The sequence below is a fragment of the Mercenaria mercenaria genome, chromosome 13 (genome assembly GCF_021730395.1).
Source record: "Mercenaria mercenaria strain notata chromosome 13, MADL_Memer_1, whole genome shotgun sequence".
NCBI classification, from domain to species: Eukaryota; Metazoa; Mollusca; class Bivalvia; order Venerida; family Veneridae; genus Mercenaria; species Mercenaria mercenaria.
The window spans coordinates 55,668,618-55,812,796 of NC_069373.1; the positions used below are offsets into that span (position 1 = coordinate 55,668,618).

General features: G+C 35.2%; 7 protein-coding genes and 1 pseudogene across 9 annotated transcripts; 4 read left to right on the forward strand and 4 right to left on the reverse strand.

Moving 5' to 3' along the window:
* The first annotated feature begins 4,084 nt into the window (after nucleotides 1-4,084).
* On the forward strand, nucleotides 4,085-5,689 carry LOC123530309 (uncharacterized). Its single transcript, XM_045311081.2, has one exon. It carries the CDS (start codon nucleotides 4,085-4,087, stop codon nucleotides 5,687-5,689), a length of 1,605 nt encoding a protein of 534 aa, XP_045167016.2.
* A 2,919-nt stretch (nucleotides 5,690-8,608) lies between these two features.
* On the reverse strand, nucleotides 8,609-16,579 carry LOC123528679 (uncharacterized). The gene is made up of 5 exons (XM_053521893.1): nucleotides 16,418-16,579; nucleotides 12,743-12,990; nucleotides 11,786-12,266; nucleotides 10,579-11,357; nucleotides 8,609-10,375 (listed from the first exon to the last, which is right to left on the reverse strand). Exons 2-5 carry the CDS (start codon nucleotides 12,980-12,982, stop codon nucleotides 9,932-9,934), a joined length of 1,944 nt encoding a protein of 647 aa, XP_053377868.1. The 5' UTR covers nucleotides 12,983-12,990; nucleotides 16,418-16,579; the 3' UTR covers nucleotides 8,609-9,931.
* A 3,214-nt stretch (nucleotides 16,580-19,793) lies between these two features.
* Nucleotides 19,794-30,297, forward strand: LOC123529358 (uncharacterized). Of its 2 annotated transcripts, none has more exons than XM_045309669.2 (4): nucleotides 19,794-20,484; nucleotides 21,602-22,121; nucleotides 25,131-25,963; nucleotides 26,350-30,297. In XM_045309669.2, the coding sequence occupies exons 1-4, from the start codon at nucleotides 20,314-20,316 to the stop codon at nucleotides 26,746-26,748; spliced, it is 1,923 nt and encodes a 640-aa protein (XP_045165604.2). In that variant the 5' UTR covers nucleotides 19,794-20,313; the 3' UTR covers nucleotides 26,749-30,297. The 2 variants fall into 2 exon arrangements, with proteins under 2 accessions (XP_045165604.2, XP_045165605.2); XM_045309670.2 differs by having other exon boundaries at nucleotides 20,354-20,484; nucleotides 21,582-22,121.
* A 1,499-nt stretch (nucleotides 30,298-31,796) lies between these two features.
* On the forward strand, nucleotides 31,797-36,566 carry LOC123530234 (uncharacterized). Its single transcript, XM_045310988.2, has 4 exons — nucleotides 31,797-32,681; nucleotides 33,164-33,728; nucleotides 34,058-34,896; nucleotides 35,399-36,566. The coding sequence occupies exons 1-4, from the start codon at nucleotides 32,484-32,486 to the stop codon at nucleotides 35,720-35,722; spliced, it is 1,926 nt and encodes a 641-aa protein (XP_045166923.2). The 5' UTR covers nucleotides 31,797-32,483; the 3' UTR covers nucleotides 35,723-36,566.
* A 9-nt stretch (nucleotides 36,567-36,575) lies between these two features.
* On the reverse strand, nucleotides 36,576-39,895 carry LOC123542943 (uncharacterized; annotated as a pseudogene).
* Nucleotides 39,896-42,479: 2,584 nt separating this feature from the next.
* Nucleotides 42,480-76,068, reverse strand: LOC123529115 (transmembrane protein adipocyte-associated 1-like). Of its 2 annotated transcripts, none has more exons than XM_045309327.2 (11): nucleotides 75,938-76,068; nucleotides 62,716-62,995; nucleotides 60,752-60,884; nucleotides 59,512-59,601; nucleotides 56,072-56,144; nucleotides 55,618-55,697; nucleotides 53,519-53,647; nucleotides 50,940-51,000; nucleotides 50,392-50,494; nucleotides 48,726-48,806; nucleotides 42,480-47,635 (listed from the first exon to the last, which is right to left on the reverse strand). In XM_045309327.2, the coding sequence occupies exons 2-11, from the start codon at nucleotides 62,931-62,933 to the stop codon at nucleotides 47,404-47,406; spliced, it is 1,200 nt and encodes a 399-aa protein (XP_045165262.1). In that variant the 5' UTR covers nucleotides 62,934-62,995; nucleotides 75,938-76,068; the 3' UTR covers nucleotides 42,480-47,403. The 2 variants fall into 2 exon arrangements, with proteins under 2 accessions (XP_045165262.1, XP_045165261.1); XM_045309326.2 differs by lacking the exon at nucleotides 75,938-76,068 and adding an exon at nucleotides 75,757-75,909.
* Nucleotides 76,069-91,499: 15,431 nt separating this feature from the next.
* Nucleotides 91,500-117,125, reverse strand: LOC123528507 (protein FAM185A-like). The gene is made up of 7 exons (XM_045308269.2): nucleotides 116,535-117,125; nucleotides 114,162-114,271; nucleotides 110,057-110,149; nucleotides 107,686-107,866; nucleotides 106,819-106,914; nucleotides 105,127-105,258; nucleotides 91,500-100,922 (listed from the first exon to the last, which is right to left on the reverse strand). Exons 1-7 carry the CDS (start codon nucleotides 117,037-117,039, stop codon nucleotides 100,810-100,812), a joined length of 1,230 nt encoding a protein of 409 aa, XP_045164204.2. The 5' UTR covers nucleotides 117,040-117,125; the 3' UTR covers nucleotides 91,500-100,809.
* Nucleotides 117,126-133,655: 16,530 nt separating this feature from the next.
* LOC128547947 (uncharacterized) lies at nucleotides 133,656-135,602 on the forward strand. Its single transcript, XM_053521902.1, has 2 exons — nucleotides 133,656-134,090; nucleotides 134,639-135,602. Exons 1-2 carry the CDS (start codon nucleotides 133,931-133,933, stop codon nucleotides 134,875-134,877), a joined length of 399 nt encoding a protein of 132 aa, XP_053377877.1. The 5' UTR covers nucleotides 133,656-133,930; the 3' UTR covers nucleotides 134,878-135,602.
* The last annotated feature ends 8,577 nt before the right edge of the window (nucleotides 135,603-144,179 follow it).

The following is a 144,179-nucleotide window of genomic DNA, read 5'->3' on the forward strand; positions in this document are numbered from 1 at the left end:
ACATAAATTTTCTTTGTAATCAAAATAACAAAAAAGTGGTTGTTGTTGCTATTAAATGACGCATTGTCTCTGATGCATGAAAATTTTATTTTGTGATGCAAATACATTTCGTCCAGTTCATAATTCCCCGCTCCCCGAATTGCGCGACAGCGTTCAGTACGCTCCGCATCCACAATGTCAGCCAGTAGATTTATAAAATTCGGAATGTCAGTGCGTTTCCAACCAGTAGCTGATTTCAGAATGTGATTTCCCGATTCACAATTATTATTTGTCCACCCGCGTTCAATTTTACCATTATTGCACGGCTCTATTACATAGTGTTTTAACACTGGCAACAGTTTGTCTGTGAAATACGGCATGAATTTTTTATCTCCACAATTTCCATCATATGTTTCTATTTTTTCTTTAATGCGATCAAGTTTATATTCAAATGTGTCAATGTCTTTCGCGAATGTTAAACCCCATCTTCGCCATATATCGCATCGGTTAATTGTATTCGTTCTGGTTTTGTATAGCCTACATGATCCTCAGGTAATTATTTGTGTTTTGTCGAAGATGTCGCGTGCATAACGTATGTGTACTTCCGGGTAGGCAACGTTCGATTGCTACCTTAAAAGATTTTTCCTCGTCCGAGCCTATAACTAAGTTTTTAATTTCATCCATTTGTAAATTGTCTGCTATGTCGTGGAAGAAAGAATAGTACGCTTTTTCAGATGAGTTAGTGTGTATGAAAGTCGGCCCGAAAGTGATAGGATGTTGTTTTGAGCTTTCCCTTTTGACTGACAAATCTTTATATACGGTTGGCGTTACATGAAAATCGCCTAAATTGTACGTTTTATCTACACCGAGCACTGTTCTGCCGGTGCCGCAAAACCGCTTTAACATGTGATTGATACATCATGTGTGGTAACGGCTCTTGTTTTAAAGAAATGTATAGATCTGATAACTTGTGAAGGGTGGCATGTGCGCACGTAACTCTGTTTGAAACCAGTTTTACATTCGTATACACATTGCGGGGGTTGATCTGTTGAAGTTTTCTTCTTTTAATCAATATATCTTCTTCCACTTTTCAGTGACTGACAAAACAACTATCTATGTATATACGCAGAAAATAATGAGCAATGTCATTATAACATTTAAAATAAAACGATTCCCCATTGAATACAACTTATCAAAAAAACGGGATACAAGTATCATGTCGGGAATATATATCACTTCATATGTACAAGTCTATATAAGTACCGCGCAGTATTATGGCGTTTTTATTTATTTTGCATTTAATTTATATACTTTGTGTAAGTTTGTTCTTCTCTGGTTTCTAATTTATTCACGAAAGCCGCAAAAACATTAGATCATATTAAAGATGAAGTGTATTTCAATATGATTACGTATTAACGGTGACATATATACGTTGCGTATTGACTTAAATGTCTGCTATTGTTTTGTGAAATATTGTAGACATTCATAATATATCACAACATTTTATGGCACACATTTTGACGGGAAACAGAACTGACGAAATATTTCTTCACATTCTTTTTTCCACTCAGAAGAAAGTTATCCAAGTTGAAAAATAATTGTAAAAATATCACTCGAATGAGCGAATAAGAAGTACAAAAACGATGACATTTGTATTATTTGCGAGGATACCGAATAAATCGTGTTTATTGGGGCCACATAATTGGGACGTGTGCCCGTGCTCAGTTGACACAGTTGGAAACAATTAGCGCAATTCGAACAGCGGAGTTTAATCTGGTTAGTTCAGTTATTATTGGATGTTCTGATTAATTATGTTATATACATTGTCTTAAAGGGATAATTAACACCAATTTATCACTGATTATCAGATTAACAGGGGTTTTTTTTGGCAAAAACTAACAAAAATCCACTTATAGCAAAAAAAGCGTGGCATTTGTTTATCTTTTACTTTATTTACATGGTTGCTGTTTTTTGTGTGTGTTTTTTTTTCATATCGTTAAGCTATATACACAGCAAAATGATAAAATTATTTAATGTCTTCAAAGCGCACCATGAAAGAATCTTTTCCCCTATTTTCACATATGATGTTTAATAGCACAAAAAGATCGGTGTTTGTTTATTATTCCATTTATTTAAATGTTTTGTTTTTTTCTTGAACACAGTAACTGACTCATATATACGATAACTGACCATGACATATCAAAGTTTAAGTTATTAAATGTTTTCAATGCGTGTCATTAAAGAATTTTTTTCGCAATTGAAAATAAAAATATAATAATGCCCGTTATACGATATTTGAGCTATATATATATATATATATATATATATATAATATATATTATATATATATATATATATATATATATATATATATAACTGATAATGTATCATTGATACAACTTGAGTGAATTATTTCATATAAATAGCTTATAAAAATGCTTTAATGAATTGACGATTAAGAAATATTACATCTCGGTCTTCGGTCTATTCCGCGCACACGCGAATATGAGATTCTGACTGCTGGAGTGAATTCATTTAGATATCTGAGTGTTTAATTCAATCCGAAATTTGCCTTAAATATTATGATAATACATATTACAGTGTGATGATAAATAATAATTCATTTATTCATAGATGATATTTTTACAACTTATATTCGGTCTTTACCGCACATACACGAGTATGACATTGATCAATACAGCTTGAGTGAATGATTTAAAATAAATACATTATTAGTGCTTTAAATCAACCCAAATTTCGCCTGATATATAATGATGATATATATTACAGTTTGGTTTAAAAAAAAAATTCATAAATACATCTCATAATCGGTCTTTGTTGCGCATACATGAATATGAGATTCTCACTGCTGGAGTGAATTATTTCAATTAAGTACCTTATCCGTTCTTCAAATGAACCCAAATTCCGCCTGAAATATTTATGATAATATATATTACAGTTTAATATGAAAAACAATACATTTAATTCATAGATTTAAAAAGTACATCTCATATTCGGTCTTAACCACGCATACACGAATATGACATTGAATCAGCTTGAATGAATTATTTCAAATAAATACATTGTTACTGCGCCAGATCAACCCGAATTTCGCCTGAAATATAATGATAATATATATTACAGTCTGGTATAAAAAAATATTTTAATTTATAAATACAAAGAATACATCTCAAATTCGGTCTTTGCTGCGCATACACGAATATGAGATTCTCACTGCTGGAGTGAATTATTTCATTTAAGTACCTTATCCGTTCTTCAAATGATCCCAAATTTCGCCTGAAATATCATGATAATATATATTACAGTTTAATATGAAAAACAATACATTTAATTCATAGATTTAAAAAGTACATCTCATATTTGGTCTTAACCACGCATAAAGGAATATGACATTGATACAGCTTGAATGAATTATTTCATATTAATACATTTTAGTGCTTCAAATCAACCCAAATTTCGCCTGAACTATAATGATAATATACATAAAAGTTTTGTATAAAAATAATTCATTTAGATCAAAATAGAAATATTTACATCTCATATTCGGTCATTATCCGCATACACGAATATGAGATTCTTAGCGCTCGGGTGAATTATTGTAATCAAATACCTAAAAAATGCTTCAAATCCACCCAAATTTCGCCTGAAATATCTTATTAATATGTTTTATTGTTTGATATTAACAAAAAATAATTAAGTTCACAAATAAAAAAAATATATCTCATATTCGGTATTTAATCTCATATTCGCGAATATGACTCATATTCGGTAAAAAGTCATACCGGTCATGGCCACCAGTCTGGTGTAGTTTTTTAATCCTTCCGCACAGAAATGTAATCCTGAAAAACACACATAAAACAACTGTTAAAGACATCAGAAATGACAAAAAATGTACACAGTATCAATAAATACATTTGGAATATAACATGTCAAAGTAGGGATAGCGTTAAATTGGGAACTTCAAAATTTCAAAGAACTACTTTCTAGGATACAACGACCCGGAAGTACTTCTATACCGGGGTGACACCTAATATAGTATGTATATACGTTAAGTATTTGAGAAACTGATAACGACGTGTACAAAATGGCTGACAAATGGAGCCCATCAGTTAAAAACACTTCAGATGAAATAGTGGATATTCTGTGTGAACCGTGTGAGAAAGATGGTAAACGGATTGAAGCGGCAGGATATTGCTCGGACTGTTCAGAATATCTGTGTAAACACTGCTATACCTACCACAGAAAACTGAAAGTATTTCAAAACCATGTTCTTCTCGATAAAGACAAAATGCCACAAATACCAACGTCCGTTTCCGTAAAGGACGTGTGCCAGCAAAAATGTGGTTCACATGGGGATGTAACTGTTGATTTTTTCTGCGGATCATGCAACTCCCTTGGATGCAGTGTATGCATTGCACTCAATCACCGACAATGTCAAAACGTAAATCATATTCCAGACATAGCTAAAGGGACTGAATGCATTGAGCAGGTCAGAGAATTTTCCAAAAATATAGACGACATATGTCAGCAGCTCAACAGTAGTACAAACTCTGCTGATGCAAATATTCAAGATTTTAGTAAAATGTGCATCAGAGCGAAAGCAGAACTTAAAAGACAAAGGACTGATGTCAACAGATTTTTTGACAGTCTTGAATATATGATGGAAACACAGATAAATGATAAGGAAATTGATATCAACAATGAGCTTCAAGACGTCTTGAGTCACAAAATAATGGCAATAACAGATTTGCAGAACATTAAATCCGACCTTGAAACCAAAATGAAAACTGGACAAAAATGCGAACTGTTCATAGCCATGCAAAAAGCTAAACATATCTTGGAAAGAAAAAGAGGTGATCTAAAGAAAGAACCTCAAAAGAAAAATATTGAATACATACCCTCATTACAAATTGAAGACATGATGAAAAGAATAAACAGCATGGGCAGTGTTGTAGTTAAAGGCTCAGAGAAAATGAGCACAGCAAAAGTAAGGACAAAGGTCAATCTCCGCACAAGCAAAGATAAGGCATCTCCTGTAATAAGTGGACTGTGCGTGTTATCCGATCACAATGCTATTGTTGTAGATAATGGAAACAAGAAAGTGAAAGTAGTAGATTTGAAAAAGTTATGTGTGGTTTCAGAGAAGAACATGATCACAAGACTTTGGGATGTTACCAAGGTAGCAGACAATCAAGTGGCTGTTACGCTTCCGGATGAAAAGAAAATCCAGTTTTTGACATTATCTAAGGCAGGTACGCTAAGTAAAGACCATCACATCAATGTTCAGGGTGAGTGTGCAGGGATTGCATGTTGCAGACAAAATCTGATCATCTCTTGCATCACTTATGTTCAAATTCTCGACCTGAAAGGGACTGTTAAGCGGAATATCTTTGCTGATGTGAATGGAGAAAGCTTGTTTAAAAGGGCACTTTATCTCGTCTTAAGTCCCGACCTTGAAACAATATACGTATCAGATAACGTTAAGAATACAGTAACCAGGGTTACATTAGATGGAAAGGTGAAGGATGTCTACAGGGAGCTGACTGAGCCGTATGGAATAGTAGTGGACAATGAAGGTTGTGTCTTTGTTGCGAGTCTGGAATGTCAAACATTCATCAGTTGTCTATTAACGTGGCAGAGTGGGGATACTGAATATACCGGTTGGGTGCATAGCATATTCATGCAATGACAATAAAATCTATGCTGGAGGCTTCGGAAATGAAATGTACATACTATATTAAGAATAGGACTTTAATAAGTAGCCTAGATGATGAAAAAAAAATGCAGTGCTTTGAACAAAAAGACAATGGTTCCAAGCTTGATAAAGATTAAGGAAACACTAATTTAAAGGTGTGAACTGGCACTTTTTTTGACACTTTTTTTAATTTTTTATATAAATTCATCATACTTTCCTCTGTCAGAGGCCACAAATGAATTTAAAAAGTTTAAATATAAAACCTTTATTTGATGAATATGCAGGATAAACAGTAAGCATTTGACATGTGTTTACAATAACACCTTTCTGAAAAGAACAACCATAATTAAGTCATGGTTTTTCTCGCTCTTTAATGTGACCGAAATTATATAGGTGATTTTCACAAAGTAAATATAACGGATTTCCACTGACTGTCATGATCAAGAGGTCTAATTATTTGTAGATAAGGTTTAAAATGTTCAAACTGTCGGCCTATTAATATATAGGATTGAAGAATGGAGTAGTCTGATTCGCTGGCACAAAAATAAAGGAAATTTAGCTTTTACTGAGCGAAGACCCTAAGAACAAAGTTATACAAGACATTTTCGTCTTTTTGTCTGAACAGAAATTCACAACTCACAACTCGGTGAAGTGTTTGAAATGTTTCCGTTTCTTTATTTGTAAAGGAAATTGCATTTAAATGGCAAGTCTATAAAAGTGTATAAGAGAGTTAAATCTGTTTGAAGATAACAGTAGAACTTTACGTATTTTGTTATCCTTACAGAATATTGATATATAAAATCTTATCAAAATAGTACCGTGGTATAGCGTAACTTTTCGCCTTCATTTTGATATGCTTCATGCCTGCTTTTTCTTTGGAAATGTTGAAGAAAACAATGTTAAAGCAACCACTCCCACACTGCTTAGTGTATCCTTAACAAACGGCTAGCTATGATAGCCTTCGGCCGGATATCATAAACCTTCTTTTGAATGTTAAACACCATTCGACTTCTGCAAAAGCAAATGAACCCGAGTAAAGTAGAGACCGTCAGAAACTGTATAATTTTCGGAAATCTATTCTCGATATTTACTGCTTTATATTTTTAAAGACCATTGTCTCGAAATATCATACTTGTCTGAGAATACCTAGGTAATAAACGCCCTACAATCACGTACCAATTAAGTTGTTGATGGACTTGTATTTCAAGATAGCGAACGTTTAGACTTTTCTTTCCTAACAAACAAATATTTGGCAGCAGGCGAATGCGGATCTATAAGAAAATTCCTTGACAAAAAAGATCAGAAGTCTCGCCAGTGCGTAAGATATAAGCGTTTTGGGACTAAACGTAACAGCAATCCTAACCGTAAAAAAACGTTAAAACATGATAGTTTTAGAACAGGAAATGGCAAGGTGGTTACGCATATTGCCCGTGCCTATGTCCTTACATCAGAAAATGACTTACATCTTACAAAATAGCCAAATGATCAGATGTTGTTAAATTTCATCAGTCATAAATACAGAGTTTACCAGGCTTTATAAAATAAAATAGATGCATTTAAAGTGGTCGTTTAACACAGTTTATAAAATCTTCAAGCATATATACTGTGGTAGCTAGATTATAGATAAATTCGTTTAAGTAAACATGATCATCGGTCTGTCCTTGAGACTTTTGTTGTGTATTTTATCTATAGGAATGTTGTACGCTTTTGGTGGATATTTAAAATCAAATTATGCAAATAACGCAAAATTATTTCATACACACCATAAAACCGCAAAGACAAAAATAAACTTCTAATTTTTAAAAATATTTTTGGTAACCTTATATCAATGTAAATTATCACAAAAATCAAACCATAATCGACAGTTTAATGAACAGGTGTATTTCTCTAAATATCTCTGATACACACTGTATTTTAACTTTATTACTAGTATATTATAATATTTTAAAGTATCAAACAATCCAGCCAATCCTCTCCAACAGCCCCCCATATAACGACAAGGCGTTTATATACCCTTATCACACATTATCACCTATTTCACTTGCAAAGTCAAAAAGTTCCTATATTACAAGTACGTCAACGTATATTCACCTGTTCAAACGTTTCAGCCGGCACGGATCATTTTTTCCTATTCCAGCTCCGACGATTTTGTAATTATATGTTTATTACAGCATTAATTGAATCTACACAGTTACCGAAATACCTTTCTGGCTGCCAGTGTTTCTGACTTCTGTCGTTGTTTCCCAGTACTGAGCCCAATTTCGTAACACTCTGATAATTCATGTGGGGAAGTTGGCATTACTTGCAGAGAACAGGTTTGTACTGGTACAGAATCCAGGAACACTGGTTAGGTTAACTGCCCGCCGTTACATGACTGAAATACTGTTGAAAAACGGCGTTAAACCCAAAACAAACAAACAAAAATCAATTTCGTAACAGGTTGTATATGATTTTGTGTAAAATTTAAAATACATTGTTGATAAGGGCTAGCCATTCATTAATTTACGACAGTACGATTATACTATAGTTATTATACTGTTCTAATGTTGATGTATATCTAGTCCAAAAAATTAAAGGCATTAAATCAACATAACGCATTCTCTTAAAAACATGGTTAGTCACGCAATTTATTCAAAACGTTATATCGTATGTCGGGTTGCATTCCACGGTTTCGTTTAATTTCTGTAATATTTCTTCCTTGTTTCATATAGATTTTAACATTTTTGTTATCTGAAAGACACGATACAATCTGTTTAAACAGTTAGTTATACCCTTTTTGAAAACGGATGGTTTGGCAAAATATCTTCTTTTTAACAATGCCTTTTGATAGACCTAGTTCATTTAATCTATCCCTTATTCAAGTTTGTTATCAGTAAACAAAATCACACTTGTATTAAAGAAAGACATTCATAATGTTTTTGCATTATTTTAATCCCCATTGTGACAAATTATTGAATAGAATAATACCAACACTTCAGTGTATTTTCAAATTTTCCATGCTACCAAAACAAACTGTATTGTATCAGTGATGCACACAGTCGAATGGAGTTTTAAATTCAATGTCACAATTAAAATAACGCTGTTCTAGAAACAAAAAAAAAACTGTTTAAAACATAGTCTGAAACATGAATATGGTATATTCGAATAAATCTATGTAATACCAGTAATCAGAACAACAACTTAATACGACAAAGGTACATGAAGCATGTTGGAGTTATATAAACGAACCTCGTGCAAAACGGTGCTCTTATATGCACGAGCAATCACATACTGTCTATTTGTGACAAGCCTGTGTAAAGAATTAGGCATCACTGTACATTTTGACCAACGATTTGCACGTTTTAAAAATTAACTGTTTCAAAAAATGTATTCTGCTCCTCCTCTTCAGCGAAATTTATTTTTAAATATATGTCAGGGTTGATACAAATGTAGACCCCATTCAACCTAATTTAAATGACATATCGAGGGTTCAACGCAATAAGGGCGTATCTACATATAGTTTTTATATGTAGATACGCCCTTATTGCGTTGAACCCTCGATATACTTCAAGTAAAAACATGGAAGAAGAATTCTATAAGACACTGTTTTTCATTCTAATCCTATCTATTCAGATGTAATACATGTTTATATTACTATATGTACATTTATGTGGAATAAATATGTTCAAACTAAGTTAGAAACTGGGTCATCTTAGTTTACAAACTTGGCCAGTCATAGAAAACCTTATGCCCACTGTAAAAGCCTGTAATTCTATCTAATCTACACGAAACCTGGGTAGTATGTTTGTAGTCATGGAATCTAAGCGATGTTCGAAACCGTATTATTTTGGATAAAAAACTAGGTCACTTGATCACTTTCTTTCCATTATTTTACAAATATTTTAGCAGCAATTGTAGTCATCATCAGTGCTTTAAGCGCTTTGGTTAGTAATAACAATTTACCAAAGTCTTACAGCGATTTCAATGACTGACTTTCAAGAGAGTATTTATTCCATTGTGCAAGCTGTTTTGTAACTTCTCCAAAGTCGTTATATTTTAAGATATCCATCAAAGACACAAGTTACAATAATTTTCCCGGGAATGAACTGTCATTAAATCTGTTTGCCGTTACTCAAAGTTTGGTAAAACGTTTGTCATATGATGTTATGTTTCAAAATTAACACTGAATATAGGTCACAATCTAGTAGTAAACATGTATGTTTCGTCATGTTGTAATATAATTTGTCTTGCAATATGTCACACATAAGATGGGCCCTGTTCATCGGCTCTTTTCCAGGCTGAGTATTTGTTTTTCTTAACAGGCAGAGGCGGAATTCCGCTCGCTGAAGGAGTTTCATCATGTGTTTCCATGGTTTTCTTATCATTTGTCGGGGGACCTAGCAATGTCTGTGATGCAGTATTGTGCTCTTTCGATGTTTTTGATTTGGTTGAATGTTTGAAAAACGTGTTCAGTGACGACCGATCAGGTAATGACATTGCTTTTGGAATTTGGGTCGCAGAGGGGACTGAAACATCTTTTGAACTTGAAGGCTCGAGAGCATTGAAAGGCATTTTCGTTGAAAGATCATCCGTTGCAGAATTCTTTGCAAACGATGGTCTTTTCGGAAGAGGCGGGGGCTTTAAGGAATTATCACTGCCTTTTCTATCATGTCCTCTTGAAAAAGTGGTTGAAGGTGCTGTCTGAAAAAAAGAAGAAAAACAATATGTTAAAAGGGAATCGATCCAATCTTTTCATCGCGTAGCGAGATACCAAATGAAATAAAGACGTGTCCTACCGGCACGTGCACTGCGCGTTCTTTTTTGGAAGAAGACGCTTTTTACTTGTGTCAGTAAGCGTTTGTACATGACAATATATCTAATATAACGATTGGAAATATGTTTACCTGTATGCTAGTTTCTTCGGAGATGTTAGATTTTGTGCAACCAGGTGCAGAACCATTTGATCTCCCATTTTTGCTGAATGTGGAACTAGAATTATGTAAAACAGATCGGCCTGACGTCGGAAGCATAACTGAATCTGTGTTAGGTAAATTGAATCTCGGTTCACACGAGCAAATCAGCTTTCCATGATTCTTAATCAGCAGTTCTTTTATATCTTTTTCTAAATGCATAAGCATGTGATCTTCTGAGACTGCCTTCAACAATTTTGCGTGAGCCAATTTAGCATTTTCGGGATTAAGACTGTTCAGAGAATTAAATATGTCCACCCATAATGTACTTTGTGCTCCTACAGTTGCAACAGAAGAAATTATTTGATTGTAAATGCCATCATCTATAACTTGTATCGACCACAAACTATCAACCACATGTTTAACATTGAACTGTGTCTTTAATTTACAAAGGCCGCAAGTATTTCCATTCGCACCGTCACCCATATTGCATTCAAACTTTTCAGCGACTGCTGGAATACGTTGTTTGATGTGTTTCACGAATCCTTCCAAAACATGTAGATCACGTCCTTTGATGGTGCTTACAAGAGCTCTAATTTGGTCTTTCCTGTCACTCATTTTTTTAATCAATGTGTATTCGTCCTCTGTCAGATACCGTTCCCTTACAATGCAGTCAAGAAGATCGCTCTCATTAAAAGCTAGCCCATCAACAATGTCCTCAATATGAAACTGTAGAGCGTTTGCAAGACTTTCTCTTTTATCGACTGTATTAACTGCATATAGATAAATGAATAATGTATCACATCATCTGGATACCAGTGATATCGTCGTTCGGTAAAAGAATGACAATAGTGTGTTTATTATATAAATGTCACCTTTAGATTTTTAGAAAGTTAATCTAGTTCCTTTCAGATGTAACGGTATCTCAGTTTAGATATTAAACTTGTATTAAAATGATTAAGTTTTACTTCATTATGACTGAGGTTCCCTTCATTTATTTACTGTAAGTTCCTGTTTAAAATTGATGTATCTTTAGAGAAGCATCGTTCAGTTTAATCGTAAATGAAGCAAACAAAAGAACAAAACTTTCCTTAATTTTTATGATGATAAGCAGTGATTTTCTTTCTGAAAAGCGTTAAAAGATAAAGCGTGATAGAATAGATAAAAATACGACTTCAAAACTTGATGGCTTATTTCTCACCTATTGTTGGATTCACCTCGGATTTTGGTCTAGGCCTAACTTGTACGATTTGTCCCCTTGTCTTGGATGAGTTACTTCGGAATTTATTTGAAGTTTGAGTTGTTCTTGGCAAGGTAGATGTCTTGCGATTGTTGTAATCATCTTTCCTTAATAACGGAATTGGCTTCTTATCAACCGTAGTTGTAGTTGACATGTCATTTTCAACGTCTTCAGTGGTGAAATCTGGAGTTTCCGAACCAGATAGACTGTGTGGTCCACCCAATGCAGCTGAATTCGTGTTGCAGGCAGCCGACAACTGTTTATCACCTGGAAAGTCAGTCTGACACGAAACATCTGCTCTGACAGTCTCACTTCTAAGTTTCAAAGTTCGTATTTCTTCGAGGATATTTGAATACATGACTTGGATTGGTTTCATAACTTCTGTCTTAATTTCTTTAATAATATCATCTTTTAACTGGACCGCACTTTGATTTGATATAGGCTGAAAATCAGAAATTATTATTCCTTGAAAAAATAGATGCCATAGTAAAGTTATAGTCAACATAACTAATATTCGGGCACATCGATGATGAGGGTGCTTTGAAAGAACTCAATAATGTCTAACGCTCCAGAAAATGTTACAACACTCGGACCGAGTACGGGGGTATATTTTAGACAGTCGTTGGCTCTTAAAATGCGTTTTTATTTAGAAAAAAAAACGAAATGTCCAATTCTGTCAACGGAGACATTTGTTCTTGGTCTTAGAAGTCCCCTCTTTTCGGCCTGTACTCAAACTTAACGTATGGATGTTTACTTTTCTTCCCATAACTTACCATGTTCATTCTTAACAAGAAACAAAACTCCAGTGTGATGTTGGGTGTCGCAGCTTGACAAAACACTTTTCAAGCTATACTAAACCAAACAGCTAACGATATTCTAATATAAATTTGAGTTTCAATTTATATATAATAATTGTACCATGCTATCTGCCGACGAAGCTCTACTTCCGGGACACGGTGATGGGGATCTAAGGTCAGCTGCAGACGACTTCTTATGAAACTCTTGTAACCCTGGTAAACTTCTATTGTCAACATGCTGATTGTTACCAACGTTTGAGTGTCTTGATCTGCCATTAACATATATTCTCTGTTCAACTGCACCTTCGATACTTTCTATTTCTTTACTTTCAGAGCTCATGGTTATGTCTGTATAGCTCATGTTTATGTCTGTACGTAAAATACAATTAATATTATACATTTGTGATACAACCTAAAAGTATATTTTATTTTAACTAAAGTACACAAATACAACAAAGGGTTTTTGTTGGAATTAAGATGAAGGTTTTAATTAAATAAGAAACATATTTTAATCTGTTGTAATATAACACATTATGTTAAAAGTTTAAGTTGATTATCTCTCTGGGAAATTGTTCTTAATGAAAGTTACGACTTCATAGGTTAGACTTTAAAGACTTATACCTATATACGTACAACACAGAAGTACATATAAAGACAGAACTTTATAGTTTATTGACTTACAGTATTCGAACGTACAATACAGAGGTACCTATAAAGACAATTATGATTTCATTGACTTGTTTGAACATACAATACAGAGGTTCATACGAAAGACCGATGGTGACCTTTCAATTTCAAGAATTCACGATTTCTGAGTATGAATTCGTGAAGTAGAAATCATGAAGTATTTAAATGAAATCGAGAATTCTTGAAGTGGTATTTGTGAAATCATAAAATCGTGAATAATTGAATTCTTGAATTTTTGACATGAAATACGGAAATCGTGAATTCAGGAAGTTGTGAAATATTGAATAATTGAAATCTTGAATTAGTGAAATTCTGAAATTTGAAATCTTGAATAATTGAAATCGAGAATTTTTTGAAATTGTGAATTACTGAAATTTTGAATTATTAAATAATTGAAATATTGAATTCGAGAATTTTTGAAATCGTGAATTATTGAACTTCAAGAATTCACGATTTCATGAATTCACGAATTCATTATTTCAAAATTTTTGCATGAATTCCTGAAATCGTGAATTTGTGAAATCATGAATTATTGAACTTCAAGAATTCATGATTTCAAGATTTCACGATTTTTGCGTGAAATTTAGAAGTCGTGAATTTGTGAAATCGTGAATTATTGAACTACAAGATTTCACGATTTCAAGAATTCCCGATTTCCAAATTTCAAGCAAAAATTGTGAAAAATTGAAATCATGAATTCTTTAATTAAATCGTGAATTCTTGAAATTGTGAATTCATGAATTCTTGAAGTGCAATGATTCACAAATTCACGATTTCCAAATTTCACGCTAAAATTGTTAAATATTGAATTCTTGAAATCGTGAATTCTTGAAGTTTAATAATTCACAAATTCACAATTTCCCAATTTCACTCTAAAAAGTGTGAAATATTAAATTCGTGAATTCTTGAAATCGTGAAATATTGATGTTCAATAATTCACGATTTCACGATTTTTCAAATTTCAAGCAAAAATTGTGAAGTATTGAATTCGTGAATTCTTGAAATCGTGAAATCTTGAAGTTCATTAATTCACGATTTCACATATTTAGGATTTCCAATTTTCACGCAAAAATTGGGAATTCTTGAAAGCGTGAATTCTTGAAATCGTGAATTAATGAATTCTTCAAGTTCAATATTTCACAAATTCACGATTTCCCAATTTCACGCTAAAAATGTGAAATATTGAAATCTTGAAGTTCAAGAATTCACAATTTCAAGAATTCACGATTTCCTAATTTCAAGCAAAAATTGTGAAAAATTGAAATCGTGAATTCTTGAAATTGTGAATTCATGAATTCTTGAAGTTCAATAATTCACAAATTCACGATTTCCAAATTTCACGCTAAAATTGTTAAATATTGAATTCGTGACATCTTGAAATCGTAAAATCTTGAAGTTCAATAATTCACGATTTTACGAATTCATGATTTCCACATTTCAAGCAAAAATTGTGAAATATTGAATTCCTGAATTCTTGAAATCTTGAAGTTCAAATTCACAATTTCCAAATTTCACGCAAAAATCGCCAATTCTTGAAATCGTGAGTTCAACCATTCAAAATATAATAATTCACATTTTTCAAACTTTCACGCAAAAATAGTGAATTTTTGATTTCATGAATTCGTGAATTCTTGAATTCCTGAAGTTCAATAATTCGCGATTTCCTAATTCAATATTTCAATTTTTCATTAATTCAATATTTCTATAATTCACAATTTTAAGAATTCTCGATTTCCATTATTCAAGATTTCAATAATTCAGTATTTCACAAATTCATGATTTCAATTTTTCAGTAATTCAAGATTTCAATTTTGCAATAATTCACAACTTCAAAAATTCACGATTTCCATATTTTATTTCAAAAGTTCAATATTTCAATTATTCAATAATTCAATATTTCAGTAACTCACAATTTCAAAAAAATTATCTATTTCAAGTATTCGAGATTTCAATATTTCAGAACTTCGCTAATTCAAAATTTCAATTATTCAATATTTCACAACTTCATGAATTCACGATTTCATTATTTTATGTCAAAAGTTCAAGAATTCAATAATTCAATAATTCAATATTTCAGAAATTCACAATTTCAAAAAGTTATCGATTTCAAGTATTCAAGATTTCAATATTTCAGAATTTCGCTAATTCAAGATTTCAATTATTCAATATATCACAACTTCATGAATTCACGATTTCCTTATTTCATGTCAAAAGTTCAAGAATTCAACTATTCACGATTTCATGATTTAACAAATACCACTTCAAGAATTCTCGATTTCATTTAAATACTTCATGATTTCTACTTCACGAATTCATACTCAGAAATCGTAAATTCTTGAAATTGAAATGTCACCACAGGTCTTTCGTAGGTTCATGTTCATATAAAGACAGACTTACGTTCCATGACTTAATTATTCGGACGGACAATACAGATAAGTATAAAGACCGTTATAAGTTCATAGAATTATTCGAACATTCAAGACAGAGGTACATATTAAGACAGATTTTATGAGTTCACGGACTTACTCGAACGTACAATACAGAGGTGCAAATAAAGACAGTTAAGAGTTGTTAGACGTATTCGTACGCACAATACAGACAGTAGCAATGTTTTATTAAAAAAGGTAGGATTCATTTGAATTAGTCGTATTAAAAAGTTACTCATTATATCAAATTACAAGTTGGTAAAACATTCCTTAGTTGAACAATAAACATGAAAGATAAAAGCGTTTGTGTTGATAGAATTTGATGTGTCCTTGAGTCTTTTATCTTTCTAAAGCTTGTAAACTTTTGATATATTTTAGATTAAAAAGCAAATATATCGGCAAATCATGTCATGCACATCCCAAAAATAGTGTTTTAAGTTAAACACTCCAGTTTACTTCCATTTAGTGTAAAATTCTACAAACTTCAAATTGCATTTCTCTTAACTGAAGACGTTATAATTCTAATCGATTTATCCAAGTCCATGGGGATATAAAGATCTGTTTCACAGTCATTTAAATTTTATCCTGTTATTATCATACAATCTCAAAAATGATCTTAAACCTTTAACTTTTTCTATACATTATAAATAAGTCTTTCTATCATATCGTAGCTTACTACTCACCATTTCAAATGCCAACACAAAAATCAAGCACTTTATCTAAAATGTTATGCACGTTATTTTCCACTCCTTGTATCGTATATCGTAATATCTGGTTATATTCCACAGTTTCGTTTTATTTCTATAATATTTCTTCCTTGTTTACGACAGACCCAATCGTATCTTTTATTTGAAAGACTGAATACAGTCGGTTAAGGTAGATAATTACATTCATTTTTAAGACATATATTTTGGCAAAACACTCCCATTTTAACAAGGACTATTGAATGACTTTGTTCATTGAATTCATGTCTCATTCAACTTTTGTTTAACACAGTTCAAAACATTTATTACACTTGTATAAATGTAATGAATTCATAATATCATCGCGGGTTTCTTTCCAAGGTGACAAATCATTGAATGCCTTGTCAGCTCTTTCATTTAGTACAACTATTATTGTCTACTTTCGTCTGCGCCCGTGTCTTCGTCCGCGTCAAAAAAATATGCATGAAAACAGGTTTCTCTAAAACTACTGGAACTAATGCTTTCAAACTTCACACTTTCTTCCGGCATCATAAGATAGTCTCACTTGACCAATTACATAATTTTAGCTTTTATTTAATAAACATCACTAAGAATTTCAGATTAATGTTTTGCATGTAAGCAGATGTCTCAAAACCTACAGAGTCAAATGCTTTCAACTTCACACCTGTCTTTGACATCATCAGGTTACCGTACGGGGCAAGTTTCATAGCTCTAGACAATTTTTTTTTATTTTAATCATTCTCCTTTTAAACTATGATTTTCTGGCTTAAGGTTTCTAAAACAATACGCAGTTAAATACTGTCAAGTGTCCTATATGTGTTTGGTATCATCCGATAACCTCACGGGGCAAGTTACTCGACTCTAGCTTTAATATTTTCGAAATTATGCCCCTTTAAACTTTAAATCTTTTTACAGATTTTATTGTTTAGAAATTCCTACAATTCCGGGTTAAAGGTTTAATTTGCATATATTATGTTTCTCAAAATCAACCGGACCAAATGCTTCCAAACTTGACACATGTTTTCAACATCATGAGGTTACCTCATGGAGTGAGTGAGTTGGGTTTTACGGCGAATCGACACAAAATGGTCATATATTACCTCATGGAGCAATTTACATAACTCTAGATTTTATTTTGTCAAAATTATGGCCCTTTTTAACTAAGTTTTGTACGTAAGCAAGTTTCCCAAAATCTGTTTGGATAAATACTTTCAAACTTTACGTAGGACTTATGCATCATGAGATGGCCTCAAGTGGTATGTTACATTACTCTAGCTTTTATTTTTTTTTTGCCAAAATTATGCCCCTTTAAAACGTAGAAATTCAGTGACAGTCTTGCATGTAAGCCGGTATCTCAGAAAATAGTAGACCGAATGTTTTCAGATTCTCCACACATCTTTGGCATCACGATATGACCTCAGATAGAAAGTTTCAAACAACTCTGACTTACATTTTAGCAAAATTATGCTCCCTTTTCAACTTAAAAGAAAATTGCTAAAAAATGTGTATGTTAGCTACTATTAGATTGGAAGGCTTCATATAGTCGAGCAGAGTTTCATTAGACAGCTCTTGTCAAACTCCAGTGTTATCTCGTATTTATAAGTGTTCAAATGAAGATACTTTGTTAAGCATAGACTGATAAAGACTTTTCAAGTATCAATGCTGTTTTAAAACGGCATCGTATCGTTATTTCTGTTAATCTTGAACTGAACAATATGTTCAGATGATTTTTTACTCGTTTGTCCGAAGAATAGGTAGAGCTGTTGTATTCATTCTTTGGTGTCCCGATTACGCATTATGTAATGCGCAGTACACGATTTTTGTCCGCTTAAAGTTTAGTACGTATAAGCTGATCAGTAACCACTGGAATGAGTGGACTGAAACTTTACACTCATGTCCACTTTGATAATTTTACATGCAAGACTTGCTCTGTTTTGCTTTTCAACGAGGTTATGGCTATTTTTCGACCTAGTAATTTTTGTTTAAATTGTTGAAAAACTCAACACGCTTTTCACTGTAATGTTATTACTTGTAATTCCTAGGCCACATCGCTCTGGTTTACTAGATCACAAAGTCATGCCGGATTTCTACTTAGCTTTTTTGTGTTCTGTAGTCTCATTTAAGCATCACGAGTGGGGAAAGTTCTAAATGTGATTCAGAACTATTGCTCCTTTTGTACTTATTTATTTCTTTATTTACTTAGTTTTACTTTTAAGTGATAAGGCTTTTTAAGAAGATTTGTTTTTACCGTAAGAACTCGAGATATTTTTAACAGATGAAAGTTGGAGGTTTTGAACAGTGAAGCCCATGTTTCGGGTATAAAATCAACTTTTCACATACATTACCAATACGTCTCCTTATAATATTTTAGCACACTACTACGCCACATAACTTTATTTTGCTAGTTCATAAAATTATGTTCGTATTTCGAATTAGCATTTGTATGTGATCTGCTCAGTATCTCATTAAGCATTATAAGAGGGGAAAGTGCAATATACAATTCAAAACTTTTTACCCCTTTATACTTGTTTGTCTGTGTTTTCATAACTTTTACGTTTTCAACCACAAGATTTTTAAATGATAGAGTGTTGCTGTCCTTGACAGCTTTTGTTATGATGTAGTTTCATACTGTTAAGCTATACCCGGTAGTTTCATACTGTTAAGCTATACCCGGTAGTAACAAACAGTTTGTTTTCGTACAGTACAAATACATTAGTAAATACGTATATACAACCAAATCTAAACGTATTCTGATCTAAGAAACTACATGTATCAATCATTTCTTTTAATAGCAATAATAGGTTATTTTGATCAACATAATAATTTATTTATTCGTGGCACAGTACCTATTCGATATAAGCGATAGTACGAAATTGGATATCACTGTCATAAATTCAAGTCCGTAGTTATGAAAACCGCCAAAGTTTTACTAAGATTAATGCTATGAAGAACACTCCACACATTTGTTGTTTTTTTTTTTTCAAACAAGTGTTAAATTTAGCTTATCAATTGCTGTATTTTTATTGATACATGCATATCACAAGTATTTCCTTATTGAAACAGGCATATGGCTGACACTCCGATTTAAAGACATGTACTACTTCTCGGCACTTTTCTATGGGCAACGCCATCTTGAAAATATGAGTTGTTTTCATGACGTCGTTTATGACGTCTTGACGTCAACGTTTTCCGCTATTTTTACATAACGTAAAACTTCATTCTGTCTCCTTTAGAATACTATATAACATGACTGCGTTATGTGTTACATGTACTTTTTATATTAGCTTGTAATGGTAACATATATTATGAAACACCCTATATGTATAGCATAAACGGTGAGATCATAAATTCAAACTTTGCTATACATATAGGAATCGTGAAACGGGCCGCAGCAGATATAAAAAGCAAACTAAAGGCAAATATTTCATATTATTTTCTAGTCTGTTTCCTTCACGAATGATTAGTGTACCGTGCATATTTTAATACAGTCGCGGGTATAGAGTATCGACATATTGATTGATCGAAGTAAGAAGGAAGTGTTTATGTTCCTGTGGGACGAGTGATAAAGCAGTTTATTATTGCGTAATGGCGAATATAATTTAAATCTGGATTATAAGTTATTTAAACCACTGAACATCATCCATATGTGCATATGGACCCAATGATATATAATATAGTTAAGTATACGTAAGTTTTGTTTCATAAGGATATATTTCGACAATAAAACATTGTTATCTAGCACTGTATTACGTGTTTTTTTTGTATTATCATATTCGTAAAACCGTTCCGGAACGTCGACTCCATCGCAATAATTACTTCAACGAAAGTTTATATTGTGACCCACTTAAAGTTTCAATCGACAAAATAAATGTAAAATGGATACAGGGATTAAAGGAAGGGCTCATGATCAACGAAAGGCATTCTACAGGTCCAAGTCTGAAAACCAGGCGGAAGATGCGTCAAGGACATGGTCCATGAAGGGAAATGCAGGACATTTACTCCCAAGACCATGTCCCAGAAGCCTTTCGTCACCTTCTGATATTCCGGTATGTGCAAACTTTTTCTATATCTATGAATTCTACAAGTAGGCGGAGTTTATGTACGAAATAACAGAACTGTAGAAGAAACTCTATTTGGTTACCTATAAAATCATGTCACTTTTCTTCCAAAAATATATAGCATGAGCTATGATAACATGTTATGGATATTTTGCAAAAAGACATAGCATGAGATATGATAACGTGTCAAGGAACGGTTGCAGTGACAAAAAAAATGAAAAGAAATAGAAATTAAGAAAAGTTTTGAAATAAAAAATATCTACTCGTTAGCCGGATATGCTATACTCAGTAACAAAATTGGTATGTTTCTGTTGTGATTGGACTTTAACCTTTTAACATAATTTTTTTATAGAACTTGCAAAAGTAATGCACATCCACGTTCCCAGGAATTATATGCCTTGTTCTATAAAGCGTATCAAATCATTATTAATAACGTTACATTGTATTTTATATTGTTGATGATTTCAATATATATATGCCTATATAAGACGAATTTGTAGAATTTTAAAATTTTTATCAAAATATTTTCGCCATATTCTTTTTGATAATATTGTCAAATTTACTAGCACATATAATGTTATTAGAATAATTGCATTTCTTTTTTTTTTTTCTCTTGTTGCATATTTCATTGTGTTAACTATTGTGCATGTAAATATATTTGTATATTGATTGGCATAATGCCTTTGTACAAAATCAAATCTATCTTTTATCTGACAACCCTGACGTCGCTAAAGAAAAATGCTGATTGCTTACACTTCAAACAAATCGAAACTACATTATTTTTTTATTTTTGCGTTATGATGACATTCTATCACGCTTTAATTAATGTAGTTGACATGTGAAATATTTTATGAGTAAAATGATACTCATCAAGTGTGAGGATCGTTTAAATATAAAACAGCGATAATCTCCATTTTAAGTGTTTATTTCAAAATCTAAACTAAAAGTTAGCTTGTTGCATGCAATGACAAGACACTAGATGGTGCTTTTTATGCGTATTAACTATGGAGAGTACATAAACTTGTTAAAATGAAAATAAATATGCCCATGCCATGTTAAATAAATACATTTTCTAACAATGTTAGGTACTATTAACCTCCTTCAGGAACACATCACTTTCAACGCGATGGAAAACATGAAGAACGATATAGAGGTACAAAGAAAGGTCGCTGAAGCACTAATGGATAAACAAGATCAAATCCTTTGCGAAGTTAAGAAAATAAAAGAATATCTACATTTGTCTGAACCTGAAACGTTGCACAGAACTGTCCGAGCCGAATGTGAAACAAATGGTATTGCCTGTAATACAAGGGAACCACATGGTTTAATGAATGAAAGCATAGAGGGAGAACAACTGTACCAAGATGCAAGTGCACTGACGAAGGGCAAAGTACGAATTAATAGGATAGACAATCAACTTTATGGATGTATAGGGGAAATTACAGAAGATTCAGTACATCGTAACGGTTCAGTCAGTGAAAAAGATCATAGGCTTCAAGCTGGGCGTGATAAGAAAACAAAGGAAGTCACAAAACCTAAAGAATTTCGAAGTAATTCACTTCAAACGAGGGTTAAAACTGTAGCAGTTCAACCAAGACCACGATCAGCCATTTACACAAACAAAGGTTATCTATCAGTGTTGTTACATTTTCTGGTTCTTTTGGATCATTGATAATATATTCCGCGTAAGGACACACTGAGCAGTGGTGGGTGTCTTGCTTTAACATGATTTTCTCCAGATTCCAGAAAATAAAACATAATATATAACATGTTAAAATGAAGGAGAAAGCTTAAACTATACTAGTACTTTGGTACTATTTTAATAATATTTTATGAATCAACATTCTGTTAAGGTAACATAATCTGTTTATCTTTTTTGTTATCTTCAAACAAATTCGACTTTCTCATCAGTGCGTAAAATGAGCCAACATTTGGTGTGCAATATGGTAGTCCCATAAACTACCGGTATCCGTTCCCGTTCTCACTGAATTAAGAGTGATATAATTCAAGAATATGTTACAGTGTAACACATTTTTATAGAACACCCTTCAAAGAAACAGATTTTATACAATTTCTTTTATAGGTAAAGGAATTGAATACTTTTAAACACTTCACCAGTAATTAACGCTCAGACCCCTCCATAAAAAATTGAACATCCTTTAATTTCATTTTACAATTCCATATATTAATTGGTTGACAGTTCATATATTATTCACAATTATTTAAAGATTATTAGGTTTCTCGACCAAGACAGCCAGACAAAATCCTGTTTATTTACTTTGTTAAAACACCCATATAAATTCAGATTACACGAAAGCAATAAAATCAAATTTAATTTAACGCTTACTCTAAAGCCTTGGATGACACATAATCATAATTAAACATTCATTATATCAAATGCTTAGCCGACTAAAGAAATACCGCGGCGAAATTGATAGCCTGACAGTTTTTCTTAGAGCTGTATTATGGTAAACACATGGCAAATCTTGACTGTTTATCCTGAAATTTCATCATTTTTTTATATTTGAACCCTTTTTGGTATCTGATAGATGAAGATATGGTGAATGTATTTTTAATAAAACAAGAGCCATGTCAGACATGGCTAATCCCCCCACCGGGCATATCATAATTGAAGGATGTGGTCCGCATCAGGGGTTTTAAGATGTGGAAGAAAGAATAAGTCAGTAGTGAGGTGGTTTACTGCTAAATTTTATTAATTTTCATGAAGAGTATAACTATGATGTTTTTCTATATGGCTACTGTAAAAAGAAGGAATGGAAAGCTAACAGGGAACAAGAGTGCCAGAATGTCACAATATATGCCCGTCAAAGCAAATTTCTTTACTCTAGCAGCTGTATTTGCATATGGAATGTTAATTTTGTGGTTGTTTAGTAATCATTGTAAGTCTTTTGTTTTTTAAAGTCCACAAAAAAACTCCTTACTAGGTAGAGATACCTTATATATAATAAAACTAATAAAATACACCTAAAACTGGAGAGTTACATCTATGCTGTACCACAGAAAAGTGGTCTTGTTTTTTCCCTAGGGTCAATTATAAAAATGTTACAATATAAGTTATTTATAGTAACAACTAAGGGAAGTTAATCTTTATAAAAAAAAAAAAAAAAAAAAAAATTGCAAGTCCACACAAAAATCTTTATCAGGAAGAGACTGGTCAAAATACACCTCAAAATTGGATTTAGCATGTTTGTTGTACTACAGAAAAGTGGTCTCGATTTTTCCCTACGACTAGTAATGAAAAAGTTACAATAAAAGCTATTTAAAGTAACAACAAAGGGAAGTAATTCTAAAGAAGGGAACTGCGCATGACACTTCGTCTCATGATGGTGTATAATTGTGCCAAGTTACATCAAAATCCCTCCATGCATGAAGAAGAAATGCTTCGGACAAAGTCATTCTTGTATCTGACCTTTGGCCTCTAAGTGTGACCTTGACCTTAGGCCTAGTGACCTGGATCTTGCGCATGACACTCCGTCTCGTGGTGGTAAACATTTGTGCCAAGTTATATCAAAATCCCTCAATGCATGAAGAAGAAATGCTCCGGACAAGGTTTTTATTCTTGTATCCTTTGACCTCTAAGTGTGACCTTGACCTTAGACCTAGGGACCTAGTTCTTGCGTAAGACACTCCGCATCGTGGTGGTAAACATTTGTGCCAAGATATATCAAAATCCCTCCATGCATGAAGAAGATATGCTCCGGACAAAGTTCTTTAAGAAAATATGATAAAGGGGAATAACTCAAAAAATAGGCAAGGTAGAGTTATTGTTCTTGCACACTGCACTTCCTCCCAATGTGTTCTATCAGTGTATGAAGTTTGAAGAAAATCCCTCCAGTACTTTTGGGGTTATGCTCTGGACAAAATGTTTTAAGAAAATATGATAAAGGGGAATAACTCAAAAAATAGGCAAGGTAGAGTTATTGTTCTTGCACACTGCACTTCCTCCCAATGTGTTCTATCAGTGTATGAAGTTTGAAGAAAATCCCTCCAGTACTTTTGGAGTTATGCTCCGGACAAATTTTTTTAAGAAAATAAGATAAAGGGGAATAACTCAAAAAATAGGCAAGGTAGAGTTATTGTTCTTGCACACTGCACTTCCTCCCAATGTGTTCTATCAGTGTATGAAGTTTGAAGAAAATCCCTCAAGTACTTTTGGAGTTATGCTCCGGACAAATATCGTTGCGGACGCACGGACGGACGGACGGACAGACGGACGCACGGACGGAGAGCATTTCTAATATCCCCTTCACCTTTGGTGGGGGGATAAACAAAAATGCCTGTACACTACTTAATGTGTCCTTAAGCCTGTGCTATGGGGAGTGAGGATATTATGTATTTCATTACCTCTCATGACCAGACTCAAATAAACGAATTCAGCAATTACTTTCCTTTGTTGAGATCCATGCTTCAGAAGGATCTTTCAATAAAGTTCATGCATATACTTTTTAAGAATAAGTTCCGGGAGTTTTGACATGTTAAATAAACTTTTACTGGAAAGGTTAATGGACATCTGCTCTCTATGCCATTTTATGTAAAAGTGATGTCCTGGTGTTTGATTTATAATTATGAATGCATTTACGATATATGTTCCACGCTTAATGTATATCTTTCAGCCACTTTCGATGAGAGAGAATGTCTAGCAAATGCTCTGCAATATCACGTCGAGGACCTTGTTGATGGACTTGTTTTTCATGAGAGTGAACTTCCAGATGGTCTTTTAGTGGAAGAATGCTTGACCGAAGACGAGTGTTCAACACTTAGAAAACTCCGTGACAGGAAAGACCAGATTAGAGTTTTACTGAGTCTAATTAAAGGTCGAGATCTTCGTGTTCTCAATGGATTTTTGAAACATATTGCTCAACAAAACCCGATGGTTGCACAAAAGATAAAGCTTAAGTTTGAAAATAATAAACGCGACGGCTTACGAGGGAAACTTTGCACTTTGTGCAATCTAGAAAAACAGTTTAATGTCAAACATGTAGCTGACAGTTTATGGGCAATTCAAGCGATAGACGATGGGCTTTATAACAAAATTATTTATTCTGATTCACCTGTCGGGGCACAAAACACATTGTGGAAGAGAGTTTTTCATTCTCTAAACGGACTGAACCAAAAACAAGCTGAAGAAGCACAAGACAAACTTAAACATGCCCTTTCAAAGAAAAATCTATTCATGCATTTGGCAGATGGTGTCAAAGATATGCTAATAAAGAATCATGGAAAACTTACTTGCGCCTGTGAACCACGAATAATTCTGCCAAAGAGAACTCCATCGTTTGGGGCAATGACCTCGGCGGAATCTTTTCTACCCGACTCAAGTTCTGATGGTGCCTCAAATGATTTTTCAAGCTTTGACGGGACCGAAAATGGTGATATGCAGGAAAGGGATTATAACGGTACACTTACCGACGGAATGTCACTGATCGCTGAAGTAAATGAAACTCCGGTAAGAAAACTGAAAGATCCCATATGGCAGTAAACGCATTTTATCAAAAATATGGCCGTGCACCACAGTGCCTGTCATAGCGCTTAATAACTTAATTTTGTACCTCATCAAAATATCTCTTAATTTGTTTAATCTAAACTTAGAATAATTCATTTATCCTTGTAAAAGCTACAGTACGTTTTATTTACAGTTTACATTTTTGATCGGTAAAGAAAAATAATTATTCTTAAATTATTGGGCATTTACATTGATGTGAATACTAAATGTCTACAACGTACTCTGATAAATATAAAGAAGAAAAGAAGAAAAATCACTTTATTATTGTGAAGCTTCGCCGAAATAATGTATTCATCTCTCTGCATTGTTGTTTTGTTTTATATTTTCAGACGTCGCCGTCAAACAGTTTCCCAAATGCAACACACGTCATTTACGAACGTCAGGAAGAGCACATTTCCAAAAACGAGTCGATATGCGGTGATAAACATGTCTGTTCAGATCATTCTCAGATTAATTCTAGTTCAACACTTCAAAAGAAACCTGTACCGGCCAGAAAACCACCTGTGCCTTTAAAGAAACCAGAATTGAAACCGAATTCTCTAAAGAAATCAACACCTACACAATTGAAAGACTTAGTGGTAGACACATCAACTTTAAGGACAAATAGTCCAGAGGATATTACTAATTTTCCTTCAAAAACAGAGGCTCAAAATAGTCAGGCGATAGAGAATGAAGCAGATGAAATTCCACCATTACCAGAAAAGAAAAACAAACAGGTGAAAAGTTAATCATTATTTTGAGAATGGTGATTCAACTTGTTGAGACTTTTTTGTAAGTAACATGCATAAACTGTTCATTTTGCAAAACAATAAGTGTTCTTAATGTAACTAACAAATCACAAAACATTTGTTTAACGGCAGCTCTCCGTACAATTTTGTATGACAGTTTCGCTTTTCGGCTAATTGAATACGCATATGAGTTCTCGCTATCAACTAGAGAATGACAGGGCGAAACATGATAAATGGATCTATTAAAATTTTAAGATGAACGCCTACATGTCTATATCAGATTACCAATAATGTGGTTTGTTTGGCGTGTGTACCGAAGGAACTGTACTACACTCAAGGACTGTAAAAACGCACCATCTATGTAATTGGAACATATTATCCAGTAATAGTTTTGTAATGCCTATATTTATGAAATATGCATAATAAAATGATTTTTCTATGCAAACCGAAGCGTGACTGCTACACTTGAACATGTGACAGCGGTCACGCTTCAATTATGGTGCAACCCTGTTAAAATGGCATTTTCGTGTCTTATGCAAGGCAGTTCCTGTTTTTATTTAATTGTGGACCTATACTTGACATTTTGGTAGCATTTTCAAGGAGATTTTTTGCATTTATAGAAATGTCACAAACCTTATTACTCATGTGTTCATAACCATATTTGAGGTGCCAAGTTGGAAGCTATTCCATAGTGTTGACCTGTCAGACAAAAAATCTCTTAGAAGATACATACCCTCTACTTTTCTTGGTGTTTTTTTTTTCGGTGGTTTTATAGGTCATTAAATAAATTTTAAGAACATAAGGCTAGTAATTCTTTTTTCTTCTTCTTAAAATGGGCCTGGCTATGTGTTATAGCTGTCAGAAGATTGTTAATTTTATATAGAACATATAGCCAATTTATTTACTACTGTATAGCCTTATTGCAAAAGGAACCCCCATATTAGGTCAGATTTAATAATAATATCAACAACAACAACAATACAACAATACTATTTATTGCATAAAACATATTTCAATGCTTATAGCAAATACAATTAGAAATTACAAAGTAGGCAGAGCCAAATGTTATCAATTTAAATTACATCCTTAACAAATTGGCGAAATAGATAAATTTGGCTAAATTTCTTATTATCATTCTGGATTTTTCCAACATTGTGAATTTTTGAATATTTGGCCACGTATAATACTATAATACAATTTTAATACTTGTTTCTGAGAGTGCTCTGTTTAGGACATATGAGAAGACAATGATACTCATAAGAGAATTTAAAATTATTTTAATACAAGTTGAAAGTCTTAGAATAAAGTAATTGCCATAGATAGATAAGGCATAATTTTACAGTCCTTCAGTGTATACTGATCAAATCAGCTGACCAGCTATTCTAATATTTGCTTATTTTTCTGTACAAATTAGGCACATATTTTAGCAATTCTTTTAAAAGAGGCCAGCACCAAGAAAATATTTATTACAAAATTTAACATATTATTGGTGTAATTGGATCATCAATCAAAGTAATAAAGTAGGAGTTATCTCTGTTGATCATACATGGTGGCTTTTTGGGCTTATTTTTAGAGGAAACATCGAGGAGCCGCTGCGAGCATTATTTCAGGCATAAACGAGCGCCTGGAAAGTACCGTCGGCCTCCGTTGAGTCAGCTTGGTAGCTCCTTAATTCATCTAATATTGGTTTAGGTGAGCAAGTGATTATAGTGTACTATATTCTGTAAATCCCATATTCGCATTCAGTTTTGGATAAAATTGTTTTTATTGTTGCCCTCATGTATTATGTCTTAGTTATACGAATGTATTTGTCTCATGTTTTTGTATGTGTACAAGCTGAGAGTTGAATTAAATAAAACTTGGAAAAAACTTTGATTTCTATATATAGTCATTTTGAAAGCGTTTCAAAATCCAAAATATATTCCGTATTTAGAAAAAAATCTATATTTGTTTAAATGAGTACTTAGCATTATGAAAGACCCTTCAGTATTTACGATTTGTTTATTTGGAATGTGTGTTGTGCAGTAAAATATTGAGCTTTTTAAGTGTTTTAGATGATAGAAAAGTTAGATTTCTATCGATTAAAATGTATATTCTTAATAAAAATTGCATTATATGAACTTCATGTCTGACTTACCTAAGATTTTATACACCGTGTTTACCTTAAACACAACGCCATTCTTGTTAATTATATCTTATTATTTTCTTGATAAGGTGTGGAGGCCTGTAGTGAAAGCATTTTAAGTATTGATTTATTAAAGTAGTTCTCATCCAAAGTTCTTATGAATTGATTTTCCAAATAGTATACTATTAATTTCATATCTGGTTTTATCGACAGTGCGAATTTGCTATTCTTGAAAAAAATATTTTTCAAATGTTGAGCAACTACGTAAAAGAAAAACTGAAAACTGCATTGTATTTCCGTTGTTTCTTTCAACATTCATAAACATGCCATTTTTGTATAGTCTATATTGATCCTGTATTGATCTAATGAAATTAACCCTTAGCCTGCTGGCGGCAAGGGATTCTGCCTTTGCGACCAGTGCAAGATTTACTGACTTAAGAGCAAACAGTGCAGACCATGATCAGCCTGCACTGTTTGCTATTCAGTCAGTAAATTTTCAGTGAACACTCCTTCGAATAGTGAATGGTATTGCATGCCAAAACTGAATGATGGACCGTTCCATTTTAGAAATTTAGCAGGCTGAAGGGAAGTGAAAGTAATGACATAATTCATTAAAATGTGAATAAGATATCCTTAAACTATTTATAGTTTAACAAGTTGACCTGTATTGACCCAAATGTGCCAACTAAATGACGTGCTTAATAAATTAACTTTATAGGTAACGCGTAACATTTAAGAAATAATTTATAGCAAAAGAGTGTTTTAACACTATTTATGCACGATGGGCGGTTATACGTCGGGCGTAATAATTTTTATACGACGTATTACTGCCCGAGTGTATAAACAGTGTTAAAACATGGTTTTGCTATAAATTATTTCGATTCTAATTTGCCCTTATCTAAAACATTAGCTAAAATATAGATGCGCTCTTTCTTTGTCGCAACAAAAACTTTGACGTCACCGCACGTTAACGTGACGTCATTCTAGCGTAAGAGTGTTTTAACAAAGACAAGCATATTAGAATGCATTATAAAGTTTTTATAATACATTGTTTAAGTTTGTTTTTCGGACTTGTGTGATATTATACAAATTTGCTTGATTTAAAAAAATCTATAACACAGGTAGAATAGTTTCTGTTCAGTAAAGAAGTAGTGCCGACTTTAATGTAAAAATCTTTTTTTTTTCTTTGTTTTTCATTTCTTTATTTGTAGTTTTTGTCTTTAATAACCTAGTCTGTCAATATATAAACGCTTTATCATTGCGTTACCAAAACAACCTCGGTTTTTTTGCGCATAAGATATTAAATTACGAAGGAATAAGATAAAATATTCAAGATTTAAATCAAAACGTGAGATTTAACTGTTCTGCGGATTTAATTGTACCAAATTTAACTGAAATTTTCAACTTTGGTTAAGTGTCTGACATTTCTGTTAAGGTGATAAAAATTAAAGAAAATAAAATAATAAATACTAAAAATTAAGTTTTCAATTCTACCGTCTGTACGATTAAAACTAGGATACCTTGTGATCACACCTAACTTAGACTTAAACCCCTACTTTCCTTCATTAGTCCCCTAATAACTGAAAATCAGTTTCGGGGACTAAAGGATTGCGCTTTTCCTTCTGTTCGTCCATCCGCCCGTCCGTTCTCAATTTCGTGTCCGGTCCATAACTCTGTCAGTCATCAAGGGATTTTAATATTACTTGGCACAGGTGTTCCCCATGATGAGACCACGTGCAATGCGCAAAACTTAAAGGTCAAGCTCCAACTTGGCGGTCAAATGTCAACAGGGCTTTTTCTTTCCGGTCTGTAACTTAACAATGAATGAAAGTATTGTAATATTACTTGGCACAAATGTACCCCATGATAAGATGATGTGTCATGCACAACTTTCAGACCCCTAGCTTAAAGGTCAATGTCACTCATGGCAGTCAAATATAAATATGGCACGAACAGAGTCTGTTTCGTGTCTGGTCCAGAGCTCCGTCATCTATCAAGGAATTACAATTTTACTTGGCATAAATGTTCCGCATAGTCAGACAACGTGTCGTGCGCAACACCCAGAACCCTAGCTTAAAGGTCAAGTTCACACTGCAGATCAAAGGTCTATATATATTTTTCCTGTTCGGTCCATTATAGGATTTGCATATAAGTCGACACAAATTATCCCCTAGATGAGACGACGTGTCACCCGCAAATCTGGACACCTAGCTCAAATGTCTAGGTCACACTTGGAGGTCAAAGGTCAACATGACTTTTTTCACATCCGTTCTGTAACTCAACAATCTATAAAGGGATTTTAATATTACTTGGCACAAATGTACCCCCTAATGAGACAATATGTTGTGCGCAACTCCCAGACCCCTATCTCAATGGCCAAGGTCACTTTTGGAGGTCAAATGTCAACAGGAATTTTTTTTTCAAATGGACTTATCAAAATTGAAATACATTTTTATATTTTAATATAGATATTATAAGCAGTCAATAACTGTAGAGTTTTATATATGCAGATTTTTATCCAAACGTCCTGTTTGAAAATTAGGTGCCTTCCAGTAGGCAATATATCATTCACTTGTTATAAAATATGCTACTGACCTCCCCAATGCGATGTCCCTATTTTCAAATTTCGTTATATATGTTATGTATATTGTCTTGCATGTCAGTGGTGTTATTTACCGTTTCACATTTCACTCCCCTCCAACATTTTACCTCATCCCACTTTTTGATATTTCTTTCGCATATATAATTAAACTGCATTTATTGATTGATATTGGATGCTACCTGTCTCCTATATATATTGCAACTATAGTATCTTTTTGTGGCTGGCCTACTTTGCGATGTGTGGCTCTGACTATACTTGCTTCCACTGCTTCTCTTACATTGTTATTTCCAGTGTTGTTGTTATTACTTGTATTTAGGATTGTGTTGTTCTTAATATGTTAAGGTACTTCTCAAACTGTTGCTAATGTGCGTAAGGTGTGTCGCACATTGCAACAGACTCAGTCAAACAGAATTGCTTTTGATTGTTTGTGTTGTATGCTTGTTTGATTTATATTCCTTGGAGTGTTCTGTCTTAAGCTTTGTGTGCAGTTTTTCTTTTCTATCCGGGGATTATCGGTCATTTTGACAATATACATCTTTGCACTGCATATTTCAATGTTCACATGATCATAGAGAAGCATGCAAGACAACACCAAATACACTCGAAATTGTCACACAGGTTTGTAACCCTTTTGTATTTACGTTATTCAAATTACCAACTTTGACAGATAGTGTTTAACATAATTATGTTTTAAATTTTCCGCGTGAGAGAATCACAAAAGGAGAAGCCGTTTTTATACAACACGGAAGGAAAAGTAAATTAAACCTGTTAATGGCAGTACTTACGGTTTACACTGACAATCAGTGCGGTTGTTATCTAAATATTTACCGGCTTCTTCGATCAAGAGTGAAATTTATAGCATTTATACTTTCTTGGTGTGTGCATGAAGAATGTCACAAAAAAGGCGAGTGTTAAGTTGAAATGTAAGATTTAAATTTAACGACTATTCTTTCGATTTTAGAGCTGTTCTGTAATCAGGAGTAATATTTACGCGTTGTTAGAGATAAAATGAATCAAAAAGCTGAAAGAAAAAGAAATGTTCGTCCAAAGAATGATGGACAAGTTAAGAACATTTCGCTGCCGTTTGACTTTAGACACGATCTCCATATCGGTCAAGAAGAGTACGACGAAAGACGGGTAGATGATCGCCCTGTTTCACCGCCAGCGCCTTGCCCTGGTAGTAAAGACAGTTCAGGAGAAGGATCGGTGAGTGCGACATATATCTTTGTTATATATAAAAAATCTGCAACAAAACAAAATGTCTACATGTTGTCTATTACTGATACTTTTTCACTAAATATGAAACCAGTAAAGTATGGGTGAATACGGACAGACATGTCTGTGATTTTGGTATTTTATCAGGGTTTAACGGGTTTTAAGACGAGCATAAAAGTTTTAACGCTTCACTTCTGAAATCAAAAAACACTCAAAACAATGACACATACGCTTATTTTAGACAAATAAAATGGTAACTTTTAAAACGTTAATTTAAGTGTTATTTTTATAATAAAGGTCATATTCAATAAAAGTATTTGATCTTTTTAGATTCAACTAGTGTACATTTTATTTATACCGGTATCACAATCTGTTTTTCTCATATGCAATGCAAAAAAGATGACAAATATGTAGCAATAATGCATAGCTCCCAAAATATTTGAAAGATATATTTCGTAACTTGCATTTTTCAGTTACCAGGCCCAAGCATTTCACAAATTATCAAAGAGGACGTTATACCTGCTCTACGCTCTGAGATAGGTGATATTGTTGAAGAGAAGATAAGAAAGATACTTAATGAAAATGAAGTCCGTCGTTGTGAAACATGTAAAACATGTCCGTGTGCCGGAAAGGAAATCAGAAACATTGAGGAATCTTCGTATGATGCCGAGCCAGATTATAATTCTAATGCAAACCGAGTAGCATGTTCCACTGTGCTATCTGAAGACAGTGACATCCAAAACAGCCAAACTGGTATGAAGGTGATTGCAGTAAGTGACATTCAAGACATAGAGGGCGAACAGAATTTCCGTAAATCCTTCAGCAATCCTATGTATCACAAGAAAACACAAACATTTTTGATACAAACTCAGCATGGGACAAAACTTGTTAAATATGGATCCGATTTACAACTAGTTCATAATGAACAATCGACGAAAGAAAAGTCTTCAGAGTCCGTTTTGTCACGTTCCAATACTTTACCTGCAGCAGCAAATCGCATCCAGTCACTAAAGCAAAGTGAGAAACTAAATCATAAAGGTAATATGCTGTATTGTATGTACGGTGTATACAATCTATAAATAATTTTAATGCTTCCGTATACTGAAATATAATAAGTGGACCGAGATATTCAACCACATGATTTACTTAAAAGCTAATATATTTTTGTACAAATGGGTTTTTCCTAATAAAAAACATTATCCAGGTCAGTCAGGTCTGAGTAAAATGCAACTATAAATTTTTGCTTTAAGTAATAAAACAATTAAATACTGTATACTCCAAGAGTCACTAAGTAAACTCGTACTGATACAATTTTCAAATTATAAAATCAATTCCATAAAGCAATATTATTTACATTTATTTTTTAGCAAGACGACCTTTGTCCAAATCAGATGAAAGAGAATGTCTGGCGAATGCATTGCAGTGGCATATAGAAGAGCTTGTAGGGGGTATTGTATTCAAGGACAGTGAACTGCCAGACGATCTTCTGGTGGATGGCTGTCTTACAGAAGATGAATGTGCTCGTGTAAGAAAAAAGCTTGATCGCAAAGACCAAGTTCGTGCCCTTCTTAGCATTATAAAAGGCAGAGATTTGGACGTTCTAGAGCGATTTCTGGAGCATCTGAGATCTCAGAATGAGAATGTTGCAAAAAGTATTGAGCGAAAATTTGAACAGAATAAACAAGATGGGATGAAGTGTTCCGAATGTGCACTCTGCAACCTGACTTCTAATGTAAACCTTAAGTACATCGCCGATAATTTATGGAAAAACTGTCTTATCGACATTGGATTGTTTAACTGGATTATAGAAACGGATAGACCGGCAGGGGTCCAAGGAGATCTTTGGCATGGAGTCATAAGTTCTCTCAATAAACACTGTGAACAAAGTCCATCACAAGTTCGCCGTATTTTAGGTAATGCCTTGACAAAGAATCATCATTACCATCACTTGGCACAAGGTGTTGTGTGGATGATAAACACAAATAGAGCACTGGTATGCCGTTGTGAATTGCAACACAATATTATGCCAGCTGGATCATTTCTTTCGTTACAATCATCGAGGTCCCCTCAATCCTCGGAATCTGAAATTGTTACAGATTCCCGCAGCGACGTAAGCGGAGTGGTTACCCAAATAGAAAACCTAAACATCAAAGTAGCAGTACGAGAAAAAATACCACATGCTATCTTAGAAATTGGCGAAGAAAAGGTTTGTTTGTTGTTTTTATAACACTAAATCTTTCATATTTTCGTTTAGGTTTTACTGACAAAATGCCAGCTTGATTGTAAAAATAATACATTACTTGACTACGTATCTCTAGAACAAGCACTGAGTAAAAACTTTATAAGACAACATGAGCATGACTGCCTAAGGATTTGAGTCGAAGACGCTCAAGATAAGCGATTGGTGTCTCATTCAGTCGCTTTGTTTATTCTGTATTGCAGGACTTTGGTTTCCTTCATTCCAATGTCCGCATGTACGCTTCTTTTCAAAAAAAGTGTGTTTATCATATTGCTCAAGTGAGTCGGTTGGTATGTCGATGGAAGTTTATTTGATTGGCATTGCAAAAAAAGGAATATATGCAAATCGTGAAAATAAAAGCGGAAGCATAATAGAAAAAAAATTACTGCAGAAAGCGAATCTCGCTTGAATTTTGACTGCAACATTTGACTTCATAATATAATACAACTAAAATTTTGTTTCAATTCAGGCTCCTGGCGAAGCCCAAAGGCTGAAAGATGACACTATGCGAAAAGGTATCAAAAGTCCTATGCCGACAATAATACCTGTATCAGAGAAAGCGAGGCTGAAAGATAATATTTTGTCTTTCAGCCATTCCCACGTGCCTGAATTGAAACGTGTAATACTGCAGGATGCTAATACGCATGAAGAAACCCAGACTTCTATGCCGACGCCGAAGACTGAATTTGAAGAATCGATGCAAGATACTCGTGTAGCACATAGACCTCCAGTTACCTACGGCAGGCCAGTCTTTGTGCTTTTAAAGGATGCACTGGAGTCTACAGATGTTTAGACAAGTTTAGGTATCCAAAATCCAACAGGGTAGTAGCCTTGTTTATGTTCTTGTTATAGGTGAATCATGTTTTAGAAGATATTGCAGTCAAAAAAACCCGCATTTTTCTGTGGTATATTAGGCATATCGGCCATTCTATAAAAATAGGAACATACAACAGAATTGTACCTAGTAAAGAAGATCTAAGGGGGACAACTCTGAATTGACCAATAAACTGACGGCGGTCAAAAGTGAAAGAAAGACTAAATAGGTCCTTTTCACAACAACTGATCAGGCGGACAAAATATGACCTACATTTGTGGCGGACAAAATATGACCTATATTTGTTTAAGTCTTTGTATTCGATACTAGTATACAGCATGCACACTTTTGCCATGGCTTACACTGACATTTGAGCCGCGTCAAGCATAAACAGCCGTTATCGTAATTTTTTCACTTTTTCAGTTTATTTCATCATATAATAGTACGTTTTTTAAACTTTCTTGCAATGTATTTATTTCTATAGGTTGAAATGGACTATACCTGCGTAAAAATACAAAATCGTAACCCACTCTACCAGACGAACGTCAAGTAACGTCAAAAACGTCGACGTTATTAACGTCAACGTACAAAAAACATGATGACAGAAAATAAAGCAATCCTTCAATTTACTTATCTTAGCAGCATCGATGTACACATATAATAATATTAGCTACACATACTGCAGTGCGCTGATATGGAGTATACACTACCAGTAAATTCTATGTGGGACTTGAGCGAAAGTAAACTACACATTTTGTAACGAAATTATTTCATTGATTAGTCACTTCATTAATTTTGATGTTAATAAATAAGTAATAACATATTTCTTGTTTTCTAATGTCATTTATCTTCAAGTGGCATTTCAGGATAAATTTGTAATATCTACATGTTACACTACACATGTGATTGTCAATCGTCCGACGCAGGGGGCGGACAAAGAACGTCCTGAAACGGACGTCTCACCAGCGGCCTGACGTGGCGGTATAGATACGTCTGACGTTCCTTGCTGAGTCCTGCTGGCCTAATAACTGACGGAAGATCATAGGTGTCCATTCGTAAATAGTTCGTCTTGCAAATGACAAATCGGATTTCCTCGGTGTCGTCTGCGGCTACCTTCATGTACACTACCCCGGGTTCGCTTGATGTGAAGCGGAAGTGATAATATTTGGAAATGTTTGGCACTTTTTTTAACCTATCACCGAGGAACATCTTCCAGTCTCTCCACTCCCACCCATTCTCGTCGTATGTAACCGGTACATTACTGTGCGCCGACTTGTGTACAACATCTACCACGTGCTGGAGTGTGTCACAGTTCGAACGCCGATACAACTTCTTAATAGTACCAAACCCGGCGTCGATCAGGCACCTGCACAGTAAGAATATGAAGACGTATCACGCTGTATGGTTATGATTGATCATGTAGATAACTAATTAGTGTTTTGATGTTAATGTATAAAGTTAAATACCAGTAACATTATCACTTGCAATCTTCATAGGTCTAAAATCACATTGAAAATGTGTGTCAAAATTTAAAGCAATATAGATTCTAGTTTTTACTACACTCAACTACGCAAAGTCGTTTTTTTTAACATTTCACAACGTGCATTTGCTGGTATGGATCGAAATCTTTAATCTTTTAGTCTTTAACTGAAAACTGGATTTAGTTCAAATGATTCCCAAATACAAATAGAAGTGTTTAACGATTTGGAACTGTTGCACTGAATAATTAATTATGACAACCTTGTGTGTCCTGGTAACTGCATCATATATCTGATTGTTCTGTGCCGCCCAGTCATCGTGCGCCATGATAAGTACGCCAGCACGTATCTGTTCTTGTTCTGACCTAGTAAACAGTTGTACATAAACGTTATTTATAATAAATATCATAGTCAGAAATAAACTAGCTCAAATAAAACACAAACCTCAAGATGTAATCGCCGTTTACTTTCAAATTTAATACGTTATACATGTACATTTTTATGTCGTACATATCACACATCGTTCATATGTTTCGACATAGATATTTGTTTCTTTTTCTGAATACACAAACAAACTAATAATAACATCACATCCGTTAGTATGGTGCATCATATATATATGAAGCTCGCCATGAGAAAATCAACTATGTTGGTTTTCTCATGGCGCGGCTCATATATTCTTGAAACTGGACAGACATAGAACTGTAACAATGTAACACAAGAATAAATCTTTACTTAAGCTACGATATGTCAAGGGGCTTTTGTGACCGTCAACAGCAGCTTTCATACAGAATGAAATTATAAACACAGGATATTAACTACACGAAACGTTACGCTAGTCAACGAAAATACTTACCGAAACAATTATCAGCATGAATACCACATTCCGTCTCTCCAGTACCGAACGTGTGGAAGGCGTGATCAATCATTGATATAACAGAATCCGGTCCGTGTACATTCTGGCCATCTTTACCTGAGAAAAGTTAAGAAAAACTGTTATTAATATGTGAAATATTTTGCTGCACGATTTTCAAAATTATGTAATATCCTTTATGTTTTTAACACAACCATCAAGAATCTTAAAACAATTAACTATAATTACAGACATGCAGTATAATTCGATCAACGTGAACGTTTGCATTTTAATGGGTAATTTTTCCTAAATTTAACAAAATGCCGTGCGAAAATGATAAAAAGATAATGAACTGATTTACCAATGCTTTGGTCCTCGTCGATGAGATAGTTGTACTGCTTATAGCCATCGGCCCGGAAACCAAATATCTGAAGACAGATAAAGTGCTGGATATTACATGGGCACATGACTAAAAAAAAACAAGCGCTGTTTCTATACACCCCTCCCCGTCCCCGACTCCAACCCCAAACACACACACCTCACATACACGCATATAATAGCATGTCGTTATTTTATATGTTGTAACCTGAAAAAAATGCCTAAAGTTATTTAACAGAAACCGTTTTCATTCTCAAGGTCACGGTGATTGACCTAATGACCCTAGAAAAAAACTTATCCTATAAGTATGATCATAGTGAGACCAAGCATTCACTCGAAATTGGACGGAAACCTATTTTTTTTCACCTAACGACATACCGGCAGACAGATCGACTTACAATGAGTAACAAAAAATAGCCACTCTTCTTCGAAATATGGCATAAAAATATGAAATTTAAGAACGAATTTGAAAGGATATAATGTTACTATCTTGATAATGTTGATTGTAAAAAAATATTATGATTTTTTTTTGTATGAATATATTACCATTATTTCCATTACAGAAACAAAGCAAAAGCATAAATAATTTATTTGTAATACCTGCACTCTTCTTGGTTGAATGAAGAATGTGGGTCTCTTTTCTTGCGCATGGTGAGGCAACTTGACATACTGACTAAAGTCGAACGTGTAATGTACGTCGTCTGTCGAAAATCCATCTCCCGCAGCCTGGTCTTGTTGTGCCCGGTTAACAAACATTGCTGTTGACCTTTCCACGCATTCTACGTATAGTTCCCTTTCTTTCCTGGCTTGGAGTACATGATTGTGGTACTTCTGTGTTGCAAGTATTTTGTCATTTTCGCTCATGGCAAGCTTGATATCCTGCTTACAGTCCTCGCATACTTTGCACACATCTTCCTTTGGAGAGGCTATTTTTATATGTGGCAAACAATTTTTCCATATGTCTTTAAAATGTTGTTAAACCAACATACCTCTTTTCAGCTTCAATACAACGTTTTACATACTCACTGTGTACGGACTGCTTTGTGTCCGAGGATGGTAAGTAAATTGGGGCCTCGTCCTCTCGCCCTCTTGGTGCCGCAGGCTGAGGGAGTCCCTCTTCGTTTGCGTAGCTCAGTATATATTGCACTGCGTCCTTAATTACTTCAGGAGGAAATGCGTTGTGGGCACGTCTACCGCTGTGGCCGTGAACACGCGGCTGAGCACCATGTTCTTCCATGTGATGTTTAATGTTTCTCAGTTGTCTGTCTTTAATATCAAACACCACTAGAAATGTTTCATGGCACACTGTTACACCCTCAAACACATATTCATATCGTGAACGTTTACGATTTCCCTTACATCTAGCATCTGAGATTATCCTCTTGAGAGTGCCCATAATTAGCATTTCCTTTTCACTTTTTGTCATTTCCCTTACATTAAGAATGTTTGATTCAATCTGGGAAAAAGTAAAATTATTGAAGCAGTTTTTTGTACATTTGCATCCACTGTCATAAATGGTTTTCACATTGTTAATATCACACTGTGGATCTTCACTATTTACATTAGTGTCTTCATTAACTTGAGTTTCTGATTCATTACCGTATTCCTCTGCAAGGGGGGTAGCTGTGTAATATCTTTGAAGACGGGATTCAATGCTAACATCTTGCACCTCATCAATATCAGTATCAGTATCATAAGTTGCTGCAGAACGGCCAATGTCAGTTTGGTCTGTCAATCCAAAGCATGACAGAAGATCATTTAGCTCCTGTGCAAATGAAAAATAAAACATTTCGTAATTGAGGCATGCCATTGAAATATATTTAATGAAAAAATACTAAACAGGAAAGAAAAAAAATAAGTTGAAAAAAAAGTTGACTAGATGAGGTTTCGAACTCGAAACTTTCGTCTTTATAGTCGAACATGTTAACCACTCGGCCACTGCGACGATAAGTTATAGAGCGATGAAAAATTAGGTTGATTTAATTTTTCGAAATCCGTACCATCCAAGGTCGTTGCAACATAAATAAACGGGATGATTTTTTTTTATTGAATATTTGCTAAAGCATCTAATTGGCAACATATTCATGTTTGCTTCCGCATTGCTTTCAATCTAAATATGTTCCTATGCATAGAATCTTCGTAATACAGCAGATCTATGCATGAGCATTTGCAAACAAAAATCAGTATTCATATCTGCCTTGTAGAGATGTGTTTAACACTTATCTTATATTCCAGAATGACATAAGTTAATAAGCAATCTAACAACATTATTTATACAATCTAAGCATTTTGACCGGTCCTGACCTTCGACTTTGCTTGAATATTGTATGATTATAGACGTAGATCTCTTGATATTTTGAAAAGTTATGTGGGTAAATCAATTTGAAAATACTTTCTCTGTCATCATTACAAATAATTCTATAAAATATTACCTCGAACGTATCCATTTCTTGAAATTTTCTTCTGTTTACAAACTGGCATGTGAAAATACGGGCGCCGCCATTTTGTTACGTCATTTCTAACATTTGACGTCATATTACTCGGAACAATTAATTTACCGATAACGGCTGTTTATGCTTGACGCGGCTTATTTATTTTACAATGATGATAACTGTGTTTACACAAAATTTGATATATTAAAATGAAAAATGTATATCCAACAATAAGAAATTACAAAAAAAAAAGTGAAACTGGTATTACATATGTGTAACAACATACGTACTGTTGTTATCGTAATCAATTCAATTAATCACTTTGAAAGTGTTTCTTATGCTTTACTCATTTTGAAGCATTTCTCTGACTATTCAGGAGTACTTTGCTGCAAATAGTGTAACACAAAAACTCACTGTTATCAAATGTAATTACAACATTTTTAGGTAGTGGATCCGTAATGACGCTCTGTAATTTCCGTGTAATCATATATTTGTAAACGATTGTCATTCTCTGGACGTGGCTTTAACTTAACAAGATCTTCCTTTCGCATCACAAAAAATACGAAAAATGCTGAAAACTCTAATGAAGAATACGTAATTTGGTGATTTTTTATGATGGTTTATTTATTGTTGTAAACAATATAAGCCGGTAGCTTAAGAACTTGAAAATCAATTTTTGTAGGGCCTCTCATTTACAATTATATTATTAACTGAAGTGAGTGCATTCACGAGTGGAAAATATTAATGGTAGAATATTGTAGGGGTTTGTCTTTTAATAAATTCTTTCTGGTCTATTTTTGGTATATGATTTTTGGTAAGCTTATAATAAAGTGCATGTCATTCTCTTTCACTCAGATTTTTTTTCATGAGTTTTAGACTCTTGGCTAGTTTTGGATTTTGAATTTACTAAAAGACTAAAGAAAGTTCAGTATAACTTTTTCAAAGTGTTGAAAGGAGACTAAAATTACAATATGCAGTAAGTATCACAACTACATGACGACTGTCTTAACTTGATACCTTTTGCTTACAAATGTATGGTTAGTAGTGCACTATGATAGCAGTGGTCTTTTGTATTCCCAAATAGAATAGCTAACATTTTCCTGTGTGATATTTGGTCTTGAATACCAGTGCTTAACACGACTTGCAAAAAAGAAAAAATTCTAAAACAATTTGTATCCTCTGCATTGTTTGTTTGGTTTAACATCACACCAACAAATTATATATCATACAAGTATCTGTACAAATTTATAGATTTGTTAATGAAAATCAGTCAGTCATTAAAAAATTTAAGTAGCATATGTATACCATGATTTTGCTGTATGGAATACAAATATACATGTATCTGTGAATATTTTACTTTCCTTTTAATACATATACGTATGTTATCTCTAAATGCATAATGTATATACATATACACGAATATTTAAGAATTAAATGTTATTTTTGTGTGTTTTTACCTTGGGACTTCTTGCAAATCCATGAATGGTGCTAGACATCCATAAACTAATTGGATGGCTTCTTCACACGAGACCTTACTTTGGAAAACTGCATGGTGCAATTATAAATATACTAACAGTATTATAACAGTAATACAGTATGCTTGCATTATTTATTCAATGATCAAACACAAATATTGCACATATAATGAACCGCAAATCACAAAAATTAGCTTGACTTTAGATATGGATTAAAATCGAAATTATTTTACAGCTAAGCACATTGAAATAAACTGTATTTTATGTTTGTTATGAACTATTTACAATTGAAAATGAAAACAGGCATGATATAGTGAAAACATAACAACCAAAGCTGATTCCTTCAAACTGATTTTTCTTTGTCTATTAGGAGTTTACTGGAAAGAGCTTGTTATAATATCAAAACAAATTATAATTTCATAGAATCGAGTCTTTAACAGAACATAGCGGAAAGTCTCATTTTTCTTGTGAGAATGGAAGAAATGCTATCAAGGGGAGGCTAACAAAGGCCAGATTTGAGTATTGCTAGTCGATAGACCTGCATAACTATGATTATCGCACATTTAGCTAACTTCAAAAAGAATTCTTCTTAGGTCTTACAGGTTACGTATTTATATCAGTCAATTTTACATCATGTTTTTAGTTCAAGTTCATCATGAAATTATGTATTTTTCAGCTTGTTTGAAATATGTACACACCCTTTTTCATTTGGCGTACCCCTTTTTGGTTTAACAAGCGCCTATTTCCTGATCAGGAGTAATCCATGTCAGTAGCCACTCCCTAAATTCAAGAGATTGGTTAAATCAATTCACCATGTTTATTAAATCTTTGTTAAAGCTCATTCAGTACAGTTTAAGTTATTCAATATTTTGACATTTACTGATGTTTTTCGAAAGTGATTTTTGAAGATTCCTAGGTCAATCAACAGAACCGGAAACCTGCCTTTCTCAGAGTTGTTGCATTTGCATTTAATTAATTTATTTATTTGGGTTTTACGGCGCACCAACACAGTATAGGTTGTATGGCGCCAAACAGGACTACAAATTTTGGTTCCACATCTCATTTAAATCGAAATGAAAACAAGAGGTATGGAATCAAAATCTGCATACCTGCTGGAATCACAGAGTTACTGCAAAACCAAGTGTTAAGACCCTATTAGTCACCTCTTACGATCATGCAATGGTAAGGCAGTGGTTCAAATTGTTTTCATACACAGATCGTCTCAGAACCACATGGGCGCACTTGCATTTAAAGTTAAACAACAAAGTTTACTTTTTTTCATAGGATTTCATCAAGAACTCGCTTCAAAAATTAGGTGAGCTTTTTTTTTATTAAAAAATCAATGTACTGTAGAATGTGTAATATTAACCAAGGTTCAAAATTCTGTTTCATACTTGACTTTGCTGCTATGTACACTATTTTGCAATTAAGTCGTTCATCTTAAGTACCACCGCAACATTCATTGTAATTTAAAATTAAAACAAAAACAATAAACTTCTTCTTAAGGACCCCCGCACATAGATTCATTTTAAGGGGAAGTTTTGAAAGCTCTATTGTTATTTACCACAAGTCAATTTAAACACAGTTAAAAATGATATTCAGAGAGATGTACGTAGTATTTACATGAAATATCTACATTGCACATAAACACTCCTTCCTGCATTAGTCAAACAGTGATTTGATGTAAAATAGGAGGAAATTAACTGTACTTTACACAATACTCAAACCAATTTGCAACAATATTAAATATCTATATATGATTTTTGATATTATGATGTATGTCTGGAAAACATGGCCACAAAATCTTGATACCTAAAATTAACTGTTTATGGTAAAACTTACTGTATTACCAATCTGAAATAGGTTTATACTAATAATAACGACATCTACATCTCTATCAAGTGTCAACAGAATCCTTGACAGGAAAAAAATCAACTATACAACATAACAGAAAGTAAGGATGAAAATATTCATGGACAATGCTCACTTTTTCTCCATACAATCTAGATACCCTGTGTTCTACACAACTGATTTTGTGTACATCTAAATTTCATCTCAATTTTCATGACAAAGCAAATAATCTCCCATTATTAAAAAAATTATCACTATGTGATGTAAAGAAATGTTTGTTTTCTACAAATGTCCTAATCGAGGGTTGAACGCAATACTGTCATAAGTCCTTCTTTATTTGATAGGAGTTACTACAGTATTGCGTTCAACCCTCGCTATATTAAACAGGATGAACTGAACTGAATTTCTTTTGTAGATAAAGTCTTCGACAAATAAACAGATAAACATACTTGGTACATACAAAGCATGAATATTCTACTTTTTCAAAGATTCTGTAGAAAGTAATTGGCCTAACAAAAGGCAAGAACAGAAATACATTTCTATTTTGATTATTGATTTAACTAATATTTCAGTAAAATTTTTGAATATCACTTCGTAGCTACCAAGCATATAATACAAGAAGTAATTTCTGTACATAAATTTTTCATTGTTAGAAAAATATGACAAAATGCTGAGAAATTGATTTTAAAGAACAAGTCATTTTACACCTCTAGGTGCAAGACCAGTTTTACCAGCATTGGTTAAAACTCCAGACTGTCCTGTCTGCTACACTTCAACTCAACAATGATATAATAAATGCAATTATAATTTAGCATCATGAAATCTTTGTTGACATCTTAGAACTCAGAAGTCTGACAGATTTCACAATAAACACACAGTCACAGTAAAATTAGGTAACAAATGAAATAAGCAATATATTTTGATTATCAAATATCACAGACATTAGCATAGCAAATTAAGGCAAAATACAATTATTACTTTCCTAGTCCCTACCACATTTAAAGAATACCTTATACAAGACATTTGAGATTTTGTTCAAAAAAAGGTAGATAACAGACTAACTAAAATTTACTACTTTAAAACACATCTAAAGTAAGACTAGTGTCAAAGATTATAAAACTAAGATAAAAACCAGACTGAAATGCCGGCACAGTTAGTTGATTCTGAGTTATGGCAAGTCTGCAGTTCGAGACTGATCTCAATACGCATTTTTATAACAATTACAAAATAATGTTGGAAAAACAAATTTTCTCTCCTATATAAGATTTCATGAAGCTGCCTTAGAAACTAACCACTACATCTATCTAGCCTTAAATAATATTTTCAAAAGTAATATGACTAGAATTAAATTTGTTTTGTAGAGTTTTAAGTCACATCAACACAATTTTAACTTATTTGTCACTGCTTTTCTTGGTGGAGGAATAGCGCAGGTGCTCTTCCAGGCATTATTTTAGGCATGGCCTGGTAGAACCATTGACCTTCTGTATGTATGGAAAATTTCCTCATATAAAGGCATTTTATACCCTAAATTAAGTTTCAAACCCATAACAGTGAGAGGCAAGTAATTTGAAGTCAGCCACGGGCCTCTCTCATCCGACCTTTTAACTAAAGAGAAAGTAAAATATGACATTTCATGAAATGACGGATTTCATACCCAACTTATTAACAAACATGACAAAATGAGTCATATCAAAAAACAAATTTCATTTATGGTATACAAATCAGAATAATCCTAACCAATAAAGCCACATGATGAAGTTTTCTGCAGTTAAACACAGGGTAAAATACATAATCTCATTTAGAATTTAAATAGCTCACATAAGCAGACTTTACGATGTTCAGATTTTCACAAGATCTTATATCAATCTCCTACACAACAACATCCCCTAAAGTTACAGCAAAGAGATGTCTGCAATTACAAACTTTTTAAAAGAATTTGAAGATTTACTGATACTGAGTATTTTCTACAGAAGGTTAATGAAGAAATGATTGTAATACGAAAATTTAGTATTTGAATTTCGTTGAAACAGTCCTGTGATTTTCACAGTCACATGATATTTGTGATACAGTAATAATACGAGGGGCGTTCAATATGTAATGTTACTCCATATGTAGTTCCGTAACCGCTGGCTATTTTTAGATGCGGTTTTCGGCACATTATAGAGCAATCTTTTGGCAACACAATGCCATTTAAATTATAAACATTTGTAGTTTCGAAGTAGAAATATAATCATTCGAGTGAGGTCTACTCGGGTATACTGGACAATTTTATGTCCAAAATATTGAGATTGTAATACACAGTTCCTTGATTCTACTATTCAACAACTAGAACTATAGTTCAATTTTCAGTTTAAACAGATAAAACAAATCATGATCTTCACAAGAACATGTGAAAACTAAAATAAAAAAGTTTATAATAGTTTTAAATTGAGTGTGTATATTTTTACTCGAAAAATGGTAAGGTGAGTACAATAAGCCTCTGCAATTTTGTCAGGCGCGATAATCATCGTTTAAAAAATTCTTTTATTTTAAGTTGATACTAGTATCTTAATTCTCGAGTGCGAAACTAGTTCTTACAATTTTGTTTAATCGCTCTCAAAACCCATTCCAGATGGAATCAACCTCGAGTTTAGATTTGTTAGTTGTTGTAAAATTAAAAATGCAATAAATAGTTTAAAACAAACGCAAACTCGTCAAAAATTGCTGTACTTCGTAGACAAATGACAGAATTTTGTGATTTTACAAGTTTTTCTATTTTTCTGAGACTCTGGATGCCCAGGACAAACCTAAATTCTAATTATGGTCCAGTATACCTAAGTACACCTCACTAAAATGTTTATATTTTTACTTTGAACCTGCTGATTTTTATAATTTATATAGCATTGTGTTCCCAATAAATTGCTGTATAATGTGCCGAAAACCGCATCTGAAAATAGCCAGCGGTTACGGAACTACACACGGAGTAACATTACATATTGAACGCCCCTCGTATACTGCTAGGGGAGGGGACTGTTGTGAAGAGTTTGACTTTATACAAGCCTGTATATGTCACATGACTGTTTTTATTTGTAAATTCTTATCTCACTTTTGCTTAGACATCATTCTTTCACAGTTTTTCTTTGCCAGCCTTCAAAGATTCTGACTTCCTAATTATCACATTTTCACATATTCTGACTTCTTTATTTTCACATTTTCACATATTCTGGTATGAACCAGTATGAACATAAACATCAGCATTGACACTGCCAGAGGCAAATCCTGCTCCATGTCTATCAAAATGTGTACTGTCAAAACTCCCACTATCACTGATATTGTCTGGTGTATATTTATCCTCGGCAGCCTGGTACGGTAAACTAACCGTGTCTTCATCTTGACCTTCATCTATCTGATACTTATAAGAGAATGGTATATTCTGAGAAGACATTCTGAAATAAAATTATAGAAATGTGTGAACATAACCAGCCGATAATTACCAGTTTTGATCATGACCAGAGGCAAATGTGTTCTCCAGAAATCAATAATTATAGTCACGGGTAGTGTTACAAAAAATTGTCTTGATTTTACCACCAACTATTAAATTGTACTTTTGTTTTTACATATGACAATTTTTTGTGAACAAGTCATTAATTTTAAGGGGAATTATATCAAGTTTAAATATCAATCAAAGACAGTCCCTAATAAAATTAATGTAAAGCATTTTCCTTTTTTAGTTTATAAGGTTCACAGTTAAGGTCATATGGTGACTTTTCCAGCTTTTGATGGTGAAGGAAGACCCCATGTGAGTCTTCAGGCTTCAAAGTTTTTCCCTATATAAGTCTATATAAACCATGTGACCCCCAGGGCAGGGCCATATTTGATCCTAGGGGGATAATTTGAGCAATCTTTGTAAAGGACCACTGGATGATGCTACGTACCAAATATCAAAGCCCTAGGCCCTGTGGTTTTGGACAAGAAGATTTTCAAAGTTTTTTATATAAACATGTTACCCCCAGGGCGGGGCCATATTTGACCCTAGGGGGATGATTTGAACAATCTTGGTAGAGGACCACTAGATGATACTAAATACCAAATATCATATCCCTAAGGACCTGTGGTTTTAAACAAGAAGATATTTAAAGTTTTTTTTTCCTTTTGGTTGCCATGGCAACCAGAGTTCTGTATGGAATTCAATTCATTGACAATTTATAAAGCAGACTAACGAAGGAACATCCCTGTGAAATTTCATGAAAATTGGCCTGGTGGTTTAGGAGGAGATGTTGTTTAAAGGAAAGTGTGGACGGACGATGGACAACCACTGACCACAATAGCTCACCCTTGAACACTTCGTGCTCAGGTGAGCTAACATGAAAAAGGAATTTCTCCATGAATTCAAACGTCAAATCACAAACTATACATTTCATCCACTTATCTGGACAAAAAAAATTATATATAGGAAGAATCTGACTTACACTTTGTACCAGAGATTTTCGAAACTTTAATCTACATATATACTAATACATGCTAAAAAACACTCACTTGAAAAAGTCTCTTAAAAATGTTCCATACACCAGTGGGTGAAAGCAGGTAAAATATATGTACGTGGTGGTATCTACAACACTGAAATCACAAAAACAAACATGGATGTAGGAAATAAGATAGATCAAATTGTAATTTTTGTATCTTTCCTCATCATGCCTGCCATCATTGACGAAGATGAAGCATTTAAATGATTAAAATCACATACACTTTAATCTTTGCAATTTTAGTATGTTTTTCAGTTGTTATGTACCAGCAGTTGATTAAAATGATGTGCTCAAGGCAGATGCATTGGTCCAGTGGTAACACAGTTTGACTACAAGAACAGTTCGATCCCCGGCTCCTCCAACTAAACACTGGAATATAGTTCCATGTTAAGATGCTACACCTGGCATCCTACAGCACCAGGGAAGCTTCTGAAATCAGAGCATCTTCTGTACCCTGCATTACCCTCTAACTTAAATTACCTACTGTCTTCTAAAGGGATCACCCAGAACATTAATCTGAAATTCTAAATAAAAAGGGGGGATAATTAATAAAATACTGGTTAAAGAGTTATGGCCCTTGTGCCATGTGATGTGGTTGATGATGAGTAATAAATATTTTAAGTCTGAAGCAAATCCATCAAGTAATTACAGAGATAAAATGAAAATGCAACAAAACATTAACCAAGGTGTGGACGCAGAACAGACGAGTAAGGTAGCTCTCCATATACTTCGTATGGTCAATGTGAAACAAGAGCTCAGGTTATATCACAGGACAGAAGCAAAATTTAAAGATCATTTATTGGTGGGAGGTGTGTGTGGATGTGTGATGGTGGTGACAGGATACTAAAGGGCAAGAAACTAAATGATTTTTCCTATTGACCAGGTTCATGTTCTCTGCACAGCATCTATCCCTACCTATCTATATGCTAAGTTTGAAGTCAATACCTTGAATGGTTAATAAGTTTTGCTCCGAGCATGGAATATGACAGACAAATTAAACATTTGAGCTCAAATTTGTGACCTTGACCTTGGACCTGTTTCATGTGCTCTGCTCATGGTCTCATCGCCTATTACCTACATGCCAAGTTTGAAGTCAATATCTTGCATGGTTATTTAGTTATGCTCCAGACATAAAATATGATGGAGTGTTGACCTTTGAGCTCAACCTTTGACCTACAGACCTCGTTCAAGTACTCTGCATATCGTCTCATCACCATCTACCTATATGCCAAGTTTGAAGTCAATATCTTACATGGTTATTTAGTTATGCTCTGGACACAAAATATGATGGACAGTTTTGACTTTTTAACTATATCTGTGACCTTGACCTTTGACCTACAGAGCCGGTTCAAGTGCTCTGCATATTGTCTCATCACCATCTACCTATATGCCAAGTTTAAAGTCAGTATCTTTAATGGTTATAAAGTTATGCTCTGGACACAAAATATGACTGACGGACAGATGGATGCGCCAACACATGATATGTCCCGTTCCGGAAAAACGGGCATATTAACCTTTAGCCTGCTGATTCTGCACTGTTCGCTATTCAGTCAGTAAATTTTCATTGAACACCCCTTCAGAAAATATATGGTACTGCCCAAATTGAATGATGGACCAGTCAATTTCAGAAATTTAGCAGGCTAAAGGTTAAAAGGTACAGAATAATATGATGTACATACCACATTCCATGCAGAACACCAGAATACAAAAGTGAACTACCAACTGTCTGTGCACAGTTCAAGAATGCCAGAAATAATGCATAATAGTAAAATGACTTCTTTGCTGAAAAACAAAATTATTATAAAAGTGAACAAATAAATTATTCAATTTATACTCCTGGCCACAATTACTCACGGGAAACAAGGTTCAACAGACACAAAACTAAGTTTGGAGACCAGTCTGACAATGCAGGCTTGCCACTGGTCAATCAGAGAAAAGGACTTTGGAATCAACCAATCAGATTCTAGTTTTAGGACTGGTCTTCAGACACAGTTTTATAACCTTATATCAAGTACTAGTCTGTCTTCCTTAGGAAACTTCAGGCAGAAGGTTTCATGTATCTTCATTTAGAGCTATTAAAACATATAAATAAACAATTAGCTGAATTTATCTTATCACTACAGCTCTTTACTCCATAACTAGGTTTTTCCCATATTAAAAACACTACTGCTCTGTAAATCTGGTATATTGTTCAAAGCACCAAATTAAAATATATATTTTTACTTACATGGCAAGTTCAACTTGGCTTTTAAATTTGTCCATGGTAAGATAAATATTACACTATATACCTGAAAAGCACCAGTACAGAAATGTTAAATTTACATACTGCAGATGGGTAACATTCATGAATCTTTTACTTTTCCAAAATTCCCACCATCAGAGTGACACACAAATTTTAAATTCTTGTGAATATCAAGAACATTATCTTCCAAAGAAGAAATGAGCCGCACCATGGGAAAATCAACATAGTGGGTTTGCGACCAGCACGGATCCAGACCAGCATGCGCATCCGTGCAGTCTGGTCAGGATCCATGCTGTTCGCTAATGGTTTCTCTAATTGCAATAGGCTTTGAAAGCGAACAGCATGGATCCTGACCAGACTGCGCAGATGCGCAGGCTGGTCTGGATCCATGCTGGTCGCAAACCCACTATGTTGGTTTTCTCGTGGCAAGGCTCATTAATGACTATGAAGCACAAATTTCTTATAACACATAAAAGAGGTATGAAAATCATAACATTAATTTATAGTTAACATAGAAACTTTAATCTTATAATTTTATGCTAATGAAAAAGTATGGTTTGTTCATTTCTCATTTACTCGTTTACATACATTTTTTGTAAAAGCATAGGTTTACAACTTTTTCTCATTATAACTATTCTTGACCTAAGTTTTACAAGTAAACTTCTTTCATCAAAATAGGAGATCTGTCACTCCTTACTACTCAAAATAGCAGTCTGGTCTGCTTAAAACTCAGATATCAACACTTCAAATCTTGAGGTCTAGGGTTTGAATATGGAGGTTTAAGGTTCAAATCTAAAGGTCAAAGGTTAAAGTCATGAAGTCAAAGGTTAAAGTTCAGAGATCAAAGATTCAAATCAAGCAGTCAAAGGATCAAATGGCTCCTGAACAAGGCATAATGTTTTCAGTAATCACTGAGTGCAGACAATACATGTATGTCTAGTTCATATGCCTTCACCTCAGATACATGTTGTCACCTTAGCGCAAAAAGTGAATAAGTCCTTCTGTAAGTCAATACTGTTATCCACTTCTTATGTTGAGGTGACGATGTGTATGTGGGGAAGTTATTAGTTTTTTGTGTAGAAAAGATCAACACTAGTAAGGAATTTAAGAACAATGGTCAGAATATGTTACCACCATTTACATCTAAATTATAGATGGGAAACAAAACTGTACTATATTCAACAAAGCAAACAAACAAATATATCTACCTTAGTTCTAAGAACGATTCAATTTAATAAAATTTATCTTTACTACTGATACAAGGCAGTCTGAAAGACAGCTAAATCCCCCGCCACTGCTATGGATAGTGAAAGGGTAAAACCTTTGATTTTAGCTGTGACCTTGACCTTGAACTGACACGGCTGACTCATGAATTCTGCACAACGTCTTGATGAGGTGATCATTTGACCAAAGTTTCATGAAAATCCTTCAAGGGGTTTAGGAGATACAGAGCTGAAACCTTTGACCTTCAGTTGTGACCTTGACCTTGAGTTTACATGGCTGTCTCATGAGTTCTTGATGAGGTGATCATTTGACCAAAGTTTGATGAAAATCCTTCAAGGGGTTAAGGAGATACAGAGTGGACACCGAATGGAAGGCTCAAACCTTCGACCCTTAGTTGTGACCTTGACCTTGAGCTGGCATGGTTGACTCATAATTTCTGCACATCGTCTTGATGAGGTGATCATTTGACCCAGGTTTTATAAAATTCCTTCAAGGGGTTTAGGAGATATAGAGTGGACACGAAATGGAAGGCTCAAACCTTTGACCTTCAGTTGTGACCTTGACCTTGAGCTGACATGGCTGACTCATAAGTTCTGCACATCGCCTTGATGAGGTGATCGTTTGACCCAAGTTTGATGAAAATCCTTCAAGGGGTTTAGGAGATATAGAGCGGACACAAAATGGAAGGTTCAAACCTTTGACCCTAAGTTGTGACCTTGACCTTGAGCCGGCATGACTGACTCATGGATTCTGCACATCATCTTGAAGAGGTGATCATTTGACCCAAGTTTTATAAAATTCCTTCAAGGGGTTTAAGAGATATAGAGCGGACACAAAATGGAAGGCTCAAACCTTTGACCTTGAGTTGTGACCTTGACCTTGAGCCGGCATGGCTGACTCATGGGTTCTGCAAATCGTCTTGATGAGGTGATCATTTGATCCAAGTTTTATAAAATTCCTTCAAGGGGTTTAGGAGATATAGAGCGGACACAAAATGGCAGGCTCAAACCTTTGACCTTGAGTTGTGACCTTGACCTTGAACCGACAAGGCTGACTCATGGGTTCTGCACATCGTCTTGATGAGGTGATCATTTGACCCAAGTTTCATGAAAATCCTTCAAGGGGTTTAGGAGATATGGACCGGACACGAATTTGTTACGGACGGAAGGACGGACGGAAGGACGGACGGACGGACGCAGACCATTCCTATAATCCCTCCGCCACGGCGGGGGATTAAAAATTTAATAAAATTTATCTTTACTACTCATTTTTAAGTCAAATGGTTATTCTCCCAAATTTTTGTTCATTACAGACAACCTTAACTAGTGTGTTTGACTTACAACAAAGAAGAATGCAGAACTTGTGATCCAAAAGATCATCCCACCATGTGCAAAGATATCGTAATTCTTCGTAACAGCACCTTTCTCAACATGAAACTTTGGATCAGGATACGTAAACTCTAAAGATCCCTATCAAAGAAAAATCATATAAATGTTAGAATTTCTACTAAATGAAAATGAAGTGAAAAGCCCTCATCATTAATGTCACCAAGTTACTTGGATAGACTGAGGGACAGATGGGAATACATACATTCTGACATATAGGTGTAAGGACAAACAAATAGATGCTTTACTTAACCATTTAGCCTGCTAAATTTCTAAAACGGACTGGTCCATCATTCAATCTGGGCAATGCCATTTATTATTCCAAAGGGTGTTCACTGAAAATTTACTGATTGAACAGCGAACAGTGCAGACCATGATCAGCCTGATCTTGGTCTGCACTGGTTGCAAAGGCAGAACACTTGCAGCAAGCAGTAAAGTTAACAACCATTTCTGGAACAATGTGTAAAATTATAAAGAATCAAGAGCTATAATATCAATCAAGAAACAAGCACAAATTATTTTTAAATAATATCATACTGCTTACAAATTTAGCTGAGAGAAATCGTTAACACACGCTATCCTGTTACACAGACTTAAATATTCAACAGTATCCAATTGTTTTGTGGAAAAAAAAGCACTTGCTGACACCAATGAATATCCACAGTAGACGAACTAGACCTCTTTCTCTGTAAGATATTATCATACTGATCCTCACAGTTTATGAACAGTCCCCACAGTCAACATCCAGAAGTCTTTCATTCATTCCTTTACATATGAATTCTTTTGAGCATCAAAGATATGCAAGGTTTCTTAAACATTCATTCTCATCCTCAACAGACTAGCCACTAGCTCATCAATTTGACACACACAATCTTTAACAACACGCCTCGTGCTGACGCTCATGATTTTTTTTGGTAATGAATATGTCCAAACCCATGATTTCTAAGTCTAAAGGCCATCATCTTGCAAAGCAGATAGATAGTTCTGATGTACATTCCATTTGATGGTGAAAACTGTTCATTAAGCAATCTTGATAGTTAAATACAACTAAACACCAAGAATGATTTCTAATCCAAGCATAATTATTGCAAAAACAGTGAGTATGTTGCTCGACGGGTCAGCTAGATGAACAGTGTCAGTTCAAAGCAAAGCTTTGATGTTAGAAAAAGTACCTAAAAAACACCAGAACTATTTCTAAGTCCAAGGGCCATAAACTGCAAAGCGCGATTGTTTCTGCTAACGTCACTATGAGGTGAACAATGTTCAGTTTAAAGCAATAGCTTGATAGTTAGATAAAAGCTGACCTAACAAAAACTTACCAGAACTGATTCAAGTAAAGGCAAAACTGCAAAAGCAAGATGATATTTTCTTGAGACATGTCTGCTTATGATGGTGACAAGTTCCATTTCAAAGCAATACTTTGATAGTTGGAGAAAATTGACCTAACATAACTTAACCAGAATTGATATTTCTAAGTACAAAGGGCCCAAATCTTCAAAGCATGATGAGTTTTTTCATTGCTATACAGTTCAGCTTATGATGGTGAACATATTCACAGTTCAAAGCAATAGCTTGATAGTTTGAGAAAGCTGACCTAAACATCAAACTTACCAGCAACCCCGACGCAACCCGACCCACTCCGACGCCGACAACCGCTCAATGATACAATAACTCATCATTTTTCAAAAATCAGATGAGCTAAAAATCAGTCCCCTATGATTGTATATAAATGATTTTACAGTACATAATTATGTATTTTAATGAAAGCCCGCCCATTTAGCTCGATAGGGAGTGTGCTGATCTACGAGGTAGTGAGTTCAATCCTCGGGCAAGGTGAATGTTATCTGTGATAATTTGATAAAAGGTATTGTATCTGAAATCATTTGTCCTCCACCTCTGATTCATGTGGGTAAGTTGGTAGTTACTTATGATGATCAGCTTTGTAATGGTTCAGAATCCAGGAACACTGCCCGCCGTTACATAACTGAAATACTGTTGAAAAACGCGTCAAACCCAAAACAAACAAACAGAACTACACTCAAATCTTGACATACCTGTATACAGGAATAGATAAATGCTGATACTGTAGTGACCAACAATACTCTTCTTATACTTGTTTTACTGTCCAAGTGACCTACAATATTGTATAACATGAATACATCGTGCACGTGCCGGAAGTACACATTTTTTAATTCGATAGTATTTATCTCATTTGGTACATTGCATGTTACCGTTGAGGGATCGATCACGATTTGCGTCGCTTTGCAATAGGATTGATTCCCTATTATGACTGTGTAATCAATTATTATGACTGTGAAGTATATCAATTCTATGAAGAAATATTGTACCAAACTGGAATGTAAGCTTCTCAAAATAAGAAGACTTCATTATCTTTACCAAGAGAATAACTTTAACATTTTTATGTACCTTCTAGTACCAAAAAAATGACTTACGGTACTAACTCTGTTTAACGTATAAGCATAAGTTTTTTACATCTCATTCACTTACCAAATGCAAGACCAAAAACAACCACAGACAATTCTGTTGCCAGAAGGAAAAATCTCAAAACAAGCCACAACACCTACAACACAAATTAATAAGACATATAGAAAAATCAATGTTGCATAAAAACCTTTAAAAATATTCATAAAGTTCCAATTTTCACTGCTCGCAGTAACTATGAAATTAACAAACATTATTGCAACAAAATAATCAAATTCCTTCATTATATTAAAAAATCAAAACAAACTAGAAGATGCTCTTGTAGAAAAGCGCACGTCTCCCCCCATTGCATAGTAAAGTATACATTGTATTAAGAGACCACTCAAGGGACTGCTAAGAAGTGGTCTCTTAATGGAATGAGATCTTAATGAATTTCAGTCAGATGAAAAGCAAGTTATTTTTAACTGTAAATGCACTGTATTATTAATGAACATACATGTATGCATTTCAAAACCTGTATTAAACATCGTGAACACTGTCCAAGTCACAAACCGTGAAAACATATGGCTAAAATTGTTGTCAGTTTGAATGATATGCATTCATCAGTGCAAACGTATTCGCTATTACAACAGATGAAAGAACTGCCTGAGAAATGTGGTACCACTCTGCTTAATAAATACTTTTGTCGAAATATTATACCTGTCAAGGACTACATTAATGTGGTCGCTAGTCAATTAAATAAAGGTCGTTTAATGGAAATGAATTTATATACTGAAAACGTTCGGAGTATTGACTGGTCGTTTAATAACAAAAATCCTTAATAAGTGTCGCAAAGTGAAAGTACGATCTGTAGTAATAGGCAAAGGGGACAGAGGCAAAGTTAAAAGAGCACTGATGTTGGCTGCAATAGGATCATCTATTCAGCATTCCAATCATCCCACAAATTACAATATCATGGGTCAAGTGATGTTCAAGTTATTAAGAATCAAAAGTTTTCCCATGTTCAGTGCCCCATGTTTGATAGTAGAACAACTTGTAAGCCCAATCATACCTATGAAGTTTAAGTTTCTAGTCAAATGGTTCCTCCGATATTGACCTATATTGAAAAAAGTCTGACTGACTGATGCCCCTGTTGAACCTTTTTACCTTAGATGAGTAAACCCTAAATAAAATAGGATCAATCTACTTTGAGTATTCCTATCACCTAATTCAAGTTTCAGGTTCTAGGCAAAGGTTTCAAGTTAATAACTCGTAAATGAATTCCAGGTTCTGCCCCTGTGCCTTAACCTTTAATAGGTACCCCCAAAAATCAAATAGGGATCATCTACATCTGCATGTCCAGTCTTATGAAGTTTCAATATTCGGGGTCAAGTGGTTTCTACAGTTATGATCGGAAATGATTTCACATGTTCATAGGGCGACATGCCCTATGACCTTAACAGAGTGATTCCAAAATCAATAGGGGTCATCTACTCCACATGTCCTATCATCCTATGAAGTTTCAACATTTTTCGTCAAGTGGTTCTCACGTTATTGATCGAAATGGTTTTTCCATGTTCAGTCCCTGTGGGACCTTGACCTTTGAAAGAGTAGCCTCAAAAATACTAGGGATCAGTCTACTCCATAGAGCCCTGCCATTCTATGACAGTTTGAAGTTCAATAGGTCAAGTGGTTCTCCAGTTATTGATCGGAAATGATTTGATGACAGTGGATGATTAGGGCAAACAAACAATATGAGTCTCACCCAATGGGAGGGGAAGACATAATTCATGTCTGACATTTGGCAGAAAACACACTTTTTTCAAATGAAATTAAATGACATTATTGTTTGTGTGAAGCATTCTAATGATAATCTGTCTTTGATGAATGTATCTTCAACATTTATTTCATTGTCATTTGTAAAGTTAATATAATTTGCTAAATGAAAACATGACATTACCAGACATTCAGTGTGTTCACACTCTTTAACTGCAATGCTTCTGGAGTTTAACACTTCATGTCATATGGCAGTCCAGCTTCCATGGAGGAAGACCCCAGAACCCCCACCTGTCATCATTTTAAGCAGGGAAATGCACCTTAGTATCACCACTGACCTTCAACAAGCCAGTTGAATAACTTTGCCTCATGGTAACCAAAACTGATTGCCCCGCTGCTGGGGAAACATAACCTCAGTTGCTGTCACAGCTAAATACATTGTCATTTATTTCCCCTGCCAAGACAGAGGCACTGACTGTCATACCCACAATGCATCTCTATACACCGATCAAAGAATCATACCATGTCAGTTATGCCCCGTCAAGCATCTCAACACACTGATAACAACTACGTACCTTGTCAGTTATATCCCCTGCCAACACAGAGGCAATGACTGTCATACACACAATGCATCTCAATACAATGAATACAGCTACATACCTTGTCAGTTATGTCACCTGCCAAGCATCTCAACACCTGAGTGCAGCTACATACCTTGTCAGATATGTCCCCTGCCAACACAGAGGCATTATATTATTATTATTATTATACCAGATTTATATAGCGCCTTTTTCATGATCAATTTCACGTTCAAAGGCGCTTTACATAGTTCAAATGCAGCCACACAGGGCGCATAATTCATCCTCTACTAGTACAGACACAGAGCGATCTGACCAGAGGGACAGAGTGAGACAAAGCCCCCATGACAGAGAGATCAGAAATCAGATACAGGCTTGTCCGGCTAACTTAGCCTAGCTCATTGCAAATAGACAGCCTGGTTCTTTAACGTGATCAGTGTATAGCACTGATACACGCAAGGATTGCCTGGGTTCCTTACCAGTACACCTCTGGTTGGGTGGGAAACTCTGAAAAACGTTTCTGAAAATTCCCGAGTAGCTGCCGGGGATCGAACCTCCGACCTCAGGATTGGAAGGCCAGTGTGCAAACCACTGAGCTATCCGTCCACCGCATTGACTGTTATACCCACAATGCACCTCAACACACTGACTACAGCTACTTACCTTGTCAGTTATGTCCCCTGCCAACACAGAGGCATTGACTGTCATATCCACAATGCATCTCAACACACTGATTACAGCTACTTACCTTGTCAGATATGTCTCCTGCCAACACTGAGGCATTGACTGTCATACCCACAATGCACCTCAACACACTGCTTACAGCTACTTACCTTGTCAGTTATGTCCCCTGCCAACACAAAGGCATTGACTGTCATACCCACAATGCACCTCAACACACTGATTACAGCTACATACCTTGTGAGTTATTTCCACTGCCAACACAGAGGCATTGACTGTCATACCCACAATGCACCTCAACACACTGATTACAGCTACATACCTTATGAGTTATGTCCCCTGCCAACACAGAGGCATTGACTGTCATACCCATAATGCATCTCAACACACTGATTACAGCTACTTACCTTGTCAGATATGTCTCCTGCCAACACTGAGGCATTGACTGTCATACCCACAATGCACCTCAACACACTGATTACAGCTACATACCTTGTCAGTTATGTCCCCTGCCAACACAGAGGCATTGACTGTCATACCCACGATGCATCTCAACACACTGATTACAGCCACCATACACACCTGAAAAAACAAGAAATAGTGTATTCCTGTTTCACAAAAATGTAGTTAAAAAAAGATACATGTACCTCCAAACACCTGCGATAAACAACTATGTTTCTTTAATTTCCACATGTGAATCTCTGATTATCAGATAAGTACTGTTTTCGAAACACAATACTAGTCAACATTATTATAAATTAGGATAGATATAAATTAGTGAAAAACAGTTTTAGTAAAACATGTGTCAGTATCAATCCACAGACAGTCATATCCATTATGGCCAAAAACTGTTCTGTTTAGAAAGTTAAACAGTATATCATTAACATTATCTAACATATTATCATAAGATGCATTGCCAAGCTCAGTAGTTCAACCTTCCAAGCTTGGACCTCAATAAAATTGACCGAAAGTATTACAATGTACTTTTATTTCATTCCACTACCACTTTAACATCAAATACTGTGCAATTACTTTATTTCAAATCATAAGCATAAAAAATTATTGTTTTCGTCAACTTTTCATTTTTGTGATTTTTTACCTTTTGAATACAAAACAAATGGATACCATTTTCCAATCTGATAAATTGGTATTTAATTTGTGGATCAATGCAACCACAAAATCCATAAAAAGTTATCCCCCATGAACATCAATGACTTTAAAGTATGATGATATGTCATGTGCACACATAAAACAGTTGCTTTTAACAAAAGTTTACTCCAGCCAACAAAATTACAGTTGAAACTCCATATCTTGAACTTGCTTGTCTCAAAATTACGGCTATCACGAAGACATTTTCAAGTCTAGTCCAGAAAACATGTGGTCTAGTGGTTAAGGTGTCGGCCGCTCAACCGCGGGGTGGGAGGGTCTTGGGTTCGAGCCCTATGTGGGTCACGACCATGACCTCTCATGACACCTGGTGTCCAGTACTGGCTTTTCCAGGAAGCGGACGAGAGTGGTTCAAATAAGCTTTCATCACAATCGAGCTAAAACGTATTAGTATAAACTAAAGTAAAATGTTTGATCCCTTGGAATTCGACAATGAGATACTTAGTTTCAGCTGTAAATGCAAACAAAAAAGATTTCACACAAGATTACTTTATAAAAGATTTATTAACAAAGTCTGAAGATCTATTAAAAACATTTTTCTACGTGAATAAATTCAAGATGTTACCAGCAGATAGAAAGCCATAAAGATAGGACTGCTCGTCTGCTTCAGCTTATTGATGGCCAACTTCAGGTTCCACAGTAAAAACATCACGAACAATGAATTCGGTACCAGTATGATTAGATCCCATATTCTTACCCTGTAACAGACAAGTATTTCATATATGAGCCGTGTCATGAGAAAACCAACACAGTGGGTTTGCGAACAACATGGATCCAGACCAGCCTGGGCATCCGTGCAGTCTGGTCAGGATCCATGTTGTTCGCTTTCAAAGCCTATTGCAATTAAAGAAACCTTTAGCGAACAGCATGGATCCATGCTGGTCGCAAAGCCACTATGACTATGTTTGTTTTCTCATGGCGCGGCTCATATTATAACATCGCATACTTTCACCCTATAACATAAATCAAGTTAAACATAAAGATTGCAGGCATATCACATGTACTGTAATGATCTGACTTCTCTGCTAAAAACTGGCTTGAGTTACAGACTTTTCATGGTTACTTTCATTTTCTGTATCTAGAAAATGATTTGATATTCTATTTCTTGCTGAAACTTGACTGTGTCCACGGTTAAATTTCTCTTTATATATAAGCCGAATACCATTCATATTATACATCAGTCTAGGTAAAGAACCCCAATGGTAGCAATAGGAACCTTTTAAAATTTCAAAATATCTCAATTTGTTTAACCCTTAGCCTGCTGCAGGCGAATTTAACAGCCTTTGCAAACAGCTTGGAACCAGATCAGACGCCGATTAAATCGGCGTCTGATCAGGTTCCAAGCTGTTTGCTACTCTGACAATATTTCTTCCAATTTTGGAGCAAATTGAATGAACTTAACAATTTTAGCAGACGACATTTCCAGCAGACGACAATTTACCTAGCATGCTAAAGGTTAAGCGTTCAACCTCTGCAGTAACTCACAGATAAAATTACGCAAAATTTCACAAATTTAAATGCAGCTGCAGTTAAGCCCTGGTAAGGCTTAGAGGGATGACAATAACAACTTGAGCTATCACTAAAGGTGATGAATGTACCCTCCCCCATGCACTGACACAGTACATTGCAATTTGACGCACACAAGATTGCATAATTATGTGGACTATGTATATAGACTGTATGTATACAGTATACATGTAGTAACAAAAAACGAAGTCCCATAACTATGCAGAATATTTATCTAAAAGAAAGTTACATGCACCATGCACAACTAGGGTTGGTACTGATTACTTGTGTGAAGTTTCATTAAATTGTGTGCAAGGGTTCGGAAGATTAGGCGCGCACAAGACTGCATATGCAGACTGTATGTACATAGTATGTTAACGAGAAACAAAGTCCCATAACTCTGCAATTTTTGTCACTGAAAGAACCTAACATGCCCCATGCACAACTACTGTTGTTACTGATCATTTGTGTGAAGTTTCATTAAATTGTGTCAAGGGGATGAGGAGAGATGGTGCGCACAAGATTGTGTCTATGTATATAGTTTAGTAACAAAAAACAAAGTCCCGTAACTCTGCAAAATTTTTTTCTGAAAGAACCTAACATGCCCCATGCACAACTACTGTTGTTACTGATCACTTGTGTGAAGTTTCATTAAATTGTGTCAAGTGGATGAGGAGAGATGGTGCGCACAAGATTGTGTCAATGTATATAGTATAGTAACAAAAAACAAAGTCCCATAACTCTGCAATTTTTTTTTCTGAAAGAACCTAACATGCCCCATGCATAACTACTGTTGTTACTGATCACTTGTGTGAAGTTTCATTAAATTCAGTCAAGGGGATGAGGAGAGATGGTGTCTACGGACAGACAGACGGACAGACAACCTGAAACCAGTATACCCCCCCTTACAACTTTGTTGTCGGGGGGTACAAAAACATCTGTTCATAAAATAAGCCATCCAGATAAACCAAATAATGAGTAAGGCTATTGCAGATATTAAGTTGTAGATGACTGTAGCGTTACCTGGATTCAGCAATGTCCTCATACAGGATCCACTGACAAACAGGTTCCTGTATAACAGATGGTTCTGGAGGAAAGGTTATACTTCCTGGGGTTGTGGAGATGTTTGTGAGTGGGTCACTTCCATTTGTTGATGCGTTCCCAGTTGTCATGTCTGCACTTCCACCTGACATGGCTGTGCGGAAGTTTGGCTGGAACTTCAGCATAGAGTCAGCCACCATTGATACTTCAGTCTTCACATCAGAACTGTTTATCTTGTCCAAATAAAAGCTAGTCTCAGAAACTGAAATACAATAACACTCTTTCATTGTAACAATTAATATATTTTTGACCTTGCCATATAATTATCTGTAAAAACTAGAAAGATTATCATTATCCGGGAAAAAAATAAGGATAACAAGATGGTCATGATGACCCTCAATCGCTCACCTGAGTAATATGAGCCACATGTTTCAAATGGCAAACTGATGCTTAAATATTAGACAGTAGGTCAGTAGGTCATATACATGGTCACTGAAAGTCAGTTTTAAGATTAGTGTACAAAACTGTACATGTCATCCAAATTTCAAGGCTGTATTTTAAAAAACAAAAAGTAGGTCAGTAGGTCAAGGTCAGAGTCAAGTGACTCCTAATCGCTTGGGGTCATCAGGTAATTATAAATTAATCAGTCTAGGAAATATCATCTGATAATTTTTGAAGTATTTATTCCTATATAACTCATAAAACATGTGACCCCCAGGACGGGGCCTCTTTTCATCCCAGGGGCATAATTTGAACAAACTTGTTAGAGATACACTAGGCAATGCTACATATCAAATATCAAAGGCCTAGGTCTTGAACTTTCAGAAATGAAGATTTTTATTTTTTCCCTATATAAGTCTATGTTAAATTTGGGACCCTCAGGGCAGGGCCTCTTTTCACCCAAGGGACATAATTTGAACAATTTTGGTAGAGGACCACAAGGCAATTAAGCAGTTTCAGGAAAGAAGATTTTTAAAGTTTTTTCCTTTATGTTGTAAAATTTGAGGCCCCCCGGGACAGGGCCCCTTTTCACCCCAGGGGCATAATTTGAACAAACTTGGTAGAGGACCACAAGGCAATCCTTTATACCAAATATGAAAGGCCTAGGTCTTGTGGTTTCAGACAAGAATATTTTCAAAGTTTTTTCCTATACAAGTCTATGTAAAACTTGGGACCCCCAGGGCGGGGCCTCTTTTCATCCCAGGGGCACAATTTGAACAATCTTCATAGAGGACCATTAGATTATGTCACATGCCAAATATCACGGCTCTATGCCTTGCGGTTTTGGACAAGAAGATTTTCCTTTTGGTTTCCATGGTAACCAGAGTTCTGCATGGAATTCAATTCTTTGAACACTTCTGAGTGGGGGCCACCCAAGGATCATTCCTGTGAAGTTTGGTGTATTCTGCCCAGTGGTTTTCAAGAAGAAGATATTTTTAGAAAATGTTGACGGACACAAGACGGACAACTGACAACACACGACGGACATTGAGTGTTCACAAAAGCTCACCATGAGCCTTTGGCTCAGGTGAGCTAATAAAAAAAGGTCTGGCAACAGTAGTTTTTATTCAGGCCAATGTGGAGCCGAAGTTGGGTCCAAATCCCAATGACATATAGTGTTTTCTCTCTCCCAATTTCAAAGTTAAAATTTCTAAAGTTACTGCTTGTACAGTTTTCTGCCAAAGTATATAATATGAAACCTTAACATTTGAAACATAGGGTAATTTGCCAACTTAATACATTTATGGTCATTTTTTTCTTAAATGTAACATTTTAATAAAGGCTGTGATCCTAGGTTTTTTTTACATTTGGAAGTGTCTAGATGTCCATTCACCAGACACCTAGCCTCCTTAATTCTAGTCTTCCTAGCCTGTCCTGTTTTCTAGGTATTTGGTGATCAACCTATTTATCAATTATGTATTTTGCTATTAATTATGGTATACCGGTAATATTATATTTTAGATAATAAGTTGCTTAACTACATTTAATAAAATTTGTGTTAAAACACTGATGCTCATAAAGTTACTGTTGTTATTTAAAACTAAAGCATTCCAATGTTGCTGGTGCTGTGCTAAGACAAACTTTGATGAATATAAGTTTCAACAAGAGCTGTCACAGGAGACAGCGCGCTCGACTATTTCGATGCTGGATAGTGAAACTGGGCACATCTGAGGAAACTAGAGCTGTCACTGGAGTGTTTAATGACTCCAATAGTGGATGAAGATATTGCACAATAGCCTGAGTCTATGTCAAAAATATCAACTTAAAGTAATAAGAGAGGTAAAGATAAAATGTATCAAAACACTATATAAGTATATCCTAAGCAAAAAGGGGCATAATTCATTACATACTGGTGCCAGAGTTATGCAGCTTGTGTCATATAGTGTGGGTGGTGATGTTGAACAACTATTTTAAGTTTGAATCATATCCATTCAGTAATAACAGAGACAGAGTGAAAGTGCATCAAAACTTTAACCTAAAATTCTAAGTAAAATGGGGGAATAATTAATGAAAAATTGGTGCCAGAGTTATGCACCTTGGGTCATATGGTGTGGGTGATGATGTTGAACAACTATTTTAAGTTTGAATCAAATCCATTCAGTAACAAGGCAGTCTGAAAGATAGCTAAAACCCCCGCCACTGCTATAGATAGTGAAAGGGTAAACCTTTGATTTTAGCTGTGACCTTTACCTTGAACTGACATGGCTGACTCATGAATGCTGCACAACATCTTGATGAGTTGATCATTTGACCAAAGTTTCATGAAAATCCTTCAAGGGGTTTAGGAGATACAGAGCTGAAACCTTTGACCTTCAGTTGTGTCCTTGACCTTGAGTTGACATGGCTGACTCATGAGTTCTTGATGAGGTGATCATTTGACCCAAGTTTGATGAAAATCCTTCAAGGGGTTAAGATACAGAGTGGACACCAAATGGAAGGCTCAGACCTTCGACCCTTAGTTGTGACCTTGACCTTGAGCTGGCATGGTTGACTCATAATTTCTGCACATCGTTCTGATGAGGTTATCATTTGACCCAAGTTTTATAAAGTTCTTTCAAGGGGTTTAGGAGATATAGAGCGGACACGAAATGGAAGGCTCAAACCTTTGACCTTCAGTTGTGACCTTGACCTTGAGCCGACATGACTGACTCATAAGTTCTGCACATCGCCTTGATGAGGTGATCGTTTGACCCAAGTTTGATGAAAATCCTTCAAGGGGTTTAGGAGATATGGACCGGACACGATTTTGTTATGGACTGAAGGACGGACGCAGACCATTCCTATAATCCCTCCGCCACGGCGGGGGATTAATAACAGAGACAGAGTGAAAGTGCATCAAAACTTTAACCTATAATTCTAAGTAAAAAGGGGAAATAATTCATGAAAAATTGGTCCCAGAGTTTTGCACCTTGTGTCATATGATAAGGGTAATGATGTTGAACAATTGTTAAAGTTTGAATCAGATCCATTCAGTAATAACAGAGATAGAGTGAAAGTGCATAAAACTTTAACCTGAAATTCTAAGTAAAAAGGGGCATAATTCATGAAAAATTGTGCCAGAGTTACGCATCTTGTGTCATATGATGTGGGTGATGATGCTGAACAACTATTTTAAGTTTGAATCAAATCCATTCAGTAATAACAGAGGTAGAGTGAAAGTGCACCAAAACTTTAACCTGAAATTCTAAGTAAAAAGGGGGAATAATTCATGAAAAAATGGTGCCAGAGTTATGCACCTTATGTCATATGATGTGGTTGATGATGTTGAACAACTATTTTAAGTTTGAATCAAATCCATTCAGTAATAACAGAGATAGAGTGAAAGTGCATCAAAACTTTAACCTGAAAATCTAAGTGAAAAGGGGGGATAATTCATGAAATATTGGTGCCAGAGTTATGGCCCTTATGTCAGATGATGTGGATGATGATTAGGAATAAGTATTTCAAGTTTGAATCAAATCCATCAAGTTATTACAGAGATAAGTTGAAAAAAGAGAAAGTGCACCAAAACTTTAACCAAGGTGGGGACGCGGAAAGACGCCGACGCTGGGGCAGACGCCGACGCTGGGGCGAGTAGGATAGCTCTCCTTTTACTTCATATAGTCGAGCTAAAAACAATGTTAAGATAAAGTGTTGCCTTAGAATATTTGGTACAATGAAAACAAGAGCTGTCGGAGGACAGCAACGCTCGACTATTCAACAGCCTTGTCGATTGAATGAAACCGAAAGTCGAAAAAGGGGCATAATTTAAAAAAAGCAAAATAGGGTTATGGAACCTGCATAGTGCTTATCAGCTCATGACAGTGGACAAGTGTGTGAAGTTTCAATCCATTCCCATTAGAGGGTACTGAGATACCAGCTTACATATAAGAATTTAACCCAAAACTCCTAAGTTTAAAAAGGTGCATAATTTTGTAAAATGCAAAGTTGAGTTATTGACCCTTTGCACTGCATGTCATATCATGACAGTGAACAAGTGTGTGAAGTTTCAATCCTTTCCCATTAGTGGACACTGAGATACCAGCTTACATACAAAACCTTAACAAAAAAATTCTAAGTCGAAAAAGGGGCATAATTTTGTAAAAAAGCAAAATAGAGTTATGGAACCTGCTTTGTGCATGTCAGATCATGACATGACAGTGGTGAAGTCAATCCATCATAGAGTCTGGATACAGTTACATCAATAACCAAATTATCGCAATTGTAAACAATAATATGACTTTGTGCATCATATGACGTGAACAAGTGTGATTCATCACTTGTGAATAGATACCAGCTTACATACAAAACCTTAACCAAAAAATTCTAAGTCGAAAAAGGGGCATAATTTTGTAAAAAAGCAAAACAGAGTTATGGACCTGTGCAATGTAAGTCAGTTTATCACAGTGAATAAGTGTGTGAAGTTTCAATCCATTCCCACAAGTGGTTACTGAGATACCAGCTTACATACAAAACCTTAACCAAAAATTTGTAAGTCAAACAAGGGGCATAATTTTGTAAAAAAGCAAAATAGAGTTATGGGACCTGTGCAGTGTAAGTCAGTTTATCACAGTGAATAAGTGTGTGAAGTTTCAATCCATTCCCACATGTGGTTGCTGAGATACCAGCTTACATACAAAACCTTAACCAAATCGGGACGCAGACGCGGACGCGGACGCCGACGCATGGGCGAGTCCAATAGCTCTACTATTCTATGAATAGTCGAGCTAAAAATGAGAACTGATAGAAATCCCTATTAAGCATGCTTATAAAATTTATTATTTGTTATAAAATAACTTATGTAAATTGTTGCTTTTAGAGAAGATACTATTTTTTTCAAATTATTACAGGTTTTTTTACCAAGAGAGGAAGGATCCAGGTCTGTGGTTTGGGAAAAAAATAGCTCAGTATTTGGACATTAGGGGAATAAAAAACCTGATGAAAAGTAAATTTTTGGGGAAAACTGCATGATTTAAAAGAAATTTTCTGAGGGGAAGGGGCCTGTTAACAGTCTCTATTATTGAAGGAAAAAGAACCCTGCATTAAAAAATCGTGTATTGTGCCTATGAATATATAGACTGCCTTAAAACGACCCCTGAATTAGCAGACACCTGTCATAGCAACCTATTTTATGCTCGGAGATTTAACTATTAAAAGATCTGAATTAAAACAACCCCAGCTTACGCACGACAAAGCGTAACTGTGATAAATCAGCTTCAAATCAGATAATTTAACCTTTTCATGCGACTTTAAACTGCTCCTCCAATGATTTTACACGATCAGAGTATAAACCTGTTTTTATCTCGTTTGAATTGATTTGATACAGAGAACAATTATTTTCTAGCAAAAAATGATTAAAAAATCTATTTAATAACAGACGTATTTTGACATTAGAAACGTTATGATTAGGCATGAATTGCTCGATAGGCAAATAACACGACGTAAACAGTCGCTGAAAAAAATAGAATTCGGAAGTCCGACGTGATCTATAAATTAACATTTAATCCGTGGTAACATTAAACAAAACGATCAGCTATAACCGGAAACGACGAAACACTTTGTAAAGACGTCAATACACCTCGATTTAATTAAAGTGTATTTTTAATGTTTAGATATCATTCATCATAATTTAATATAAATAATATAACATACCACATGGAAATAAATACGTTCAATGCCAAAATGTTTATTTACGACCTGAAGTTTCGGCGATCCGTGACCGAAATTTCATTATCAAATACACCCTATTATTATGAAATGGTATTTGATGTTATTTTTTTCTGATTTCCTTAAAACATCATGTTGAATTAATATTCACTAAGTTTATAAAAGGCAAAATAAATACTCACACAAAAGATTTAACGTGACTGAATTATGGACCGCTGGAAATACATAACCGAAATACACCCGTATTTCTTAACAATGGTATTTTTGAAGTGTTTTAAGTGACTGATTCAAACATTTTATCAGAATTAATTTCCAAAGATGTAAAATCTTTGCGATACGTCTTGTACATGATTGAAAACTACGGCACTTGAAAAATTGCAAAATCGGAATGAATTTCCATGTCCAAAAATGCTAAATACACCCGTATTGTCATTATCAATCTATTTTATACGGTTTTAAGGTTAGACAAATTAATCATATCTTAATGATAATAATTACAAAACAAATTAAACGCGTAAACGTTTTATACTAGTTGAACATTGTTGACCAGAAATTCGCCTCAGATGAACCCAATGCCATAATTTTGTCGCTTTCACTAGTATGTAAATTTCTTTGCATTTCAATTTTGCTCGACATTCGAGATATTCTACTATTCACTCACTGGACGGCGTCGATCACAACTTGTAAGTTGTTGCAATGTCAAGTACTACAGCTATATTATAAGGATACTTGAAACATTATTATTTCTTAGGCAAATGAAATATGATAATCAAATTAATTTTTTAAACTCTCACAAACAGATTACTGAACGCCTAGAAAAACCTTATGGATTAGGCTAGGTGTCTGGCTACTGGACAGCAACATAGTATTACACGACGGCTAGACACTGCCTTCATGTTTTGAAATAAAATGTAAACAATCTTGAAAGTCCACGTTGGTATCTATAAACCATTTTACGGGTCACACATTAAACCGGAATCCACCTAAAAACCGGAATACACCGGAATACACTTTGTATAACCGGAATACACCTGTATTTTTTAATTTAAAGGTATTTTTGAATTGTTTTAGATATCATTCAATCATATTTATCATAAATAATTAACATACCAAAGGAAAATAAAATACGTTCACCCAAAATGATTTTATACGAGACTGAAGTTCGGCGACCGCGCCGGAAATTTCCATAACCGAAATACACCCGTATTTTATTAATAAATGGTATTTTGTAGTGTTTTTTTTCTGTTTTTTCTTAGAAATCATTCATGTTTGATATAAATGATAAGTTTATAAAAGGAAAATAAAATACTCAACACAAAACGATTTATACGTGACTGAAATTTGGCGACCGCTCGGGAAATTACCATAACCGTTATTAGGCATAGGAAATAGAGATCAATATAATTGCACCTTTACTAATCCTACCAGGTGTTCTGTATTACAAAAGTGGATCTATTGTGACATTTTGATACAAGCAAAACTGTATTATCTGCGCTATTATTTACCTACTGGTACTTCATTTTATTATTGGCTTGTTAAAAGTTAATTTTTTACCATGTGCAAGTTGACAGAATCATAGGAACCATGTCTTGAGGGGTAAATCAAAAACAAATGAATAAATCCTTAATGATTTTGTTGTGCAAAAAAGTATGATATTGTGTAGGAAAAAGTTTTCATTTTCCACTCAATTGTGTAATTGCAAGGGAAGTAAACTAATAGATATCTACTTATAAGTACTAGCCCAAGGCAAGAGTTGTCATTCTTTGTGGATCACAACTTTAAATTAAAAATTAAAACTTTTGTTATTGATATTAACAAAACTATCATAAACTTCACATTTGTGAAATCATTTTTGGTTATTTCAAGGACTTGGAAATTAATTTCTAGACTTTATTTAATGTAATACTATCATTGAAAATTTTAGGGTCTATCTCTACATAACCGAAATACACCCGTATTTCTTCAACAAATGGTATTTTTGAAGTGGTTTATGACTGAATTCAAACATATTTATGATAAATAATTAATTTTCAAAAGGATATTAAAATACTTTTGCGCATTACGTCTTGTACATGATTGAAAATCAGCGTGCGCATTGAAAATTTGCGCATTCGTGAATGAATTTCCATGTCCTAAAATTGTCTAATATACACCCGTATTTCTTTAATCAATCGTATTTTTACGGTTTATGACAGAATTAAATCATATCTTAAATGAATAATTAATTTACAAAAGCAAATTAAAACGCGCTAAACGTTTTTATACTAGGTTGAAAATTTGTTGAGCGCACGGGAAATTTGCGCACTCGTGGATGAACCTCAATCGCCATAATTTTGTCAGCTTTCAACTTAGGTAGGTAAATTTCTTTCAAGTTTCAATTTTTAGCTCGACTATTCGAAGAATAGTCTAGCTATTCTACTCACCCTGGCGTCGGCGTCGGCGTCACACCTTGGTTAAGTTTTTGCATGCAAGTACATACAGCTATCATTTAAAGGCATATAGCTTTGAAACTTATTTATTCTTTTTCTAGGACAATTACCAACCTCACTGGGTCAAGTTCCATAACTCTAACATGTATTTTGAGCAAATTATGCCCCCTTTTGGACTTAGAAAATTTTGGTTAAAGTTTTACATGCAAGTTACTATCTCCAAAACTAATGCAGATATTGAATTGAAACTTCACATGTGTCTTTGGGGTTATAAAACTATTTGATAGCACCAAGTCCCATAACTCTGACCTTCATTTTGGCCAAATTATGCCCCCTTTTGGACTTAGAAAATTCTGGTTAAAGTTTTGCGTGCAAGTACATACAGCTATTACTAAAAGGCATATAGATTTGAAACTTATTTTTTCTTTTTCTAGATCAATTACCTACCTCACTGGGTCAAGTCCCATAACTCTGACATGTATTTTGAGCAAATTATGCCCCCTTTTGGACTTAGAAAATCCTGGTTAAAGTTTTACATGCAAGTTACTATCTCCAAAACTAATGCAGATATTGAATTGAAACTTTACATGTGTCTTCGGGGTTATAAAACTAGTTGATAGCACCAAGTCCCATAACTCTGACCTTCATTTTGGCCAAATTATGCCCCCTTTTGGACTTAGAAAATTCTGGTTAAAGTTTTGCGTGCAAGTACATACAGCTATTACTAAAAGGCATATAGATTTGAAACTTATTTTTTCTTTTTCTAGATCAATTACCTACCTCACTGGGACAAGTCCCATAACTCTGACATGTATTTTGGGCAAATTATGCCCCCTTTTGGACTTATAAAATCCTGGTTAAAGTTTTACGCAAGTTACTATCTCCAAAACTAATATAGATATTAAATTGAAACTTCACATGTGTCTTCGGGGTTATAAAACTAGTTGATAGAATCAAGTCCCATAACTCTGACATGTATTTTGGGCAAATTATGCCCCCTTTTGGACTTAGAAAATTCTGGTTAAAGTTTTGCGTGCAAGTACATACAGCTATTACCAAAAGGCATATAGCTTTGAATCTTATTTATTCCTTTTCTAGGTCAATTACCAGCCTCACTAGGTCAAGTTCCATAACTCTTAACATGTATTTTGAACAAATTATGCCCCCTTTTGGACTTAGAAAATTCTGGTTAAAGTTTACATGCAAGTTACTATCTCCAAAACTAATGCAGATATTGAATTTAAACCTAACATGTTTCTTCGGGGTTATAAAACTAGTTGATAGCATCAAGTCCCATAACTTTGATATGTATTTTGGTCAAATTATGTCCCCTTTCGAACTTAAACTCTTTTGATATTTAACATTTTGGGTAATAATTTCCTGCTTCTGTGACAATATTTCGAATAGTCGAGCTTGGCTGTCTTACGGACAGCTCTTGTTTAGTTCAGATTATTTCAAAATATCTTTTTATGCTATAATATTCATTTATGACATATTTCAGGTAACAGAGGAATTATTTTACCGCCATGAATGAAGAAATAATGATACTTACATAAATTCTGAGTTGTTAAAATCATCGTTTTTTTTCTCTCTCTCTTTTTCAGACCGCTCTTTATTTACTAAAGTTTAATAAAAACCAATATTCTTGAAATATACTTTTAAATCTTATTGCTTATTGTTCTGTTAAAAGTACCTTATAATTGTTAATAACGAACAGGCATGTTATTCGAGTGTCACCTGTCAATCAACAAGTTGAGCATGTTGAGTGGACACTGATTGCTATAGTATCAATCAAAATATTTAAAGAAAGTTAAGGATGTTTTTACAGCTTTTCGTTGTCAAAATAATCTGCCGTTGAGTAAATGAAGCAATAATATAATATATAAACCATAGACAGATTTCAGTATTCGAAAAATGGCTTACTCTGTATTTGGTGATAGTTACGTTACACGCCTGGAAAATCATACCAAGGGCAATATGCATTAATATATAAATGTGCCTTCTATGGTGTATCTGGAATGTCAACTCGTAAAGAATTTAGGCCAATGTATAATTAAATCTACAATTCATCGCTGTTTTAGTAAAACATTGAATAAGTGTTGATACGTTAAAGTATATATGTTTATGGCTTAATAAGCTTTTCATGTGCAAAAATAAAAATTATACTGAATGTACCTGCAATTTTTCAATTTGCAATGATATCGACAATTAAATGAAATTGAATAAAACTTTATCACATTTAACTGCACTTCCCTCGTTAGACATTATTTGTCACATGTCACTTGTGTGTGCTTTCAAATATATTGATTAATTGATAATCAATAGGTGTGATAATCCAATCAAACTCTATCAGGACTAATCAGAGACATGTGTTTGTTACGCTGCATATATTCAAAGGAATGAACGCAATAAACGTTTTTATATTTTTATATCAAACATGATATAATTCGTTTGAAAACTGATTTTTCAAAATATATTTTCTTCTTAAACATGTAAAATCGTCAAATTAATTCTGAGGAAATAATTCAGTTAGTTCCAATAATAAACGTACTAGTATGGCCGGTCCTTTCCGATCAGCGCGGTTTAATCACTGACATGTGTTTTGTGTATAATTCGAATATTGATATTTTTTCCTCAATTTATTTTCTTTTTTATTTTTCATATGAAATCTGAAGAATTAATTAAATAATTTCCAATAATAAACGCGTGACATGCCTCTTCCGGTCATGTTATGTCCTTTCCGATCAGCGCGGTTTATGCCACTCGTATTTTGTCTATAATTCATTTAAAAAGCGAAAATTACTATTTTATAATTCCTAATTTATTTTCTTTTTTTTATGTGTTAAATAAAATATGAAGAAACAATTAATAATTTCAAATAAAAAAAAACACGTGGCAAGCCCTTTCCGATCAGCGCGGTTATGTCATGACCCGTATTTTCTCTATAATTCATTTGAATATCGATATTTTTTATCATCATTATTTTCTTTTTTCATTTTTTAAATGAAATGTGAAGAAACTTTTAAATAATTTCCAACAATCAACATTCCGGTATCTAGTCATGTAGCGACGTAATCGTACAACATTTCTGTAAGCTCGCCGAATTTCATTCTCGTATAAAATCGTTTTGCGTTAAAGTATTCCATTTTCCTTTTGTAAACTAATTATTTATATTATACTCGAATGTTTTCTGCAATAGCCCCTATAAAATACCATTTATTAATGAAATACGGGTGTATTTCGGTTATGGAAATTTCCGACGCGGACGCCGAACTTCAATCTCGTATAAAATCATTTTGCGTGAACGTATTTTATTTTCCTTTGGTATGTTAATTATTTATGATAAATATGATTGAATTATATCTAAAACACTTCAAAAATACCTTTTAATTAAAAAATACAGATGTATTCGGGTTATGCAAAGTGTATTCCGGTGTATTCCGGCTTTTAGGTGGATTCCGGTTTAATGTGTGACCGCCATTTTACATTCAAATTTTAGGTGCACAAGAGTATAAATACACAAGCACAGTACAGAGGATGACAATGATATTATTTCATTTGTACCCGAGTTAACAGCTACACAGTTTAGCAAACAGAACAACATCCTCATTTGTCAAGCAAGAAAATTAAAGATGTCAATAACCAATAATAGGAGGTCTATACTCCTAGACAACTGATGGCTTGTCTCGAGGCAGCACCAATCTATACATTAGAATCAGATTCTCACGTAGGTAGGTATAGTAGGTAGGAAAGTAGGTAAGCTAGGTAGGTTATCTATCTATCTATTTATCTATTTATCAATGTGGTGCACGTCCACTTATTAGTTATGGTGAAAAAGTTTAAAAGACTGATGGGTCCAACATCAGCTAAGGTGACAATAGGCTAAAAGAATGTTAGCACGGTAAGTGTGATTAGCAAGAACAAGAAGGGTGCGACTCCTTATGTACCAGTCACTTTATGTACTAGACACTTAATGTACCACTTTGACACTTAGTGTACCACCTATATATTATATAGTAATTGTATCTCATTGTGTAGCATTGTCAATATGTGATAATTACATGTGAAAACCACTTTGATTTAATCAGCTTAAGTCCATAGAATGTTGTTAACTTTTCTATGTGCATATAATTTTACCTTATTAATTATGACAATTAACAAAAATTTAAATTTAGTAAAAACATTTCAAGTTACATAAAATAAAACATTTTCATCAAATCAAAACAAAAATGGTCATCCACTATATATCATATATATATGTGGTACATAAGGTGTCCAAAGTGGTACATAAAGTGTCTGGTACATAAAGTGACACATTCGAACAAGAACATTAAAAGATAAAGATAAGAACACTGCTCTGTGGTCTAGTACTGGGTGGTTACCACAGACATCTTGAAAGCATTTCATAATGAATTTTCCCTAGTTGTTTAGTGTAAAGGTCCTGTACCTTACAACACAATTGGTAGTGTTTAAACCTTAAAGTTCCACAATATATAATTTCCAGAATTTATGAGTCATCCGAATTTCAGTACACTTCGAGTTTTCTGTTCAGTACTTTTTTACCAATACGAATCCACATCTCAATAATCAGTCAATTCTGTTATGATTTTGAAACAAATGTAACTTACCAGATCGATAAATATCTGCTAAGAAACATTTAGAAATCAGAGAAAACTACTTTGTCGCAATTTATTTTTCTTCCGTAAGCGCCATGTAATATTTACATATTCGTGAAAATGACAACTGTCCCTCTGTTTATGGGTCAGAGACCACTGGTTTTCGAAACTAGGAAGTTAGTAAAAATCACTAAATACTAACTTTCAGTTCATTTTCGTTGTGAAAAAAACAACAACAACAATACTGTGGTTATGGCGCTAAGGGAATATGAAAGAGTACAAAACAATATCCAGAGACACAAAATTTATCATCTACTGTACAGTGTACTGCCTTACCGTCAGTTCTGATTATGTCTGGGAGGTGCTTCTTCTTCTTCTTTTATAGTAATGGTAAATGTTCAATACTGATACATTATGGCCATGCGTTAGAGAAAGTAAAAGACTGTCAGGTTTCCAAAGCTACTCAATCCACGCAGTGCTTCCTAATGTCTTATTGTAAAGAATGACCAACACAGTATTCTTACTACAAGTATATGTTTATTATATGAGTGCGCCTTAACAACTGCTGAAACAACATCCCAAACTGGGTGTGTATAAAATATACGCATGCGCTGTGAGTATACTACATTATCTACATAATGATACATCTCCCCTTTTGGCAAAGAACAAGGAACACAATTTCTGAAAGCTAAAATAAAATAAATCAAAATACTCCAAATTTACTTTAACGTAAAATTTCTTTCATAAAGTCTGTTTCTCCATGAATGGCATATTTTTGCTATCAGCACTTAATTATCTCTGTTCACTGTTTACATAGCACGCGTGTTCCGCTATCTAATGTTATCATATTACATTGTTTCAATTAATCTTGTCGGAGGTTTAACTGCCCTGCCAGATCTACTCATATATGTTTTTTCACTTGCTTCATTATCTGACCTTTTATTGCTTTTATCAGAGAATTGTGAAATACAGTCAGAATTTTCTTGAGGCGCCGAAAGGTTGTTATTTTCCACATTTTGCATGTCAACTTCAGGTATGCACTCTTTTGATTCATTGGTTTGTAACAAATGCCTCCTATTGCAACGATATGTGTTACCGTCAGGTGTTTTAACAGAGTATGACCTATCATGGTGTTTTTGCACTACTACTGCAGGACTCCAGTTTTTATTTGCTTGCTGAATTCGTGCCGAATCTCCTATTTCTAATGGTGGTAAATGCTTGGCTGTCGTATCATAATACACTTTCTCCCTTTCCTTGTTTGCTGACAATTTCTCACGAATGACCTTGTGTGAGATTTGCCGGGGAAGTAATTGTGTCTTAGCAACTGGCAACACTGACCTAATTTGACGTTGGAACATGATTTCACTGGGTGAAAAACCTATTTTAAGTTTTGTAACCCTATATTCTTGTATTCCTATCATTGGGTCGGTGCCTGATGCTCTGGCCTTCGTGAAAATGCGCTTGCAAATTTTCACGTACGCTTCCGCAAAACCATTACCGGAGCTGTGGTAAGGACTTGTGGTCTGGTGTGTAAAATCCCAGAGCTTTGCAAAGTTTGCAAACTCATGAGATGCATAGCATGGCCCATTATCAGATACTACAATTTCTGGTATGCCAAATCTAGCAAATATGCCCTTGAGCCTACTTATAACTGTCGAACTTCTACAGTTAGGCAGCTCTTTGACCTCAAAGTAATGTGAATAATGGTCAGCGACTATCAAAAAGTCTTTGCCATTGAACTCAAATAGGTCTGTGCCAACTACCTGCCATGGGTATTCTGGAACTTGGGTGTAGACAAGCGGTTCTTTCTGGTTTGAGTCTCTGTGTTGCAAACATACAGGACATTTCAGAACGAGATCTTTAATTTCCTGGGTGATTCTAGGCCAAAAAACAATATCACTTGCTCTACTTATTGTTTTCTCTATTCCCATATGACTTGAAGAATGTAGTTTTGACAATAAGTCTGCCCTTAGGGATTTAGGAATAACAATTTTGTGACCCTTCATTATTACCCCATCCATGACGGTAAGCTCATCCCTGTAATTCCAGAAATCTAGCAGTTCTGACTTGCAGTGATTTCTTTCATCAGGCCAACCTTCAATAATGACTTGCTTCAGGGACAAAAGTTGTTCGTCCCCGTCAGTATTGACCTTGATTTCTTGTAATTTCCGGTCACTTACCGGTAAGCTTCTTTTGACCATATTAACCTGGACTTCTACAGTTTCCGTCAGGGACGGATCTGTATCCTTGACCGGAAATCTAGACAAAGTATCTGGTAAAGGAATCTGAGTTCCCTGCCTATAAGTGACATCTATATCATGCTGTGAAATGTTTAAGAGCAGCCGCTGTAACCTAACAGGTGCAGCAAATAAGGGTTTCTTACATATAGCTATCAATGGTAAGTGGTCTGTAACTACTTTGACTTTTTTCCCATACACCCACTGGTGGAATTTCTTCAAGCCAAATACCAGTCCAAGACACTCTAACTCAATCATAACATAGTTCATTTGGCTTGGCGTAAGACTTTTACTGGCATAACCTATAGGTCTACCTTCTTGAAGGAGTGTGGCCCCAAGTCCTGACCTACTTGCGTCGGTTTGCAACTCTAAGGGTTTGGCCGGGTCATAGAAAGCAAGGACAGGAGCTTGCGTTATGATATCAATCATCTGATCATAAGCTTGCTGCTGTGATTCACCCAGAGAAATTCTACATCTTTCGCCAATAATTCTCGTAAGGGCAAAGTGACCTCAGATAGCCTAGGTGCATATCTAGCGAGATACTGACTCATGCCAAGTACCGTTTCGAGTTGTGACCTATTTTCCGGGATAGGCATTTCTCGAATTGCAGACACCTTGTCTGGATCTGGGCTAAGACCTTGTTTAGATATCACATGACCGAAATAACTAATCTGGGACTGCCCAACCTCCAGCTTATCTGGATTAAGGCGTATACCTTGTTCTAGTGACCTTTGGAGCACTGCTCTCAAATTCGCATCATGCTCCTCCCTTGTTTTGCCATATACTAAAATATCGTCTACTATGGCAGCTACCCCTGGGAGACCCTCAAATATTTCGTCTATTTTCTTTTGGAACAGATCCATGGCAGACGAAATACCCATTGGAAGCCTCAGATACCTGTACCTCCCAAATATGGTATTGAATGTAGTCAACATGGAAGACTTCTCTGTCAAATGCATGGCCCAGTAACCTGACCTAGCGTCTAATTTTGTAAAAAATGTAGCACCGTTTAGCTGGGGAAGTATGTCATCCAGTGTTTTTGTCGGATGATAAGGACGTTGAATGTTTCTGTTCAAGTCACCCGGATCAAGTACTATTCGCAAGTCACCTGATTTTTTCTGTACTGTCACCATTGAATTGACCCACTCAGTAGGCTCACTTACTTTTGTAATGACCCCAATTTCTCCATCTTATCAAGCTCCTTCTTGCATTTATCTCGTAATGCAACAGGAATCCTACGTGGAGGATGAACCACAGGTTTAGCATCATGTTTCAGATAAATAGAACATTGCCCTGGAATAGAGCCAATGCCCTTAAAAACCTGGGAATATTCATTCAGCACTGCTGTTTTGTTAAGCGGGGAGGATACATAATTGGAAGTGACAGCATGTGCGAGTTTAACTAACCCAAAATCTATGGAAGTCTGAAAACCAAACAAGGGTGGTGACTGGGTGTCTACTACATGAAATTCTACATACTTGGTCTGTGCAGAAGGTTCATGGGTACACTGCAGGGTAATGGAACCTAGACATACTAAAGGGTTGCCATTATAACCTGTGAGCTTCGTTACAGAGGAACAGAGTGCGGTTTTTACACCTAATTGTTGCAATGCAAAATGAGGTAAAATATTCACCTGTGCGCCAGTGTCTATCTTGAAAGAAATTTGTTTCCAAGAGGTCCAGTTTTAATATCCACAAATGCCTGATTGCACATCTTGTCCACAGCACTAATTACTGTATCAATGTAAATATCCTCAGATGAATCATCAGCCCTCACTTCATTGACACGTTTACTCCTGCACACCCTCGCGTAGTGATTCCATTTTTTACAGTTTCGGCATTGCACTCCCTTCGCCTTACACTGTTTGTCCCCATGGAATTGACCACAGTTTTGGCACGATTTGTGCGCGACATCGGCTTGTTTCTGTTGATTTCCGCGACCCGCCTTTGCACTTTATATCTCGTTTTCTCGATTCCTCTTTTTGTGATTAGTTTTCCGTACAAAGTTAATAGAAGACGATTCTTGCATGTTATTCATTTGCTCTGTGCATATTCTACAGTTTGACATATGTCAACAGCTTTCGCCAATGTTAGTTTCTCACCTACTGTCAAAAGCTTCTCTCTAATTTTGGACGACTTTACACCGAACACGATTCGATCTCTAATCAAATCTTCCTTGTAGGCTTCGCCATAAGAACAGTCATTTGCAAGTATCTTAAGTCGTGTGATGAATTGTTCCATGGTATTTTCACCTTGCACTTCATTATTAAATTTGAACCGCGCAAATACTGGTTTGATTTCGGCTGAACGTGTTTTCAAATGCGTCGGCGGTAGCTTTTACTGATTTTTCTGATCAGCTGTCAACACTAAAGTTTTATAAATTTCTCTTCCTTTTTTGTCCCATCCATAGGAGCAAGTATGTGATTTGTACTGGTTCATCTTTCCCCTTTAACGACCCTGGAATATCAATTCCGCGTGACCTCTAAAGGTTTGAATGTTTCCAACAAATTCGGACTGTCCCAGTCCATTGTAGGCGTCGGTACACCGGTTAAATCCATTATTTAAATCCGATACACTATATGCACTATATGCACAATGATTGTTAATAATCCTGACAAATGCGGATGTATTAAAATCGTTAATTTTCTGACACCATGTCTTATTGTAAAGAATGACCAACACAGTATTCTTACTACAAGTATATGTTTATTATATGAGTGCGCCTTAACAACTGCTGAAACAACATCCCAAACTGGGTGTGTATAAAATATACGCATGCGCTGTGAGTATACTACATTATCTACATAATGATACACCTAACAGCTGTAATAAACAAGAGGGTCAAAATGGCCTCAGGTCGCTCACCTGGGTAACACATCGTAACTGTGTAAACATGTTTTACCTAGTGATTTCATGGAGACAAATATTCTGACCGATTTTCATTAAGATTAGACAAAAAAAACGTGGCCTCTTGAGTGTAAACAAGCATTTTCTTTGATCTGGCCTAGTGACCTAGTTTTTTACCCCACATGACCCAGATTCAAACTTATCCAAAATTTCATGAAAACAAACATTCTGACATAGTTTCGGGAAGATTGGAGCATAAAAAAGTGGCCTCTAGAGTGTATACAAGCTTTTCCTTTAATTTCATCTTGTGACCTAGTTTTTGACCTTACATAACCAAGATCATCAAAAAACTTTATGATAACAAACATTCTGACCAAGTTTTATGAAGATAGAATAAAAAGTGTGCCCTCTAGGGTGTAAACAAGCGTATTCTTTGATTTGACCTGGTGACCTAGTTCTTTGAACCCACATTACCCAGATAAAAGTTCATCCGATATTTCATGCAGACAAACATTCTGACCAAGTTTCATGTACATCAAATGAACAAGAGTTGTAACAAGCTTTTCCATTGATTTGACCGGGTGACCTAGTTTTTGACCCCATATGACCCAGTTTTGAACTTGGCCTAGAAATTATCAAGATAAACATTCTGACCAAGTTTCATGAAGATAGGATCATAATTGTGGCCTCTAGGTTTTTAAAAAGATTTTCTTTGATTTGACCTGATGACCTAGTTTTTGACATGACCCGACATGACCCAGTTTCGATCCAAGCCTAGAGGTCATCAAGATAATCATTCTGTGCAGGTTTCTATCAAATCAAAGCATAACTGAAACCTCTATATAGCTAAAAGGGCCTAAATAGAAAATGTTGCCCCTTTCAGGGTCAGTAACACTAGAACCTATGATGGAATATAGCCGGTTTTCGAAAGGAACCGAGATCTTATTGTGACTTAAGTTGTGTGTAAGTGTGGTTAAAATCAAATATAAAAAGTCACTTCTATCATGTTCACAAGGTAAAAATTAGCAAATTTTAGCTCTTTCAGGGGTCAGTCACGGGCCGTAAATTGCAAAATGTGGTCTCTAGCGTGCTCACAGGCCAAAAATAGCAAATTTTGGCCCTTTAAGGGACCATAACTCTAGAACCAATGATGGGATCTAGCCAGTTTTCGAAAGGAACCGAGATATTATGCCAATACAAGTTGTGTGCAAGTCTGATTAAAGTTGATTGCAAAATATGATCTCTATCGTGTTCACAAGCCAAAAATAGCAAATTTGGCCCTTTAAGCGGCCATAATTCTGGAACCCATGATGGAATCTGGCCAGTTTTCAAAAGGAACCGAGATATTATGCTAATACAAGTTGTGTGCAAGCTTGATTTAAGTTTATTACAAAATTTGGTCTCTATTGTGTTCACAAGCCAAAAAATAGCAAATTTTGGCCCTTTAAGAGACCATAACTCTGGAACCCATGATAGGATTTGGCCAGTTTTCGAAAGGAATTGAGATTTATGCCAATACAAGTTGTGTGCAAGTTTGATTAAAACTGATTGCAAAATATGGTCTCCATCGTGTTCACAAGAAATTGTGGACAGACGACGGACGGACGACTGATGACGGACGAAGGACGATCACAAAAGCTCACATTGTCACTACGTGACAGGTGAGCTAAAAAGGTGCAAAACCCTAACAAATAAACCTTAATACCCTTAACTGCGAAATATATATACACATAAACTACTGTGCAGAAAGGAAAAAGTTAGTAGGGTTAAAAACAGGATAAAGGCAAAAAAAGATTTATACTGGAATTATGGTGTAAACATCAATGTAGCCAGTGCTGATTTGAATCCGGAGACTGTTTCAACACTGACTACATGAGATGGTAATGTGTCCCACTAAACAACTGTTCTAGGGAAGAATGAATTTTTGTAATAATCAGCTGTAGTAGATGGAATCTGAAATGCCAGATGATTGTAGTGTCTAGACTGTCTTGTGTAAGGTGTAACATATTGCTTTGGATCAACATCTACATAATAATTAACCATTTTATGAATTAAAATTAGTCTACTATATTGTCTTCTAATTTGCAATGTATTCCAATTTAAGTCTTTTATGATATTTGAGACTGTGCCAAGGGTCTTGCTATAATTATTTGTTACAAATCTTGCAGCTTGTCTTTGAATGTTTTCTAGTTTACCTTTATTCTTCTGATGGTAATTAAGGATCCCATACACTAGAACAGTATTCTAAAGTCGGTCTTACAATAGTATTATAAGCAGCTGCCCTGGTAGAACTTTTAGAAGAATGTATGTTACGTTTTAAGAAACCTAAGCTCTGACTAGCTTTATTAGAAACTTTATTTACATGAGGAGACCAAGATAGATTTGATGATACTTCCACGCCTGTGTGGCATTGGTCTGCTGATGCGTCAAGTGTGGTGTGCTGTGTGTTGTGTGGTTGTCACCTTCCGCTTTCAGCCTCCACCGCTGGCTAGCCTTCTGGTGAAAAAGGAGCCGAGTGCGTAAGTCTTCCCTGCCAGTACATAGCCTCTCTGCAGACAAGCCCTTTTGCAGTGCCTCCGAGTTGGCGCCACACGGTAACTGAGCACCTTGCGGCCTCAGGCAGAAATTCAGGGGACTCGGAGGAGGTCTGCCCCCAGACATGTGGCATGCCAGGCCCACCGGTGTGTGGACACGCCCTGATGCCTATGAACAGACCCCCAGCTCTGGGACAAATAGCTCCTGTGTTCCCAGAATAGGGTTTTAACTCGGAACTAAGGGTGAGGTAACCCCGAAAGAAACCTAGAGAGTTGAAAACAGAGGTGCTGGGCCATTGGCACTCTCTTAACGAACCACAGCACCATGCAATATCGCTATGACTACACAGCCATCCGGTATTCAACAGTGTGGTGCTTAATCTCAGAGGTCCCTCCAGGGGGATTCAATGCCGGGCTCTGAGCCTCGACAGAGTCCATCCACAGCTACTGGGGGTCCCTCTTTCAATCCACAACATGCTAATAGAAGAAGGAGGAACATACCAAGGAGAAGAACCAATCCGCATCAACCTTTCAGGCTGATGCATTGGAATGCGGAGGGTGTCTTCAACAAGAAAGCTGAACTTGGGCATATCCTCCATGAGAAAAACATCAATGTCTGTTGCATTCAGGAAACTCACCTACAGCCGGAGAAATCCTTCAAAGTCCGAGGATACCAGTGTTTTCGCTGTGACAGAATTGGCAGACGAAAAGGAGGCATCATGACATTGGTCAGGAACAACATCAGCGCTGTCCAGACCAATACGCATATGGATGACTCCAAGTTCTGAGCCTCAGAAAGAACGAGTTCAGTTTGAAACTTGTGAACATATACTCTCCAAGTGACAAAGCTCTGTCCCTTGACAAAGTTACAACTGATGAAACCAGGTTCATCATTGTAGGAGACTTTAACAGTCGCTCACAAAGCTGGGGATATGACCGCCTGGATAAACGTGGAGAGGAAGTGGAGACCTGGCAAGATGATAACAAGCTAAACCTCATTAACAAGCCAGATGATCTCCCAACCTTTTACTCCAGAAGCTGGCGAACAACATCAACCCCTGATCTTGCTTTATGTACTGATGACATACATGGACATGTCAAGCGGGAAGTCATTGAACAACTAGGCGGTAGCGACCATCGCCCAATCCAACTTACTATGGACCGTATTGCCTCTACTTCACCTAATATCCCCAGATGGAACTACAAGAAGGCCAGGTGGACCTTTTACCAAAGTCTGAGTGATGAGCTCTGTAAAGACATTAGAGTGGAAGGTAGAGACATCAACCGGGTTGTCAAAGACTTCAACGCCAGTATACTTAAGGCTGCTTACAGCCCCATTCCAAGGGGAGCAAGAAAGGACTATAAGCCCTACTGGAGTGATGAGTTGGAGAATCTACAGGCAAAGTTATCAGAAGCCAGGGAGGAAGCAGAAAACAATCACTCACAAGAAAGTAACCTCTCTCTACAGCAAGCCAAGGCCAAATTCCTCAGACACAAACGGGAAGCACAGAGGAAGAGCTGGAGAAACAAAACAGCCTCGCTCAACCTAGAGCGAGATGGCCAAAAGCTGTGGAGATTGACGAGACAGCTGAACGATGAAGAAACAGGAAGAGGCTCAGTAACTTTGGAAGAGAATGGTGAACTGTTGACGGGTAAACAAGCGGCAAACACTTTTGCCTCTAATTACAAAGATGTTTCCAACATCCCCATCAACAGGGAACGGCAAAGGGAAGCCCTAAGAGAAAAAAGGGAAAGGCAGACAAGCCAAGTGACACCAGAATGCATGAAGCAGAGTCTTAAACTGCGTGAGCTACAGACAGCTCTTAGGCAGTTGAAGACAAAGATGTCTCCTGGACCAGATGGAGTCACAAATGAAATGTTGACACATCTTGGCACTGCAGCAATTTGCAAACTCCTAGAAATTTACAACTACAGCTGGACATAAGGACTGCTTCCACAGATATGGAAAGAGGCAGTCATGATCCCCATCCACAAGAAAGGGAAGGATCCAAAGAAGGCTGCAAGCTATCGCCCAATCAGCCTAACCAGCTGTGTTGGAAAGACCATGGAGAGGATTGTGAATGCACGCCTGAAGTGGTACATGGAGACTAACAACCTATTCGCAACGCAACAAGCTGGCTTCAGACAATTCCGCTCCACTGAGGACCAGACCACTTATCTATCGCAAGAGATAGAGGACGCCTTCCAAGAGCAGAAAGTTGTGCTTACAGCATGGATTGATCTGCAGAGGGCATTTGACAAAGTCTGGACTGATGGACTCCATGTCAAGCTGATGAGGATTGGAGTAGGAGGTCACATGCTGAGGTGGATTAAGTCATACTTCCGCAACAGGAGAGCAAGAGTCAGTTTAGAACATGCCAATAGTAGGAAGTTCCTGTTGCGTCATGGTGTCCCACAAGGCGGAGTCTTATCCCCTACACTCTTCATGCTTTTCATAAATGATCTGGTGTGTCTGAACTACCGAAAGGAGTTAAGGCTGCTCTCTACGCTGACGATCTGGTGTTATGGTGTAAGGAAGAACATGCCACTACAGCCACATACAGGATGCAAAAAGCCATCAACAAGATTTCAGCTTGGGCTGAAGATTGGTGTGTATCGATCAATACAGAGAAATCGTCCACCACACTATTCTCCCTGACGTCAAAGCAGAGGGCGGGTAAAATCAAGATGGGAAATACTACGCTGATTGAAGCAGACGAGGCAAAATACCTCGGAGTGACCCTTGACAAACGGTTAACCTGGAAGCCCCACATTAGTCAAGCAGAAGGGAAGGCCCGTAGGAAGCTTGCCATGATGCGCACTTGCTGGAACAACGTGGGGAGCAAATGAGCAAATACTTCATGGAGAAGCTAACAGGCACACAGCCGTTACAAGACAGAAGACATGCAAAGGTTCTGCTTCAAGCAGAGAAGTTCAGGTCTTTTCAAGGCCATCCCATGAAAGCCAAGCTAGATGGCTACACAAAGAATCGGCTCAAACGTAGTTGCTTCGTACATGACGCAAAGAAACTCGACCGAGAGTTCAAAACTGAGCTGAGCATACCAACGACTCCCCTAGGTAGTGAAGACATTATCAACCCACTAGCGAATGACCTGTCCTCAGTGACTGTGGGACTTGCTGTTCCTCGTCTTGATCGCGGGAAGCAAGAGGATGAAGGCATTCGGAAGAGCCTCACACTTGCTATGATCAATGAAGACTATCCTCCAGAATCATGGACTCATGTCTATACAGACGGATCAGCCACATGCGCCGTCAAAGATGGAGGAGCAGGAGTTTTCATTCAATACCCATCTGGCAAGAGAGAAACACTACATGCAGCCACAGGAAAACACTGCAGCAATTATAAGGCAGAGACTGAAGCACTCATGAAGGCCGTCTCAATGGTTGAAGACTCGGCAGAAGAAAGCTCCTCAGTCGTCTTTCTCACAGATGCACTGTCTGTCATGGAAGCTCTGATCAACAATAAAGCTCCGCAGCTAGCAAGGAGAATGCAGAGCCTGAGTATAACCTGCAAAGTAGCACTTCAGTGGATTCCATCCCGTTGTGGACTTGCAGGCAATGAAGAGGCAGACAAACCGGCTAAGCTAGGAGCTCAGTCAGAACAACCAACAGAACCTGTGAGTTACAAGGAGAAAGTCACCATCATCAAGGCACTAACAAGACCAAGGATGGAGGAAGATGCTTTTCATCTCCTTGATCGGTCTGAACAAGTGATGATGGTCAGGCTCCGCTCAGGGCACAACAAGCTCAATGCTCACATGTACAAGAAATACAGACTGGCATTATCGCCAACTTGTCCATGTGGTTAAGAAGATCAGTCGGAGCATATACTTCAGAGATGTAAAAGGCATGACCAGGAGCGAGCTGCGACTTGGCCGATAGATACCTCAATCTACCAGAAACTGTACGGAGGTATTGAGGATCTGCGGCAAACCACAAGTTTCATCGAGGCTGCTGGTCTGACAGTGTAGTCGCGAACGACAAGAAGAAGACTTCCACGCCTAAATAGGTGGTTTGACTAACAACAGACAGAGGCTGATCGTGCAAGGTGTAGATTGTATTTATAGGTTTTCTTGACCTAGAGACATGCAGTATGTGGCATTTGTTTACATTGACTGACATCTTCCATTTCCATTTCTGCTCACACAAACTGTCAAGGTCCCGTTGCAACTGAACTGAATCATTCTGAGAACGTATAGTCCTATAAACTACACAGTCATCAGCAAAAAGGCGTACGCTGGAAGACACAGACACAGGTAGGTCATTTATGTAAAGCAGAAACGGGAGAAGTCCTAAAACTGAGCCTTGAGGGACGCCTGATATAATAGGAGCCGAGCTGGATGTTGCCCCATCGACCATAACGTTTTGAGTTCGACTTCCCAGTTAGGGAATCTGATCTTGACCTGCTGCTTTGTATGGATTTAAGTCTTTCCAAACTTTTCCTAACACCATTTTCTGTTACTTTTATTTCAGACATGCTGGCAAAAGGGCTAGGTCCAAGGTTTGGTAGATTATGATCTGGATCATTTGTAAAAATAGAAGAAAATCGTCTGTTTAAAATTTCAGGCTTATCCTTGGCGCTAGATTTTAAAACACCGTTTTCTCTTAATGGAGCAACACCACAAGAATCATTTTGTAAACTTTTTATAAAACCCCATAAACGTTTGGTTGTGCCATGTTTATGTTCTTCAGGACTACAAACAATGTTATTCATACAACCCCAGTAAGGAGATTGTGGGATTAAGTTATTCAGGTTCATTGTATGTATGAGATGCTTATTGTCAACTGCAATAAGACTGTACAGTCTTTTGAAAAAATACTAATTAAATATTGGATGCGGCATTGTTCAAGAGAGTTAGGATCTTTCAGCATTAGGGTGACACTGCTTATTGACAGTAATTGCCAGGGTGTCATATAAAAAGCAGTATTGAAGCTGTGGGCAGACATTGGTCTTGTATGCTGTTTCTATTACTTTTATGTTGTTTGTTTTGGCATTTCTTATGACGTATCTAAAGGAGTTACTAGTATTTACTTTTGGTGCAAATGTTATCAATATGTCTTGATCAACTGAGATCTTAACTGAGTGTGACGCCAAGGTATTTGCAGCTTCTGTAGTTCTTAGAGCGTCAACAAAAGTGTCTAATTTTAGATGAAAGAGTAATCCTCAATATATCACACAGAACTCTGTTGTCCAGTCCTTTTCCCAGGCTTCTAGGGAATACATAACATTTTATAGTTTGAAAATCAAGCAAGGAATTAACTCAGATAGACAAAGGTGTCATCTGCAATACTCTGGGGGTCATTTATGTAGACTAGGAAAATGCAGGAGCTGATGACTGAACCTTATGGAACCCAGGAGAGAACAGGAAGTTTACCTGAGATTAAGCCATCAAGTATTATTTATTGTGATCAGTCCTTGAAACACAGCTTGATCAGCTTGAATGCTAATGGATGAACTCACAGGGTATGGACTTTGTGAATCAATTTATGGTAGCTGACCTTATCAAAAGCTTTATTGAAGTCCAAAAACATGACGTTAGTTTGTTGGCCATTCTAAAGACTGTCGAATACCTCTTGTGTGAGCTTTGTGTTTGGCAACCATGCTTTGACCTGAAGCCATGTTGGTACTAATTAAGTGAGGAGATAATTTCTGTCAAAGGACATGATACTTGCGACAAGAATATGTGGCAAACTATGTTAGGGATATGGGCCTGTAATTACTAGCCTTGGATCAGAATGAAACGAGCTAAAACAGTGTAGTCGAAACTGTTACTTATGACCTAAAATGACCCATACATTTTTGGAAACTACATTGAAAGGGCCACAACCTGAAGATAATAACTTCGTTCTGTAGCCTGTTTATTTGACCAAAACTGACATTTTGTTAATAGTATAAGGTTGTATCTGTTACTTAAACCATTTTTTTTTTCACCCGAATTAGAAATATTTACCAATGAAAAAGGTCGTATCAGCCACATACAATATTCTAAGATTAATATATATTTTGTGATTCCCTACACAACAAAATCATACTAAACATGTCTTTCATTATAGACAGTTGTAAAAAGGCTTAGGTACCATAAGCTCAATAAATATATGCCATTGAGTACTGTCAAAATGTTAAAGCTTTATTTATGAGGTTTCAATAGGTATAAAACATTTTCGGCAAGAAATCTGTAAAACATAACAAGAGGGTCCTGAAGGCCCTGTATCGCTCACCTGACCTATTGACCTAAAGATCAGATTATCAAGATTAACATTCTGACCAAGTTTCATTAAGATATGGTCATAAATGTGGCTAGCTTTTCCTTTGATTTGACCTAGTGACATAGTTTTTGACCAACATGACCCAGATTTGAACTTGACCTTAAGATCATAAATATTAACATTCTGACCAAGTTTCATTAAGATACGGTCATAAATGTGGCCTCTAGAGAGTTAACTAGCTTTTCCTTTGATTTGACCTGGTGACTTAGTTTTGACCCCACATGACTCAGATTCGAACTTGACCTAAAGATCATCAAGGTTAACATTCTGACCAAGATTCATGAAGATACAGTCATAAATGTGACCTCTAGAGTGTTAACAAGTTTTTCCTTTGATTCCTTTTGACCTGGTGACCTAGTTTTGTTCCCACATGATCCAGACTCGAACTTGACCTACAGGTCATCAGGACAAACATTCAGATTAAGTTTCGTTTAATAAGAGATATTGCCATGAAAGTGGTCTCTAGAGTGTTAACAAGTTTTTTCTTAGATGTTTTTGACCTAGTGACCTAGTTTTGTTCCCACATGATCCAGATTCGAACTTGACCTAGACGTCATCAAGACAAACATTCTGTTTAAGTTTCATAGAGATATTGCCATGAATGTGGCCTACAGTGTTAACAAGCTTTTCCTTTGATTTGACCTGGTGACCTAATTTTTGACCCCAGATGACCCAATATCGAACTCATCCAAGATTTTATTGAGGGTAACATTCTGACCAAGTTTCATTAAGATTGGGCCAAACTGTGACCTCTAAAGTGTTAACAAGCTTTTCCTTTGATTTGACCTGGTGGCCTAGTTTTGGACCCCACCTGACCCAAATTTGAACTTGACCTAAAGATCCTAAGATTAACATTCTGACCAAGTTTCATTAAGATACGGTCATAAATGTGGCCTCTAGAGTGTTTACCAGCTTTTCCTTTGATTTGACCTGGTGACCTAGTTTTTGATCCCACATGACCCAGATTCTAACTTGACCTAAAGATCATCAAGGTTAACTTTCTGACCAAGATTCATGAAGATACAGTCATAAATGTAGTCTCTAGAGTGTTAACAAGTTTTTCGTTGCTTTTCGACCTTGTGACCTAGTTTTTGATCCCACTTGACCCAGGTTTAATTTTAGCCTAAAGATCATCAAGATTAACATTCTGACCAAGTTTCATTAAGATACGGCCATAAATGTGGCCTCTAGATTGTAAACTAGCTTTTCCTTTGATTTGACCTGGTGGCCTAGTTTTTATCCCTACATGACCCCGATTCAAACTGGACCTAAAGATCATCAAGATTAACATTCTGACCAAGTTTCATGAAGATATAGTCATAAATGTGGCCTCTAGATTGATAAACTTTTCCTTTGATTTGACCTGGTGACCTAGTTTTTGAACCCAGATGACCCAATATCGAACTCGTCCAAGATTTTATTGAGGGTAACATTCTGACCAAGTTTCATTAAGAATGGGCCAAAATTGTGACCTCTAGAGTGTTAACAGTCAAATTGTTGACGACAGACGGACAATCTGACGACTGACAGGGCGATCACAAAAGCTCACCTTGAGCACTTTGTGCTCAGGTGAGTTAAAAATACAGTGTTTTCAATTTTCTCAAAATACTCTTTTTCACTTACGAATTTTCAATTCTGACACATTGAAATATAAAAATAAGTAAGTTGATTAATTTTGTTCTTTTATTTAATAGTTTATTCTGACAAATTAAATATACAAAATAGAAACAAAAATAGTTTTTCCTCACAAAAGCAAAGCAGTAAGCTGGTCAAATTCTGTACATACTATAGAATTTTTTGAGTACTGTAAAACCATTTAATTTTGCAGGTCAAAAGTTACATGGTTTTGCCCAAAATGGCTACTTTGTGGGGAAATGAATTAGTGGATTTTAAGTTTAGAAGATTAAATGTATGGAAATTGTATGGGTTTTAATTTTGTGGATTAACACAACTATATAATTCAAGAAAATTAGCCTACAACTACAAAATCCATGAAAATTAGCCCCCTGCAAAATTTTGTGGATTAACAAGACTATAAAATCAATGAAAATTAGTCCATTGCATAATTTTGTGGATTAACACAACTATAAAATCCATGAAAATTAGTCCCCTGAAAAATTTTGTGGATTAACACAACTATAAAATCCATGAAAATTAGTTCTTGCAAAATTTTGTGAATTAACAAAACTATAAAATCCATGAAAATTAGTCCCCTGCAAAGTTTTGTGGATTAACACAACTATAAAATCCATGAAAATTAGTCCCCTGCAAATATTAATGCTTTCACAGTATCTATCCATTCCTAAATAGCAAAACAATATTAACAGCAAAACCTGTCTACAGAGACCACCACTGATATAGCAAAAAGGTGGTTTGTGTTAACAGGTGGTCACATGGTGCTATTATTAGCTAACTGGGAAGGAAAACAAGAGCTGTCAGTGGACAGTGCGCTCTACTATTCTCAGTGCTTGATAGTATAATATAAGCAATGAGTAAAACTTTAACATTACAATAAGCATATTCTAAGTCGAAAAGGGGCCATAATTCAGTCAAAATGCTTGATAGAGTTGCCTCCTCCTTTTTACAGACTGGGGTCATGATGGTAAACAAGTATGCAAAATATGAAAGCAATATCTCAATGGACTTTGAAAATATTTGGGGTGGTACGCAAACTTTAACATTTGTGTGACACTCACGCCAACGCTCACACTGACACCTGGGCGAGTAGGATAGCTCCCCTATTCTTCGAATAGTCGAGCTAAAAATGATGTGATCTCAAGGCAGGTTGTACAGTAGTGGTCTTACTAACAAGCCTGACTGTACATGTGATTATACGTTGACTGACAGGCAAGGTATTCAATAAGTGTTTTTTACATAACATAATTTTACCAGCATTGAAACGCATTTTACAGCCACAAAAAGGTTACAAAAAGAAAACATGAAGCAGTCCAAAAGTGTTTTCTGAAATGGTAAATATAATAATAAACAAAATTTGTCTAAAAAAGACACGGTGTCTGAACTAAATTTTCTCAGACAATTTTTCGTACTTTAAGACTTAATTACCGGTAGTGCTGAATATAACGGTAGGTACATAACATACAAAAATCATGCAATAATATATAAAAATACAGTTCCTTGTCCAGTTTCAAACTAAATTCAATCCTGTAAGAAATGGGAAGTACTTCTTTCATGATACAGATTTCATAGCTAAATTTACTGAAAAAAAAGATATTGTAGATCCTAATAAACTCACTTTTTTCCATTATTTATTTATTTGGGTTTTACAGCGCACCAACATAGTATAGGTTATATGGCGCCAAACAGGACTACAAATTCTGGTTTCACATCTCATTTACATCGAAATAAATACATGAGGTATGGAATCAAAATCTGCATACCTGCTGGAATCACAGAGTTACAGCAAAACCAAATGTTAAGACCCTATTAGTCACCTCTTACAATCATGCAAGGGTAAGGCAGTGGTTCCAATTCTTTTCATACACAGATCGTCCCTGAACCACATGGGGTACTTTTTTCCTTTTTCCCCTTAATCTATAGCATAACATTATAAACATTTTTGTAATTTTCTATGTAAAGCAACTAGTATCAACAAAATTTTATTTATAAACAAGAGCTGTCACTAATGGTGACAAATGCCCCGCAGCGCCCTGACCTTTGACCTGGTGACCCCGAAGTCAGTAGGGGTCGTGTACTCAATAAGTACTATCAGCATGTGAAGTTTGAAGGTCGTGGATGCAGTGATTTGCGAGATAAGTGCCTTCATGCAAAAAGTTAACGTTGTGACGAACGAACGAATGAACCAACGGACAGACAGTTGAAAACTAATATGCCTCCCTTCGGGGGCATAAACTTAATTAACATTACTAAAGACTTTGATAAATCTAATTTCTTACAAGAAATTGAAAAAAATGCCCTTTCATTCTTGAAATGTTAACAAAAACAATAAATTTCTGAAAAACATTTAACATTTCTGACATAAAGATATGAGTAATGTAAAGATGTTGTGTATGACACTGCAAAGGCCAAAAGAAAATGTTTTTGTTTAATGTACTGTATTATAAAACATGGATATCTAGTTAGATTCTTACATGAATCTAATGCATGTGGGTCTGTGTGAAAAAATACTCTGATCTTACACTGAAACAAAGAAATCACCTCTATTTCTCCTCTAATTTCTATTCAGTTAGACTCGTTTTTCAGGCTGAAAACTACCAACAATATTTTTCAATACTTGTCATCGCAACTGGAATACTCTACTCCATGGCCCAATAATCCCACCAAGTTGCTTACCCATTTATCTCTAAGCAAATAGTGTGTCAGGTACTGAAAGGAGCTGTGTCTGCATCAATTTTTACCATGGAAAAGTATATTCATTAAAAAAATTCAAGAAGATTCTACAACTACCTTGGCGACCTTTAGGATGATGTATAGTATATATAAAAGGATCTTGCAAAATAAAGCCGCAAGTCATGGAAAGACCCCTGTCATTTATTAGATGGATCAGACAGTAGGTAAAACATTACTATAAAACATGATCATATCATTTTCATTTTACAGCACAAAGAAACTGGATACTTTTGCATAGACTAATGATTATCCAAAAGTATAATTTACGTCATTAGCATGAAACGTCTGGCTAAGTGCATAGAATACAATAAATGTTAACAAAAACAGGTGTGCCTCTAGCAGTAGGTTTAAAACCACTTTATATCCTTCCCCTTGCAAATACAATTCAGGTACCTATAACTGTTGAAAACCAACAAGGTCAAGTTCATGAAATATTCATATCTTGAAGACTACATATAATTAAAACAAGAGGGCCAAGATGGCCCTAGGTCTCTCACCTGAGTAACACACCATAACAGTGTAAACATGTTTTACCTAGTGTTTTAATAGAGACAAATATTCTGACCAATTTTCATTAAGATTGGACCAAAACACGTGGCCTCTTGAGTGTTAAAAAGCATTTCTTTGATCTGACCTAGAGACCTAATTTTTTACCCAACAGTATCCAGATTTGAACTTGTCCATTTCATGAAAACAAACATTCTGACAAAGTTTTGGAAAGATTGGAGCAAAACAAAAAAGTGGCCTCAAGAGTTGTTTTCCTTTGATTTGACCTAGTGACCTAGTTTTTGACCCCACATGACCCAGATTTAAAATCAATCATGAATTCATGATCACAAATATTCTGACCAAGTTTTATGAATATAGAATCAAAAATGTGCCCCCCTAGGGTGTAAACAAGCTTTTCCTTTGATTTGACCTGGTGACCTAGTTTTTGACCCCACATGACCCAGTTTCAAACTTGATCTAGAGATCATCAAGACAAACATTCTGACCAAGTTTCATAAAGATTGATCACAACTGTGGCCAGAGTGTTCACAAGCTTGTCCTTTGATTTGACCGGGTGAGCTTGTCTTTGACCCCACATGACCCAGATTCAAACTTGACCTAGAGATCATCAAGACAAACATTCTGACCAAATTTCATAAAGATTGGGTCACAACTGTGGTCTCTAGAGTGTTCACAAGCTTTTCCTATGATCTAGCCTACTGACCTGGTTTTTGACCCCACATGACTCAGTTTCAAACTTGACCTAGAGATTATCATGACAAACATTCTGAGCAAGTTTCATAAAGATTGGGTCACAACTGTGGCCTCTAGAGTGTTCACAAGGCAAATGTAGTCGCACGTCGACGGATGCCGGACAATGACAGGTCACAATACCTCACCTGGAGCACTTCATGCTCAGGTGAGCTAAAAACTGAGAAAAAAACTGCACCAATTCTACAGCCATACAGTACACATTGTATTTAACAAAAGAACATAATTATTCACATCAAAGATGAAATAAAGCTTTATAGCATGTATTTAAATTTATTTGGGTTCAGCTTTCAGAATATTATTGCAATAATAAAGGGTTCATAGAGGAACAATACGTCAAACAACGGGGATGTTTAGACTACCATCGGTCAACTAGGACCTTCATCAGGATTATATATATTTCAGGAAAATATTCTGATACAATTTTCTGGTAACACTGCCATCAAAATATGAATGAAAATACACACTGACATCCTAGAAATATAAGGTCGTAACTGTTCCTTGCAACCTTTATGACCTATACATTTTTGGCAACTATATTGAAATGGTCATAACTTGATCATAAAATCATTATTATGCGACCTTATTTATTGAGCTAAAAAGAACATTTGTTAATAAAATTAGGTCGTATCTGTTACTCACGACCCAGTTTTCGGTAGGTTTTAAAAATACCTACTGAAGAAAAATGTCGTATCTGCCACTTACAACCTTTTAAGATTGCATATTATGTGATTTTTGATACAAAAATTATGAAGTAAATAGGTGGCAACTAGCAGAAATCTGCAAAACAAAATACATAGTTTTATTTTCTCAGTTTTGTCAAAAGTACAGTTTAACAACAACCTTTTATTTCTAAGACATTGACATGTGTAAAAGGGATAGTACAGATTTGTCTACCTATACAAGAACAGCAGTAGTAATGTTAAGACCAAATGGAAGTTCTTAATGCTACTCGTGCACAGCTGGATAGGAAGAAAGTTGGGAATATATTTTTCAGTTTTGCGCAAAATGATATCGAGATAAAACAGAAGTTAAAGTGGTCTTAAACATGTTTACTTGGAGTTATAAGATCTAATTTTTTCTAGCATTCAAGTATGTGTAATGCCTGCCTTTTAATGCAGACATTTAACATAAGGCCATTTTGAGCTGTATTTAACCCTTACCCTGCTGAATATCTAAAATGGACCGGTCCATCATTCAATTTGGGCCATACCACTTATTATTCAAAGGGGTGTTCACTGAAAAATTACTGACTGAATAGCGAACAGTGCAGACCATGATCAGACTGCACGGATGTGCAGGCTGATCTTGGTCTGCACTGGTCGTAAAGGCAGAATCACTTGCCGCCAGCAGGCTAAGGGTTAATTTGTATGTTATTCGGCAGGGTTTACACATGCATGAACACCAGAAAAAATGATTTAATCCTTTACATAGATACTTCATAACATATCTCAAGTCAGTTACAGTAAAATATCAACTGCTCAGGTTCACAAGGCAATGAGTGTACTGCTCATGTTATCCGAGGTTTCCAGCAATCAAAACATAGAGAATATGAGGACAATGACCAAGGACCACATATATTATGCTTAAGTAAGCCCAGGAGCTCTAGCCACTGACGCTAGAGTGAGTAGAGATTCACTATAGTCCTGCCATTAGTTCAGAATATTTTCAGATGATTTTAGTTTAACTCAATTTGCAATAATATTACTGAAAATTGTAATATAAAATGTGTGTCACATCAATGAATACAGACACATGGAGCTGTGTTTTCAAAATGCAAAATCATGCCCCCTGGTGTATGACCAAAGGTGTTTTGTTTTGAGGTTTTAAGATCATATAAAGGTCATCTTTACATTGGTCAATTTGTAGGTATTGCCTTAAGGTTTGTTGTGTGGGAGTTTGAACTAAATGTGAGTCATTTATGTTGACTGTAGGACCAAAAATATTGTTTATTGAGGTTTTAAGTTTGAAGGTGAAGGTCATATGAAAGTCAAGGTCACCTATATATAAGTCAGTTTGTAGGTCTTGCCACAAGAATTGTTGAATGTGAGTATGAACTAAATCTGGTCATTAATGTGGACTTTAGGCCAACACACATTTCTATCAAAGAAATATGAGAAAACTAAATTTTCAAATTGGAGATGCTAGTTTTTAGTTTAATGTTAGAATATTTTTAGGGAATACTGTAAAATCATTAAATTTTGATACACAAACTTCCATTAATTTTCCTCCTACAGATATATGGATTTGCTGACTTCATCTTAAAAAATGATCTTCATTTTGCAGATTGACCCAACCCCAAAATCCATGAAAATTAGGTTCCTTTGAGTATTAACAATGCTGTAGCAAATGAAAAATGAAAGGCTTAAAAATGTTTCACGAACATATGAATCTGAAGAAAAATATACAAGAACAAAAATGTATAAAAAAATTCATCTGTTAATAACGCCTATCACTCCCCGATATGACAGTTTTTTGAGAATCACACAGACAATCAGAAAATACTTCTTATTTTAGATTTATTTGTTCATGGCCTGGAAAAAATGCAACAAATAAAAAGACAAGACAGAAAGCTTGGTCAAGTTATTTTCTTAAGGAATTTTGAGCAATAACAGTCTTTGGTACAACAGCTGTATTCATTGATTTACAAAAAAACCTCACAATTTCTTTTAATTGAAATGAATTACTACAGCTTTTCATTCTAAACTGTAGTCCCATCTGGATATCCAATGCGTTATCAGAGAATTTAGCTTCATCAAAATTAATGCAAAGTGAGATTTATTGAGCATAGGTTCAATGGGACTCTACCACTCGTAATACACCCGATGTCAACATTTGTCAAAAAAATTTTAAAATAAATACAATGTAAATACAAACAAGAGGGCCAAGATGGCCCTAGGTCGCTCACCTAAGAAACACTCCATAACAGTGTAAAACATGTTTGACCTAGTGATTTCATGGAAACAAATATTCTGACCAATTTTCATTAAGATTGGACCAAAAAATTGGTCTCTTGCGATAAAACAAGCATTTTCTTAGATATGACCTAGTTTTTGACCCTAGATGACCCATGTTCAAACTCGACCTAGATTTTATCAAGGCAATCATTCTGACCAAAATTCATGAAGATCAACTGAAAAATACAGCCTCTATCACATACAGAAGTTTTTTCTTTGATTTGACCAAGTGACCTAGTTTTTGACCTCAGATGATCCATATTCAAATTCGACCTAGATTTCATTAAGGCAATCAACCTGACCAAATTTCATAAATATCAACTGAAAAAAACAGTCTCTATCCTATACACAAGATTTTTCTTTAATTTGACCTAGTGACCTAGTTTTGACCTCAGATAACCCATATTCAAAACCGACCTAGTTTTCATCAAGGCAATCACTCTGACCAAATTTCATGAAGATCAATTGAAAAATACATCCTCTATTGCATACACAATGTTTTTCTTCGATTTGACCTAGTGACCTAGTTTTTGACCCCAGATGACCCATTTTCGAAATCAGCCTAGATTTTATCAAGGTAATCATTCTGGCTAAATTTCATGAAGATCATTGAAAAAATACAGCCTCTATTGCATACACAAGGTTTTTCTTTGATTTGACCTAGTGACCTAGTTTTTGACCCCAGATGACCCATTTTCGAACTTGGTCTAAATTTCATCAAGGCAATCATTCTGACCAAAATTCATGAAGATCAATTGAAAAATACAGCCTCTATCGCATACACAAGGTTTTTACGTGATATGACCTAGTGACCTAGTTTTTGACCCCAGATGACCCATTTTCGAACTCGGCCTAGATTTCATCAAGGTTATCATTCTGACCAAAATTCATGAAGATCAATTGAAAAATACTGCCTCTATCGCATACACAAGGTTTTTCTTTGATTTGACCTAGTGACCTAGTTTTGACCCGAGATGACCCATTTTCGAACTCGGCCTAGATTTCATCAAGGCAATCATTCTGACCAAAATTCATGAAGATCAATTGAAAAATACAGCCTCTATCGCATACACAAGGTTTTTCTTTGATTTGACCTAGTGACCTAGTTTTTGACCCGAGATGACCCATTTTCGAACTCGGCCTAGATTTCATCAAAGTTATCATTCTGACCAATATTCATGAAGAAGAATTGAAAAATACAGCCTCTATTGCATACACAAGGTTTTTCTTTGATTTGACCTAGTGACCTAGTTTTTGACCCGAGATGAACCATTTTCGAACTCGGCTTAGATTTTATCAAGGTTATCATTCTGACCAATATTCATGAAGATTAATTGAAAAATACCACCTCTATCCCATACACAAGGTTTTTCTTTGATTTGACCTAGTGACCTAGTTTTTGACCCGAGATGACCCATTTTCGAACTCGGCCTAGATTTCATCAAAGTTATCATTCTGACCAATATTCATGAAGAAGAAATGAAAAATACAGTCTCTATCGCATTCACAAGGTTTTTCTTTGATTTGACCTAGTGACCTAGTTTTTGACCCGAGATGACCCATTTTCGAACTCGGCCTAGATTTCATCAAGGTTATCATTCTGACCAATATTCATGAAGATTAATTGAAAAATACAGCCTCTATCGCATACACAAGCTAAATGTTGACAGACGACGGACGACAGACGACAGACGACAGACGCCAGACGACGGACGACGGACGCCGGACATCGAGCGATCAGAAAAACTCACCTGAGCATTGCTCAGGTGAGCTAAAAAAAAATAAAAATAGAAGAGTTCTGTCTAGAATTAAGGGTGGTATTCTCTTTTCCCAATCTAAATGGGGATGTAGATTTATTTTGTCACCATTACGGTTATTTTCATGATTTAAAGGAAGATATCCCTGCATAAGCAGATTAATGGTTTTTAAATAAAGTAGTGCATAACCAGTGTGAGACAGGAGATAAAGATTATTTTACACCAGTATAAGATTCCTAATACCCACTCATAAATGAGAAAAACTATCTACACTGACACATTACTTTTCCATATACTGTGATATCATTTAATTTCATTGGTATAAAATTGCTTGGTTTTCAAAAGTGTTTAATTTCAGGCATTTCAAATTGCAAAGAGAAAACATTATTATATTATTATAGAATATTCTTAGTTCATTGAGATTTAAATTTGTGGATTGTCACAACCATGAAAATTTGTCCCTCCATGAAAATGAATGATCTCACACTATATAATACCATGTTTCTACATTTATCATGCAATAGGCAGTTTCATAATTTCACATTTTTTTTATAGTAACGAAAACAAAAACAATAACAGGAGTATAATTCAACACGTAATCTCGTATTGTATCTTCTCAATCATGAGTATATCCATGTTACTTTCCACTGAGATTCAAAGACGATAACCAGTCGTAATAACTCAGCCGAATTCTTCCTTTATTTGTTCGTGTTTCTATGGTTCCTTTCACCGGCTCCTCACTAAGATGCCCTGTAAAACAGAGACAAATAAATAAATTTCAAATGTTCTTAAATCTGAAATTGATAATTAACTGTATATTGTACTATAGCAGAACTCTAGATAAGGTTTTGCATAATTCTAAGCGTTACTCCCCGACCCTGAATATCAAACTTAAACTGTAAATCTTAATGTTACTCCCTGACCTCAAACAAAAATTCTTAAACTTAACGGTTGGATAGAAACTCAAAATACAGTTTTCTAGGAGGATACGATGCAAGTTTACAAGCATCACCAGCGATGAAAATCAGTACCTCTTTTACAATATCTTTTTGCTTCATCTGATTTAACGTAAGCAAACAAAGTGCTCTCTCTTCTTAGATCTGCCCCTATGGGCTGCCATGCTGCACAATGACCGGGATAATGTGTATTTGAAAACATTATAAACAAATCGAATTTATGCCAGAAATAGGAACATCTGTCTGAATACTTAAATCTATCATGAAGGTAAAAAATTAGAGAAAAAAATATCTGGATTACAGAGTCAGTACCAAATTAAAAAACACAGATTCGTTTTTTCTAGGGTTTCTGGGGAAAAGGCCCCTGGTAATATAGAGAATTTTTTATCCAAATTGTCAAAACTGAGAAAAAATGTATTGACTAATAAAGTAAAATGGGAATTTTTAACATCTAATTGAAATAGTTAAAAACTTTATTTTTCAAGTTTTACCCACAGACACTCAAAGGAGTATCCCCTTATGAAATTTAGAGAATTTATCTTACAGATTTTTTTTCTAAGTCAGACTTAGCAATAATCCAACTTTTCATTTTTAACTTTTGTTACAGTAAATATGTTTTTTTTTCAGGATTGTTTTCACCAAAACTGCAATAGTGAAAAATATCTGGTACCAAAAATATGTGACACTCGATTTAAATGGTGTAAAAACCTTTCTGTAAACAAGTTTTGGGTACTTTAAACAATAAATGCTAATATATTCTATGAGTTTTGAAAGGTTTTTACTTTAAGGGGACGCATACTTTGAAATTAGAAAAAAGTGGGTGGGGTATTATAAAATTTACCTGCAAAAAAGTACAAGGTTTTGGTAAATGAAATGAATACTGTTTCAACTGTTATAAGTACACAAAGGATTGCTCACTAAAATAAAAATGAGAAAAACTGAAACAAGAAAGTTATTGTTGAATTACATAAGACTTCTTGTGTACATTCAAAGTCAACAATTAAGACTTTTTGGTGCGAAAATAATAGTGCTTCACTTTGTCCAAACATTTATCAATGTCCTACAGATTCTAATTTAAAGAAAGAATGTGAAATAAGTTCACTGTCTTGATTTTCATTTCGCATATGTGAGCTAAAACACATTATTTAGTTTGTTTACAAAGTAGTGCATAAGAAAAGATACGGTGGTCAAGGAATGCCACATTACAAAACTAAAAGAGTATATTCCCCTTAATACATTAAACATTTATCGTTACAGAAGTCATGTGGCTTACAATAAAGGCCTAGAAATGTTGCCATTATTAATTTTTAACTTGGTATTCATGAACTAATAAATATCAAAACACATTCAACAAACTTTTGAATTGTATTGTCTTAAAAATCCCTAAAATAAGGTATGAAATTTGGTTGAGAGGTCCAATGTTTATATGTGCAAAAGCAACATTCTAATCTTGTTCACAAAAGTTACTAATAAACAGCAGGAATGTCAATGATCAAAACTGGACGAATATACAGTTATCCTCACTTTAATGTCATTTATAATTTGTCCTTGAATTCTCCACCATACTTTTCATAATTCTGTTTGCACGAGTTGCACGAGAATGCTGTCATTCACGGTAAAAACGGGGTCAAATAAGTTGTAAATGCAATATCATCTAAACGTAATTAATGGATTATGCAGTTCAAGATAAACTTTATCTCATAACGTAACGAACATGTATAATGTTGTAACAACAACTTTACTTACACTGATTTAAGTAGCAGTCGGTTTATAAGTGACTTTATTGATTCATTTTGTGTTTTGTTATTGTTGTCAAAAAGTATAACGGAAGTGCCTCACAACTGAAGCGGAAACCAGTTTGATGCGCAAAGTAGTCCACTGTAAGTAATATTATTTGACAAATGTCCACAGAAATTAATAATTTTCTAATATTAAAGACGAATATCTGAATAGGATTCATTATTTGATAAGAAATTATAATCATCGACATGTTTTTTTAAAAATCGTACACGTGCTGACACCTAAGTTGTCTCCCGTTGTTTATTAGAGTTACCTTTCGTCCGGCGCAGTAATACATTTGCAGTGAATCGCCGAGAAGTCGTGGGAAAATTAAAAACCATGTAAACAAACTAAAATAAACCACCTTTTCAAGATGAATTTCAAGTGATCGACATTATGCATTTAACCCGCCTGACCTGTGTAGCATCTCAGATATCTGTTCTAAGGTATTCATTGTGTAGAATGTCATGTTATGCCCTTGCAATGCTAATCCCACTCTGATTTTTTTGTTTACATTTTTTATCAATGAGAAATATGGCGTCCATCCAGAGATGAACAGACGTGGCGTTAAATTTTTACATGTTTAAGCAAACCTGGTGTGTTAGAAAGAAAATCTCATCCCTTCAACATTATTTGGAACACTGTTATTGTAAAAAACCTGTATTTTCCTTATACAAAAGCTTAATATTTTGTGTTGAATGTACTTTCACAAAGACCTCTGTTTTCCTATTACATTCATAGTACCACATCCTTATCCACAAAATACTGAATATTACAGGTGTCCATCAGTATTATATCAGTTTAGGAATATGTTTTTTATTTTCCCACCATCAATTTCTTGAATATGCACCCCTTCCGCATTGCTGTATGAACTGTGAATGTAGCAATATGCGTCCCCTTAATAGGAAAACATAAAATTCACCAGCAGAGTCATACATTTAATTTTTCCTACTAAGGATAGCCATAAAAATAGTAAAGGGTTGGTTTATCCAAAAATCAGTGAACAAAACTGACTATAGAAAGAATCTTCTTTGGAAAACAAGAAATCATTTCTGTTGGAATATTTTCTTCGAACGGGGATTATTTTGCGTTAAACTGGAAAAATGGAGCCTAATGGGAACAGAAAAAGATAAAGCCGTTTGGGAACATATGAAAATATCTTTTCAATGGTGTGCACAAGACAGTATGACATACCTACAACACTGCTTAAAATATAAAACATACTTTCTCTATTTAGAAAATACTTTCTATCAAAGTTGGAGCCGACATAAATATACTATCTTTATTTTGCATGACATCCTACCTTGTGTGTACAACAGAGCTATATATGTCATGCAAACAACTTGAAGAAAACATCTTTATACGTCACCTTCTAGCTTATGGAGAAATGATACAAACATGTCATGTAAATTTTTTTGGCAAATGAATCAACCTGATAAAATCTTTACAGACTGACATACATCTCATCAGCTGCGATAACATTTTTTTCCAAACATAAAATTAAACAATAACGAGTTCATTTTGCCAATCTTTCCCGAAAATCCAAGCATTCATTAGGCCTAAAAAAATTATCGTTTAGGGTACCACACACAAAATTAGTAGGAAGGGGAAGTAGGATTTTATTCGTTTTCTTTAACAGAGCATCAGCAATGTGGTTGTTACATAGGTTAGAAACTAAAATTGTCAGTGTTATACTTGACAGACTGAAAATTTAACAGGCTGTATTCACAAATTAAGAAATAACTTGTCCATTTCCATAAAATCTTTAGCTAATTTTTGGAAAGTTTTCCTACCAAACTGGAACAAGGAGCTGCATTCAATAAACGCTTGATGCTCCCGGTGGCATCCTTGTCAATAGATTTTGCACCCAAGTCCAAAACGAGGTCAAGGTCAAACTGAGGTCAGGTGATGTCTGAAGATGAGGAATGGTCACAGGTTACATCCGCAATAGTATCAAGTCATTCTAGTAAGGGGTATTGCTGCTACACGAAACGGTCCCATTTGGTTAACCAAGAGATGGCCCATATAAAGCAACCTAAGTACAAAATGAGGTCAAGGTCAAACTGAGGTCAGGTGATGTCTGAAGATGAGGAATGGTCACAGGTTACATCTGCATTAGTATAAATTCATTCTAGTAAGGGGTATTGATGCTCTACTGTATGGCAAATATGATAATGACACAGCACTTTTCTGAATCACACCAAATGATAGCTACGAACCTGCAAGTTTTGTGAGATTGCTGTCCTCTGACATTTTACTGTCATGTACAGTCACTTCCCCCATGTCTATCTGTGTTCCACACAATTCCATGCTGCAGTTTAGAGATTTCGGCACACTCAATGAAATATCACCTGCAAAAAATGATATCACACTTTGAAAATGTTCACTAGCTTCAGAAGATCTAGCCCAACTCCAAACTGAATGTTTAACTGGAGAAATTACACTTTCCTGCCTAAAAATAACTTAAAGAATACACTTTTTCAATGGATGAATAAATTACTTAACCAAAGGCAGAGTGTATGGCTAAAGAAAAAAAAGCTTGGAAGCCAGTCTCAAAACTATAGCATCTGACTGGCTGATTTTGGACTCAGTCTAGATATTAATCAATGGCAATCTAATATTCCTTCATTTACAATGCAGGTAAAAAGCACTTTAAAAGCACAAAAAACTGCCAACAAACATAGGCAAGGGCTATATTACTTGGTTTATTTTACCAAATTTGAAATTAATACATAGTAGATGTACTCAGAAACTAATATGTCACAATTTAGAACTTCATGTAGAGAGAAAATGTGTAGGTGGCCTACAGTTCAAGCTGTACAGCAATGAAATAGTATTTCAAGGCATGAAGTTCAATTTCCAGTCTGGCTGCACATTTTTCTTACCTGTGACATTTGGCAAACAAACAATCATTTTTAAGCAAGCAAGTATTATGTATGTATCACAAGCAAGTACTAGAAGCAACTGAAGTCTTGAGGATATCACATATCCCTGGAGTTGTTTGTAAAACACATATGACCCCTATGGACCAGTTGGTGATAAGTGTGTAATTCTGAACCTAAGCCTTCTCCACTTATTAAATGCAAGCTGTTTTCAGTCTCAAGATGAAGGGCAGTGACCTTGACTGTTGACATGCTGATTGGTTCATCTACTAACCACTGAAGTTTGACAACTATAGGCAAAAGCATTCTCCAGTTATTGACTAAAAACTTTTCAAGGTCACAATGACCTTGACTTTTGACCCACTTACCCCAAAAATGTTCAGAGACTTTTACTGAACACACTATAAAGATTGACCTCTATAATCCCAAGCCTTATCCACTTACTGAGGAAAATGTTTTCAGTTTCAAGGTCAATGTGCCTTTGACCTTTGACCTACTTACCACCAAAATACTTATCTATCTTCTGGCCACACACAATCTTCCTATGAAGTTTGACCATGGCAGACTCAAGCTTTCTCTAGTTTCTGAGTGGAAACCATTATCAGTTTGAAGGCTATCTGGACCTTTCTTCTTTAGCTATTTAACATTCGTAACAACTTGGTCCTCCATTCACCAAAGGCAATCATTCTACTCAGTAGGTCTAAGCCTTCTCCAGTAATTGTGCTGAAACTGTTTTAAGTCTGACAGTCACTGTGACCCTAACCATTGAGTTACTATTCCCAAAAACATTAGGGGTCATCTACTGATCACAGGCAGTCATCCTATGAAACTGGACTACTGCAGAGTAAAGCTTTCTCCAGTAATTAATTGGAAACCAAAGTATCTACAGGTGGACAGAACAACCAATATGAGACAAACAATATAACACCTTTTTTGAAGGGTGACATAATTATAAAAATTCCTTTTGAGATAGTCTTATCAGCCACTTATTAGACATACTAAATCAGATAAATAATAAAGAAAAATTACCACTTTCTACTTCAAAACTGACATTGCCCTCTCTCGACAAAGCTATCTGAGTATTTCCACTTTCAATGGATCCATTTAAGTTACCATCAAGAGTATCTGAAATATAATTATTGTTAAACATTGTATATTCTATCATGATCTGATTTATTTTCTTTTTAAACTAAGAGGGCTAAAAGTGTGACGTTATTATGCTATAAAATCACTATTTGCATGGCTGAGTAAATATGTCATATTGCAAAAGGTCATCTTCAAAAACCTTTTTCTGTACACAACATTTTCTGCTTAACTTCTATAAAAATATATGCACACAACAGCTTACACACTTCTGACCCGTAAATTAAAGGGAAGTTGTTCTTGTTATGATAATCTGGTTGCCTTTCACTTTTTCCATCTCAAAACATGACTGGGGTTTGCAAATTTATCTAGTATTTCAAAATTTGACTGAAAAGTAACATATATACCAACCTTAACATCCGCAAGTGACGGACAGACAAGATTTTAAGATAAAATTACACATTCTGTTTTAAAAGTACCTGAACAGACTGTTTTTCTTTCATTTTCTCATATTATAATCTGTACTTTTTATCCACTGTGTAAAACATTTAACTGTAAAATCATATATGAAACTCTCATTAAAAATCATTTAACTATAACAGAATATAACTGTAACCTAATCTTATCCTTACCCTGCTTAATCTATATAATGAACTTGTCCATCTTTCAATTTGGACAGTACCATTAACTGTTAAAAGGGATGTGCAGGCTGATCATGATCTACACTGGTCACAAAGGCAGAATCAATTGTGTCCAGCATGTTAAGGGTTAATCATTATGCTATTTATTATATATCTGATAAATAACACATACCCACAGTCAAATGACCTTCATTTATTTTGACCTCACTGTTGCCATGACAACTGCCAAGATGTATGTTACCACAGTTAGCGGTGAAGGTCGCATTGTCTGCATAAATGGCCTTGGCACTGATATCACCTTGATCACTGTGGCAGTTTACCACCTGGCCTTGAAGTCTACCGACATTTATAGACTGTAAGAAATATTAACAGAGATAACAAAATGAAAACAGTTAGACACAGCTTACCACAGCATCAATAGATACAGCAAGATAAGTGACAGGTCAAATAAGTAATACCCTCCTCTCAGTCATTACCTCTGAAGTTCATTGCAGAAACGTCTTACTTATCTAATATCATGTACTAGAATGTTAAATGAAATATTTCACCATAAGCCCAAATATGACTTAAATTTACATTTTGTACTCTATCTGTACTTTTAATAAGTTGTTCTGACTGAAAAAATTAGAACTTTGTACAAATATATTTATCTTTGTGTGTAGGGGAAGATGGGGAAATATTAAGGGGTACAGAGATGTATCAAGAAACAAGGACGAGTCAAGGTTTGAGAAGACTCAGTCTTCTCAAACCTTGACTCGTCCTTGTTTCTTGATTCAAGAGGAAGGAGCATGAATATTTTTTATTAAATGCCAGTGAGTAGGCTGTTAAAGTGGAGGAAAGGGTATGCAGGTAGTAAGATAACAATGGGTGAGTTTTGTGAAAAAGAAAATTGATGAAGGTGTGGGGATAGGGTGAGGGAGGGAGGTACGATGAAAACATAGAAATTGAGATATAACACATGCAAAAACAGATCATAAACAAAATGTCTGTCCCTTACGAAGACCAATCCTTATGTGTGACTTAATATATATAGCGCAGAATTTGAAATGAAACAGTGAAATTGAGAAGCTCGTTGTAAAACTTTTATCAACACTATTGCAATGTCTGATCCCAGTGACCTTAACCCTTAGGATACCTGACCTTTAATCACAAGATGTGTGCCCTTACCGATACCAATCCTTAATGGAGGTTTGATGGTTAATTTGACAGTAATTAGAAAAGTACATAGGCATAGGAGCCGGGGGGACCAAAGGGGTCCTGGCCCCCTGAAAGCTATGATTGGTGGGTGGGGGGGGGCAACTATAGTTTGACCCCCCCAATATTTTGAAAAAGAGATATAACTAACGTCTTGCAGTCTAATATAACATTTATTTAGTATCATAATAAATTATATTTCTTTTCAACCTGATTTCTGATTTGTATTTGGCCTTTCCATACATTCTTACTTGTCTCTTTCAATAAGATGAGTATTGAAACCTCGTACGCACCGAGGATTGTTCCGATTATATTTATAAAAAGAGATAATATTGAGTGCATCACTACAGTTCCGGTTTGAGTGTCTGCAAAAACGATGTAAGTTTTTAGCCTGTTTATGCATGTAAACGTTATGTATTTACATTTGTCATCGTTTGTTCAAGGGAAAGAATATTTCCACAACTTTATATCACAATTAGACAAATGCAGTGCTTTTTGATTGTATATTCAGGGCTTCAACCGAATACTGTAAAAACAAGGCGCTGCTTTCAATAAATGCTTGATGTGGTATTCTTGTCGATACAAAGCAACCTAAGTCCAAAATGAGGTCAAGGTCAAACTGAGGTCAGGTGATGTTTGAAGATGAGGAATGGTCACAGGTTACATCTGTATTAGTATCAATTCATTCTTGTAAGTGGTATTGATGCTAGACGAACAGTCCCATTTGGTTAACCAAGAGATGGCACATATAAAGCAACCTAAGTCCAAAATTAGGTCAAGGTCAAGGTCAAACTGAGGTCAGTCGATGTTTGAAGATGAGGAATGGTCACAGGTTACATCTGTATTAGTACCAATTCATTCTTGTAAGTGATATTGATGCTAGACGGAACGGTCCCATTTGGTTAACCAAGAGATGGCCCATATAAAGCAACCTAAGTCCAAAATGAGGTCAAGGTCAAGGTCAAACTGAGGTCAGGTGATGTCTGAAGATGAGGAATCGTCACAGGTTACATCTGCATTAGTATCAAGTAATTCTAGTAAGGGGTACTGATGCTAGACGAAACGGTCCCATTTGGTTAACCTCGTACGGATGAACGAACGGACGGACAGGACGATCACTATCAAAATGGCAGGCTTGATTAGAACAATACATATTTTGTCCGATTTACACTGCAGACAGTTCAGCGTGTAAAGGTTTGGGACCCCCTCCCCCCACCCACAAAGTTAAACTTGCTCCTACGCCTATGAAGTAGATATTGTGAAATTGGGAAGTTTCCCACAGTGAGTATGATAACATGAATGCAATGCTCACAGGGGATGGAGTGGGGATAATTAAAATAGATCCATACCCCATTTCCACCACATACAATCTTCACATTCCCTTGAAGCACTTTCGAACTCATGACACTGCCTTCTTTGCTCTGTACATCAACATTAAATCCCTGTAAACAAAAATAAAACCAGCTGATCATCTGCTCATAGATAATACATTACTTTTCTCACAAACTAGTATTTCTAATTCATAGATACTAAATGTTAAATAATTTTAATTTCATTTAAGAAATTTCAACTTAAAATGAATTATCAATACATGAACTTATTTAACACAGGTGTAATTCATATGCAATATAAAATTACTTCATGAATTTACAGTAAAAGCTTTCCAAATTTACATGTATCTATCTTACACAGAACTGATTTTTTTTTAAATGGCAAAAATTATATTATTTATTGAAAAACTCATATAAACTATAAATTAGAAGCTGTGTTGAAAAACTAAGATAAGTTACATTATATATTATAGTAATTATATATGTACAAAAGTAAATTTATCTTTAACACATATGTTATATGTGTAGGTTGCTAGGTCTGACATGTAGTTTTTGATTTCTAAAAGAGCAGTATCACTATAGGGATACCCAAACTCACTTTGATTACAACCAAAGACTAAATTTATATGGTCTTCCACTTGGTGCTAACCTCGCTGAAAATAAAACCAATTGTTACAAACAAAGAACATATTATATAAAATGATTTTTTTCTAAAAATCAGCAGGTATTATAAATAGAAAACATACTATGCTTTAACCCTAACCCTGCTAAATTTCTATAATGACTTTGTCCATTTTTAAATTTGGACAGTACTATTAACTGTTAAAAGGGGTGCTAACCAAAAAGATACTGACTGAATAGCAAACAGTGAAGTTCTTGATCAGACTCCACAGATGTGCAGGCTAATCATGATCTACACTGGTCTTAAAGGCAGAATCAATCCTGTCCAGCATGATAAGGGTTAAGTTCAGTAATATTCGTGGTGGGGTTGGGGTGGGGGGAATAATTATTCGTGGATAGATGAAACAATTAAATCCAACAAACAAATGGAAGTTCTCTTTCACTTTGTCTTTGGAAGTTGAAACCCATGACTCTAGAACTGCCCTAAAATAGCCAATTTTCTGGTCTAAACCGCGAAATTCCATGTCCCCACAAAATGAAAAAATTTCAATTTATAAACCCGTTCCACTACATAAAATACAATTGTAGCATTTCTTTAACATATGCATACAGTTAAAGATTATGTGATAACATAAATTTCTTGGATTATTTCTTTTCAAATGAAGAAACAATGGAAAAATCACCAATGATGACTGTACGAGTTGCATGATAAAAATATCATTATCAAATATGTCTTTGATGAGAAAAGTATATAAAACTAGAAGATGCTTTTGTAGAAAAGTGCATGTCTCCCCCTACACATAGTCGTATAGGCAAGAAGTCAATACGGGGCAGGAGCGAAAGTCAAAAAGACACTGATGGTTGGCTGCAATAGGGATTATCTACTTGGCATGTCCAATCATCCTACTAAGTTTCAACATTCTGGGCCAAGTGGTTCTCAAGTTAAGAATTGCAAACGGTTTTCCATATTCAGGCTCCTGTGACCTTGACCTTTGATTGAGTGACCCCAAAAGCAATAGGGGTCATCTACTCTACATTTAAAATCATCGTATTAAGTTTCAACATCCTGGGTCAAGTGGTTCTCAAGTTATTGACTGGAAAGAGTTTTCTATGTTCAGCCCCCTGTGACCTTGACTTTGATGGAGTGACCCCAAAAACAATAGAGGTCATCTACTCTGTAAGTCCTATCACCCTGTGAAGTTTGAAGGTTCTATGTCAAATGGTTCTCAAGTTACTGACCGGAAATGGTTTTCCATATTCAGGCCCCTGTGACCTTGACCTTTAACAGAGTGACACCAAAATCAATAGGGGTCATCTACTCTGCATGACCAATCATCCTATGAAGTTTCAACATTTTGAGTCAAGTGGTTCTCAAGTTATTGATCAGACCTTGACCTTTAATGAAGTGACCCCAAACAATAGAGGTTGCTACTCCATAAGCCATGCCACCCTATGAAGTTCTAGGTCAATGGTTCCCCAGTTATTGATCGGAAATGAAGTGTGACGAACAGGGCTAAAACAATATGTCTCCCCAAGTGTGTGTGTGTGAGAAGTTGGGGGGGGGGGGGGGGAGACATAATGAAGAATGCTGTGATCCAAATATTAAATATAGTGGACATATGTTTGACAATGTTAACTGTATGAGCATCACATACAAGCAATATTGAACAGGAAGGTCGGAGCTAAATTGCTGAATATACACTATTAATTATACTTGCTTTTCATTTTGTTAAACACAGCCATAATTATAGGTGATTATGCTGGATTTCCTGCTTAAATTAGTTTATACCTACTTGTTTTAGCTTGACTGTGATGAAAGATTCAAGCTTATTTGAACCACATTTGAGTTGGCAGGAGTTTTTTTTACTAGTAGGGGAAGGGGACCAGGCCTGTGATTTGGGAAAAAATAGCTTGGTATTTGGGCAAAGGGGAATAACAAACCTGACGTAAAGTCAATGTTTGGGGAAAACTGCATGATTTTAAAGAAAGTTCTGAGGGGAAGGGGCCTATTAATGGCCCATATTATGAAGGAAAAAAAACCTGGTTGGCTTCCTGGAAATCTAGTACTGGTGTCACATGGGAAGGTGTGGCCATGACCCCAGTGGGGCTCAAACTCATAACCCCGGATTGAGCACCAATACCAGACCACCGCTCCAGCTGCTGATGGTGAGGGAAAACCCAAGGTGCCCCTCCGGGTAAAATTTCAGGCATAGGTGGGCTTCAGGGTAGAACCACCTACATTCCATAGGCCAGTTGGAGGACTTCCTCACGTGTAAGAATTCTACATCCCAAGATAGGTTTCTAACCTGCAGCAGTGCACAGCAAGTGATCTAAAGTCTGTGACCTTAACCCCTTGGCTACTATATTTGTTTCTTTATATTAATATAACAGTAGAATCATTACTGCCCCCATTAAATCAGCTATACAATTTTAGTTCTTTAACACTCCTGACTTTGAAATACAACCTTAGAGGACATACAATCTTAGAGAACAAAACTTCACAGTCACTATGTGCTTCATATGAGGTGATCAATCTAATGATGATGAACTAACTTAAAGATTATTTTCCTTCTCATAATTCTATTCAGTCTTTCATGTTTTTTTTAGTTAAATCAAGGTTTTTGACATGTATTGACAATAAGCATTTTCCATGCAATAATGCATTCTCTTATGCTATTTTGTAGTTCTTACGACTTTCCACTGTAACTGGAGATAGCAAAAGTTACAAATGAAGTGGAAATTGCTGTCATTATAGGTCTAATACCTTACACAGAGTGACATTTGAGTCACGCCATGAGAAAACCAACATAGTGCAGTCTGGTCAAGATCCATGCTGTTCACTAATGGTTTCTCTCATTGCAATAGACTTTGACAGCGAACAGCATGGAACCTGATCAGACTGCGCGGATGCGCAAGCTGGTCTGGATCCATGCTGGTCGCAAACACACTATGTTGGTTTTCTCATGGCGCAGCTCATCTAACTGATGTAGTAAATATGTCCCGACTTGAATTGACTAGTTATACAAATTACTAGTTCTTTAAATATTCATCGAAATCTCAGATAAAATATTTTGTATTTGGAGACTAGTTCAAACGCCGTCCTGTTATCAGTCAGTAAGCTTGCAATCAATCAGAATTATTTTGTTCTCCAAATTCAATTTTGTAATATCCTATTTTGGACATAAAAAATTAAAACAATTTCAATATCCTTACACTTAATATTTAACACATGAATTCTTGCAAATCATTGAGGTAAGCGAATAATATGTCAGAAAATGTTTACACCATCATGACCATGTAAAAATACGAATGACTAAATGGTCTCTACTGTTATTTCCAAGTCACTTACCATATTTTCATTTTATAACTTTTAATGTAAAGTAAATAATAATAACGTATGAGTATAGTTAAATGAATTAGCAAGTTTAAACAGCCCAGTAACTTAAAGCACTTGTTATGATATGATATGTAAAGACACTCGCTACATATTAATATGCAATACCTTGATGCTTTTAAATGTACAGTTTCCTTGCTGTGTACGGACTCGAATATTTTCGCTCTCCAAATTTTCCAACGATGCCTCTCCAGTTTTGCTACAGCAAACATCTATACCTGAATGACACATGACACAATAAGAATAACAAAAATGGTGAAAAAAAACAACTACAAAAGGCTCTAACTGAGACAATAAAATAATCTTGATGAAATTCAAACATTAAGTCTTAAAACACAATATCAGCCTGGGTCTAGCCAAAAGTTGCAAGTTTTAATGGAATGCCTATAATTATGTTCAGGTTTTTTCCCCCTATAAATTTACCTCTGGTAAAAGGAGGTTATCCCTATGCAAAAAAGTATGTTTTCTTCCCAATTCTGAATTTAAAATTCCCAAATGAGAGTTACCTTAAAGTGCTTTGCTGCTTTAAAATAGTTTTGTTAATTTGTATATGCATTTTGGTTATTAAAACATTAGTTATACTGTTGAACAATCACTGAAATTTATGCAATCCATTAATATCTTACACAAAAAATATCACTACATAGAATTTGGTAATTTGCAAATTTTCCCAATTAAGACAATTTCTGAGAGCATTTTCCCAATTCCACTGGTGTTGGTGGCATTCTCAAAATGATGAAAAACAAGAAACGTGGAAATTCCACGAAAACCAGGTTTTCAATTGCATCACACCAACAGGTTCTTTAAAAAAAATGGTCATATTCTATTATACATATATTTTTTATTATAACTATGACCATATTTTTCTATTTTTAGTTACCAAATGGCATTAAAATGACCTTTTTGTCACAAAAAAAAAACGAAAAAAGGAAATAATTTGTTTTGATATCTGATAGTGAGATTTGAACGGACACCCTTCCCTTCCACAGCAAAAAAACCTACGGTACTTTTTATTTCAAATATGACCCCATTTTTCTAATTTTAGCTACAATGACCTTGACCCTGATCAAAGTGACCTCAAATACATTCCCAACCATTTGTGTTTGATAAAAGCTATCTACACACCAAGTATACTGACAATAAGTGTACACAAACTAAAGATATTGAGTAGAAGCCATTTTTCTATTTTTAGTAACAGTCACCCCAAATATAATTCAAACCTAATTTTTCAGATAAGCTTGCTGTACACAAAGTTTGGTGGCAGTATGAAAGTCCAAGTCGAAACCACCTTTTTGATGATCACACTGAGAAAAAAATCTATTTTTAGAGGAAAAAAATCCGTTTTTAGTAACTGTGACCTTGACCATGACCTTTTTATCACAAAAAAAAAAAGAAAAAAATTTTTGGATCTCAGTAGGATTTGAACCGATGCCCTTCCGCCCCACTGACTAAAAAGTAGCTTGTGGCCCCATGCTCTAGACCACTGCTCCAACGTGAAATTTTCTAAGTTTGAAGATTAAAGCGGCATGCCTCCAGATCGTTCGAGAACAAACAAAAATTTTTTTTTAGATATCTTGAAATAAATGCTATATTTCTTAAGAAGGCTTTAAAACTAAATTACTGACAAACTTTATGTTATAGAAACACATGAGAATTTGCTGTTTTTACTACTTTTTACGATGAAAATCGAAAAGCATTTGTCATGCTTTTACTCCAGGTAAACTGTCGCGATTATAAATATCTATATTTTGAAGATAATGACACTACTTCAGATATAGCGCTATTCGTTACAACGGGAAAATGTCTTTATTGCCGCGGCGGTCCGGGGTTCGATTCCCGACGCAGTCATCTTTTTTTCTTGATTTGGAACTTTTAAAATATTTTAGAAACAAAAGCTCATATTCTAATTTTCATTTGAAAGAAAGATTATTTTTTAGCTAAATCTGGAGGCATGCTGCTTTAAATAAGTTATCCTGACCTTAACTTGACCCCAATGTTCCCATATACAATCCCAATCTTGGTTTTTCTATAAGCTACCCATAGGCCAAGGTTAATTTTACTTACGTTATTGTGCGGAAACCAATTTTTCTATTTTTAGCAACAGCGACCTTGACCTTGACCCAAATGACCCCAAATGCTATCCCAACCTTCGTCTCCTTACCATCTATCTAAAGGCTAAGTTTGGTGTCTATAGCTTGTTTCAAACTAAAGTTATTGTGCGGAAACCAAGTTTGATGCCCACCCGAACGCCTGATGTTACGTTTATAAAAATCTTGGAAATAGTGTGGTTAATCTATCATTATCATTCTGTCAAAAAGACACTTATTTCTAGGCATGATTAAGTTACAGATAAATATTGTTTAAAGTTTGGTTTAATTAATGTTATTTATTATGAATAATGCTTACATTATCAATAAATCTAATCCTTAAAAACCATAAAATTTGACCTTAAGTAACATACAAAGTCATATTTAAGCATACCATATCTAATCGGAACTTGAAGATGGCAAAGTGCTGGCACAGGTAGGCTTGATTTGTGCTTGATAGAAATCTCCATTTCCTCGTTTGTGTCATCTAGGTCAACATTTACAATGTACTGCTTGGTAAGAGCTGTTAACTCTGAGCTAGAAAGTCTGTCTTTGCCCATGTAAAGGATATTAATAAATAGTTTGTTCATCGACGGATGCTTCTGCGGGTCAAGTGGCTGAACATGGACATCCATTGCTGACCGAACCAAAAGCCTGCCATCCTTTTTCACATCATAATACCAAGCCTCCATAGGTTGTCCAGAGTCGGGAACATCCGTATCAACATGCTGTTCTTGCTGACTTCGAAAAATTGACCTGCTTTTAGCAGTGCAGTGAAAACTGGCTCGCTGCAATTCAAGTAACCGGGAAACATGCCTGCTGACAGGATAGAATTCAGTTGGTTTATTGTAGGAAAGGCTCCTCAGAACAAGAATGACATGTTTTGGACGAATTATCATGATTAAAATATGGACTAATTACATAAACTGATAAAAATGTTAATTTCTTCCCGGAAGTCGATATCCGGAAGTCGATTTGTTGTAAACATTCGAGCGCCATCTATCAGAGTGCCTAAAGTGCGAAATAAGGTTATTTTCGCGAAAATAAGATTTTTTTGCGAAAATAAGCCATATTATTTTCTTTTATATCTAATTAAAACTTATCTTATGTCAATATAGAGATACGATTAATATGAAATAAGGCAAAGCCTCAAAGCGAGCTCAAAGAAATTGGATTTATCTAAAAATATTATGCATCATTTATTTGTCACAAAGAAACTATTCACTAGTCACAAGAAGTCAGGAGAACCTATTCACTGAAAAAGTCTACATTTAGTGTCACCATACCTATAACAGTGAATATCATACGTTGCAAAATTTATGGGAAGCCGGTGTCACGGTGACGTCATTACAGCGTTCCCGTTTCTTTTTGCTTATTATGACATTTTTTCCATTTTCTGGCCGATGCTTGATCTTTTAAATGAAAACAATATTTTTTTCAAACAACTGGAAATCATTTTTTCATTATTGTTAAGTGATGAATAATTTTTAGCAATTGAATGAAGTTCTGTATTCACTCCGGAAAGAAGTACTTCCTGTGAGAACCAGTCCGCTTGGGTGCGTTTTTTTAAAACTTCCGACGAAACTTTTCAAATCCATCACCAAGTGTGAAAGTATACTTGCGTTACCGTAAAGCTCGATTCTCGAGCAGGCCCTTCGGGCCTACTCTTAGAGCTCGCTATTATAGTAGACATTTATAAAGCAAAAATAAATGATTTTAGTCCAACAATTACCGTAGGAAATAATTAGCGATTTCAATTAACATGCGTCAAAATCGCCTACGAAAATAACTTTTTATATGTGAAAATAAGCTATATATTTTATGTTTTACATTTTTTAAAACTGTATTTTCTATCTTCTATCTTCTGTAGACGTCAAACCCCTTGCGGGAACGTAGACGTTTTGCGCGCCAAAATCCTAAAGAGAAAGAATATAGTGATAAAAATTTAGAGTGGAAGAAACTAAAAAAAATAACTTTGGTGATATAATTTAAAGGTTAAAACTTGAGTTTGCACGATAACTAGGGCGATGCGTGTTCAAGGCTGCAAACTGCAGCACTGAACTGCTCTAGGGTAGGGAGGTGGGCGACACTGGGGGGAAGTTGGTTCCAATGGTACACTGTTCTCGGAAAATAAGAAAACTTGTAATAGTCAGTGGTTGCAGTAATTAACCTATAACTTAATTAGTGAATGGCCATAGCGGACACATCGGGTCTTTGGGGTAAGGTAATCTACGATTGGGATAGCAACCAGATCATGATGAATCTTATAGAATAGAGATAACCTAGAATCTATACGCCTTAAATCCAGTCGACGAAGGTTTAGGGATTGTAGCATATCTGTTACACAAGAAGTACCGCCGTAGTCGGTCTTGATCCAACGGGCGGCTCCCCTTTGGACGCTTTCAATTTAGTCAATTTGGGTTTGGGTGTGGGGCGACCATACTCGAGGCATATTCGAGCTAATATTTTATGTTACTTTAAAGAATATTTTTGCACATACTTATATGCGAAAAATAATTGATTTTGTACCAAAAATAAAGAAATGAACAGCAAATATTTATGATGTGAGCGTCAAAATCGCTTACGAAAATAACTTTTTATATGCGAAAATAAGCTATATGTTTTGGAAGTGTCTAGATTCTAGAGGTACGGACCCGTACCTCCAGACAAGCCTGTTAGGGGTTTTCTGGGGGTACGGACCTCCTTTTTCTAGAGATTTAGGGTTATTATATTTTTTTTTTTTTTGAAAATGAAATAACAAATATAAGACTAAACCAGTATTCACTTAAAAACTTGGATCTAAATGGTTTACAGATACCAGCGTTTACCAGATTGTTTACATTCTTATTCAAAACCTAAATAACCGAGAAACTCCAAATGAATACACTGTTCCGTGCCGATTAGTTTGTTGTAAAATAAACTGTTGATAACAGATTTGAAATTCAGCAAAAAAAAAAAATAAATTAAAATAAATAAATAAATAAATTAGGCATAATAATATACACCTATTTATTTTGTTATTTCGCAAGATATAATGATAATCGGCACGGAACTGATTGTTTGATAATATATTAACTGACATTAAGTAAAAGAAACTGTTTGTGAAAACGTCCCTTGTATCTCGTAACGGCTACCAAATGTGTGGAAAACATAAATACACTAAGGATTAATTATCATTAAAAATATTTTTCCACAAAATATTTAACATTGTTTTGTTTTCTTAATCTTTATATATTTTTGTTCTGCCAGTTCGAATCCTCGTGACTTATTTGGTGTTCCTCGGTTATTTACGTTCAAAAAGAAAATGTAACAAATCAGATGAACGTTGTTATCTGTAAACCATTCAGATACAAGTTTAAGGTGAATTCTGATGAAGTCTTATTTGTTATTTCATTTTCAACAAAATTTGAACTGTAAATGACCCTTAATCTCTAGAAAAACGGAGGTCCGTAACCCTAGAAAACCCTTAACAGACTTGTCTAGAGGTACGGATCCGTACCCCTAGACACTTCCATGTGTTTTTGCATTTTAAAAATCTGCATTTTCTGTTACTTTGAAGAACATATGTTTGCACATACTTATATACGAAAAATAATTTATTTTATACCAATAATAACGAAATGAACAGCAAATACTTTAGACGTGTGCATCAAAATCGCTAAAGAAAATAACATTAAGTACGAAAATAAGCCATATATTCTATCTATCTATCTTCCATATAGTCAAACCCCTGCTGGGGACCTAGACTTTGCGCGTCAACTAGCAAGAATGTTTAACGAGTAAAAAGTAGTGGTAAAAGCAAGAAGGAGAATGGTTAAAACAGGTTAAAAACAGGGCAGGTGTATTTAAGGTGAGATTTGCTCAATCTGGCTTACAGCCTGACTGAACACTGGCCCAGACGAGTTGACAATATCTGAAGGCAAGGCATTACCATGATATACTGTCCGAGGGATGAATGAAAATTTATGATAGTTGGATGAGGGTGATACTTGAACGAATGCCTGGGAATGAGTAGTTCTGGTTCTGGAAGATCTAGTGTTGGGTGTTAGGTAGTCCGGTAGTAGGATGGCGGCCTGGTTATGCAAGATGTTATAAAACATAACCAGGCGCTGGTCAATGCGACGGATTGCAAGGCATCGCCAATTTAGGGAAGTCAGCATGTTGTCTACACTGGATGTACGGCCGTAATCACGCTTGGCCCAGCGTGCAGACCTGCGCTGCACAGACTCAAGCTGATCAATCAGAGTATCAGAGTGTGTGTGTGTGGGGGGGGGACCACACAGTGGAACTGTTCTCCAGCTAGGGCCGTACAAGTGTTTTGTATGCTTGTGATTTTAACCCTTCTGAGTGCATTTTGATGTTACGTCTTAGGAAACCCAATGTTTGATTTGCTTTTTTGATGATGTGGTCATTCCATGTAAGGTTGTGTGATATGGTTATGCCAAGGTATTTTGCAGATGGTACTGTTTGTAAGATGGTTTTGTGTAAAAGGTATTGTGTTGGTATAGGTGTTTTACGCTTAGTGGTCTGTAATACTTGGCATTTAGACGGATTGAATTTCATGTCCATTTTTGTTTCCCAGAGTTCCAGTTGCTGTAAGTCTTATTGTAGTAGGCTTGAATGGGAAGAGACAGTCAGAGAAAGGTAGATAGCCGTGTCATCGGCAAAGAGTCGAACTTTAGAGTGTTTAACAAAGTCAGGTAGATCGTTGATATAGATAAGAAATAAGAGAGGCCCGAGGACCGAACCCTGGGGAACACCTGAGGAGACTGGTATGGTGCCTGATGTGGACCCGTTAACTACCACTGACTGTGACCTGTTATCAAGGAAAGCTTTAATCTATTTAAGAGTTTGACCCCTTACACCAAAGAAATGCAGCTTGTAGAGTAGTTTTTCTTGGTTGACCATATCGAACGCCTTTGAAAAGTCAAGGAGTATGAGGTCAACTTGACTTTTCAGGTTCTTCTACTAACATTATTGACTGAGTTTGACAAGACCTCTTTTCTCGGAAACCATGCTGCAATTCATAGAACATATTGTTCTTTGTGAAGTGTTTTGTTATGCTAGAGGATACAATCTGTTCCAGGGTTTTACACAAGATACAGGTAAGAGATATTGGGCGATAGTTGGCTTGGTCTGACCTAGAGCCTTTCTTAAAGATGGGAGCGACATTCGCTATTTTCCATATATCTGGCAGAGAACTGGACTGCAGGGATTTTTGGAAGAGTTTTGTAAGGATAGGGAAGATCACTTGGCTAATATTCTTAAGTAAGACAGGTCTTATTTGGTCGGGCCCTGCAGCTTTATGAGGATTAAGGTTGCTAAGAAGTTTTTCGATACCTTGTGTTGAAATTTCAATATCAGGCATAGGTTTGTGTGGGCTGTACGTTTCTTTTCCTGGGATCTCTTTACCTGTATCTGCGATATCCTGGAGCTTCATATCAGCCAAAGATTTCAGAGAGAGAGGAGATTTTGAAGTAAAAACTAACTGAAATTGCCTATTGAGTACTGTGGCTTTGTCAGGGTCCTGTGTGTGAAGTTTGTTGTCATGTTTGAGTGTGTCAGTGCCAGTGGAATCTTGTTTTGAGTGCTTGAGAAGGCTGTATAATTTCTTGGTATTTGGTATGTTATGTTGTGCTTGCGTTTGATCAGTTTCGACGTTCACATTAAGGATATCTTCAAAGTATTCTTCATATGCTAATTTGGTTTCTTTCCTACATTGATGTTTGAGACTAAGGTAAGTTTCCTTGGGAATTTTGTTTGTCTTATATTTCCTAAAGTCTTTATCCCGTCTTCTGTAGAGTCGTTTTAGGTAAACCTTGATCCAAGGGAATTTATCTTTGATTGATGACATTTTAGACGGGATAAATTTCTTAATTCCTTCTTCAATAGCGCTGGCGATGGTCTTCCAAAGGGATTCTATTGATAAATTTTCATAGGAGTTTGACATTGTAAGGGAGTTGTGGAGTTCTGATACATGTGACCTAAGACCATCCCAGTCAGCCTTTTTATAGAGGTGGAATTGTCTAGGTCTTTGGGGCTTTCTTTGGGCAGATGCGTTTGACTGTACCAGGACAGCATAATGCTCACTGATACCTGGAATTACACTGGTTCACTGATACCTGGAATGTTGTTTAATTTCAAAATGTTCAAAGAATGTGAAGACATGTCGAGAAAGTTGTTAAACACTCACTGTTTGAGAAATTATTCAATTACAAATCATAACAACATAGATTAAAATAAATACACAAGACATATCAAAATATCACATCACATATATTATATATAACAGTACAATACAATATTCTATTTAATAATACATTTTAATGACATGGTATATTTACATACATATATTCATAAACACTATCATGAAAACACAGGAACAATTACAAATCATTGCAAAATAGATCAAATTTTAAATTTTAGATTATCAAAATGTTCAAAGACATACCGAGAAAGTTGTTCAACACTCACTGTTTGAGAAATTATTCAATTATAAATCATTACAACATAGATTAAAAGAGATACACAATACATATCAAAATATCACATCACATATATCATCTATGACTGTATAATACAATATTCTATTAAATTATTACAATATAGATTAAAAGAGATACACAATGCATATCAAAATATCACATCACATATATATCATAGATGACTGTATTATACAATATTCTATTAAATCATAAATATTTACATATTCATAAATAAAATCATGAAAACACAGGAACAATCAAAACATAAAACTATTTTCGTTTAAATGCCAAGGGTCAGTTTTATATCATATGTCGGCGCGAATCACGCTAGAGACAGTGAAGCACTGTTCTATACCGACATGCACTATTCAATTAGTTTCCTTTTAGCGGACGGTGTTTGACTTCTTTCAGCGCGTTTCCGTTTGATTTGGGTTTTCCCCGCTGAAGGTGTCTTCAGTACAGTCCTCAATCCATCAGTTGAAACAGCTGTGTTTTGATTAGATTTACCTTTATCTGATAGGAAATTTATTTCACGTTTTTCACGTTGTTCCTGTGAGGCAGCTGACCAACGATCAATATCTGTGAAATGGTGCGCAAAGTTATTGTCAAGTTTATAATTACCATTACCTCGTATTGCTCGACACCGCTCAATCTGTTCCCCTAAAACAATATCATAAAGTGTTCTTATGAAGTCTGGCAGGTTTTTAAGTTTCTACTGAGTTGCGCGTTTCAGCACATGATTGGCACTTCCGCTGTTGTTATTAGTCCAGTTGGTAGAGGAGTTTTCTTGTTGCGCTGGTTTAATTACATGCATTTGCAGAACAAGCAATAGTTTTGACTCCCAGTAAACTTTAAATGTTTTTTTTCCGCCGGTCCTTTTCATCAACTTTATGTACTAAACAGTTAACTTTGTGGTTGAAAGTATCTGTGTCTTTCGCCTCGACTATTCCATTTGCCCCGAATATATCATTCATTATCTCTTGTCTGTCTTTAATGTGAAACACCACTTGATCTTCCATATATCTATTCGCGTTCTGTTTTAAAAGCCGCATACAGAGGACATGTGTACATCCGGGAAAGCAACACCGAACTGCATTTTTGACCGAAAGTTCTTCGTCGCTTCCTACAGTCAACATTGAAATTTCACCATCTGTTAAATATTCGGCAATTTGATGCATGAAGTGGGGGTAAGTTTTAGCTGTTGAACTAGTGTGGATGAAAGTCGACCGGCCCAAAGCATATCGGATGTGTTTCAATTTCAGAATTTCGTTTTAAAACAGACTGGTTTTTATAAACAGCTGGTGTCACATGGAAGTCCCCCAAGTTGTAGGTTTTATCTACACCCTGCACACTTACCCTTTTTTTACAACAGAATCGTTTAATGTCCTTAATTTGCTGTTCCGTATATAATGTTATGGCTGGATACTGTAATCCGCTGATATGTGAAACACTTTTGACAAAGTCGTGTGTCTTAGTCATATCCTCAACACTAATTATGTTATCGGCAACGTTGTTCGAAGATTCCAGTAGTGGGCGATTTTCTTTATTTATTGAATACTTTATGTTTTAGCATCTTTTCATTTCGTTGTTTTTCTGTTTCATTCTAAAATTGAATGTTCATTTGTCTTTCAACCACTTTCAACGGGTTTTCCCTGAGTTTTACCTTAAATTTGTCCCTAACCTACAGTTTACTTCTAATGAATAAAGTGTTCTTATCCGCATTGATAACACGGCTATGAAACTGACGCTGAGGAAATGTTCCTATATATCCTACGATTACCACATTTGTTGGAAGAGACATGTTTGTCGGACAGTTCTCAAGCCATGAAACTCTTCTTTTAAATTGTTCTTTTCCAGTGGGAGAGGCTTTTAATGTCTGGTAAAGTCGATGGATTTCTAAAACAGTGGTTGGACCTGGTTGTAATTCTAATGGTATAAACTCTCTCTTTTTGTTGATCTGCTTAGCTGTGCAAAACACACCATTTCTTTATAATTCACATTCAATAATTTCTTATTTATCGTATTTTCAAATTTCAGCAAAATATGACCAGAAATAAAGGTTTAAAAGCACTTTACCGGGTTTTAAACAATCATCGGAAAAAATGTGTTATTTAGTTCTCTTGAATATGGTATCAAAAAGTTCTTAATTTTGTCAGATAGATGGATAGATAAATCTATTTGATACGAAGTGATAACAATCCTGTTGCATTATTTAAAAATTAAAGATACAGATATGAGTAATTAACAATATCATGCACATCTGTACAAAGGACAACACAAAAAAGGAAGAGATAAAAAAAAACACCCTATTTCAACAGTGGTCCTTGTTACTGATAGCATGTCACGGAGAGACATGAACTGTGGATTATAACAGATCGAGACAAAACACTGACACTGAACTTGATAAGACAAAATAATGTTTGCATGACTGTTAAAGCTATCCAATGGGCTTCTTTCACTAAAATATTTTATCTTTAGATATTTACTTCAAATGTATAAAATCCTCATCAATTGTATTTAGTTTTACTAAATATATAAAATATGTTTGCATATAGGGCCATATACATTCATAATCAGATGCCATGCAATAACAGTTGATTGTTAAAAACGGCCAGTTTTTAGCTTGACTATTCTTCGAATAGTCCGAGCTATTGTACTCACCCTGGTGTCGGCGTCGGTGTCACTCCTTGGTTAAAGTTTTGTATGCAAGTACGTATAGCATTTAAAGGCATGTAGCTTTGAAACTTATTTTTTCTTTTTCTATGTCAATAACCAAACTCACAAGATCAAGTCCCATAATTCTGACATGTATTTTGGGCAAATTACTTATGCTCCCTTTTGGACTCCTGGTACACATTTATACTGCATTTAACTAAGTGGATATAGGCCTTGGAGGAAGCAAGGACAGTGGAATGTTACACTGTATAACAATAGTTATGTGTTTTCGTAACCTATGTGAGAGATATTGTGCACAGGATTTTAATTTTTTATGGATTCATGTGGATGAAAAGGGTTTGTTTGTCGTTACGTGTGCAAATTAAATTGTAAAATGCATTATGTTCAAACTTGCAGTAATATTTATTTAACTGTCACTTTTAAAACGTTCTTTCATCTGAATCAGTATAACATATCCGGTACACTGAAGCTTCTAAATTGTTGCAACAATTCACATTCTCGGATTCCATTGGCCCTGCTTTTATTTTATTAAAAGTTTTATTGTTTCAAAAAACAAAAGCCATATTACCAACAGTGCAACTGCTAATCAAATCACAATGAGGCTGACTGACATTTGATACCAGTTAAAAGAAATTTAACATTTAAACAAAGTAAAACCCTCCTGGTAATTTAATATTTTACGGCTGGAATAAAATATATTTGTACTCTAATAGAGGTTAAACGAACAGAAAGTTGTCTTTCAGTTTTTGCCTTTAAGATAAGCATAAGCAATTTCAGTTTTTGCTTTAAAGATAAGTCAAAGCAATGTCTACACGTATACATTCGTTTGTGAGTAATCTTATTTTCGCTTTTCTATACGCTTGTTCCAAGATATTTTCTGATACAAAGATAACTAAATATAGCCGCTTCGATTCTCTGGATGGACGCACATGTACCAGTAGGGGAAACTTCCCAATCGGGAAATTATTTATGGGTTTTTCCCTACTTCCCGAACAGGAAACTTGTTACTTATTATAGTAACATGCTTCCCGTTCGGGAAGTAAAACCACTATATTTTAGGTAGGTTCATTAAAAATGCCCGGTGCATAAGACTATACATGAGATCTCGAAATTGAATATGCCATATTGAACTTAAAAGACATATCTAGATTTCTACCGTTCAGAATTTTTTTAAATGTCCTAGTATTTTTTTAATTTCACATTGAATCTGCCCTTTTTCCGAATGAACTGCAAAAAAGATGAGTTTCCCGATTTGGAAACCAAACTTCCCGATCAGGAAATTCTTTTTATCATACTAAATGGAATATCAAGACAGACTAAGTCATAAGAACCAGAAGAAACATTTCAAAGGGAGATCTGAAAAAAACTTGATAAACTACATAAAATAGAAAATCACAAAACTAGTGTCATATTGCAAAGGCTGTGTCTCCTACATTGAAAACTTTAAAACTATTATACAGAATGCAAAGAAAGTAGATCAAGCAACACAGACCGATACTATTGAACACATGTACGTGTACAGGTACATTTTTACCTTAATTGATGCCAAATTTTCTTTCAGTAATAAATTCACAGTATCTAGTTTGATATAAAGTGATACATGTTTATTTAGAAATACCAAATGCAGGACGATATTCGATGCGAGATGTTTTTCAATGTAAAATTCTGATTTTGTTCACGAGGGATACATAATGATTTTCCAGATTGTTTGTATTCTTCACATGAATATTTTACAAAAAAAAAAATCGATTGTCAAGGTGATACAAAATGTATTTTTCAAATTGAAAATTTTTGAACAAACTTAAGATATTCGAAAAAGTAGCTTTAAGGCAACTGACAAGGAAACAGTATGACATACTAGTATACTGTCATATGCTAGAACCAAAAATATTATTAAATTAAAGTCTGTTCTTTAGCTTACTTATTATACATGATAATATAACAGTACATGTACTTGTATTACAAAACATAACGATAAAATATGAAAGGTGTTTACTTATAATGACATAGAAATATAACAGTGACAAGTCCCTATAAGCTCATGGTTTGGTTTCAGAGTATATATTGTTTTGGAATACTAGTTTATGTTTTGATAGGAACAGAGATATTTGACTTTAAAAAAAACTTTAATCAAGGGTGATACCATCGCCAGCTCTACATTTTTCTTTTAAAAATCGAGCTAAAGATTAGAACCAATACTGACAGACAATTAACCTTGTGCTGCTTGATATTGTAAAACATTAAACATAAAGAAAACTAGGGCCATAAGATGCATCTACCTGAAACTGAAAATCTGTTTAAATGCAGCACATGCTTTTACAGTATTTTGTGTTTTCACTGTGTCAGATGTAATACCTTCAAGAAAAGATTAACTACTTTGTTTCTTTCACTTTTATTTTTATCAAAATCCAAGTTAATCAAGGATTCTGTGTCTCTATTAATAACTGATATAGAATTATAATCTCTTAATATGTCCTCCTTTTCTGCACACCCAAATGCAAAGGCGACAAATGCTCTTTCAGACTGTTTTAAACCTAAAAAGAGAAGTAAAAAAAAAATATGACATCAGTTTTCAAAAAGTTATTTACTATCAAAGTCTACACCAATCCACATAACTCTGATTTGACTTCTGATATTGTTATTCTCCTTGTTAACTTTAAAGTTTTTGATAAAGTCAAATATCTCTGTAACTATCAAAGTTTTTGACTTGAAGCTTACAACAGGTATTTACTGTCAAAGTCTACACCAGAAAACAATCCTCATAACTTGAAATTTGCCAGAGTTAGGCCTCTTTTTATCTTTGATTTTGTTGTGTAAAAGCTTTTGATAAAGATATCTCTGTTACTATCAAAGATTAAACTAGTTTTTTGCTATTAAAGTCTACACCAGGAAAAACAATCCCCATAACACTGATTTGAATTTTGATAGAGTTATGCCCTTTTTTAACTTAGACTTTTTTTTGGTAGAAGTTGTTGATGAAATCAAATATCTCTGTTACTATCAAAGATTTTGACTTGAAAATTAAAATAGTTTTTTACTATCAAAGTCATCACTAGGAAAAACAATCCTTATAACTCTGATTGGAATTTTGACTGTTAAAATTTGTACTTGCAAAACTCTAATTCAGAGTCAAGCACTGACAAAAGTTGAGCATGCTGTCTTATGGACAGCTCATGTTATTCATCTGGTTGCTACCTTACCTTAATGAAGTGGCTGACATCACAGGGAACTTAGCAACTGAAATTTCTTCTGTCTAACTGTATAGGAGCCTTTAACAATGATCAAATAGTTGGAAAAACATCGTCAATTAAAACTGATACCAAAGTTAATACATAAGTTGTAACATCATTTTGTGCAGTAGATTTGAATTCAGAACATCAGTAGGTTTGAATTCAGAACATCAGTATGTAGTGAAAACTTATAAAAACAAGCTGTAAAGAACAAAACAGGCCAGTATTATGATTCAATTTATGACCCACATTATGAATATTTGTACATTGTTTTCAGCAAAGAAGATTATTTTTGAAGAGCAGAGATCTGCATTTGTTGAATTTCTCTGATAGTACTGAAAATGATAAAAACTGAACAACAGAAAAGTAAAGAAATAACATGAGTATTATGTAGTAACACATACAAGAGATCTTAAAAAGATATAGTTGGGATTTTCTAAAACTACAAAAATGGCCGTAATTCTGACAAAATGCAGATTAGAGTTATGGTTCTTTATTAGACTTTATAGTCCCTAATGATCGATAATAAACAAGTGTGCAAAGTTTCAAAACTGTAGCTCTTATAGTTTTTGACCTAAACAAAAAATTTAACCAAGAAACTAAAAAATTTCCAAGTACAATAAAGGGCAATTATTTTATCAAAATGCATATCAGAGTTGTGGTTCTATGCATACATAGTCCCCTAATGTGCAAAGTTTTAAAGCTGTAACCCTTACAATGTTTGAGAAAAAGTGGACCTAAACAAACTTTTTAACAAATGCAGACACCAATGCCAACGATCAAGTGACGACAATACCTCATAGATTAAAAAAAAACAACAAAAAAACAGACGAACTAAAAGGAGAAAAAAATACATTTACATCAGCAATTATGTTGGAGTCACACAACACAAGATCTTGAAATGTGTCTAAAGTAAATATTCAAATAATTGATCCACTGCCTTTGAACCCAAACTCATATGAGTGTTAAAATCCTGGGTCACTAGACACATCAAATTACAGGATCACAACTCCCTGAAAACTTGCAATTTGAAACAATTGCTTTTTATAACAAAATAAAAGAATAAATTTTCTGAATGTCTGCTTTCAGTTTCCTGATTGTGAAGTAACTTAAAGGCTAGGGTTCCCGATCAGGAAGTTAGGTTTCCAATTCGGGAAACTCTGATTTTAAGCAATTTCTGAAGAAAATGGTCAATTTCACTGTCAAATAAAAAATTCAATAAGACATTTAAAAAAATTGTGAACGGTAGAAATTTAGATATATCATTCAAGTTTAATGTGGCATATCTAATTTGCAGATCTTGTGTATATTCTTATGCACCGGCTTTTTCAAATGAAATGGGTCTAAAACTTGCGATATTGCTTCCCGAACGGGAAGCATGTTACTATAAAAAGTAACAAGTTTCCCGTTCAGGAAGTAGGGAAAAACCCATAAATGATTTCCCGAACGGGAAGTTTCCCCTACTGTGTACAGCCGGTAACATTGTCTTTGACGAAGAGAACGTTGTAAGCGTCACGGAGTGTTTGAAATTCTGTTCAAGACAAACCTCTTGTGCTGGAGTTTCATACAGACAATCAACGCAAGAATGTATTGGATGCAAAAAGCAAATATACGTCAGTGTTGACTCGGTTAATTTTGAAAACTCACTGTTTTTCAGACTTGATGGTAAGTACCAGTTAAATTATATTGTAATACACGTCTTGCCAAAGAAAATCTCTGATAATTTTACCTATGTGATGGACATAGTCTTTTTTATAGCTAAAACTATTTTCTGCATACATTTCCATAACGAAACTTTTGGAAATTTCTTTATGAGCGGTGTAACACGGTGGAAGGATCATTTAGTGGCTATTAGAATTTATCAGTAATATAAGGACCGAGTGGTTATTTGACGTCAAATCATTTATCTTTTTCGACATGAGATGAGGATAACCAGCGAGCTTGCGGAAACGCGGAGATTCTAACCAGGTGCCCGCCTATGACTGAAATAATGTCCACATGAATCCTTAGAACTTTCTGCTTAAACCATTCAAGTACAGAAGCTAAAATTGTGTTTGTAATTTTTAAATCAAAACCCATCAAAACGAAGCAAATGTTCAATTTACAATTTTTAAATAAAGGGACTGTAAATCGCTCACAGCTTGCTTGAACAGTTTTGGTAGGGGTCATTTGAGGAAATGTCTTTAAAGTTATTAACTAATTATCCCGTTAATATCCACGTGGCATCTCTTTATGCCTAATGGTCAAATGGTTACGATTAGATCAAACCAGATCGCGTTGAAAATGTTACTTTCTTATAAGATAGTTCTATTGACATGTTGTTGCCCTCATTTGAGTGCGTGATTATATATAATGTATGTTTGCGATTGTTTTGTCTCATGGTTTTGTAAATATGCAAATTTAGAGTATTTGAAATAAACTTTACAAATTTACAAATTATTTTCTAACAAGAATATCGTTTAAATTTCCACTAAATACGGACGGATAATATGAAAATGAGGATAGTGAAAATATTACAAGAAATAGTAGATAGAGGATATTTGTTTGTTTTGAGTGAATATGGAATATATCTCACTGAGAAGTGAGAAAATTTCAAATATTTTCACGAGCGCGTAGCGCGAGTGAAAATGTGAAAATTTTCTCACTTCGAGGTGAGATATATTCCATATTCACGAAAACAAACAAATTTTCTTTTTATTTTATGCTCAATTACGTTGAGATTTGCATTTTGCAACTATTTTTAATCTCAGTGCGGGAAACAGACGCGCGTAAACAGATATGACGTCAGACGTGCTGTGACGTTATAAAGACGAATACAGCATAAAGTTCCATTTTATTTTATGTTTTGCTGCATAACGTTATGAAATTCTCTTTAAGTAAAATAATTTGAATCGAGAAATAAACTATAAAGAACAAAGTGCGACTACAGTTTTCATCCTGTTTTAAGCAAATAATTTAAAATTCATACACAATATAATGAGGGGGTGGAGTTATATGTCTCACAGTGTGAAAATATAGATTTCATATTTTCACAGTGTGAGTGATGAAATATGAAAATATTTAACTGATAGAATACAGTATTTCATTAGTTAGCATAAAATAAAAATAATTATTTTGTGAGTTGGATGGGGGTTGTTGGGTGAAATCTGGACGTCATACGATATAAGAAACACAATGAATTAAAAGTAGGCTTTATACATGGTACTAAGAGACAATATATCAAGAAACACAACGACCAAAACTGGCTTCTCTTCTCTCATACCCTCGTGGCGATGGATTCCATCAGGAATGAGGTGTCGAGAGTGATTAATATAAGTTGTAGAACTTCCTTCACAACTGACTTAAAATAAAGTATGTATAAACTAACGACCAAAAAGTAAAAAAAAAGTGAATGGGTCGGTCAATGTTGGTGGCTGCTTGAAGGACTTTGGTAGTTGGTTACTATGGAAAATATGTGTAAATTATTTTGGAATCGGACCACCAGTTTCAGAGGAGAAGAGTTTAAACGTTTTCCGTATAGCCATATATAGGAAATTGAATCCGCCCCTAGGCAGGCGTGCTTTTTAACAAATCCACATGTTGTAAAGGAGTTACGTAGAGGAACATTTTTGTGAAATTATTTTGAAATCGTATCAGCGGTTTCTGAAGAGAAGACTTTTGAAAATTACCTTACAGCAATTTTGAGGAAACTGTCCCCGCTCACTTGAAAGAATTGGTAAAGAGTCACCTAAGGAACATCGATGAAAAGTTATTTTGAAACTGAGCCAGTGATTTCTGGGGAGAATCAGTGAGGGGCAGGTGATTTGGAGACAGCGACCTTAACAGCTCGGCACTCTGTAACTGAATGATAAGAAAGAATTTAGTAGAGAGTCAAACAAGATGCATTCTTTAACTTTGAAGTTATTTGAAAATCAGGCTGGTGGTTTCTTGGGAGAAAACTTTTAAAAGATTTCTTTCTGGTTGCCATGGCATTAATTGAATTCGTTATGGATGACCTAATTCTTAAGAAATCCCACAAGGGTAAACTACTGGAACACTCCAATAAAGTTTTGTTGAATTTAGCTTGGCGGTTTTGTAGGAGAAGTTTTGTAAAGAAAACGAACGGACGACGGGAAATCCAGCCAACCTTAAAGGTCATGCAAGGAAAATATCTTCGAACTTATTTTGAAGTAGAGGCAGTGTCAAGAAGATTTAATGTAGGGATGATAAACGTTTTTTGTGTATTAACGTCTGCAGAAGCCCGCGTACGAGAGCGGAAGTCGAGGTCATATAAACATATCCCAAGGACATCTGCAGACGTTAATACACAAAACAAACGTGTATTGTCGCTATTCTTGCATAAAAAGCATTACACGACGATTAAATGTATTGTTTTCATATATGATGACTTTAGGATTCCGGTACCTTTTTAATTACCATTCTGTTGTTCTTTTAAACGGTAAACATGTTTTAAATATCCATAGCTAGGACCCAGAAATCAACAACACTACGAAAAGCATGTACTGAAAGTTTTAAACGATTTTTCATATCTCGTTATTACAAACATGACATTTCCAATAATTTTTCATATTACTTAAAATATGGTAAACAGAAACAGAATAACTTTATAATATTATTCAAGTTATTTTGAGTACGAACACATTTCAAGTACGGATGAGTACGAACGTGGTGACAAGCTTTCAAATTTTTTTATCTAAATTCTTCGAGAAATTAGATACAAACATCCTTACTGATGCTTATCAAAATCATTAATATGATTCCTAAAAACAAACAGTCGCTAAAGTTACACGCGATTCTTATATATTCACGGTAATCGGAAAAATTGAATTGACGCTAACTTCGAAAAGGGGAGTAAACAAGGGGAGAAGCGAGTACGTAAATTGTTGGGGGCAGTGCGTTTGGGGTTGGTAACTGATACAGCAAAACATACAATGGATTAGATTGCATCTTTTATGCTACAAGAAGACGTTATTATGAAAGAAACAGGACGCAGATACCAGATGTCAATCTGCGCAGAAATACATATACGTCCCTGGCAAAGCATTTCAAAAATATAATCATGTATTACAGCACGTGAATTGACTTGTTTGCACACGATTTTTCTACCGTTAATACATGGGCGGATCCTGTGAAAAAAGTAGTTTTTTATGCAAGAATGTGGTGTTTATAGTTCTTCTCAACGAAAAATGATTAAGCGATCTAATTTTATAACTTTTAAAAAGAAAACTGTCGGGCACTGAGGTCAAATACAAAAATCGCATTGTACAAACTATGTATCGATAATTTTTAGAACTAGATTAAAGATAGAAATAATATCTCTGTACTCTCATAAAGATTTAAGCATGTTTAAGCTAAATACTGTCTTCTAATGTGCAGAATGTCCAAGCAACAATGGACGAATGCAACTTGATGTCAACTTCCGCCTCCAAATATATACAACAGAAAAGAATCAGACCGAAGCAGAACTCGACTGTAGACGTGAGCCGAATAGACATCTGGTGATTTTTGATGAAGAATGGAAAATTAATGCAGTGGAAAGTACGTTGATGTTATGTACAGGTAATGTTCAATGAATATACGTTGTATTTAAAGAATCTATTCAACATGTCAAACTTTGAAAAATAATGGCAGTTTACCCAAGTACGTGCTTCATGTTCACAAAACATTTTCAGTCTCAACTGAGTTTGATAATGAAACTTTATCTTAACTGCATATTTAAAATTAAACGTTGAATTATAGACTATTTAAGTGACTAAACAGTATTGATGGTTAATCGTTCTATATGAAATATCATAATACAGGAATAACGGTCTGCATGTATCACCCTCTCGTTTGTTTACCTGAGGCTTTTCTCAGAAAAAAAATAGTTGGAAATCTTGGCAGATTGCGGGTTTTGATTCTAAAGATCTTATATGCTTGACAGAATCTTCTCAGCCCAATGGAAAGCGGGGAATGAGAAACTGAGGGACAGAGCTTTCTCATCAGAGCTTTCCCAAGGGCGGGGAAACATCTGTGTGATACAATCAGACATATAAGATTATTGTTCTGGCTTCCATTGCAAAACATTCTAATAATCACTTGTGAACTTTGCCATTTATATGTTACAGGGTATCATTTAAAAGATTATTGGATTGACGGAACAAGACAAAACATCCTAACAGATTGGAAATTTACAGATGGCAGAAACATTCCGATGGCACAGACAACATTCTGGCACATGGATAATCCAGACAGTCCGAATAAGAATAAATCTTGTTTGCGACTGAAATACCGTGGTACTGTTGACAGATATAGGCTTGATGACAGGAAATGTGATGTTTTGAACCCATACATCTGCGAATATTGATATATGGGGAATTGACATATTTAGAGTAACCTTAAAAACGATTCGAATATATTTAAGTAGATTCAACATTTAGATAAAATCCTGTTTAAACAAAGATAAATTAATTAGTAATTAAAAACATTTTGGTACCTGTTTTGAAACCTCCGATCAATGAAAATAGTGTGATTGCCGTAATTTCATCGTTACCAGGATTTTATCAATCTGTGTCACACTACTGAGTCTCGTACTGTGTGGTTGTTGTTGTTTGTTTTAAATTGATTTTTGCTGCGCTTTGAACACATGACAAAGTTTCAGGAAGACAAAATGTAGTTTAAGGTTGTAAAATGTAATGACACCTGATAACAAATTCTGGTAAGCAATGCTTTTCTTATCAGGTAATAGTTTTATTTCACATTAAAGTTTTAACATAGACAAAAATATTTCCAGAATATTTGATTTCATATAAAAAAGGTTTCTGTGCGGATTATATTTTGACTAATTATCAAAATAGTTTAAAGTGTTTGACATTACTATCTGTGTCAATACAATGTGTCTTACGTGCATTTAACTGTTTGGAACTTTATTAAAGCTAAAAATACACGAACAGTGCTTAGATATTATCTTCTTTGTTTTAGGTACTGTAGTACTGCATTTATTAATTTTCTTTGAATTAAGTTTGTTATTGCTAAATGCTTGTTGTAGGCTTTTCTTTATTTTAAGACTTAAAACAGTGTCAACTTATGAAAATAAATTTTATTTACTCTCGCTTGGTGAAACAATGAATGAACATAAGCTCTGTAGAGCTTTTGAGCAACCCAATTTAAGAACAGTTAAAACCTATAATACCTTACCCCCAGCAATATGCTGGTACCCATACACAGCTGGGTCGACTGAGGCAGTCGTAATAAAGTGCCTTGCACGCCGCAATGTGAGTAGCAAGGAATCCAACCCGGGGCCTTCACCTCCATAGGAAAGCGTCTTAGCACTCTCGACCAATGCATCCACAGCGTTCGAGCACTAAATGCGCAATACTTTGTGTAAATTCCTCCGCTTCGCAGAAAGGTACGACATCTAATTGTATGTTTTGGCGTTGCTTTTGTGTCGATCTTCATTTAGCGAGAGCATAATTCTCCGTCTAAAACCCGTGGATTGCTTTTAACCCACATGAGCACCAGGTATACAGTAGAACTATGGCCAAAACAGTATTCACCGTATTTCAATTTGTTAACACTAATAAGAAAAAAGGCTAATAAATACATTTATGTTGATACACGTTTTCAAACCAAATAATAGACAAGAATGTTTCAATACCATATTTGGGATCCTTAAATAAAATGAAATGATAAATACCCAATAGAAAAGCGACATAAAACCGCAACCCAGTAGCAATGTTTGTTTAATTTAAGCAACACAATAGGGCAACGCCTTTAACTGTCAGTTGCAAAACTATATTGGGATGTTTAAACCGGGTTACGATATGCTATTTATCCACTCTCCATCCAACCTTGTTCAAAAGTAAATAAAAGTGTCCCCCCTAAGGTGACTCTCTAACACAAATAAAGGTAACAAAATGCATGATATGTGAAAACCAAAAAAAAATCTTTATGTATCAAAAGCAAGCCTAAAGAACTATAAACGCATGTAGAAGAAGAGCATCAAGTAAGGGCCTAACAAATCAGGCCAGAACACAGATGTCAAAAGAACTCAGTTCCGATTTAATAAGTCTTAGGAACTGCGTATCATATAGTAGCCGTCAATCACAATCAAAGAGAACAGAACTGCGTTATGCCAGAGAACTCGACTATTTCTGTTCTAAGCTGAGGAAGGGGCAGACTAAATTTGCAATATTAGGTCATCCCATGATGTCAAAGACATGCGGAGAATCTGAAAACATTTGATCAAGAAATTCTTGACAAGACATGATTATGTGCAAATCTTTCACAAGATTTCTGTGTCTGAAAGGGGCACAATTTCGACAAATAACAGCTAGACTTATGTAAGTTACCACGTGAGGTCATCGCATGATGCCCCAAGAAGTCGAAAGCATTGTCTTAGCGGATTTTTAGAAGCTTGCGTCTATGCAAAACTTTAACCTGAAATTCCTAGTTAAAAAGAGGCATGAGTTTGACAAAATAAAAGCTAGATTTCTATAAATTGCACTGTGAGGTCATCCCATAATGTCAAATAAGTGTTTGAAGTTAGACAGCACCAGGCTTAATAGTTTAAGAGAAACCTGCTTACAGGCAAAACTTTCGTGACGCGGACGAAAGTTTATATTAAATTTAAAATAGCCGAGACAAAAACGTAATGTCATTGAATACCAAATATGTGATGTGTCTTAAAACAGTCGTGTCATAATCTGTTTTAACAAACGTTTTGTAATTTTACAAAATACAACTGGAAAAATGCAATTATCTAACATCTTTCGAACTTTGTAAACGGCATCCCATAAGAATCAGGTTTAGATTTACTATTAAAAATTGCTGTACTTCACATTGTACACATAACAGAAGCCATACATATTTTGCATTCTTTATAAAACATAGTAGACTTAAAATGCTGTGGTTTTTTTAGGTCATCGGTAGGCATGCTCGTTAATTGATTAAACTGATTCTAATCTACATAATGTACAAGATTAATTGTTCGCTTTTGCATCTGTTACATTTTGTAACCTGTCACTGAAGCATGAATCTCCTTTTGGTTAAAGGTCAGTAATTCAAATCCTTCTTTGTTTCATATAAAAAACGATTCATTCAGGTCGTCCTTACGTATCTTTAGAGAACATCACTTTTTCCTACACCTATTTTTCATGGAAGTTCTATCACAAATTAACGAAAAAAATGAAAAGAAAATAGGGGGTTATGTAGTTCCTAGTGAAATGCCAGTCAGTTGTGGTCTGCTACCCTAAAAATGGCGCATATTTGCTCTCGTCCGCGCAATAAACACCTACTTCTGGTTTCGATCTGCAAAACTTGCCATGTGGGGTGTATGAACATGAAAACCGTCTCATTTCATGAAGAATGTATTCTAGTAGTGAAAAATGGTGATTAAAGCACTCGTTCTACATGAATTTGCGCAAAAAATGGGAAAATTAGGATCTATTTATTATGGACTTCTTTCGACTACACCACGGAAGCACATTTTTTCGACCGAATTACTGACCTTATTCCTATAAGAAATGTTTCTTATCAAATATCACACAATTTTCATTTCTATTTTCAAGAAAGATGTAATACCAAACATATTGCCAAGTTTCATTGTGAAATTTCGAGATTTTAGAGAAATATAGACATTTAATAGAAGCCACCCCCTACCAATTTACTGGGCTAAATTTTGGCCCTATGGTCCTTTTATTGTATATTTTGGTAAAAGTTTCTCTCGTTTGCATTATTTTTTACTTGGATTCTGAAATATCATTCATTCCGTCATGAATAAGACCCAGAAGGATGCATTTTGTGCATTTTCTGACATTCTGGAGACAAACTATTGGCTTTTTAATCCCAGAAATCGCTGCTGAATAGGCGCATCTACTCAAAATATGGTCAAAATTCAAAATTTTTCAAATTTCACTATTATTTTGCATTGGAAACACCCTTTTATATCATATACAACCGACCTATGACTATTAAGACTAATTGCGTTGTGTTTCGAGAAAGTCTTATTTCAGCTCTTATAGGTTAAAGGTCAGTAATTCAAATCCTTCTTTGTTTCATATAAAAAACGACAGCTTCAGGTCGTCTTTGCGTATCTTTAGAGAACATCACTTTTTCCTACACCTATTTTTCATGGAAGTTCTATCACAAATTAACGAAAAAATGAAAAGAAAATAGGGGGTTATATAGTTCCTAGTGAAATGCCAGTCAGTTGTGGTCTGCTACCCTAAAAATGGCGCATATTTGCTCTCGTCCTCGCAATAAACACCTACTTCCGATTTCGATCTGCAAAACTTGCCATGTGGGGTGTATGAACATGAAAACCGTCTCATTTCATGCAGAATGTATTCTAGTAGTGAAAAATGGTGATTAAAGCACTCGTTCTACATGAATTTGCGCAAAAAATGGGAAAATTAGGATCTATTTATTATGGACTTCTTTCGACTACACCACGGAAGCACATTTTTTCGACCGAATTACTGACCTTATTCCTTTTTTTTCATTTTATCAATGTTCTCGGATTAGCGAATGTACAGGTCATTATCTTTTGTTTGTAATTAAAATATTGTATGTTTATACAATATAGATTTTGTTTTTGAACCAACACAGTTCTTTCAGTAGGTAGACAAAATACTGCGAGTCAAGGGATCGATTAATAAAGAAATATTCTCCGTGACGAGCTAACTTTAGCTTACTGCATCTGGTTATTGCTGTTAAGTTGTAAGTGTAGAAATGTTAGGTTATATTGATTAGGTAAAATGACTACGTAACGGATGCATGGTCCAGATAGAGCTTATGATATTAACATATGTATAAAATGTATAAACTAATAAACAAAACGAAAGTATTTAGTCCAAAAGGCCGTTATAGGCTTCCGTACCAACAGAGTCGCTTAAATGTTCTGGATTAACACACACATCAGCCAGGCTACGATGTATCTGATGTTAGCATTCATTAATACAAATTCGTTTGATACGAACATATTTCCCAGGTCCGGATGAGTTCGTATAAAGCGAGTTTGACTGTATAAACTTTTGCAGCGAAATTTACAATAATTTAGTCTGATATACTGAAGGACTTAAGGGACGTCTTATGCGCATGCTTACAAAACTTAATTTCTGCATTCTAATACACCATAGCTGAATAATTACAGAAGCCTCGGCAAAAACATTTTTCTAGGAAATCAGGTACGCTCATGTCTTCCTTAATCCCGATCCCAAAGAGACGGACAGGTTTGATAATTATCCCCTATCCTGCATCTTCGTGCCCTTAGTTGTGTTTCTATTGTTGCTCGGGCTTCTGCAATGTCATTGAGTACCTACGTTAACTGATCCATGGGTTTTATTTTATCTTCGCATGAGCATAATTGTGTTAATTCCAAAAATCTCATACTTTCATATGTTGATATTTTAAAAAAATATACCTGTAATAGCAATATTTGATTTCCATGAACTTTCTATAACACACAGTACATTTCACTTTCCCTTTCAGTTTTTCTTCTTCGTTTTAATAGCACTTCATGTTTCCGTAGATTTCAGAGTGGTAGGAACAATACACACGTCATGTTTTTTCCGTTCAAGTTTGAATCAAAATAAATAATTGAGCCACGCCATGCGAAAACCTTTGCGACCAGCATCCGCGCAGTCTGGTCAGGATCCATGCTGTTCGCTTTCAAAGCCTATTGCAATTAGAGAAACTGTTAGCGAACAGCATGGATCCTGACCAGACTGCGCGTATGTGCAGGCTGGTCTGGATCCATGCTGGTCGCAAAGCCACTATGTTGGTTTTCTCATTGCGCGGCTCAATTATTGTACTAACATTATCACATTATTACTGCCAAGAAATTAAACAGTATGTTAAGTGGGTTTTTTATGTTAATAGAACGTTTTCGTTTCGTTTCAAGTCAAACTTTGATGATAAAGTAAATAAAACTCTCCATATCATCTCACATGTTTTATGATTAAAATCAGCCTTTGCTAGAGTACAACCGCCAAAAAAAAATAACAACATGTAGTTTAGCTCTATTTTTTCTGTCCTGGAATAATGTCTGCCTCGGTGTTTAAATATAGCAGGGTTAATTCGCTGACTGGACGCAAATGTCTCGGTGGTGACACTGTCCTTGACGAAAAGAATACCGTCGGTGTCTCCAATTGCTTGAAACTGTGTTCAGTAAAATCCTCCTGCGTTGGAATATAATATAGTCAGTCGACACAATAATGTATTGGGTGTAAAGAACAATTATATATCACCAATGCCTCAGGTGATTTTGAGAACACACGAAAATTAGTTCTTTTTGAATAATTTTATTGTCTTCTTTCGCTGTGCATGTTTACAGACAATGGCTGGAATATTTTACGAGTTATATCATTGACCATGATACCATCTAATTCTAATAGAATTTAATGAAATTTCTGTGAAGTGTATATTTTATTCCTGAAATGAAAGTTGCAAGATCGTTCACAAATGTTCAGTAAGTTGGTAGGATTTCAAACTTAAAACAACAAATAGAAAATAAGAACAAAAATACCGTCGACACTTGTGTAAGATATCAATACGACATGATTCGTTGTTAGGGAGATATTTATACTTTTTGATGACCTGAAGATGTCCTCGGGATAGACGAAGCAAATAAACAACTACACAGCGGATAGCTATTAAGTGAACTGAGCAAGGTAACGATGTACTTTGAACAGAGAGACTATGATAATGATTATTAAGTCGAAGGGTTATGGTTTTGATGTTCTTCAGTTCGAGGGATGAAAGCGAAATATTTCTAAGTGCTTCTTTATATATATGTGTGTGTACTTAAAGCACTTTCGCTTTGACCCCTCGATATGCTTTTCATCCGACTGTCCATATCTGGTTGGTCAAACTGAGTTGTTATTCCATACACAGATACTTTGCGTTCTGTGCGTTCTGATAGTCTGTGCAACTTTCCTAAGTTTCTAATATGCAATTTGCAATTCAGTGTAAACATTAGACACAAAAATAAGTATATTTAATTTCAACTCAGTTAAAATGTGGATTAACAATATTGAGTTCGCATAGATCAGTTAACTATAGTGTTTGTTTACCAATTAAATCTTTCACAGCTTTTTAAGTTTCGACTCGCAAATATTTGCACGGCACATTTAAATTTAGTTCTGGCTACCATAAATTAAGGTAGAATGCGTCGTGACCATTATATCAGATATACAAAACAGTATATCAACATCGTTGAAAATGTTCTTATTAGTTAATTTTAAAAAAAAATGGAAATTAGTTATCTTAAATATGTTTCCACCATAAGTTAATTTTTGCTATGGTTTGCTTGCCTGATTAACTGGTAAGCTACGAAGTCTGAAATCACAAGAATTGGCGAGTCGGATATGGCTTATAGTTGTCCCCGCTACCTCTTGAAATAGTTTCCAGTGTTCCTCCAAAATACACATGAAATACCGGAAAAGTTTGATGAACATCGTATCAACCTTAAGAAAACAAAATAAAGCCCACAGAAGGCAGAAAACGCTGTTGCGGTCATATTCAGCTTAAAACAAATTACAGTTATTTACTAGGAAGAAAAGATTCCTATCAGCTGGTTTTCAAAAACAGTACGTATTTTATCTGCAATAAAACCGTTTGTATGTACCAGCGTCGAGGTGATACGTCTTGCTATAATTTACACACCATTTGGACACTAGTATGAGAAATATTTCAAATAACTGGAGTAACTTAAAAGGCTCGAAATAGACAATGTACATATACAGTTTAACTATCAATCAGGATACTGATTTTTTCCCATTCTGGCGTGTTATCCTCAGTACACATTTGTCAACTTGGAGACTATCCTCAAAACATAACAACCCCAGCTGTAGGATAAACATTTTTAAGGGTATATCTTAAACAATATAAAAGTTACATAGAAATAGTTTGGCAACCGCTTGTAAAATCGTAAAATTCAGAACTTTTTTTTAATTCAAAATAATTCATGTAAATAACATCTGTGAACTTCGAAATGATCATCTCAGAGAAGAAGTAACATTTTTCATGGTCTGCTAACTCGTAGGCATTATACAATACACCATAGTCCCAATTTAAGATTCAGGCATTGTTTCATTTGTAGATACGGTAAAAAACAATGTTAATACAGCAAGATTTTACCTCTGGTAAAGACAAATAATGTGTTAACTTATCTCTTTCTGGGCTATATCCGGTGTTCGTTTTCCCTGCGTGATTTTTTTTTTTTTTTTTGGTAATTGCTTAGTGTCGTGGACGACAGTTAGTGGTTTCGTCATACAGTTTTAATAAGTTTCACTGTTTTAAGACTGAAAACAATATTGTTTGACCACGTACGAGTGGAACATTCTTTTTTCTGTAATGAAATTTAATTGTTCTGTGGAAAATAGCTTTAATGTAACAATTTAATCATTTTTCAGAAGGAAGTACATTTAAATTTAAAACGATTTCTCCTGTATTGCAGAGTGCCCGGACAAAAATGGAAGAATTCAACTTGACATCAACTTCCGACTACAGATTTATACTGCAAAAATGAATCAGAGCGAAGCAGAACTTCACAGTAAACGTGAACCAAATGGACATCTGGTGATACTTGACAAAGAATGGAAAGTTAATGCAATCGACAATATTTTTAAGTCATGCGAGGGTAAGTATTCGAAAAAAGTGTCTATATCACGATGCATACAAGACCTACCTCTCTAATATGTATGCTCTTCTGAATTTAACTGGTTTAACTTTCTCTTGATTTTACAGGATAAACTTAACTGACTACTGGATCGGCGGAACAAGGCAAGGCCACTTGACTGAATGGAAATTTACAGATGAAAGAAACATTCCGATGTCACAGCTGACATTCTGGCACAATGATAACCCAAACAGCCCGTTACTGGGCAGAGTATGTTTGCGACTGCATTATCGTGTGTTTCCGGATTACAGACTTAATGACAGAAAATGCAGCCGCCGATACTCTTACATTTGTGAATATTGTAATCCATGGAATCAAAAGTAACCTGAAAACAGCACAGAATGATCAGAACAAATTACCTGTTGCAAATTAATGTATATATCCAGAATGTGCTACATTAAATTGTTTTGAAACCTTCGACTGTCAAATGTTTATTATTACCTGCGTATTATTTATTTATATCTGCGTTACATGGTTCAGTGTAAAACTGTTGTCCTATTGTAATTGCATTACAAAACATGTACAACCAGTTTTGGTATAGCAAAGAGCGTGGCTTTATGCTATATAAATGGAAGTAATAAGGGTAGTATTCAGTTCTTGCAATATCTTTCTAGAGTCATCTTCTACTTTCAAAAAAAAATCCAAGTTGTTTCAATGTAGAGAAAAACATGCATATATTTTCTGATTATGCGTGGACTCGTTTTATGTGTAGGAAAGAAATTTCATAAAGAAGCAAATTGCATATTAGTAAGCACCTAGAATGTTTTAGATATCACGCAATTTCAACAGTGTTTAGTTTATCTGATTATTTAGTATATCTTGATATTTATTTGTCTGAATGTTTTGACCTCAGACAAGCGCATATAATAAGTTAAGGAAGTCGGGGCGTGGAGACAACTTTCTTTTTGCAGCATTTGGATATCACTACCTCCCTCCTCCCTCTCCAAATTTAAAGAAATAATTAAAAGATGAGGGTAAAAAGCTATATA

Bases quoted from the DNA above. Each gene is read 5' to 3' on its own strand.
- LOC123530309 (XM_045311081.2), top strand. From the start codon at position 4,085: ATGGCTGACAAATGGAGCCCATCAGTTAAAAACACTTCAGATGAAATA.
- LOC123528679 (XM_053521893.1), bottom strand. From the start codon at position 12,982: ATGAGCTATACAGACATAACCATGAGCTCTGAAAGTAAAGAAATAGAA. The intron at 12,267-12,742 runs GTACAATTATTA...TCTGATTTTCAG, and splicing joins CTTCGTCGGCAGATAGCATG to CCTATATCAAATCAAAGTGC. The intron at 11,358-11,785 runs GTGAGAAATAAG...ATCTATATGCAG, and splicing joins CGAGGTGAATCCAACAATAG to TTAATACAGTCGATAAAAGA.
- LOC123529358 (XM_045309669.2), top strand. From the start codon at position 20,314: ATGGATACAGGGATTAAAGGAAGGGCTCATGATCAACGAAAGGCATTC. The intron at 20,485-21,601 runs GTATGTGCAAAC...AACCTCCTTCAG, and splicing joins CGTCACCTTCTGATATTCCG to GAACACATCACTTTCAACGC. The intron at 25,964-26,349 runs GTAAGAAAACTG...TTATATTTTCAG, and splicing joins CTGAAGTAAATGAAACTCCG to ACGTCGCCGTCAAACAGTTT.
- LOC123530234 (XM_045310988.2), top strand. From the start codon at position 32,484: ATGAATCAAAAAGCTGAAAGAAAAAGAAATGTTCGTCCAAAGAATGAT. The intron at 33,729-34,057 runs GTAATATGCTGT...TTTATTTTTTAG, and splicing joins TGAGAAACTAAATCATAAAG to CAAGACGACCTTTGTCCAAA. The intron at 34,897-35,398 runs GTTTGTTTGTTG...GTTTCAATTCAG, and splicing joins TAGAAATTGGCGAAGAAAAG to GCTCCTGGCGAAGCCCAAAG.
- LOC123529115 (XM_045309327.2), bottom strand. From the start codon at position 62,933: ATGGTGGCTGACTCTATGCTGAAGTTCCAGCCAAACTTCCGCACAGCC. The intron at 59,602-60,751 runs GTAACATCTTGA...TTGTTTTTTCAG, and splicing joins TTATGGCTTTCTATCTGCTG to GTGTGTATGGTGGCTGTAAT. The intron at 50,495-50,939 runs GTAAGTAAAAAT...TTTGTTTTTCAG, and splicing joins AGCCAAGTTGAACTTGCCAT to CAAAGAAGTCATTTTACTAT.
- LOC123528507 (XM_045308269.2), bottom strand. From the start codon at position 117,039: ATGATAATTCGTCCAAAACATGTCATTCTTGTTCTGAGGAGCCTTTCC. The intron at 110,150-114,161 runs GTATTGCATATT...TTTTGTTTACAG, and splicing joins GTACATTTAAAAGCATCAAG to GGATTTAATGTTGATGTACA. The intron at 100,923-105,126 runs GTTCGTAGCTAT...TCTGTTTTACAG, and splicing joins CAATCTCACAAAACTTGCAG to GGCATCTTAGTGAGGAGCCG.
- LOC128547947 (XM_053521902.1), top strand. From the start codon at position 133,931: ATGCAACTTGATGTCAACTTCCGCCTCCAAATATATACAACAGAAAAG. The intron at 134,091-134,638 runs GTAATGTTCAAT...TATATGTTACAG, and splicing joins TACGTTGATGTTATGTACAG to GGTATCATTTAAAAGATTAT.